The sequence below is a fragment of the Dermochelys coriacea genome, chromosome 13, assembly GCF_009764565.3.
Source record: "Dermochelys coriacea isolate rDerCor1 chromosome 13, rDerCor1.pri.v4, whole genome shotgun sequence".
Classification (NCBI taxonomy): Eukaryota; Metazoa; Chordata; order Testudines; family Dermochelyidae; genus Dermochelys; species Dermochelys coriacea.
Genome location: NC_050080.1, coordinates 23,240,403 through 23,359,993, shown reverse-complemented (window position 1 = coordinate 23,359,993; position 119,591 = coordinate 23,240,403). Strand labels below are relative to the sequence as shown.

The 119,591-nt window shown below is 45.5% G+C and overlaps 1 protein-coding gene, 1 long non-coding RNA gene and 1 pseudogene across 2 annotated transcripts; 2 read left to right on the top strand and 1 right to left on the bottom strand.

The window, feature by feature from the left end:
• The first annotated feature begins 7,334 nt into the window (after positions 1-7,334).
• Positions 7,335-10,618, top strand: LOC122456432. The gene is made up of 3 exons (XR_006275358.1): positions 7,335-7,369; positions 9,239-9,280; positions 10,306-10,618. It is a non-coding gene; the product is annotated as an uncharacterized LOC122456432 (long non-coding RNA).
• A 4,375-nt stretch (positions 10,619-14,993) lies between these two features.
• Positions 14,994-119,116, top strand: PPP1R16B (protein phosphatase 1 regulatory subunit 16B). The gene is made up of 11 exons (XM_038369675.2): positions 14,994-15,178; positions 38,686-39,093; positions 95,186-95,256; positions 97,666-97,811; positions 102,300-102,403; positions 107,273-107,397; positions 110,674-110,799; positions 111,850-111,925; positions 113,198-113,327; positions 114,217-114,385; positions 115,119-119,116. The coding sequence occupies exons 2-11, from the start codon at positions 38,847-38,849 to the stop codon at positions 115,638-115,640; spliced, it is 1,716 nt and encodes a 571-aa protein (XP_038225603.1). The 5' UTR covers positions 14,994-15,178; positions 38,686-38,846; the 3' UTR covers positions 115,641-119,116.
• LOC119842101 lies at positions 51,849-53,563 on the bottom strand (annotated as a pseudogene).
• Positions 119,117-119,591: the final 475 nt, after the last annotated feature.

The following is a 119,591-nucleotide window of genomic DNA, read 5'->3' as shown; positions in this document are numbered from 1 at the left end:
TTTCACTCTGGGATCTGACTTCTTATTTGGTTAAATATCTGGTGAGGGAGGAGGAGTTGTTACATGATCAGGTATGTTACAGCAAAGCTAAAGGGAAAAAGAAACCAGTACCACTATTTTTGCCTTTATGTGCTCCCTTAGCTGGCTCAGTAGTACTCCAGCATCAATAATCATTCCCAGAACTCTGCTGACATTATCAGCAATAATAGTCAATTAGGTGTACCAGGAAGTAATGATGAGGAAATAAATAGATATGTTCAATTCGGTGCCAATGGGGCAAAAGAAAAATTAATGTTTACCAAGTAGAAAAGGTTAAAAGCAACACCAGGGAGAGGAGCAGGGGAAATATGTTCAAGCTTTCAGTGTTACAAAGGAAAAAGAACTATAGAATGTTCTGGATGATGCTTTTTTAGCTTGCCAAAGAAGCAAATTGCAATACAGCATTAGAACATTTTTCACCTGCTGGCTCTCATTAATCTGACTTTAGAAACATAATTACAAAACCTATTTTTTTTGCGGCACAGGTTTTAAAAAGTGCCCTGAAGGTAAAAGGATCCATGTTCTAATGTATTGTTTGAGATTGGCATGCTGTTTGATCCTATAGATAGATGTGGAAATTTGCAGTTGTGCTTGGGTCTTCGAGATTCCAAGGGATTAGGTCAGTTTTGGCACTTGATGCCTTAAGGCCATTTTTGCCCTGAATTTGCTTTTGAAATTTGCATAATAAACTGCTATTAGGCAGGTACACCATGAACTACTAATCACCTCCAGTCTGGTTTGCAAAGTACAATAGTAATAGCATTACGCTTTTACATGACGCAATAGCTATAACACTTCTTAAGTGGAGGATCTTTAAGCCCTCCACAATGTAATGGAGGCATGGTAATGATTCCATACAGCTGAGGTTATAACCAGCTTTCCTCTACACCTGTCTGATCACAGCAAACCTTCACTTCTTGAAAACTCAGGTCTGGCCTTTGGTCAGTGGGTGATTTTTTGGCGTGATGTTTGAGTAAGAATGATGCTTGCTGGACAAGGTATTTCAGAAAGGTAAGAGGGACGTGGGAGGGAAGGGAAGGGAATGAGTGTTTCATTTTCCAAGCAGTGTAACTTTTTATGGGTGTTGTATCTCAAATGGCTGAGTCCTAGAGATTGCACATTTGTTTTCTTCATTTGCATTCAGTGAAGACTGCTGCTTTTGAGAAGTGCTTTTGCGAGGGGTGTTGTTCATTTTAGCTCTCCGGTTTTTTTTAAGCTCTCCAGCATAAAGCTGGAGTACCACGGTAGTGAATCAGGTTTATTAGCTATAAACATGACAGTTTTTGCCAAGCTCTCTAGTGGTTCCCTGGCTAGAATTTTTGTGTCGCTTTAACTCCGTAAGATCGGGGTCTAGCAAGGCTGGGAATTCTGTGGAGCTGTGACTGAAGTTTTGTACATGCTGCTCCTGAGCTTCCGCCTAGCGGAGCATCTAAGTTTTCGGACATCATTGAGGGTTTGAGTTTCCTTGACAAGTAGTTCTTGTTACTCTCCGGCCTCACTGCTCTCCCTATATACTTGCGTATAAACCAAGTCATTTTTAAATTGGCAATTCGTGGTGGTGGTTTTATATGCAAGTATTCCGAGAGGCACAATTTTTTTTTCCTCTTGAACAATTCCTTTGAGAAAAAAATTAACTTTAAAATAAGAGGTAGGAACAGTGGGGATTTCCTTGGAAAGAGGAAGAAATTTCCAGACTGAAAACTTTGAGTGAGTGAAGGCTGTAAACAGATATGGGATTAAACCAACATTATTGTAGTTTGTAAAGCGATAAAAGTTTGAACATCAGGAAATAATGAAACTGAGCTCTTCTAAAATGTTTTTCATTAGTAGCTCTCAACATGCTTTATAACGGAGGTCAGTATCATTATTCCCATTTTACAGATGGGGAAATTGAGGCACAGAGGGGAAGTGACTTGCCCACGGTCAACCAGCAAGCCAGTGGCTAGCCTGAAGGCTGTTGACGAACTACATCAGCCCAGAACTACTGTTTAATTACCAACGCCAACATTAGCTCTTTTCCACCCCACTTCCCTGCTCCTTATCCCCAGACCCTTTTAAACTTTCAAATATAGACTCCCTCCTGGTAACCCAAAGGAAATTCTGTCTTATTGACATGTGTGAACCACCTCCTCATTAAAAGCTTGAGATCAGACTAAACACTAACACTTGATGTTTTAACATCCCCATGTGGTCCATGTAGCCTTAGCCGTCATTTACCACCTACTCTTGGATGGGTGGTATGCTCTACATCAGTTGCCCTCCATATTTGTCAGAGATCCAATTACCAGACACAGACTGGATATCAATCTCCCCCCGTCATCCCCATCTTCCAATGTCCTTCTTGAACATTGGAGGCCACAGCTTCAACTAATCTGCCCACCCTCAAAATGGATCCAAGATCCTCATTGTCTGGGAAGATGCAGGTATCCCTGAACACCAAAAGACCATGCTATTTCAATTCATATTCATAATGACAAGAAAGAAGATCTTATGGTTAGGGCATGGGGCTGGATCACAGGAGACCCAGGTGATCTGCAGCAAATCACTTACTCTCTGTGCCTCAGTTCCCAGTCTCAGATGGCAGTAATGCTCCTTTTCTCCCACCCTTTGTCCGTCTTGTCTATTTGAATTATAAACTGTTCAGGCTAGAGACTGTCTTATGCAGAGTTCATCCAACATCCTCACAGCGAGCCTCAGTCTCCCTTGGGGCTTGACAGCATAATGCAAATCATAGAATATCAGATTTGGAAGGGACCTCAGGAGATCATCTAGTCCAACCCCCTGCTCAAAGCAGGGCCAATCCTCAGTTTTTGCCCCAGATCCCTAAATGGCCCCCTCAAGGTTTGAACTCACAATCCTGGGTTTAGCAGGTCAATGCTCAAACCACTGAGCTATCTCTCCCCCCCAAAATCATAGAATATCAGCGTTGGAAGGGACCTCAGGAGGTCATCTAGTCCAACCAGGACCAATCCCCAATTTATGCCCCAGATCCCTAAATGGCCCCCTCAAGGATTGAACTCACAACCCTTGGTTTAACAGGCCAATGCCCAAACCACTGAGCTATCCCAAATGAAAGCTAGAGGGAAGAGCTGCTCAGGTTAACTAGTGGAATTTCCCTTCTAAGAAGGGGGGGTTGAAGGGCAGAATAAACTGGGAACTGGAAACCTAATGACTTATAGACTTTGATGTTACAGCTTCCGAAATGAAGGGTGTTAATGTTCATGCTGGACACGTGCATTTGCATGGTAAGGAAAGGCAATAGCTACAGCATTTCAAAGTGTTTAGCAATTTACAGCCTTAACAATCATAACCAAGTATTTGTCTGGAAATGATTGAGGCTTAACGTGCCTGAGAGGTAGGCATTGGTGTGGCCTGTTAACCCGTGTGCCTCACCTTTCCCATCTGTTAAGCAATTTACCAAAGATGATATATGGACAGAGGTGAAGGTGGGAATAGAACCTGGGGCTTCAAAATACCCTCTGCCTCCTATGGTTTTTAGTGTTAGTGCCACACTTTGAAATTGCCAAAGGATACTTTTTTAAATGTCCACTTAATCTAATCAAATTAAGACTGGCTGGTGCTACACTAATTCCATTAACAAGGAAAGACCACCACCATTTGTTATGAAAAATGGCTTTCCAATAGGGGGTGTTATAGCATGATTATGTATAGGAATTTAGTACACTGTTTGCAGGAAATGCTTGATGAGAGAATAAAATGCGAAGGAAGAAATAAAGCCTGAATGTTGCATTAGGTTGGATCTCTCCTTTTTTGTTTGAACACTGAACAGCCAACTTGTGTCACAGGGTTGGCAGCTCAACGCCAACTCCAAAGCCTTGTCTACACTGGAAAAATTAGTACATTTGTTACAGCAACTCTAGCAGCAACAGTAGCAAATGCACAGACATTTCACCACCATGTGCTCTAGACACTGCTCAGATATCTGAGACCTGTCTCCATTAAAAATGCTGGGCAAAGTTTTTTCACCAAAAAAAATGGAGATTGGGGTCAACCAAAACATTTCACAGATTCATGTTGAATTAATTGAATTGTTTGTCAAAAACCATGAGAAAGAATTGAAATGTTTGACATTTTTGAAACACAATGGTTTGACTCTTTTATTCAAAATTACTTTGTTTTGAAATTTCAATCTGTTTAATTTTAAAAAGTAAAAGCACAAAGTCCAAACATTTCCGGTGAAACGATGTTTTGTCTGACCCAAAATGATTTTTTAAAAACATTTTCAGGATGGCCAACCAAAAAATAAATTCAGTTATTTGCACAACTCTATTAACAGAATAGCATAGATGCAGCTGCTTGCTACATTAAGGGGACTTTTCTTCTAGTATAGATACACCCCCAAAGGGGCAACACTGCAAAGGAGACAATTATGAATTATACAAGCAACTTTTTATCTTGGGAATTGACACACATTCCAGATTCTAGGTCACTATCTACATTGAGACATTTGCTTTGGGTTGGAAATGGATATTGTTGAAAACACCTGCAGCAACAAGTCTGAAATGTCTTTCCAGCAGGTCCAAGACCTCAAGGCTGACTTGCCCATTCCAGAAATGAAACCTGGCATACATTTTGTCCCAACACTAAAAAACAAGTACAGAGAAAATATTAATCTAAAAAATACTCTGAAAATCTGAATTTTGTGTTGCTGCAAAAGACAGCTGTTTGACATTTTGAAGGCGGCAGAGGGTATGAATCCCATAGCAATGAAAGGGTGGAAAGGAGTTTCTGAAGGTGGCTGGCTGACTTATTTACTTAAATCAGGGAAAGGCTCCTACACTGCAGTGACATTAATGAATTTCAGACAAAGCACAGGAACTATTTAACCTTTTGCTAGTGTGCAAGTGTTATAGGCAAAGAATGATCGTCAGTAAGATGAATACATTGTAGCCAAAGTTACACCTGTTACGTTATTTCATATTCTATGATAATGCTCTGACCTTATCTGCAAACAGCACAATATTCCTTCCACCCTGGAAATGGTGTTTGCTTCTAAAGACAATGTCTCTTTCAGTTACTTCATCGTATTCATCACAGGACACAACAGCTCCTCTCCCAGGGTTTTGGGGATCTGTTTATGTTTCCTCATGTCTTTGGCTCTGGATTCTTTCCACAGATCCTGAAGTTCATGTTTTGCCCAGTCTCCTGCCTCTTTGATTAGTAAAACACATGCTTCTACAGTTCTGTTTCTGTGACCCTGTTGGAGAGGTGTGGATGATGATCACTTATTTCAATCAAAGCAATGGGAGTAAATGCGGCTGAAATAAGACTAAGGCATGGTCTGCCTACACCTTGAATATTGCATGCAGTTCTGGTCACCCCATCTCAAAAAAAAATTAGACTTGGAAAAAGTTGAGAGAAGGGCAACAAAAGTGGTTAAGGGTCTGGAACAGCTTCCATATGAAGAGAGATTAAAAAGACTGGGACTTTTCAGCTTGGGAAAGAGACAACTAAGGGGGGATATGATAGAGCTCTATAAAACGTGTGGAGAAAGTGAATAAGGAAATATTACTTACATTCACATTACACAAGAACTAGGGGTTGCCCCATGAAATTAACAGGCAGCAGATATAAAACAAACAACAGGAAGTACAGTACCTCTTCACATAATGCACAGTCAACCTGTGGTACTCGTTGCCAGGGGATCTTGTGAAGACCAAAAGTGTAACTGGGTTCAAAAAGGAATTAGATAAGTTCATGGAGGATAGGTCCATCAATGGCTCTTAGCCAAGCTGGTCAGAGATGCAACCCCATTATCTGGGTATCCCTGGGAGAAGCTGGGAGTGGATAACAGGGGATGGATCACTTGATGATTGCCTATTCTGTTCATTCCCTCTGAAGCACCTGTCACTGGCCACTGTTGGAAGACAGGATGCTGGGCTAGGTGGACTATTGGTCTGACACCATATGGCCATTCTTATGTTCTGATGGCACTTGTATCAAAATAACTCATTGACTAAAACCCAGTGGCAAATGCTGTTGCTGAGCACTTGCAACACTGCCGATAACCTCCCCTTCAGGCTAATGCACAGCTTTGCCTTCCTAAAATCCTTGTTCTGTCATTGAACATTGAGATGGAGGCTGACCAGGAATGCCCTCATTTTGCAGGTGGTTTGAAGGTCTTTGACCTTGTGCTTCACAACACATCTGTGGCATAGAAGTATCCTTGTGTCACAGCTCACATTCTACTGGGCTTCTGTCATTTTACAATAGATGCTCTAATTAGGGGAGTCTAATGGGTTCATGTAATAAACTTCCAGCACATTTTACAAAAAGGCTAAGCCTAATGCCATTTCTTTCATATTCTGGCTCTCTCATATATAAAATCATAATACATAGCTTTTATAAAAGTGCATTATTGCTTCACAGCACCTCACAGACAATGGGATATATTGGGCTAAACTAAAGTAACCCCAAATTCTGGTCTCTGAAATCTCACACCAGAGACAAACTTTGCATCTTGAATCCATCTCTGTAATTACCCCCTTATGTGGTAGGTAAAATGTGTTTGTTTAGATTAGAGGAACAAAGTGCACAGGTTAAGTGCCACACAATGGACTTTACAACCAAAACTGAACAATAGACAGAAATAAATGACGCATCATCTAGGTGTTGTGTTTCTTTTCTGCTCTGTAAAGAATCTGTGTAGGCAGGACTTTAAACAGTGCCTGCCATACATGCGTTCTGTGCAAGGCAAACATGTCTTTTTCACAGTAGCATGACAGACACCACAGCAGAGGCATTTCAAGCATTAGTAAAGATGCGGAATTAATCTTGAGATTACAGACCTCGTTATCTGAAGTTCTGCTGCTTCCAGTGTGCAAGGCTCCAGGACAGTGCAAATATAATCTCAGCTATCAGTGCTAAGTCTGTACAAAGTCTGAAGGAAGAAACCCCATTCCTAGGAAAATTTGTCTTGTCCCTATTGCTCAAGAAGCTCAGGTCTCCTCAACCATCACCATGTTCTGTAATCACTTACACCTGTACAAACAGGCTGGCAGGCTCTTCCCAATTAGAAGCCTCCACTCACAGGTGTGAACATTTCACTTGGCACAGCTGTAAACAGCTAACTAAGGTGGTAGAGAATCACAACCTAGAGGTGTGTTTTTTATCCTTATTACTGTAGCAATTTTAGCAAAACAGCCCCATTTCCCAATGTGCTGGAGCCTCCTTAGATCCTATTAGAGGTCCAATCAAGCCAGGTCGCCACTGCTAGCTACTGTAGAGCAATAATAAGAGTCCCTGCCCTAGAGAGTTTAGAATCTCAGTTTAAGATGAGATGTAACAGGTGGGTGAAACTAACAGACAGGTAAGTGGAGGATTGGCTAATGATAATGGGTGCGTGGTTTCTCAAACTAAACTGGGCAGATGGCCAGCTACAAGCCACAAAGATTTCAGTTAGTGCCTGCACCAATATAGAATCTTCCCTCAATCGACCTGCAGCATTGTTTTCCTGGCCTTACAATATCCAGGAGCCAAATCCTGTAGTCTTTACAGAGACCAGTCCAGAGTTGTGATTGGTCCAGACAAGTGAGGGTGTTTGAAATTCAAACCTAGATCTGGTTTCCAGTTCCACAAATGGTCCAAATGGTCAATAAAAAACCTAATCCAAGTCCTGGATCCAAACATCCCCACATGCTGTGGTGGTCAAGAGCCAGATCTGACTGTTGCATCTGGAGCCCATCCCCCATACAAAATGTGTTTTGACTCTTACCATGAGAGTTTTCACTGGTAAAGATGGCAGAGCTTGGCCCCATGTACTTATGGGAACTGCAAAATAGAGAAAATAAATGCTAGACCCTGGTAAGGATTAATCTCTTGCTAATCCTGTGGGGTGGATTAAATAGTCTTCCCTTTGCAGCTTTAAATTTATTCACTAAGATTCTAAATCCACTGGCTCTGCATTGGGTTTTAATTTTGCAGTGGGCACTTGAATCATTTATTGGTATCTCTTAGGAGTTCATATGCCAGTTTAATGCTCTGTGCTGTGACATAGCAATTTGGCTTCTATTTTCTTAGCTCTGCTGAAACCGTCATCACCAAGGTCATTCATCACTTCCTCCCATCTGAATTGAAGGGCTATCTTCTGTTCTGTTCTGTTCTTGATCCATTGGCCTCCTGTAGTTCCATTTATCAGTCACCTCTTCTTATTCCCCTCCACTGCAGGTTTCCTTTACTCTGTGCTCTCCTGGTTCTCCTCCTACTGTGCCACCTTTTAGCATCTCCTGGGGTGTCAGCTCTTCCCCTCTCTGTTGGTGTCCCTCAGAGTTGTCCAAGGTTTATTCCTCTTCTAGTCCTTTGGAGACCTCTGCTCCCATGGCTTCTACTGCCACTTCTATGTGGAAAACTCCTAAGTCTACTCCTCTCCCCCTTTGTCCAGTCCTGCATCTCCTGCTGCCAAGTCCCCAGTACTGGATTTCTTCCTCCCATTCCGCCTTTGACAACTCCACTATATTCCTCTTCTACCAGAGTCACAGCCTTAAAATCTTTATTTCCACATTGTTTCTCCCCACCTTCTTCAACCCCTTTCCAAACCTCTGAATTTGTACTTTGTTACATAATATCACCAAACTCCATCCTTTGCTCTGCACCCTCTTTCTAAAATCCTTGCTCCCGTGGCTCTTGGCTTGATTTCTGTAATTGTCTCCTTTCCCAGCCTACCCAAACCACCACAACTAAAATGATCTTTTCCTACTGCTTAGACCTCAGCACAACTCTCCTTGAATCACTTCATTGATTTCCTCTCCACTATGCTTCTCCTCACCAGTCAGGCCCAAGTAATCTCATCCACAAATTACATCTGTTCTTCCCTGCTATTCCCTCTCTAAATCCTCCCTATCCTTTCACTTTATAGCTCCCTCTGTGTGTCTCTCTCACTTCCTGCTTAGCCCCTTTTGTTGTACTAGCCCCTCTGCTTTGACAAGTTTCTTCCCACTCACCAGGCACCATTTCTAATCTTCAAATCTTAAATTGCTACAGCTTTCTGTTTCTTTCTCCCCCGGCCCCCAGATAGACTCAACTGGCTGCTAGCATCTAGTCTGCCTCTGACCAATACACTTCTAGAATACAAGCGCATGAGGTAAAAACCTTCCCAGGATGCAGAGCCTACATTTTTATGGTAATGAGATCACAGGATGTTAGTACCGGGTTTGTCTTATTCTCTGTCTGCTGCTTCTAGGTTTCTACCTGGGAACAGAAAAGCCTAATGTTCAGCCCTCAGGTAAGGGGTAGGGGCAACTCCAGAGTTATGCCTGCTTACACCAATACTCAGTTTGGCCCTTGGTCTCTCTGGGAATAAGGCATTAAAATTACACCTAATTGATGTCCTTGGCAGTTCTCTGACTGCCAGTGAATTTGGGTCTCTGCTTCACCAGTGCTCTCTAAAGAGAAGTCAAGGGCCCCATCCTACCATCCTAGCTGCTGCCAAAATCCTGGTTTGCTTCTGCAAAGTGGAGCATGGTGCAGATCACAGCTCTTGCTCCTTGGCTTCCATCTAGCATCTTCAAAGCTATGTGAACTGTGGAATCACCTTGCCTCTTGTGAGTCCACCTGCCCTGCATCACATGCACACCCTTGACTTGCCAACTGGAATGCAATCTTTGCTTCCCCTTTTGCAACTTTGTTTGACTCTGCCACATCTCACTGGTTTCTGAGAGACCAAACTCCCTTCCTGCCTTGACTGGTAAAATGCACTTCAGCTGTGTACGGGGTGATCAAGCTGGAAAAGAGGGAGATTATCTACTGATACAACCCCATTACTATATTATCTGAGCATCTTGCAATCTTAGACATATTTATCCGCTCAGCACCTCTGTGAGATCAAGAAGTGCTATTATCCCTGTTTACAGGCACACAGAGGGACTCAGTAGTTTGCCCAAGGTCACACAGGGAGTCTGTGCCAAAGCAGGGAATTTAACTTGGGCCTCCCAAGTCCCAGACTAGAACCCTAACCCCTGGACCATCCTTCCTTAGAAGGATTGAGTCACATATGAGAGAGCTGGATGGGTCCCTACAAATGTTATTTCACATGGGTCATACTAAGCCTAGGGTTGTCAAAGACTTTAAATCAGGAGGACCAGCTCTGCCATTGACTCCAAATCTAGTTCTGGACCACGCTGCCTCCCTAGTCTCGGTGATTATAAGGCAAACGTCAGCTAGCGGCATAGATTTCCTAGATAACTTCCACTTGAGTTTAGTTCAGTTACCCTGACACTTCTAACTGGCAACTGCTTCACCTTTCTACAGTGTGGTGTCTACATGCCTTCTTCAGATAAGCTGTCATGATTTTCTTGATCCCTGTTGGAGATGAACAGGTCTGTCTTCCTCTCATCAGCCTTGTTTCCCTGGTCTTTGCAAGTAGTGAAGATCACAAACAAATATACTTTGAACAGGATTGGCTTGTGGAACTGTGGATGCTGTCCTCCATCCAAGTGTATCTATGATATTCCTCAACAGGCCAGGAGATGACATACAGAGCAGAGCATGATAGACTCTGTACCCCTATTCTAATCTGTCACAGCACCAGGTTATTTTTGAATTAATCCATTGCTGTAGCAGGCTTTCCCTGGTGGAATATGTCTTTAAATAATAGGGTTGATCACTGTGGAGGCCTGGTTCTCTGGATCTGCACAGATAATAAATTAATTTGGGGTAGAACTAACTCTTGGGACATGACCAGACGAAAGCTTCACAGATGCTGACACTCCCTGCCCAATACAACACTTTTGCTGTGCTATTACACACCTGAAAGGCTCCAGGTTTATTACAAGCACTGCTGACCTCTACAAATTAAGAAGTTTGCTATTCAAAGGGAAAGTCCATATTTCAAATTGTAAATTGACTTGTTAGGCTGGAACAATTCCCTAGAATGGGATAATGGGCACCAGTATTTCCAGAAAGCAGATTATATGTGAGCCAGAGCCAGTACAGCCCTGCTCAGTCTGGGCTCCTTTAACCATTGACTGGGAGAGGTCAGGTGACTGAGGAGCATGTAATGGCTAAACTATAAAATTTGCTGCTGTGGCGGGAGATCAGCAGTGAGGCTTGGGGAAGTCGGAAATGCTTGGGAGTCTTTCTGCAGTGAGCCAAGGAGAGATTAGATAGGCTGTTGACAAAAAGTGGGGAAAAACCCCTCTCTTTGGAAGTGGCTGTAGGAAAGGCCTGAGAGGCAGCAGGATACAGGAAAAAAAATCCCAGGGAGTTGTGGAACTTAGCAGGGATATGGCCTGGGAGAATATGGCATCGGTGTATGGGCTAGAAGCCCAGTGTTGGTATCTGTTGTTGTTTGTTTGAGGGCCCTAGACTCCTGAAGCCTAGTTGTGGGAGGAAGACCTCTCCTCTATCAAGGGCAGGCTGAGGAAAAAGGAGTATTGGGTTCACAGAGAGCAGTTGAGCTGGGTTTTTCCTTGTGGAAGGGGAAGACTCTCTTTGATTGGCCAGAGGTGCTATCTCTGAGGGTGGTTGAGGTAGTACCTGCATCCTGATGGCAGACTAGCTAAGCTGCTGTCATGTTTTTGTGCTTCCTTCTAGTGAGTAGCATTGCACTTTCTCCTTGGTCACTTGTAAGCCACATCCAGGGAATTGTTTTCTCCACCTGGGGCACAAAGCTGCTAAGCTCTTATCTCTGTCTGGTATGTATAATGCACCCTTCAGCTTGATATCTAATCTAAATGCTGTTGTGTTGAGCCCCCTCACTGATCTGAGTGAGAGGCACTGAATTCCTTTGTCTTTTTTTTTTTTTTCTACCAAATGTATCCGATGAAGTGAGCTGTAGCTCACGAAAGCTTATGCTCTAATAAATTTGTTAGTCTCTAAGGTGCCACAAGTACTCCTTTTCTTTTTGTGAATTCCTTTAGTATCAAGCCCTTAAAGCAGGGTTTAATTTGTGCCAGGGCTAGCCAAGGCTTGGCAGTTCATAGCCCTGGCACCTCTGGACTTGCTGCATCAGTTATGAATGTGTATTTAAAAAAAAAATTGAGATCTGGCACCTAATGGCTTGAGCCCGCATACCTCTTTCATTGCATATTAAGCACTGCCTTAAAGCCTAGAGGCCTCTTGTATACAGGAAGTAGATTGCTGTAGTCAGTGGACCTCTTAGGGTATGTCTATACTATCTGCTGGATCGGTGGGCAACGATCGATCCAGCGGGGGTCGATTTATCACATCTAGTGACCTGCTGAGCGCTCTCCCGTCGACTCCAGTACTCCACCAGGCCCAGAGGCACAGGTGGAGCTGATGGGGGAGCAGCAGCAGTCGACTTACCACAGCGAAGACGCTGCGGTAAGTGGATCTAAGTACGTCAACTTCAGCTATGTTAGTCACATAGCTGAAATTGCGTAACTTGGATCAATTTCCCCTCCCCCCCCCCGGTGTAGACTAGGCCATAGATAACTCTACTAGACAAAGAACTTCACATCAAGACTTCATTTATTGTAGTACTGTACATTCCCGTTTAGCTAAACAGCCTGGGGGACACCTGGATCTTTTGGCTAACCAGATGTTTGGATAAACAGAAGTGATTAGCTGACAGGGTTACATGGGGGACACAGGGTAGATTTAACTAACTAGGATTTTTGGATAAAGGGAGTTCAGATAACTGACATTATACTGTATTTGTAATGGGGGGGACAGAATAAGTCTCAAGTGCACCCTACAGTGCTTTGTCAATCTGTGCATGTACAGTCTCTTATAACACATGGAGAAGGTCCAGTGGTTAAAGTAGATTCAGAGCCAGGACTCTGCTACTGATTTACTGTGACCATGGACAAATGATTTTCTCTATACCTCAGTTTACTTGTCTACAAAATGGACATGAAAATTACATAAACAGGGTGTTGCCTTGATTCATTAACATATGCAGTGTTCTTTGACAGACTTAAATGAACACCTTATAGAAGTACAAAATACTGTTTATGGGGCTTTTGTTTTTAACGGTTTCCTTATAAAGCCTGAAACGTCTCCCCTCCAGAGTAAATTCATTTGATGTCAAACAAGAACTTGCTATCTGGCTCATTTGTTTTATCTACTAAAAATTGTAGATATTTTTAAAATCTGGATAGCCACCTATAACAGCAATTTAATAATTTCAATAAAGCAGTGTTCCAGGTGTGTTCACTCTCAATTAAAATGCAAATCTTATCTAGATCCATAGTAGGCTGTTTTAGGAGGACCCAAATATACCTGGAATCTTCTACCAACACTGGAACCTGAGACCTTTTTAAAAAAACCTGAGTAATCAAAGGCACTCATTGTTTCATAGGCACTCACACACACCCAATACCTTTTGATTCCAAAAGAATATTTTGGAGGAGGTGTGGGTTTTCTGTGTTTTTCTTTTTTTTTTTTTTCCTCTTCCCAATTCCCCTTCTGTTTTCTAAACATTGTCATTTATCTGACCTCAGCCAAGTTCACAGGTTGTGTGCATCTTTCAAGGAAGGGCTCATACAGAGAGGGTCACATCCTCAGCAACGTAAATCAGTGATTCCATATCAGTTAGTGGTGCTATGCTAACTTAAATCAAGTGATCAGAACCAATAAAAGAAGCCTAGTTGATGGGAGGGGGTGAGGGGCTGAACTAAGCTTGCTACTATCTTAAAAAAAACAGACATTTCCTTTTTTCACTACTTCCTTTCCACTTTCCTCATTTGTCTTCCTTTCACAAGTGAGTGTATAGCACTAAAGGCCCCTAACTGCTTTTCAGCAGTAGAAAGGGTTTAGCTCCGTTTCCCTGAGTAGGATCCCTTAATAAAATCTGTGCTTGAATAAAGGGATTCCCCCTTTTCTCCTGTTGTGTCCAAAGGACTCATCTCCTGTTTTAATCTAGATCAGCAGTTCTCAAACTTTAGCAACCTGAGGACCCCCATTTTGATTTACAATTTTTTGCTGACCCACAACCTGGCTTTTAATTTCCCTCCGGGGATGCTCAACCCCTGCTCAGCGCCAGGCCCTGCCCCCCCCTTCACCCAAGGCCCCAGCCCTGCCCCACCTCTTCCAACCCCTGCTCCACCCCTGCCCCTCTTCTTCCCCACCTCTTTCTGCCCGCTCCCCCAAGTGTGCCTTGTCCCAGCTCCTCCCTTCTCCCTCCCACCACCTCCTGCATGCTGCTGAACAGCTGTTCTGCAGTGTGCAGGGAGGCATTGGGAGGGAGGGTGAGGAGTTGATCAGTAGGGTGGGTGGACCCGGACATGACTCAAGGACCCCCTGGAGTACTCTCACATACCCCTAGGGGTCTACGTACCCCATTTGAGAACCGCTGATCTAGCTCAAGATGTTGATATGGTCCCATCCCCACTGTACTCGAATGCCTTCCAAATGGTTCGGCGGGCCTGTAGTATATCACTTTGGCACCTTGATTGTGAGCAGGCCAGAAAACAGTGACGGTGATTTACCAAGTATCCAGGGGGGCTAGAACAATTTGTATGATGGGGTTGCTGAGAGCCATTGAACCAAACTGTAAACCCTGCATATGATGGAAACCACTTCCAGCCAGGGGGGTGCAGCAGCAGCCCTAGTTCCAGCATCTATGCCAGGATCTGCAGCATATATTTGAGAGTGTGTGTGTGTGTGTGTGGGGGGGGATATAACATGGAATTTCCTTTCTGAATCATTCTGAGCCGCGCTTCAGTCCATACTGTCCCGCTGGGGACCCCTCCCTGCACAGCAAGCCTTCCCCCATGCTTTGCTTGGCCTGCTTCCCGCTACCACCCGCCTGGCTGGAGGAAGCACGGGGCTCGGCCATGCGCTGCGCCCTGTTCCTCGCGGCCTCGCTAGCCCCTCTGAAAATACCGGTGCGCCCGGCCGCTTCCCAGCCCCTTTCTGCACGTCCCCGCGCAGGATCCCTCCCCATCGCTCGGGCAGGGGAGCGCAGAGCATCGCCCGGCTCTGGTCCTCAGCCCCCTCCTCCCTCCCTGGCCACACCTTCGAGGAGGAGCCGGGCGGGAGCGAGCGCAGGACCAGAGGCGGCTGCTCTTCCATCAGCGCCGGCTTCTTCCCTCTGCTCCCTGCCGCCTGCGGAGGGAAGGGGCCGCTCCGGAGCCGGGCAGCTGCAGCCCTGCGCCTGGCGGGGGACCCTCCGCGGGCGGCGCTCGCCTCTCGCCGGCCTGGGCGGCTCCTGCGGCGGGTGAGTGACAGAGCAGCTGCAGCCCGGCGGGGCGAGGGGGCGCTGGGAGATGGGGGGGGGCGCCTCACATCTTCCCCCCCCCCGCCCCATCAGGGTCAGGTGCATCCAGAGGAGAACCGGTGGGGAAGGGGGGGCAGAGCCAGCGAGGGCGGCGGGGTGAGCGGTGGGAAGGAGCCGGGGATCCCCCCCCTCCCCAATCTCCGGCCAACTACGGCGGTTCTCCGGCTTGAATTATGCAGCAAGTTCCCAGCTCAGGCTGTGTCGCCTCCCTTCTGTTTGTCGGGGCTCTGCCGCCGGGGGGAGCCCGCCCGCTCTTTGCCCCTGCCCACGGTGTCGGGACTTTGGCTCCCCCGGGTACTTGGGTCTTGAAGTCCTGTGCCCGAGGCAGCAGGGCTATGTTGTGCTCTGGTAGGGTGAAGATTTTGGGGGCAGGGGAGGGCTGGGTTTGCATGGGGGGTGGCAAAGGTGTAAAAGAGAAAGCAGCAGCTCTGGGTATCTGGGGGTGCGATGCACTGCTCTGGGTAGTTCGCACTATTGAGGGCTCTTATGTTCTCAAACCTTCTTTGCTGTGATTTTTGGCTGGTTGTTTTTGCTCGTGGTGGAGGAGGCAGTAGCAGTGCTATGGGCACTGGGCAGTGAGAATGTGCCTAGCTCCTGACCTACCCACCTGCTCTTCCAGTACTGATGGCTTGCATGGCTCTTCTTACCTACATCAGTCCTGCCATAGCACCCCTGTCCCTGGGGTATTCCACTCCCAATCTCATTATGCAATTCTCCCAGTGCATCACAGGTCTGGCTTACGACCTGCCCTGCTATTCCAGTTCTTGTTCCCATAGCTCTGCCAGTGCACCTGATACCTTGTTTCTGATGTGCAGCCCTTCCACCCTTGTCTTGCAGTATGGGGTCTTCACATAGGGGTGCTCCTCAGTCCTGACTTGCAGTATCCCTGTTATTTCAGGTCCAGATCTTCACACTGCTGTGCCAATGCATGCCTACTTGACCTACAACACTCCCTGCTATTCCAGTTCTGGTATTCGCAAAAAGAAAAGGAGTACTTGTGGCACCTTAGAGACTAACAAATTTATTAGAGCATAAGCTTTCGTGAGCTACAGCTCACTTCATCGAATGCATCCGATGAAGTGAGCTGTAGCTCACAAAAGCTTATGCTCTAATAAATTTGTTAGTCTCTAAGGTGCCACAAGTACTCCTTTTCTTTTTGCGAATACAGACTAACACGGCTGCTACTCTGAGTTCTGGTATTGTCAGTGATGCATGGTGGCTTCATGGGGTGGACAAAATGACCCACTAGTGACTTGAGACCACCAAACTAGCTTTCATGGCTGACCAGGTGTAAGTGATGCAAACCTAAGTCTCCATAGCTGAAAAGTCAGAGGGGGGTGGTGGTAATCTGTTATTGAGCAGTGCTGACAAAATTACTTCGCAGTGTCGAATCAGGAAGTGACCTCCAGCATTGTGCAATCCTAGGCAAGCTTGAAAAGAACCACTTAAATAATCTAGTCAGCCCTCTACATCAAGCAGGATAAAACACTGTTAATCCCACTATACTTTGTCTAACCTTATCCTGAACACATCTAATGACAGGACATAATTACCTTTCTAGGGCAGTTCATTCCATTGCCAGATTGGCTTCAGGGTTGAAAACACTTTAGCCATTATGGAAATTAGGTGATCACAGGAAGCTGGAGAATTCAGGGCCTCAGTTTCTTGTCCCCACGTAGGAGTGGATTTTGTTTGCTTCATTTGGAGGTTCTCTTCCTTTTGGCAGGAGTTAGACATGTTAATATAGTTCAGCTAAATATATACCTTTGTATTTAGAAACGAATTGATGGTTAAAGTACAAGATGGGGCTTCAGGGAGTTCAATGGCCAGCCTGGCCGTCTTCCTGTGTGATCCAGTGAAAGTATGTCCCAGAGACACTGTCAGCCAACCTCAAATCTAGTCATTTCAGGTGCTAACCCTGCCCTGAGGCTCTTGTGTGCAGTTCAGTCATTTTGAAGGGACTCTGTCAGCCTGCAACTTCCCTGCCAATCTTTGTTTTTATTATCACTTTCTTATCTTTAAAAATGTTTGTTTCCTCTGCTGTGAAAAACCTGCACAAACCAGGGGACACTCTAACTACATAAGGGAAATATTGAAACTGACTTTTGGAATGCACAAAGCAAACAAATATGGGAGAAAAAAATCTCCAATGTTTCAACTCTAGTCCTCTTAGGTATTTGTAACAAGTGTATAAAGCATTTTCAGACAGAGTGAGTCGAGAGTCCTAACTTCTGAGCCCATCTATTACCTTACCTTTCTCAACAGAGCTGTTTTGAGCCTTGGATTATTACTATTAAATTGCACACGGAAGGGCCAAATATCCTTATTAATATTTGGAACTGATATTATTTATTTATTGTCTTGGAATGTACTTTAATCGTGGGGTGCTAGTCCACACCTGGATTGGTTTCACTGTAAAGCACGTCAGATTGTGTTGTAAATGCTATACAAATAACAACTCTGATAACATTTTTTCCTTACTTGTTTAATCTCTATATTGATGGCCTGGATCCAAAGCTATTAAAGCTAATTGAAAGGCTTCCTTTATTTCCATAGGCTTTGTATCAGCCCCAGGATTTCTAAAAGTTGAGCTGCTTTCCTTCTGACTGGAGGGAAGGGAAAATAACTGAAAATTTCATAGTAAATGAAAGATTAAATGTGTTCCAGTTCCAATGTGTATGATGCATGTGATATCATTTAGACATAAAGATGCTACTGTTTCTGTCTCCCCTTAAGACTGCATGTCCAGGCAGCTTGTCTCTAACAAGGTTTTGTTGTTGAATCTTTCTTGGTGAGAACTTGTCCCTGCATGGATTTTCTTGGTACCAGCGTCTTCTTGGTGTCTGGGTTGCACTGTATCATCTCAGCAGCAACTCTGTTGGGGGTAAACTCAGCCATGTTTTGTTTTGACTTAGATCATTTATAAAATGCCTGTTGCCTCTGGGTATATTTCATTCAGTAAAAGCCAAACATCAACCAGTGTTTACTGCAATGCTGTTGGTGGTGGTTACCCAGTCTTAGATGTTTGGGTTAACAAATCAAAAAAAGCCCATGGCTTTCTTGCTGATCAGGGAATGTTTCATTTTACCCCGATGTATGCTAGTGTAGAGGTTCTCAACCTTTTTCTTTCTCAGCCCTCCTTTCCCCCCAACATGCTATAAATACTCCATGGTCCACCTGTGCCACAATAACTGGTTTTCTGCATATAAAAGTTAGGCCTGGCTTTAGGGGGTAGCAAGCAGGGCAGTTGCTTTGGGTCCCATGCCACAGGGGTCCCCCACGAAGCTACATTGCTCAGGCTTCACCTTCAGTCCCGGGTGTTGTGACTCAGGGACCTGGGCTTCAGCCCCATGTGGTGGGACTTCGGCTTTCTGCCCTGGGCCCCAGCAAGTCTAATGCTGGCCCTGCTTGGAGGCTCCCCTGAACCTGCTCAAGCCCACTAGGGGCCCAGACCTCTGGTTGAGAACCACTGCACTAGTGAAACCATAGGCTTTGTTCTAAAAGATTTCTAGGGATGCTAGATTACTAGCTCATGCTCTCTTCCGTTTCGCACCCCAACAAAAAGAACCCACTCTCTTCAAACAAACGGCAGAATTTACCTATGAAATCACTTAAGCTAGTGTAACTCTAGTGAGCCTGATTCTCCTCTTGCTTACCCATCTAAATCTAAATTCAGTTAGGCAACTCTGGAATTAAATTGGTATCAAACAAGTTTTAAGTGAGAAAAGAATCAGGCCCACCATTGCTTAGTATCTTCCCAGAATCAGCATTTATGGCTGGAAGGGACTCCTTGTAGCATTTCAGTGTAGACACTACACTACATTACACCAACAGGAGGGATTCTTCTGTCTGCACAGGTAATCCACCTCCCTGAGAAGCAGTAGCTAGGTTGACAGAAGAATTTTACACAGGGACTTGGTTGGTTTAACTATGCCACTCATGAGTGTGGATTTTTCACACCTCTGAACAATGTAGTTAAACCGACCTAATTTTTTAGTGTAGAAGAGACCTTAGAATTACTCATTCAGCTGGAGAGCAAAACTTGGTCCATAGTTTAGGAGGTTCAAAGACTAGATAAATGATGATTAAATGACCTCACTTGCAAATTAGATCATTGGCTAATTGACCTAGCCATTCAGGAAAGAAATCCTACCTAATATTCAACATTCACTGAAATCTGTAACTTATTTAAAACCCTGTAACTACTTTGAATAATACTTCACCTTTGTTACTATTGCTTAATTACTTCTGGATATTTATCAGAGCTTCATTTTGACATCTTGTCTTTGGGCTGAATTCTCTCCATTAATCATACCCACTAATCCTATCATCCTGTTGATCTCTTGGAAATTCATTTTGCAAACTGCCACATTTGATTCTTTCTGTCTCTTTTGCAGGCTTTTTTAAAATATTGGCACAATGGGTGTTTATAAACCTGGCTGACAGTTCTCCTCCTCTTTCCCCCCACCTCCATTTAGGCAGAATGAAAATCTTGTTTTGAATGTCACTTTAAAAAGCGAGTATAATTACATACTTCTTATTTTGGAAGTAAAGAACTCTTGTGGGTGAGGGGAAGCCGGACCCAAGTCAATAACATTTTCCATAGATGCATTTGTGGACGCTAAGACCCCAATCTTGCAATGAGCAACATGTGGGCAGATACCTCTTCCCACACAGAACTGGTTTTGACTTCAGAGGATCTGTGCAAATTCGGGAGTTTGCTTGCATGTTGCTCATTGCAGGGTTGGGGCCCAGGGTTGCTAATGTGGTGGAAGAATTTTCTATGCATTTAGAATGTGCTATTTTCTTTTGGACTAAAGTAGCTGGATTAGGTCAGTGGGTGAGTAACAGTAGATTGGTTGTTCTGAAAATGCTAATGGTCAGTCTGAATTCAGTGTTTATTTTCCAGCTGAAAACAGCTCAGCTGGTTTTCTTCTGTGCCAGAAAGGCCAACAATTGTTGACAGCAAGTAAATGGTTATTTAGTCCATGGGATAGTGCATATCAAGCCCTCACCCCTGTTAAAAGAGCTGAAGGGGTGAACTGGGGTGTGTGAAAGGGGTCAGCTGTTTACTTTTTGCAAGGCTCCTGAGTCAAATAACACCCTATCATGGGAATGGTTTGCCAGCTGGCTCTCCCTTTAGGGAAGTTTAAAGAGGCTTATTGCAATCTTTCTAGAAGTCTGTCTTCCTCTATTAGTCTGCTTGCCTCTCCATCTCCCTTCCATGTGCTTGCTCGTTCATTCATACAGACAGATCCATTGCTACATGTGCACAGTTATCTATCCATACCAGCTGTGCTGCTCAGTGAAGTATTCCTCCCATTCATGGCACATTCATTTGTAGATTGTCACTTTTTGCTGTGCAACATACATTTTTTTCTTTAGAGTGACACTTCTGAACTACTTCTAAGCCATATGCTTAACAAGCCTTAAAAAAAATGAATCTTCTCTTGACTATCCACGTGAGACCCATTATGTTTGATTTGAAAATCAATCTCTCCGTCCCTGAGCAATTAACCAAAAAGCCCTCTTGCTGTAGGTTCTGCTTTTGCATATACATGGCTTTAGTATCCACATTTGTAAAGCATAAGCCAACTTGTCTTGTGTTTGGGACCTACAGTCAGGACCAGCAATAGGCTGTGTATGTATCATCACTGGTTCTGTGCCTCTGTTTCCCTGTATAAAATAGGGATTCTTCTACTTCACATGGGAGGCTGAATTGTTTAAAGCACTCTGACACTTGGATCAATAGTACAAAATATTCCTTATTACAGTTTTCCCACCTGGAGGAGTGGAAGGTCCCAAATGTTTCATAGTTAATACAGAATATACTGTTCAGACAGTGCAAAATTTTGAAGTTTCTCTATCTGCTAATAGCAAAGACAAAAATGCTTATTGTCGTCTGCCTGCCTGTGACCAGACAATCTGAGCTGATATTAGTGAACCTGTGTAGTCTTGAATGGGAGCTCAAAATCATCAGTCAGCAGCTGAGCTGATCAGAGCTGAGCTGAGATTTTTTAGTAATACATAGTTTGTTCTTACAGCATCTTTCATCTGAGGGTCTTGTAAAGGTACCCTGATACCATGGTGATCAGGACCATGTAAGTACTAGCATTTACAAACATTAAACCTCAATACCCCAATAAGGCAAATGAAGTACATCATTTCACAGTTGGGTGAACTGAGGCATGGGTTAAATGACATGCTCAGGGCCCAATAGTCGGTGGCAGACATGAGAATGAACCCAGAAGTCCTGTTCTTGTTAGCAATTAAAATAATGGTTTAACTGCAAAGGCAAGTAGGCAGCATCCCCTTTTTACAGAAAGGGAAACTGAGGCAGAATTGACATGACTATCCAGGTTATGTTAGTGAAAGCCCAGGGTACAACATAGGCCTCCTGAGTCCATCCAATACCTCTTCTGCTGCATTCTCAGTGGAATATACTCAGTCTTTTACATTACTCTCAGTTGTTTGTTTGTTGGAACATTTAGTCTGTATCTTTAACTGGGAAGGATCAAATCTCATGGTTTTCAGAGCAGCTAAACTGAAGTTATGCTCATGGGAATTGTTACATGCACTGGGAAGGTGGGTAGGTGCTACGGCTCTGTGGGCTTCCTGTTTTTTTTTCCCCCCCTTCTGTTGGAATTACGGAAGTTAACTGAATGGCTTTTTTTTTTTCTATTCACACTTAGAACAACTTGATAGGATCTGAATTAAGGAAGCTAAATAAGAGTTTGATAAATAGCAAGTTACTAGATAAGCTTCAAACAGGAAAATAATTTTCAGAGGGAGGCTTTTGCTTCAGTGTAAAGTAAAGATCTTAAGTTTAATAGTACTGGGCTCTTCCTTACCACTTTGCTCCATAGTCCCAAAAGCAGTTTTCATATGATCATTCTCTTCCTTTAATGGATGGGAGTGGGATGGAAAGGAGACAGAGGGCTTGTACATGTAAAATAGGACAGGAATAGCTATTCTGCAAAGCTCCCATGTGCACACTTATTCAAAATACAAGTTTCATTTTTTGTTTTACCTTAGTCCACTTTGGAAGTGGATTAACTTGGACAAAGGCACTCTTATTTAAAAAGTATCCTCATGGGGAGTCATTCCAGAATAGCTACAACACTTTAAATTCACACTTTACCTTATTCCAAAATAACTTCCCCATGTAGACAAGCCCTGTGGCACAGGATAGAGAGGGAGGTGATTTACCCAAGATCATACAGCAGGACACTGGCAGGAACAGAGATCTAGTCTTCTGATGGCCTGTTCACTTTACCTCCATGCTGCTCCTACAGTTGAAACTGACCAACCTTTCTGTGGGCATAATGCAGTTTTTGCCTGTTGAAATTAGCTTTCATCCTGACTTTAAATTTGTCATCCTTACTTTGAATAAAAACTTCAGAGGTCCTGCATCAATGGGACTGCACCTCTCATTCCAGTGGCTTAGGCTGAATTTTGGATATTAAACGTAGCATTCAAGGTCAGTCCACTAACTCCCAGATCTTACAGCATGTTGGAAGCACACAAACAAACAGCAGTTGCTCAGTGGGTCTTGTGTTTGTGTTCCCCAGATGGCCTAATAAAGATTGAACCAAAATCTCTTGCTAGGCTAGGCTATAGCACAGCATCTCCTCTTTCCAGAGATTCTGGGTGGATCCGAGTCAGAACATAGCATCAGATGTAACAAGCTGAGGCTTTGTGATAATGGATACCCTGAGCTGTATGTTGGTGGCAAGTGTGAATTATTTGTAATTAATTGTCATGCTACACATTTGGTTCACTCTTGCTGGGGAGAAGCAAAAGTGTTTGCATGTGTTCAGTGTCTCCTGAACTAGGAAAAAAACACTGTACAGTCATACAAATAAGCAGTTTTTATTTTAACATTTCATGATTCTTTGGGTTCTGACTGTTATTTTTGGTCGAATGAATCACGGCTTTTAATCTCTCCCTGCTTATCCCCTTGTGTGACAATCACAGGTTGAAAACGCAACTTTAAATCCACGCACGTAGGCAGGCATCAGCTCCCACTTTCCTCTCTCTCCCCCACACTATCCAGAGCCCTCCCCTGTGGTCCTGTTCAATGACTCACTTCCTGGGTAGGTTTCTGTTTCCAGCCTGCAGATGGATGTGCCTTGGGATCCTACCTTTAACAAGAGAGAGAGGAGGAGAGAGAGAGGGTGGGGTGGCAGTGGTGCCAAGCTTGGGCAGAGTGCAGCTCAGAGGTGGTCCTGCTCCAGGTAGCGTGACCAGACAGCAAATGTGAAAAATCGGGACAGGGTGGTGGGTAATGGGAGCCTATATAAGAAAAAGACCCCAAAATCGGGACTGTCCCTATAAAATCGGGACATCTGGTCACCCTAGCTCCAGGGTTCTGCCCCACTCAGTGTATGTGGTGCCCTGGTGCTGCAGGCAGTGGTTACAGCTGCTACCTGCTGCACAGTGACCTCTACAAGCCAAAGGCAGAAACGGCACATGGCTCAGGCAAAATTCCTGTGCTACTGTAGCTGAGGCTCACAAGCCCCACTCCAAATCACAGCAATATCGGGTGTGGGAGGCATTGGATGGCGCTAAAGTCTCTGTTACGCTGGGAGTAACTCCCAGGCCAAATCCATCCCATCAATGGAGTTACACCGAGGATATACTTGGCCCCGTATTGGTAGTGAAAATATTTGTTGAAATTCCCCAAGAATTGCCTCTACTGTTCTGCGCAGGGCTAAGATTTTAGGTCAAACAAAGGAGTGACTATAGGAGACTCTGCACATCTGGGCCTCGAGCAGTCACTGCTCAGCTGATTGCGCTGGTGGTGATATTTTTGTGCCATGGTGCCCAAACTTTTCCTGTCGTGCTTTCCCGCCCCTACCAGTAATGGAATCTGTCTGTGCTCCTCCCTTCCATTGCAGCATAGTTGGCTCAGCAGATGACCTTTGTATGGGGAGAAGCTGGGGCTAGAGGCGGAGCTGGCGTGGGTGCAGAATAGGAGGCAGAGTGGAGCTGCGGCTCCGAGTGGAGCTGGGCTGGGAGGTGCTTACTCCCTGCCCTCCTCCCCCACCGTGCATCTTCCTGAATGTTCTTCGGCACCCCCCTGGAGGTGTGCGCCCCAAAATTTGGGGACCATTGTCTTAGCAGGTGAAGAGCAAATGGGCAGAGACCTTCAGACCTTGCTTCATGTAGATGCCTCAAGTCGGAATTCATCCCGTGCCTACGAAACTCGAGGTGCTTTGACTGCTGCTGACCAAGCTTTGGGTAACGACTGGGACATGTTGAAATGCCCCCCTCTAACCATCCGTGAGCACCCATCAGGGGAAACATGGGTGGGGGGGGGGGTGCAGGAAGGAAATTCCAACCTTGGGCAGCCTCTGAGGTACTGCAGAAGTTAGAAAGGGAAACCTGTTAATTCCCCTAGCTTGTTTCTGTGTCCACATAGGACTGTTTCCTGTGCATATTTTAGTATGTCATTGTCAAAATAACTTCCAGTGGCTTGGGCCTTTGACTGCTTCCATTAGGAAGACGGGTCTAAGAGGGGATTAATGCCTATCTAAGGGAAGGGGATTGTCTCCTACCATCTCCATGGTTTGAGAAGGCTGGTGTAGCCTGCTTCATGTCACCTGGTTCTATGGGCTGTTTTCGATAATATCCTTCTTCAAACCATAATATTTTCAGGTATATAGTCTATAGTCTTTGGGACCAAGCCCACCCATACCCACTGCAGTGCTGGGGAAAACTGCTTGCAACAGAAAAACAAATACGAGGTGATTATAAAGTTGTTGTCGCAAATGGGTCAGATCATTTTCCCTACAGGGGTATGGCCTGGCAACCTGCATTCAGATTTAATGTGCTGTTAAAAAAAAATTAAATGGAAAAACCGAATTGGAGACTTATGCCCTTAATTATTTTTTGCTCTACATAGTCTGGGCTGCTATATGCCCCTCCCTGTAATGTTTCATTACTGCAGTTCAGCCTGGTCTGGAGGATGCCCTGTTGCAAAGTGGCAGTTAAAATTCAGTTCATGTTTGCACAGAAATGCAGTTCTGGTCTTTCCATTTCTCCCAAGTAAACTCTGAATTCTGGGATGGGGTCCTTTTGCTTATCTGATACTGGAGATAGATTTTGATAGCAGATACTTTGCTTCTGGGATAGAAACAGGGAAATGATGGGGTGAAATTAACCTTCAGGGGAAGGAAAGTGTCCTTGTTCCTTCGGGGGAAGGAAAGGCAAGAGTTGTCCTTATTTGTGCCCTTCACATGCTCTCCATCCTGAAGGTCATATGCGATCTGTGATTATATATAATGCATCTCAGTATAGCTATTGTAGATATTTATAAGGTGCCTATCGCCTTGGCACAAGTGCTATCAATGGGAGTCTTCATGCATAGAATTAGCATAAAAAGATATGGCCCTAATACAGGAAAGGAATGCATCTTCAGTGCACTTTAGCTATAGTGTCTGCCACTCTACAGGCCAGTAAATAGAAGAGATTTCTCTTCTGAGCTGGATAGAAAGGGGCTGAGTTAGAATGTAATCTCTTCCTGATTTAATCCAAAACCCAGTTTCTAATCCCCACCCAAATAAAAATTAAGGTTGGGTTTTCAAATGTAACTCTTCATTTCAAATGTCCCTTCCCTGTGTCTGATGACCCTCTCCCCTGAGCTGTTTCCTGATGGCTCTGTGCCCTGGCCAAGCTGAAACCAATGGCTTTCCAATGCTGGCTGACCAGCAAACTTTCAAATAAAAGGCTGCTGAGCGCCCACCTCCATAATGCCCAAGGAGCAGTTTCTGCAGCTGCCAGAGACCCCTTAGGATGCACATAGAGGTTGCTTAACAATAAATCCCTGAATGAAATATCATGAACCAACCTGCACTGAACATGCAGATAGAAAGGTGGTCAGGTGAGGAATGGATTATTAACTCTTATCTCCTTAGAGACGTGAGTTTCTATATAAAAAAACCCAATATCAAATCTAACTTTAAAATTTTACCCATAGCTCTTACCACTCACCAGAAAAGCCCTAAATTGCATTTAAATTAAGATTTTTTTTAAAAAACGTGTATTAATAAACCAACCTGGAAAGGAGGTGGCCTACTCCTATGGGGCAAACCTGTGGTCTGAGTGGACCGGCTATGTACTGGGGCTCTGCAGAAGCCTGGGCAAGGAATCCAGAGGCTGTGGTAGCTACTGCAGTTCCTGCAGCTCTGCTCAGTGTCAGTGGGCCTTGCTGGTCTCCTTGTTGCCTTTGCTTCACTCCAAACTTCCCCTGCATGCTAGGAGCACCCTGCATTGGGCTTGGGCAGGCCATTTGTTGGCCTTAAGACACAATCCTTTTAAAAAATGGTTTGTCCCCTGTCCGGTACTGAAACAAACCCGGATGTGGTTTTGTCTGGTTTCACCATGCGCGTGAGGTCACGCTGGTGGGGGTGGGACGGCGCGCTCTTCCAAATGGCATCTTCCATGCGGTTTGACCTCACAAGGTCACACCAGTGTGTGCGGGGGACACAGGCAGGAGTGGGCCCACACCGTTCCTGGAAGTACCAGAATGTCCAGTATTCTGGGGATGTGTGAGTGACCACTCTGGTTGGCTTGGTGCATGCCACAAGGTGCCGTTCCCCACACAGGCTCTCCAGATCCATTCTTCTCCTATGCAGTGGAAATGCATCAGTTCTGCTTAGTCTAAGGACCTCCACATGCAGCATTTGCCCAGAATTGCCATAGCTCTGCAGTGAGTGAAATATGAGCGAAGAGGAGTCTTTGCTCTACAGAGCATAGTGTGAGGGCTGGGATTTTCTAAAGTGTCTTAATTCTCCCTGATGGACAGTGGGACTTGGGCTTCTAAATGTTACTTGTGCCCTGTTGGAAGCTGATGAGTGTTGCATGCTAAACACACTAGTGTTTCTAGAGTGACACGCTTGTGTGGCACAGGAGGTCAGACTTAACCTTTGTATCTATGAAAATTCCACCTTCAGGGCCTGATCGTGCATTCCTTCAGCACACAGCTGTTGACCTTGGGGGGAGTTATGGGAACGCAGGATTGGCCTCTAAAGATACAAACATCAGGCTACCATTAGAAAATCCTCATTATTCTGTCTATATTGTGCTTCTGGGAGACTTACTGGCTCGGAGCTAGTGCAGATGACTGGAGGCTGCCATCCGATTTGTTTCACTAGTCACGGAGGTGCCACTCAAAAGAGCAGTTATGTTACAAATACACACGCTGATCTGGAGGAGGAACATTGGGCACAGGGTCCCTTTAAGAAAATGGAGAAAGTGAGCCCAAGATGAAATATGGGGTGGAAAAATGTTTTATGTCCTACTGTGTTAAATGTTGCAGGAAACATGAGGTGAAAATGTTAAGAGGCTTCCTCCAGCTCTTGTTTAGAGTGGAACAGTTGGAAAAAAACAAGGCCCTTCGACTTTTCTATTAACAGTGTCAGTTTTAAAACCATTTCTGACTCACTGTTTAACACCTTTTTTTTTTCCAGCTTTTCATTTCGCTCCCAATGCTAGGAATAAGGTCAGTGGAGAGAGAGAGAGGATCTGGAACCCTTGAGAAGATCATCCAGGCCAATAAGATTGGGATGAAGTGTTTTGGTTTGGCTGGAGTCTCTGGGGAAGTATTTAGTTAAAATCTTCAGGCTTCTCTTGAGCTAAGGAAAGAATTTTGTAAACTTTGATCCAGTTTATGTAGCGCCACCAATGGCATCTCAAGTAGTTATGAATGTATCCTCTCTATAGTGTGGTGAGGTCATATCCCCATTTTACAGATGGAAACTGAGGCACAGACTAAGTGACTTGCCCAAAGTCACACAGGAAGCCTGGGAATCAAATCCAGAACTCCTGAGCCCCAGTCTATGCCTTAACAACAGGCCCTTCTTGACTTAAATGTCCCCTGCTGCACATGGACATTAAATATTCAAAGGCACATTTTGTAAGAATCCTGGTTTATCCCAGGGTTCTTAGTGAAAATGTCCTCTTCTCTCAATTTTTATGCAGTATGTTAATACCACTTGACTACTGCCCATCACCCAGAGATGGCTGCATTTAATGATTCTTTATGTATATCGTTACAAAAGGGCTTTGGGAGTCCTGAACATGAAAGGTGCTGAATTCATCCGAGGTTATATCTACACTGCAATTAGACACCTGTGGCTGGCCCTTGCCAGCTGACTCAAGCAGAGGCTAAGGGGTTGTTTAATTGTGATGTAGACGTTGGGTCTCTGGGACCCTCCCACCTTGCAGGGTTCTAGAACTCATGCTCCAGCCCAAGCCTGAACGTCTATACCACAATTAAACAGCCCTGCGAGCCCGAGTCAGCTGGCATGGGCCAGCCTCAGGTTTTTAATTGTAGTGTAGACGTACCCTAAGATACTACCTGATGTAATTAAACAATGGCTGATTTGCATCAGTGACTTAATTTATTATCACTCCTACCTATGGCTAACCTGGCAGTGCCAATGTACCCACCAACATGGCACAATAAAACTTTGCTCTCAGAAATAGTTGCTGAAATTACTTCTAAGGGTGAGCCGAGAACTCACGATAGTCAGGGGCCATATTCAGCATTCCCTGGTGGCTAGAGCACAGGACTAGAGTTAAAAACCCCGGAATTCTAGACCTGGTTCTATCACTGACTTACTGTCTGATCTCAGGCAAGTCGCCTCGCCCCTGTAAGATCTTCACTTCCCTATCCTTTACAACGGAAACATTGGTAGTTATCTGAGAGGGTTAGTCATCTCTACAGTGCCTTGACAGTGTAATTGATGTACTTATGCAAAGTCTTTGTTTCATGCACTCCCCTGAGCTTAGTATTGCATATGCTACAGTACGCAAACTTTCTCCCAAGCTCTGCTTCTGGTTCTTGACTTCGTGAAGTAGGCGCTAAGTGGTTCTGCGATGTGTAATGGTTCTGTGGGGCAGAGATTCAGATACGAGCAAGGGTGCATCTGTCCAATGGCTGCTTGTGACCGTAGTCAGAGGAGCAGATGTTCAACTTTAAATGAACAAAAGCAAACCCTCCACTGGGCTAGGAAACACTAAGTTTTTTACTTGGTTACCTTAGAAACCTTCCATTGGTGAGCACTGTTTGCTCCCACACCACATTGCTGAGAGGGAACTTGTCCTCTAACTAGCTGATCCGCTGAGATTAGGGGTGGGAGGTGGTGACAGGAACCCCTAGAGAGCAGGCGCTTTGGTGTTACAACTCTCCTGGGCACACTCGAGTGTGTACCATGCAGTCCATATTGGCAGCTGATCCAGCCTCCCTTGTGTTTGAAAGGCCTCACAGCTGGGTTAGCTGTCACAGGCAGGGGAAGCTAGTCTAGTTTGGCTGGCGAGGCAGTAACCCTTCTCTGACTAGAGGTTGCAGAGCAAGATGTTGGATGGCCAAAGGTAGGAGAGACTGTTAGAAAAGTGATATTTTAAGAATAAGAAAAGAAACCCCGGTACTTACTGCATTTCCTGTGAATAAGAATGCTCAATACTCAGATTTACATGCGGGGAGAGCAAGCTGATTATCTAGTACAGGGTTCCTGCCACAGTTTCCGTCATCCAGATAGAAGAGACTTTGGTGTCATAGCATCTATCCTAATGATATCGCAAACTGCTTCAGAAAACAGTGCATTAGCCCCTGGCCCTGCAGTGACTGCTGGCGAACATTGCACCCTTATGTGCTAAGCAAGAACTCATGCATGGCTGAAGAAATTATGCAGCGCCTGTTTGACTGAAGAGAGCATTAGGTAGGACACTGGCATGATCCAAACTTCTTGGAAAAGCACCATGTCAGCTTTAGCTCCCACCAGAGAGGGGCAGAACAGACTTTGGTCCATCTGCCCTTCCGTACTGCGCTTCAGAGGTACTGTACTTCCAGACTCCTTGGTCCTGTAGTAGATCTGCTCCAAAGCACTTTACAGCGCTGGCTGGCAGACAGCTGGTGCTGCTGTACTTGCACATCTGGCCCATTTCCCTCTTGGATTCCCCCACCTACCTGGCTTTTGTTTGGAGTCAATTTAATTTCTACCCACATCTTCCTCTATCCCTCCTGCCGCTCTCCACCCGTCCCTTGGTCGCCCTAAGACTGTCTAGCACCCACTGCCTCTCTCAGCCTCAGGTGGCAGCTGCTGCTCCCCCTGCTGGTGAGGAACTCCTGCCGCTTGACAGTCACTTTCCCAGACTGTGTGGTTCCCAAACTTCCCCTGTCCGTCAGCCCAAACCACAGTGCGGGACTTGCACCACCAACCAGCTTGGTTCAGTGAGAATTGATGCACTAGTGGCAACAAAGCCTGATAAAGGAACTGAGAGTTCAGCTAAGGAGTCAAGGCCAGGATGCTTGATGGAGTCATCCGTGGGAGAAGGACAGCAGAAGAGTTGGTCTCTGCAGCTGGCATTGGGTGGTGGGTAGGAATTAGGGTGACTAGATGTCCTGATTTTCTAGGGACAGTCCTGATATTTGAGGCTTTTTCATATATAGGCACCTATTACCCCACCCTACCCCTATCCCGCTAGCTGGTCACCCTAGTAGGAATGGTGCTGAAAAGACCGTGGATAGAGAACACTGGTTGTGAATGCTGAGGGGCAGATCTGAAGAAATCCTGGCCTTGCAGTGGGCTAGGAATGGATGCTAATGAAATAAACAAACCAGACTGCCTCGTTTACTGAAAACTTTTGTCCTTGTTGTAGATTCTCTCATTCAGCTTCTGATTCCAGCCGAGAGAAGATTAATGTGGGTTTAGTCGTCAGGGGAAGGTGGGGAGTTCTCTTATTCTTTGTGTACTGGCAGCACTCTGGGGCCTTGGGATCAATCCTGCAGACACCTGTGCCCATAAATAATGCCACTGACTTCAAAGGAGACAACTTGTGAATGAAATTGCTCATGTGCATGTTTGAATGACTGGTTCCTTAGCTGCACTCTTGCTTCTAAGACCAATACAAACAGCAGGTCAGTTGAAGAATTTTATACTTAAGTCTCAGCGCACCCTGTTTAAAGGATGGTCTGTCAGAAACTGAGTGTTCCCAAATAGTTTTTCCCCCTCTAATGTTAACACTAGATAGACATGCCTACTCTGTTAAATATGTGTTTATAGAGATCTCATGGCAATTGAATAAAATCACAAGCAACGGCATATAGGTGCTGTAATCATGCTCATTCTGTAATATTGTTAACACCGTGTTAAATCTGGTGACCATACTCCTATGCAATGCCTCTGCAAACAAAAGCTAACTGTTGTAGTGATTGTTTTGTTTCTGAAATTTACATGGTGAGGATTTGTAAACTTGTTAAACCCTCCAAGTAAATAAATAAATAGTTAAAAAATAAATAGAAAAGTCAGTTTTTTTAAAGAAATCAAACTGACTGTCCCTTTACATGGCTGGATCATAGGTGATTACTTTTTGCTTTATTAGTGTGGGGGTGTGACAAAGTTCCTCTTCTATGTTGGTGGGTCTTGTGCTTATTGGCGGATTTGCTCACCTTGGAGCTTCACGGCAGCCCTCAGCTTGGCCTTTTTTCTGAACCCACAGTCCAGGTCAACTCCTCCTGTGTCTGACCAGGAGTTGGGAGGTTTGGGGGGAACCCGGGCCTGCCCTCTATTCCGGGTTCCAGCCCAGGGCCCTGTAGAATGCACCTGTCTAGAGTGCTTCCTGGAACAGCTGTGCGACAGCTACAACTTCTTGGGCTACTTCCCCATGGCCTCCTCCCAACACCTTCTTATCCTCACCATAGGACCTTCCTCCTGGTGTCTGATAATGCTTGTACTCCTCAGTCCTCCAACAGTCCATGTTCTCACTTTCAGCTCCTAGCGCCTCTTGCTCCCAGCTCCTTACATGTGCACCACAAACTGAAGTGAGCTCCTTTTTAAACTGAGGTGCCCTGATTAGCCTGCCTTAATTGATTCTAGCAGCTTCTTTATTGGCTGCAGGTGTTCTAATCAGCCTGTCTGTCTTAATTGTCTCCAGAAGGTTCCTGATTGTTCTGGAAACTTCCCTGTTATCTTACCCAGGGAAAAGGGACCTACTTAACCTGGGGCTAATATATCTGCCTTCTATTAGTCTCCTGTAGCCATCCGGCCAGACCCTGTCACAGGGGGCTTGTGAGCAAACTGGGGGTTGGGTCAACTTATGTTGCTCAGGGGTGTGTATTTTTCCTGCCATATCTGGGTTGACCTAATTTTTTAGTGTAGGCCAGGCCTAAATCTGTCAAGCGTCAACTTCCAGCCACTGGATCACGTTATGCCTTTCTCTGCTAGATTGAAGAGCCCGTTAGTAAAGATTTGTTCCCCATGTAGATTCTTACAGACTGTCATCAAGTCACCCCTTCACCTTTTCTTTGTTAAGCTAAATGATGTCACAAGTTAAAGTGGGGGCTGCTTACTTGTGCCTCAGGGAGTTGCCACTTTACAGGAAGGTGCCCTGATCCTGCAAGGCCTGAGAATCACTTGATACAAAAGTACATTCATGGAACTCACCTAATCACATATTTGCAAGAGGTGGGTTTTGGTTGTATTGTGGGAAAGGACATGATCACAAGTGCCAGCACCTACATGCTCTTTTTAAGGATACTTGGAGGTAGACATAGGGCCCCCATTGAGCAGCTGGATTACTTTTTGATGGACCATCATGAAAACAGTGATCACATGAGTGACATAAAATAGCGAGCGTCCCTCCTTCTGACTGGCACCTGCAGTAAGATCATTATTCTCTCTGTCCTGATGCTGTGGTTTGCTCGCGGCTCACAGGACATGCTCTGCACCTCTCAAGAAACTGAGCTGCTGAGCTCATGGAAACAAAGCTGGGTCAGAGGCAGGGGGAAAAAAGAGAGAGAAAGAAACTAAGATGTGAAGCTTTGTAAGCCACAGACACCCACGCAGCTGGGTCCTCTGCTGCTTTACAGGTAAAATGAACATTTAGGTCTTGCTGTGGCTGTGCTATAATTAGACTGACCAGGTTATGCAAAGAAAAATCAACATGTGCAAAATATATATTTTTGCACAGTGAAAGAAACTAGGTTATTTGAAAACAAGCAGCCTGAGTTGCAGAGCCAAGATCTACATGGGGCTTTCTGGACTACAGTGTTCTAATGAGTAGCATGGAAATCGGTCCAGTTCTGCCACCTTTTGATGCTTGTAAACCTATAGCAGTTCTCTGGTGCTCGAGGAGGATCTAGTATTTCTGGTAGTGGCAGCTGCCTCACAATAACTTCCAGGCTGCTGCCGCTTTTTAAAGCCATGTTGAGGCATGAGTTGCAAAGCACAGCCTCTTTGTCTTCTCTCATTTTCTTCCCTTGTAGGTCTCTCTATTCAGTTCTCTTTGTTTCTTGTTCTTGTGCCAGTGTAAGAGCTACAGGAGACTCAAATTTATGCAGCGAGCAGGTGAAGCCAGGCAATGGCAGAGCAAGCTTCCCACCCCCCCTGGCTCCCTCCCATGCCTTCTAAATGTGCTGTTTCCTCTGGCACTTCTCGGGCACAATCCTGCAAGCTTTCCTCCTGGGAGTAGCTATGCCTCAGGCAAGCAGACCCACTGACTTCCACTTCCACTTGCTTTAATAGACCTGCAGAATCAGGCCCTTGCTGCTTGAGCTGTTTTTGTAGGGATGGACACAACTTTTACTAAACAATCGTGAAAAGTGGCTTCTGTTTGGCAATGGGGGACGTCAAGAAGCGTCCCTCACTGTTACCTCTTAAACCATCCAGTTATTAAATACATTGGGCTTCAAATCTTCAGGGGTAGCTAAAACATTGCTGACTAGACGACCTCCAAGGAATGCTCTCAGAAGGGTAGAATTATGTATTATGCTCAAGTGCCTTTGACCTTGTGTTCCACTCCGACTGAAGCCCACAAACTCAGGCTCACAAGTGCCACTGAAGCTGCACTTAGGCCTTATTCTGGTGTCTCTGCACATGATTGTTTCCACAAGAGCAGCCCAGGACCAACCTGCATGCTTTGGCTCTTTTGTAAGTTAGATTTGTACTGGAACGCAGGGTTCCAGCTTTCAGCCTGAGTAACTTGCAGAGGAAGCAGAATGTCTTGTTTAGCGTCTGCGGAGGTATTTACTGAAGGGGTTGGGAGGTATTTACAGAAGGGGTTGAATCCAGAGGTGAGCTGGGGCCGGTTCGCATCGGTTCGTACGAACCAGTTAAATTTAGAAGCAGTTTTAGAACCGGTTGTTAGGGCTCCCTGAGCTCCCGGCCGGGGAGGCTCCCCCGGCCCCTTCCCCACCTTCCCCCCTCTTGCAGAGCCTCAGCATGCCACACCACCGACGCCAGCTCTGGGCCGCTCCTGGGCAGCTTTGCAGCACCTGCTGCTTTGAGCAGCATGGTAAGGGGGTGAGGCTGTGAGCTCCAGCCGGCTGCGCGGCATCCAGACACACTGCCCTGAGCAGCATGGTAAGGGGGCTGGGCCGGGGCTGGGAGGAGGCGTTGAATAAGGAGCAGGGAGCTGTTGGAGGGGGCGGAGGTTCTGGTGGGGGCGGTCGGGGATGGGGAATAGGGGGGTTGGGTAGGCAGTCGCTGCCCCAGAAAGTCCCAGCTAGGCTGGGGCTTGGCTGGGGCAGCCCCCCAGGCCAAGGGGGCCTCAACTCACGGCGCTAGGGAGGGTGCATGGTGTAGGGCTCGGTGTTCTAGAAGGGGTCTGTTGGAGACGGGGCAGGCACTAGGCACCAGGAGAACAAGCAGGTGCTTGGGGCGGCACATTTGTAGGGGTGGCATTCTGGCGCCGGCCATGCTGCCCCTAGAAATGTGTCCCTGCCGCTCCGCTTCTCCTCCCTCCCAGGCTTGCCACGCACCAAACAGCTGTTCCGCGTGGCAAGCCTGGGAGGGAGGGAGGAGAAGCTGAGTGGCGGTGCGCTCCAGGGAGGCGGCGGCGGTGGAGCAGAGGTGAGCTGGGGCGCGGAGCGGTTCCTGTACCCCCCCGTTACTTCCTGCGCCTCCCCCTCCGACCCTCACTCACCTCCACTCCGCCTGCTCCCCTGAACGCGCTGCCTCTCCCTCGCCTGAGAGGGAGGTGAGAGAAGCAGAGTGGTGGCGTGTTCAGGGGATCAAGAGGTGAGCTAGAGCGGGGGGTTGCAGGGGGAAGCCGTAGGAAGCAATGGGGGGGGGAATGTGGCATGCCTGGGGGAGGAGGTAGGGCTGGGGATTTGGGGAAGGGGCGGAGCCGGGGGCGGGGGGGGCACAAAAAAAAAGCAGGGGTGGCCAAAAATTTTTTTGCTTGGGGCGGCAAAAATCCTAGAGCCGGCCCTGGTTGGAGAAGGGGTTCGGTGCTAGAGGGGGCTGCATGGAGCAGCACCGTTTGGGAGGCGCAGGGCTATGGAAGGGCTGCAGGGCCCCTCATCCTGTCTCGGGGCAGGGGCCGCGCTAAAGCTGGTACCTGCACTGTGCAGCCACCCGGGCAGCCGCTCTGGGGCCCCGCGGGCAGAGGCTGATCCAATGCCGCCTTGCTCACCAGCTGCGGCCAAGCTCCATGCTGCTTCCTGCCAGGCCCAGGAAGTGTGACCGGCTGCGCTGGGCAGGGAGATCAGGCACCATGTGACTGGGCACCGTGTAGGGCCGGGGAGCCAGGCCCCTGGCAGCAGTAGCCTCCTCTGCCCCAGGAGCCAGGCAGGGCCGGCTGGTGCCATGGCTGGGGGCTGCCTTGGGCATGCTGGAGCGAGCCCCCGCCAGTGTCTTCCACTCCTGCGCTGTGGGGCTGTCTGGCCTCTGCCGCTCGGGGGCGCTCACATCCCGTGGTGGGGAGTTGGGCAGACGGCAGCCTTTGCCTGCAGGGAGCCGCCGCCCCACATGCCGGGAGCGACCCCACTGATGCAAGGGCTGCAGGACTCCTGCGCCACCAGCAGGCACCTGGGATGGAGAACGGGCCTGGGGAGGGCAGGGGGGCAGGACAGAGCCTGGGGGGTTGGGAGGGGGCAGGACAGAGCCTGGGGGGAAGGACAGAGGCACATCCCTTAAATCAGAACTTTTTATAGGGAACTGGTTGTTAAGATTTTGGCAACTCATCACTGGTTGAATCCTTTATCAAAGGCTTCTGGAGGTATTTGCAGGAAGGTGGATGGCGATGAAAGAGCTGTTGTAAGGGGCCTCGGGGTATCCTTCCACGTATAAACCTTGTGAAACGATCCACCATTTGGTACAATCTGGTGCATTCCAAAGGGGAAGAATTTACTCTTCAGAAACATCTTTGTGGGCCATGGATAAATCATGCTTGGCTGGACTGGCTTGTGTTATCCAAAGAGGGCTGAGGTCTCGCAGAGGCACATGCCTCTACATAATTTGCTTTGACTATGATTTAAGCTGCCTTGAGGACTTACTCGATCTGTTTCAGACTGCCTCTGTGTTTTGCAAATACTGTCTGTCCCAAAGGGCCTTGAGGCTTTTAGCACCACTTTTGCTTAGCAACAATGCTGATCTTTCTCTGTTTTAAAGTGGCGGGTGAGCGAGGAATATTCCTGCCAGCTTCCACCTCCATTTGATAACAACCCTCCAAATTTTCAGGCATTTGCAAATTTTGCATAACGAACCCCCAGTTTCTGATGTGGTCAGACTTGCCTGGGAGAGGTTTGGCGGGAAGGATGGTGGTAGGAAACTTGATCAGCTCTTTTAATATGCGGCTTTTATGTAGTGGCCTGTAAATATACCTGAATTTTGACAGGCTTTGGATCTACATTGGGACTTTGCAACCCTATTCGCTGTGTACCTGTACATTTAGTGGAAACTAGTTCATCACTGAGGCAACTTGTTTGTGCCTCATTAACTGCATCTCAAATTCATCTCCTGTAGAGGAATGTGCAGTATATTGAGTATGGCTGTTCCTCTCTTCCTGTCATTGCCTTCCTGGGCCTCTTGATTAGCCTTAAGCTGATAGGCTAATTGGCTTGGTAGCTCACCCAGCCCACCAGCCTGATTAGCTAATTATCTTTAATTACGCCAGTCAGCTGTCTCCAGGGGGAGCTAGTTGGTGTCAGAGTGCAGGCTCAGGTGTGAAATCCCCACATTCTGTCACACCCCCCTTTGAACTGCAAGTGGTTAGGAAATAAACATCTTGTCACTTAAAAAACAGTTTCCCAATGTATTAGGTCTGTTGGCAGCAAAACACTTAGCTGTGTTTGGTTTTGTGGTAGCACCTCTAAAGCCCCGGTTTGGGATTTGGAGCCTAACTGTGCTGGGTGCTGCACACACAGTGCAGACAGACCCTGCCTCAGTGTACAATGGCAGTAAGGTGAAGTCATTGGTGGATACAACAAAAAGAGGTGAGGAGAGCACAAGATAACATTGGTTTCAGAGTAGCAGCCTTGTTAGTCTGTATTCGCAAAAAGAAAAGGAGTACTTGTGGCACCTTAGAGACTAACAAATTTATTTGAGCATAAGCTTTTGTGAGCTACAGCTCACTTCATCGGATGCATGTAGCTCACGAAAGCTTATGCTCAAATAAATTTGTTAGTCTCTAAGCTGCCACTAGTACTCCTTTTCTTTTTTCAAGGTAACATTGACACCTTGATTGTCACTGTGTGTGTGTCCATCTTCCATTGGCCTTAGGGGATGAACTAGGTGACTTCATGGGTCTCCAGTCTCTAGCTTTTGTTTTATTTTGACACTCGAGACCGCTTTGTCTAGTGGCCGGGGCACTGGACTGGGTTTCAGACCTAGATAATGTTCCTGACTCTGCCACTGACGTGTTCTGTGCCTCTATTTTATCTTCTGCTCTTTGTCTTACTACCAGATGTTGTAAGTTCTGCAGGACAGGGACTCTTGCTGTGTGTCTGTAGAGTGTCTAGCCCAATGGGGCTCAGATCGCCAATGGGGCTGCTAGAGACGACTGTAACGCAACTGGCAATAGCCTCATCAGGCTGGAGGCAATCTAGAACTGTCATAAACAAGTGGGCTGCTGTGAGAGGTGAAACTAACTCCCCTGGTGCCTCAAGTAGACTGAGGCTGGGGATCTGACCAGCATCAGATTCTTAAGTGGAAACTTTATGTGTTACGCCAGAGGAGCCCATAGGTGAATCATGGCCTCAGGGAGCTCCCCTGTGCTCTAATGTGCAATTCGCCTCAACTAAAACTGCGACATCTCCAAGTGGGTTTCACTAGGTCCCTTCCAGCTGGTAGGTGACAATTGTACAATGCATCACCAAGTTTTGTAGTTAAAAGCCTTGACCTGGTGTAACGCCATCAGATCCCGGTCGTTGTTGGATGGGATCGAACCTGGGACCTCTCAACCTTAGTGCGTGAGCCTCAAGCCACATGTCTGTTAGCTAAGGCTGTAGCAGACTCATTAATCTCTAGATGGTTTCAGTGTCACTCGGGGGGGACGGAGCACCACACCAATCAGGCCTGGGTTCCAGTGTCAGCAAAATGGACGCTTCTTTAAGATGGTAGCTGTTATCAGGGGAGGTTTTTTTCCATTGGGCTGGGAATGGTGACTTCTCTGAATGGGGCTGTTGGAGACTTAGCCTTGTTTCTTCCTTCTCTTCTCAGGGTTCCACCATGTGCTCCTTTGAGATTAGGATGCACCGATCACAGCTGAGCTCCAGGAGCCTAGTATAGTGCTGGGCTGCTGATGCGCAGAGAGCCTGCTGTGGGATATTGCTCCAACTGGGCCATCCTGGGCCTGCACTCCTTCTCTCCTACCAGAGCCCATGGACGCCCACGTGGATCTCCTAACAGAACTCGAGCTGCTGGATAAGGTGCCCACGTTGGAGCGGCTGCGGACAGCCCAGAAGCGCAGGGCTCAGCAGCTGAAGAAGTGGGCGCAGTACGAGAAGGAGATGCAGCACAAGAAACGGAAGCATGAGAAGAGGAGGAGCATTGTCAGCCGCAAGAAGGTGTCTTTTGAGGCCAGCGTAGCTTTGCTGGAGGCGTCGCTGAGGAATGATGTAGAAGAAGGTAGGACTTGCTGGGGACGCCTCTGTCTGGCAAAGTCCTTATGGCTTGGCTACCAGTGAACCTGTTGTACCTCCATGCAGTGTGCAGGGCCACCTCCAGTGGTGTCTGCACATAAGCACTGCCCCTGTGGGCTGGCATTTCCTGCAGTGAAGGCACCGTGCCAGGCAGCACGGATAGGCTAAGGTGGTGCGGTCAGTGAGGAAAGTCACTTCCTTAGACTGGTGTCAGAAGGTGGCCCAAGTACATGATGGGGGTGCAGGCTAGATCCTTTTGGGGGGGAGGCTCCTTTCACCTGTCCAACCCTCCCATGCAGGGCCAGGCCTACGGTACTTCTGTCCCATTTGGCAGAGGAGCTACCAATTCCTATTTCTCTGCACTTCTGCAGGAAGATCTTAAAGTGCTGTACGCATGGATAAAAGAAGCCTCCCAGCACCCCGTGAAGTGTGTCAGTGTCTCTTTCCATTTCAGAGATGGAGGAATTGAGGCACAGGGTGGTGGAGTGACCTGCCCAAGGTCCTAAAGCAAATCCGTGTCAGAGCTGGAAATAGAACCCCGATCAGCTCGACTCCGAATCCCCTGCCATAGTAGCTAAGATACTACAATGCTTGGCATTCATGGGGATACCTATCAGTAGCAGAATATACCCTGACCTGGCCTTCCCCTATGTTGTATTTCCTCCAGCCTTCACCTGTCACCCCAGTACTACAATCACCACCTCCCATGTATGTGACTTCAATCTAGCTCCACTTAACTGTCTGTGGTCAAGGAAACTGTCTGAATAATTTCTCTGACTAACTATACTGAAAATTAGAATTGAAATTCCCATGCTAAGGATCAAGAGAACAGCCTCGGCAGCTGCTGATGGGAGTACTGTCCTATCGTAGTAGAAGCTGTATCTGGTCTACTGGCACTTACATGGATATGTGGAGATGCCTGGTACCTTGCTGAGTTTCCTCTTCACTCTGCCAGTGCAGGTTTATATTGTGGCTTCTAATCTCTAGCCTAGACTGAGTAGGAGCCCTCTCCTCTCTTGCATGTGGCAGCGTGTGCTCCCCCAGCTCTACCAGCTGGTATAGACCTCCCTTTTCCCATCCCACCCCCTTTGGGGAGTGTAGTGGTAGCCACACATGGTGTGCATGGATAGGGACTGAGGTTGGCTCCTTTAGCTTCTTCACAGGGGTTTAAGGTGTGTGTATGTTGCGGTGGGGAAAAGATAACCTGGCCTGCTCTGGAAGGATTTTCCCCCAAAGTCCTCCCATGGCTGTTCTCTCTGAGATACCTTCTTGTATTCCTTTTAGCCCCTTATAAAGACATATTGTACCTAATGGGCGTGACAGCGATTGTGTCTGGGATAGATTGGATTTCCTGTAGAGCTGTGTCTTTCATATCTCTGTAGTGCATTTTGCAAAGCAGTGTACACTGCACAGCTTTAGTGCATGGAATCCGGGTTTGACCCTTGGCAGGTGGGTCTGGGCAGACCTATAATAATCCTTTGGAGACTGACTTACGTATACGTATTTTCACTCTGCGAGTTTAACTGGGTTACAGCTGCCCCCACTGCCGAGCCACAGTTTCTCAACCATGACTTTGTTTCACGAATAATTGGCTTCTTGAAGAATGCTAACTATGAGGCCAATTATGAATAATTGTGTTGGTTTTGTACTGTGAAAACCAGTCATTAGATTTTATGACATGTGACATAAGTGGTAAGTTAGTTGCTGCCTGGCTGGCATCCTTTGGTGGTGGCAGGTAGGTGGCAGCTATTTATGATGTTCTGTATGTTTTAAACTGTTGGCCCAGCTGTGAGTGACATGAAATACTTTCATTAAATAGGGTAGTGTTGCTCTCTCACACAATATGTCTGGACTTCTGCCTACTGAGTCTCGAGGCTAGAAGAGGTCAAAGGCCAGCAGTATTGTTAAAGATCTTGGTACCTCTGCATCTGCTGGCTTTGGATCATAGAGGTTGGGGGTTAAGAGCATAAGAGCTGCTAGACTGGGTCAGACCATGGTTGTCTTGCCCAGTATCTTGTCTCTGACCATTGCTTCAGTGGGAGTGTACAGAACAAGGCAATTGCGGAGTGACCTCCCTGGTCTTCCACTCCCAGCTTCTGACAATCTGAGATTTCAAGTTACCTTGAGCATGGGGTTGCATCCCTGACCATCTTGGCTAGTAGCCATTGATGGACCTATCCTCCATTAACTTATCCAGTTCTTTTTTGAACCCAGTTATCCTTTTGGTCATTACAACATCCCACAGCAATGAATTCCACAGGTTAGTTGTGTGTTGTGTGAAAAAGTACTCCCTCTTGTTTGTATTCAACCTGCTGCCTATTAATTTCATTGGGTGACCCCTGGTTTTTGTATTGTGGGAGAGGGTAAATAACACTTTTCTACACCATTCATGATTTTATAGACCTCTATCATATCGCCCGCTTAGTTGTCTCTCTTTCCTAAGATGGGCCTGGTATGAAAGTCGTTCCATACCCTTGATCATCTTTGTTGCCCTTCTCTGAGCTTTTTCCTGTTCTACTATATCCTTTTTAAGATGGGGTGACCAGAACTGGACACAGTATTCAAGAGATGGGCACACCATGAATTTATATAGTGGCATTTGTTATTTTAAATCTTATTTTCGATCCCTTTCCTAATAGTTCCTAACACCCTGTTAGTCTTTTGATCACTGCTGTGCATTGAGAGGAAGTTTTTGTAGAACTATCCACAGTGACTCCAAGATCTTCCTTGGGTGGTAACGGGTAATTTAGAGCCCATCATTGTATACGTATAGTTGGGATTATTTTTTCCAGCGTGCATTACTTTGCACTTAACCATATTGAATTTTAAACCTGTCATTATGCAAGGCACTGAATTTAGCCGTATAGAGTGGAAATCTGTCAACTTTATGAAAAAACTCGTACAGATGGCTGCTAGTTTGAAATCTGCCATTTTATTGTCCAGTCACTCAGTTTTGTGAGCTCCTCTGTAGTTCCTCACAGTCTGATTTGCTTAACTATCTTGAATAATTCTGTATCATCTTTAAGCTTTGCCACTTCACTGGTCACCCCCTTTTCCAGATCATTAATGGATACGTTGAACAGCACAGGTCCAAGTACAGATCTTTGGGGGAACTTGAGGGTTGTTTGGGTCTGAGAAGGAACTCACTCCTTATGTCCGTCTCAGAGACGGCTTGTCTAAAATGTCTTTCCTTGTGGGAACGTACTCAAGTGAAAAGAGTGGCTATGAGCAACACCACACCCATGAAAAGAGACCTGCAGCTTAATGAGTCAGCACCTCTGAGTGTAAAAAATCCATTATTGAAAACTACATCATAGATGCCATCTAAACTATCCACATGTGGTATCAAATATGAAACATGTCCTATGCTCTTGAGTTCCAAAGACTTGGTCCACCCAGTCATATGAATTAAAGAATCGCCATTATATGTCATGAAATCAAGACTTTTTCCCCCCTAACCTTCAAAGAGTTGAGGGTGACTATCAGATTCTTGAGCAGATTGACTTATCCACCCCAGAGAGAGTAGTAGTGTGCCCACACACAATAGAAAACACATTGTGACTGGCTCAAATAGAGGAAGATCAAACCAGTCTGGCCACGTAGTTTTCTGCTCTGAAACTTTACTACAGCGTCTACTGTACTGAGACAAGCGTAGAGCTGGGTGGAAACTGTAGTGATTAAAAAAAATAAATGCCCATTGTGTATCACTGCAACTGAGAACTTTCAAAATTGTTCATGAAAACCAATGTGTCCCACCCCAGAATAGCCGAATGTCGGGTGGTTAGGGAGTACAGAGGCACAGGCTCAAGACTTTGCTCTGAATCAGACATGAGTACTGTAACCGCTGGGCTATTGGCTTTTCTGGCGGTATGTCTCGTACATATACATTCTGACCCGAATGTCAGCCCTGGGGCAGTGAAACCTTTCCTGACAAAAGTTAAAGCTGATACGTTCCTGCCAGAAGGTTCCATTTTTGAGAGACAGGCTATCCAATCCAATCCAATACAAGGCAAGGCAAGGCAAGGCAAGGCTATCCAAGGCAAGGCAAGGCAAGGCAAGGCTATCCAATCCAATCCAATGCAAGGCAAGGCAAGGCAAGGCAAGGCAAGGCAAGGCTATCCAATCCAATCCAAGGCAAGGCAAGGCAAGGCAAGGCTATCCAATCATTTTATTGAAAAATTCCTGACCAGCTCTGTCAAGAGCCTTGAAATTGAGAGAAATTGTTCTGCAAAGCATACCTGGTCACCTTGGCATCTGGTCTTTAGTTTAGCTTGTAGTGCCAAGGCCGCTTCCAGGTAGAAAAGGAATCTGAATGCAGCACACCAGCCTGGCCAGCAGGGTTTTGATCTCCGGAGGGTTGGCCATATACCTGGGAAAAGTCCCCAGTTGTGTATGGGCAGTGAAGTGGGTCAAATGCATGGTGAATCATAGAATATCAGGGTTGGAAGGGACCTCAGGAGGTCATCTAGTCCAACCCGCTGCTCAAAGCAGGACCAATCCCAACTAAATCATCCCAGCCAGGGCTTTGTCAAGCCTGACCTTAAAAACTTCAAAGGAAGGAGATTCCTCCACCTCCCTAGGTAACGCATTCCGCTGCTTCACCACCCTCATAGTGAAAAAGTTTTTCCTAATATCCAACCTAAACTTACCCCACTGCAACTTGAGACCATTACTCCTCGTTCTGTCATCTGCTACCACTGAGAACAGTCTAGATCCATCCTCTTTGGAACCCCCTTTCAGGTAGTTGAAAATAGCTAGCAAATCCCCCCTTATTCTTCTCTTCCGCAGACTAAACAATCCCAGTTCCCTCAGCCTCTCCTCATAAGTCATGTGTTCCAGTCCCCTAATAATTTTTGTTGCCCTCTGCTGGACGTTTTCCAATTTTTCCACATCCTTCTTGTAGTGTGGGGCCCAAAACTGGACACAGTACTCCAGATAAGGCCTCACAGTGTCGAATAGAGGGGAACGATCACGTCCCTCAATCTGCTGGCAATGCCCCTACTTATACAGCCCAAAATGCCATTGGCCTTCTTGGCAACAATGGCACACTGTTGACTCATATCCAGCTTCTCGTCCACTGTAACCCCTCGGTCCTTTTCTGCAGAAGTGAACTGGCTTATAGCCTGGCCCTTTAATATTCCCTTCCTGGCTATAGCTGATGGAGGTGTCTACAGGGAAGATGACCATTTCTGGACACCTGCAAATCACTCTGACCCTGAAACTCATTGGTCCTCTAGAAAGCAGTTTCAGATTGCACACAGGCGTACCCCATGGGTGGTGTGAGGACCAGGAAGTGGGCATGCAGTTTGGGGCTTGAAGCTCTTCTATTTAATGGGAAACGCCACATCTGATCTCTTTAAATGTAGTGTTACCACTCTGACCCCTTTCCTTTGGTTTGGCCCATGTGGCAGGAAGTTCTTCTTACTAGTCGCTTCCTAGCATGCTAATTCAAATCAGACCACATGTGAAAAAGGCACTTTTAGTGCTAGCTGGAAAAATCAAAGAAACTGTATTGTATTGAATCCCTTAGCTAGCTGAAGGCTGAGTGGGGGGCGGGGGCGGGGACGTGGGGGAATTCAGAGGGATCATATCCCCAATGCAACATTTGCTTCCCCCTTTAGCTGAATATTTCAGATGCCTCTGGAATACTTCAACTCAATGGGGTTGTACTGTGTTCATTTTTCAAGTCTAAAAATAGTTTACAGACCAGGTTTTGTCCCTATTCTGGTTCCTGTTGTCCTTCCTGAGTAGTCAGTACAAAGGGTGGGTGGAATCTAACTGCAGCTGCCAAGTATAGAATTCCCTGGCAGAGGAATTCTTAACTAGTTTAGAACAAGCGGAGCCAGATCCTAAGCAAATGCCCCACACCCGTTTTAGGAGGCAGAATTTTGCTTCATCAGTTTTCAGCTGACTTTTAGGGGCCACAGCCAGATGTTCTTATTTTTATGGCAGCTCCTGCTGTTCAAGGGAAGAGCAATAAAAATGATCTTGAGGCTGAGAAGTTAGTTGGGGAAAGAACTGAAGAGCCAGGTGTATATTTTTGCTCAGAGGTAACTAGGTTGGGGAACACAGTGGTCTAAATTCCTCTTCTTGCAGTTTATACATTTGACATTTGTAAAGCGGAACAAAGGGGTATTACTAGGCATAACAGAGTGAAAATAGGGAGGGGAAAACTTAGACTGAATGTCAGGTTAGCAGGGAGATCTACTAAGCTGTGGAATAACCTCCCAAGGGATGTGGTAGAAGCTTTGTAGCATGAGACTAGACTAGATGAAAAATCATAAAGTATCCTTTAGGGAACAATCCTGCATGTGCTCCAGGGGACAGATTGGGTGATTTAACAGGTCTTTACCTTTTCTGGCTTCTTTTACTTTTACACTGCTATAATTGAAAGCAGCAAGCAGCAGCTGTTTTGCTCAGTTGTCCTAATACAAGTATCAACCCAAAAAGTATTTGTTAATGTTATACGTGGGTTAGAACAAGAAATGCTGCTGAGCCTTACCATTTCCTCTTACAAATAACCACCAGTGTTTACACTGCAGTCATGTCTAGAGGTCAGGGCCCCATTGTGCTAGACTCTTACAAACATCAACTAAAACCAGTTTCTGCCCAGAAAGGGCTTATGATGAATGTTTAAGACAAAATAGCAGATATGTGATCAGCCTAATGTGCAGCACATCAGCTTCCTCATTCAGAGTGTCATGGCATAGGTGGCTTTTCAGCTGAGATTTACAAGATAAAGTAGTGGGCTTGCAGACTTTTTACAGGGGATTCTTCCTTGCATAAGGAGCAGTGTAGGGGAGCACTGCAATGCTTGGTGGAAAACTGGACAGACAATCAAGGCTGATATCATTGGCCTCTGTGGAACTATATATAGCCCCCGTACACTGCTTTCCCTGCTACTCATTTACTTGCCCTGTGGGTTAACTGAGAACCACCCACCCACCCTTCCCAGTGTTGTCTGAAGGGTTTTCCTTCCTACTGACATCATAGCAGATGTCCAGCTGTGCAGAGTTCTAACAACTTCCTGGCCAGCATATGGAACTTCAGAAATACACTCTGGAGAGCAGGTATGATGCTTTTGTTGGTTTCACTGTGAAAGTTGCTGTGAGTAGCTTTGGAATGAAAAGTATTCTTGCGGGATGACAATCCATACAAGCTGGTTTCACTCTTTGTGAAAGGATGAGTAGCCAGCCCAGCTTCCATGGTGGAAGGTGAACACAAGTACATTCTCTCCAAGGGAGAAATCCTAAATAGGACCTGATTAAAGTAGGCAATAGAGACAACTTCTACGGCTTTAGTGAATTTGATTTAACTCATGCATAAGTTGTATTTGGAGTCGAAGTACCTGACATGACAAGTTCCTTGCTCACTTTTGGAGGTAGTCCTGCCAAATCCATGGTTAAACTCACTGGCAGGACAGTGACAATGCTATACCTAGTTTGTGAATGGAAGACTTCAGTCTCCAGGGCTGTGACCCAATCAATACTTTCTAGAACACTGAACGATGAAAATAATACCTAATAGTTGGCAATCAAATAGGAAACCACCACTGAGACACTGAACACTCAGGCCACTCTTCTCCTGAAAGCATGCAGGGCGGCTGTGCCTGGAAAAAGGTATGTGTGCTCAATACCTGGAACACGCTTCATTTGCTCGCAGATTGGGTAACTGCACAGCTGCTACCAATTTGCGCTTACAGTTTCCAGTTTGCATGCATAGCAAAGCAAGAGATTTCCTTGTAGCAACTTCAGGAGGTTCTGTTCTGTTAAGTGCCTTGGTTGGCTGGGGAGGTAAACTAATCAGATTGGAGTGCCTGCTGGAAAGTGCGGGAGGTCCAGTATTGCCAACTCACGTGACTTGAAATTTGGTGCTATTTCTTAAAGTCCCACCACTTAGGGTTATTCCCAAAGTAAAAGTTGGGTTCTTATATAACTTTCTGGTCTTTCTCTTTGTGGGGAAGCCTGAAAACCCAAAAGTTAGAGTCACAAACAGAAGACAAATGAAACCTTCACATTTATTTAAAAAAAAAATCTCTCTACTTGAACACGTGGGATAGCAATAATGGAGGCAGCATTCACTGAAACCAAGCATGAGTCTTTTCTAAATGCTGTGGAGTTTCTTACGTATGGATCCAAGCCAGAGGCCTGATGCAGATGTTCATGTCTATGGGAAGCTTTGCCTGGGTAGGGTTTCAGGATTGGGCCCTGTATTCCTAACAAGTAAATAAATATTTACCTAGTTTTAATACTGGCGTTTCCCTTATGATGACCCTTGAAAACCTCCATAAAGCTGCAGCAGAATCTTATGCTCAGAATGCGTAGTCCGTGTTGTTTTCTTTTCTTTGCACTATTTTAGTATAAAACTGACCTTGTCGATTACAAAAGCATTTTAAAGAGGCCCTAATTAGCGTCTATAAATTGCTTTCCCTAGCCTTTCCAAGTTGATGTGATCTGTTCCCTTGTTACTAAAAATCCTTTTATAAGGTGCCTTAATTTTCCACCCACGTGATTAGTTTCCTGAAGCCTTTTTCTCAGCTTTTCCTGCATGCAGTCAAGCTTGAAGGTGTTTTATCAGTAGGTGCATTTACCTGTTTGAGGGGGGATTTTTCTGCTGGCTTCTGTGCTGCCTTGAAGGGCCTGAAAAAAAAAATTAGTTGTCCCCAGCAGAATCAGGATATATATTTAATAAATTAATCAAGCCCTAAATGTGCAAGGTCTCTGTTCAATAATACACAATTTTTTTGGCTTCTTGGGCACTAAAATCCATTCCTTCTAGTGCACCAACAAGGGAAACGTCAGTTTCAGCCTTGTTGGCAAAGGTGAAATTATTCTAATGGTAAATTAGTGGAGGTGTGTGCTTATGCTTATACAGTCTGTATCTGACTACAACCAGGCTGGCTGACGTATGGCAATTAAGCAATTGTCAGTGACATCAGAACCTGGGAGTCTGTCTGATAGTCTAACAAATGGATGACTCTTCCTGGCTGCTTGAAGTCAGAGCTAGGCAGGAAACTGTGTTCCTGTCCTGTCAGACTTTTGAGATTTCAAAAACTTTCCCTGTCTTGAATAGGGATGACAAGTAAACTGTGAAATTTTTTGCAAATGGAAAATTTCAGATTGGGTCAATAAAAGCATTTCATTCAAATATTGACCTTTAATTTCTTTTTTTACTATAAATTACCTTAAATGTTTAAACTAAAAGTAGTTTTGAATTGAAATGAAATGTTTCATTTCCAAAACATCAAAATGGGAAACTTTGACAACTTAATTTTTTTTTCAAAATGGGAAACTTTTGAAATGAAAACTTTTCCACTTGGTTTTGACATCAGCATTTTCCTTCTAAAAAGCTGTTTCATTGAAAAATTCCCAAACAGCTCTACTTAAAGCATTTACACTATCCACTGAGGAGAGCCCTTTATGGCATGTGCTCTTTCTGTTTCAAGGCATCTGAAATGACAAATAGACCATAAAGAGGGGGGTCGGGCTCTGTTTAATGCGCCTGTCACCATGTCTAGATACTCTGTCAAACTAAAAATCCAGGCCAAAATTCTCAAACGTTAAGCTCCTAAAGCCACACACAGCACCACAACAACAAAAAAAGGGGGTGGGGGGAAAATGATTTTTTTTTTTTAAAGAAGTGCTGAACACTTGCAGCTCCTGTTAACTGCAATAGAAACCAAAAGTGCACAGCCCCTTTAGACATCCTGGTTTGAAAATTGTAACCTTTATAAATTGGCGCAAATATTAAAAAAACAAAAATACTTGCCTGTGTTACTTAATCTGAGATTGATAAAATGAAAACAAGATTGTTAATCTAACTTCTCAGTTTATGCGGTGTGCATGCTCTGTCCCAGCATGCTCTCTCACTTTACACAATGAAGCTTGAATTTCATGTTCTGTTAATATTCAGCTCATTTTCTGGTTTGTTTTTTGTTTTGCAAACTACAGATCTGATCCCACTTCCACAGGAGTCCATGGCAAAACCTTGATTGCTATGGATGCATTATCAATTGCTAGCAGAGTATCTGTCATGCAGTGCTTGGGTTACTAATATATTGTTGAATGGCAAAATTGAAAATAATACTTTTTTATGGATCTCTTCAGTCACTGAAAATCCATAAAAAAGCATTATTTTCAACAAAATCCAGGAGTTGGCAAGAGCCATTGGCCAAGTCCAGATCCATTTTAAATGCTTGGATACAACTGAACATTCTTTGTTAAAGAGGGACAAGTAGTTTGGACCCAACATTTAGGGTCCACTATATAGGAGTTTTAAAAAACATATAAAGAATGTTCAGTTGTATCCAAGCATTTAAAATGGATCTGGACTTGGCCAATGGCTCTTGCCAACTCCTGGATTTTGTTTCTTAACAAAAGTAGCTTAAATTGGTTAAGCTGCTTCTAAAGTGTTGGAAAAAATGTGGTTTTGAGGCCAGTTTCAGCAGCTTTGTCTCCCTGGTTTCACTTTTAAAACCTGACACACTTTGGCAGGTTCACTCTTTACTCTTGTACTTTTTAAACAAGAACCATCTCTTAAAACAGCTGAGTTGTCTGGCTGTGAACAGCCATTAATTCCTATTAGCTGCAGTTACTGTTGATCATGTGTGCTGCACACTTCTAGTCTATATAGGCTTGGTTTAAACAGACTCCTTTGGCATGGGTAATCCCACTGATTGTCTGGGTATGATATTGTCTCAGTCAAACAGTGTATTGTCCTGTTTAGTGTGTGGATGGAATAGGATGTCAGTGTTTGAGGCTGCTATTACATATCACAATATGTAATACAGGAAAAGCTGTGTTGTCTGGCACTTTATCAACAAGAAAGCTCTATTAACCGGCATTTCTGATATCTCCCAATACACATCTTCAGTCTAGTAACCGGGACTAGTATATGGTGCAGTTGGTTATGCAATTGCACATTCTGCACTCTACTTTTATGCAAAAGAGGCAGAAAACAAGTAAGCAAGCTGATATCAGGGATTTATTCAAAAAAGCAGTTTCCAGGGTGTGTCACAGGGTCATTACAGATTCAGCCCAATCTCCTGCACCTTCTACATCTACACTGACAGTTGATGTTGATAATGATGACCATGAGGTACTGCAAGATCCTGAAGTGCCTTCTGAATCATCAAAGAAAGATTAAATTATGTTCAGTATAGTTTTAGTGCTAAGGATATTTTTAGTGATCTGGGTGTACACCATGCGCTGTCCATAGTGATATGTAGTGTCATAAGATAACCTACTGTACAGAAACCTTTACCTGTATACACCTAAATGCTTCAAGAAACCAACCACTCTTCAGTGCAGTATGACTACTGGATTGGTGAGTACCTGTATACTATTTTATACTTTATTCATTTTATTGTAGTCTAATTCTTTGACAATTGGTATTCCATTGGTAAGTATAACTCTTAGTTAACGGGAATTTTTGACACTCCCCATACCGCCAACATGCCGGATAACAAAGCTTTTACTGTGTTAGAGAGACAAGATGGGTATGGCAGGTAAGGTCACCATCTTCTCTGCAACACTGCATTGCCAAATCTCAGCAAGCCAAGCCAAGCACACAGTGGCAGCCTTAGCTGGAAATGTCATGGCTTTTGTAAGCTTAAAGCAGATTATTTATGTTATCTTGGCTCAAGTGGGTGGGTGGGTGGGGGATGTTTGTGCCCAAAACAAAGCGCTAAATCTCTCCCGTTTAACCTGTCAGTGCCCCCTGTCACAGCTGCACTTACAACTGCGAAGAACTAGCAGGGACACCTTCCTCGGCCCTCAAGAAGGGCTGCTGTTGGGAAGCATGTGGCAATGCACATGTCCAGCAGGTGATGCTAACTGCCATCAAGCCAGCCCCTTAGAGATTCTTGTTTACGCTTTAATATCCTGCAGCTGCCAAAAATCAAAGGTCATAATTTCCCCAAGACTCAAACCAATAATAGTTGGCATGTACACAACACCTTCTAGCCAACTACCTCAAAGCACATTAAATGTTTCGACTCCCCCGAGGGAGATTTTATTTACCCTGTTTACAGATGGGGAAACTGAGGCACAGAGGTTCAAGTAACTTGCCCAGGGTGTCAATGAGTCACTTGCAGAGCTGGGCCTGTAACCCAAATTGGCTGGTTTCCAGTCCCTGCTCCAGCTACTAGCTCAGACTCCGAAAAGTATCATTTGATCTGGCTGCCGAATTGGAGGGTCTGTAACTGAAGAGGAATTGGTATCACAGTACAGATATCAGCTAGCTGAAATGGGGATGGCAGCATGGAAGTTATTGCAGTAAGCAAAACGTAGCTCTTCCTCCTCCTCACCGGCCCACTGTGCTGTTATTTCCCACACTCAAATAGCAACCACCTATGTTCTTCAGCTCCTTCAGTAAAGAGAACCACAAGAGAGCAAAAATAAAGGCACCTGGGGTGATTGGAAGATATCTCCTGTGTAATGGACGGTGGCAGCAACCTAGAACAAAACAGTGGCTGTGTCTCTACATGGATAATGATCTTGGACATCTAAAGTTGCAGTGCACAAAGGCATTGTGGTCTAGAGCTAAACATGGCACATTTTGTATTGGTCGAGGGGTTTGTAAATGAATATTGGTGACTTAAGGAGGAAAAGCCAGTGCGGAGAGCCCTCGCATGTCTGCCTTTCCTGAAGAGGCTGGGGGGTGGGGGGAGGCGGGGGAATCATGGTTGCAGACAGTTCATAGGGAGCAGAGAATGAGACCATGGACTATTTTTTTTTTAAATTTTTTTTTTTTAACTTTCAAGTACTTTTATTTCAGATGTAGCAGGGTTTAGATCTTGTTGAAAGCAGCTACATCCATTGATTGTACATATTTTTCAAAGGCTGTTATTCTCTCTTCCAACATATCTGTACCAACTTTATCATCTTCAACTACACACTGAATTTGAAGCTTCTTGATACCATAGCCAACTGGAACCAGCTTGGAAGATCCCCAGACTAAGCCATCTGCCTGAATGCTTCAGACACACTCCTTCAATTTGGCCACGTCGGTCTCATCATCCCAGGGTTTCACATCCAGTAAGATCGATGATTTGGCAATAAGAGTTGTTTTTTTGGACTTCTTAGATTCATATTGAGCAAGACGCTCTTCTCTCAGTCTCTTTGATTTTTCACTTTCCTCTTCCTTATCAGATCCAAAGAGATCAATGTCGTCATCATCATCTTTGCTATCTGTGGTTGCATCTATGGAGTCTTCAACATCAGCAGGACCATATTTCCCCAAAGCCTTCTTTACTCCTGGCAAACTTGCCTTTTGCTTTTCATATGACTTAATGTGGTTGTACCAGCAAAGAGCATGGAACAAGTCAGCAGGAGGTGGGGTAGACAGTGCTTCAAAAACGGCAATGTCAGCCTGAGAGGGCACATACCCCTCGATGTAGCTCTTGTCGGCCAGGAAGTCATTGTGGAGTTGGAGGCCGGCAGCGGATCTGAGGTTCTAAAGCCCATGATGATGGCGGCAGTGCGGCGCACAGACAAACTGGCCACGTCTAGCACCTGCCGATGTGAGGCAGTTTAACATGCCTGCAGGCTTTTCTTTTTGCCTTTTCTCCTGCCCAGGGAGAAATTTAAAGGTAATCTGCTTTATTCTTTCCAGACTTAAATCCCTGTCCTGGCTTCATGACTGCAGCCTGGGCTACACTAAAAAGGAAGGTCGACCCAGCTACATTGCTCTGGGTCGTGAAAAATCCATGCATCTGAGTGACGTCGTCAAGCCAGCCTAACCCCTCATGTAGACAGTGCTGGGTTGATGGAAGAATTCTTCTGTCGAGCTAGTGACTGCCTCTCAGGGAGGTGGATTAACTATGCTGACAGGAGAACCCCTCCCATACCATTGCTGTAGTGAGTTTCTACGCTGATGCGCTGTAGCATTTTAAATGAAGATGTAGCCAAACCTGGCCCTGGTCAGCCTGTATATATTTACAGTGGCAGTACCTGCTCCTTAGGGCTTAGGCTGTGATCAGGTGTCGTAGTGTATTTATAGATATCTCCATAGTATGGCTGAGTAACTGCATGTATGTTTTGTGTAAATGATGTTGGCCCCGCACCCCCTGCCACTCACTTATATTCATTCTCCTCACGCCTCTGTTTTGCTTCGGATCCCACAAGCTGCAGTTCTCCTACTTCCCTGAAGAATGCTTTAATTCCTTATTTAATACCAGTTGCTATGGCAGCTGTCAAGGTAGCTCCTGATGACCTATTGTAATGCTTCTGTTTCTCTGGTGTTTGCTTTCCACTGGAACCTGGCCATGTGTTTCCCAAGCTGTAAGTAATCTGAGTTTGAGTTTGGGAAACCTTATCACCTCTTAAGAATGAAATGGCAAAAAATCAGATTCTGGAAGGATCATTAAAAGTGTTCCGAGCCTGGCTTACCTTATTCCCCATCACTCCATGGCTAGTAAATACGCCAGCAAACAAGCCACAGTTTAACACTGCCATGCTGCCAGTTTAACTCTGTTATCTCGAGGGTCAGAGGAAAACCAGTACATTGCTGACTATCCCAGCTCCGCTGCCCTTAATTAGGAAACAATAGATCAGATGCAGCCTGCAGTAAGCACTGAAGTCAAGTGGGGTTTGTGACTGCTTATCCCTGAAGTTGCCCTCCAGAAAATCCCAGGTTGGTGTAAATTTGCCCTCACTTTGAACTCTAGCTGAAGGTGAAATGGGATCCAGCTATAATATTTTCCTCCTTACACTCAGCATGCACTGTATACCACATTTTACAGTGTCCCAGAGTTTGGCTTATTATCTTATGCTAAACCTATCCCTTTAGTTTTTCCAAGTGGGCTATTGACCCACCTGTTCTCCCAGGAAGGGAATGCCCCCCTTTTATATTGCCTGGGCCAAGTCAAAAAGTCTGTTTGCTCCTTGAGGCAGGATGCCAGCCTGGCTGCACCAAAGATCTGATTTACCACAGGAAACTGGATGTTTCTAGAGATCATATTAATGCTGATGCATGTGCCTGGGCTTTGGGCGGGCAAGAGGATAGGTCCTTTTAATAAGGAGGACTCTTGCCCAGTCTCTAAGGAGAGGAGTGAGGAGAGCAGGTCTAATGACCAACTGGCTATTGGAATAAAGTTGAAAGCAACCCCACTGAACCACCTTGGTCCTCCATGTTTTACCTTAATCCTGTTCATAGCGGGGACTTGCTAGCTTCACGGTGCTGTTGCTTTGTCCTAATTAGTTACACAACTAGAGCTGTTTGAAAAACAAATTTCCTTCTGTGGGAAGATGCAGCATCTCAGAATGACTCTCCCTTCCGAATTAGAACAAAACCTAGCAAAACTTTTTGCAAAACAAAATTCCCAAGTTTTCAGTTGGAAATATTGAGATGGTAAAATTTCGATGCTGAATGACTCAAGATTTGATATGTCAAAATAACTATTTTCTTTCCAATTCTCCAGATCAGAAAATCTCTTCATAGCCATTTTCCACAATGGAATTTGTTATTTCAATAAAATGACATTTCCCTGTCCCAAAATGTGACCCACTGCAGAAAAGACAGGGGACCGAGAGCAGGGGTCCCTGGCGGGCTGTCAGAGAACAAGGGGGCTGGATGAAGCAGGAGTCCCGGGGGGCGAGGGGGGCTGTCGGGGGTGAGAAGAGGGGGGGTCGGGGTGAATAGGGGGTGAGGTCCAGGCCATGCCTGGCTGTCTGGGGAGGGACAGCCTTCCCTAACCGGCCCTCCATACAATTTCAAAAACCCAATGCGGTCCTCAGACCAAAAAGTTTGCCTGCCCCTGCCGTAGACAAACTTCTCGGGACTCTGCCAGCTCTTTACTTTGCCTTATGGGTAATGCTTGGTTCACCCCAGTTCCTGAGCTCCCTGGCAAAGCACTCCCCTGGAGCATCCAGCCTGTGTCACTAAATACTTACCGAAATTACCAAGTTTGCTATCTCCAGCGAGACAGCATACACTCCAGCATGTTTGGCTGAAGTAAGAATTCACATTGTTTAATATTACAGTACTGAGATCTAATTACAATAAAACAAAGAGAAGTTTATTAACAAATACAGAGATTTAAGTGATATTGAGTAAAGAGAGTGGAAAGAGTATTTGGTTATAAATAAAACTATAACATACTTTTAAGATACTAATCATCACTTTAGCAAGCTACAATCCTTAGGCTAAAAGCAATTTTCTCACCCTCAAAGTTTTTCTGCAGAATTTGCTGATTAATAAGGTTATGATTCTGTCACAGAGATCATGGATTCTGGGACTTTCCGGGGCCTCCATGATGTCTTCCACAGCGGCAGGGCCGCCCAAGCAGCAGCACCACTGCTGAAGAAGAGGCTGGGGTTGTGTCAACCCCACTGGAGCTGGAGCAGCGGTGGTCAGCCCTTGCCACAGGAGTAGCGGCAGGGCTGGAGCAGCTGCTGGAGGTCATCCCCTGGCAGTGCTCCAACTCTTAGTCCCCCGTCCCCCCAGGGTATTTTTAGTAAAAAAAAAAAAAAAAAAAAATGGGACAGGCCGTGGGCTTCCTTGAATTTTTGTTTCGTGCCCCTGACTTGTCCCTGATTTTTACTAAAAATATCTGAGACTGAATCTTAACCTTACTGATTTTCAATCAAATCAGGGCCCAGATTTTCATGGTTCTTCCCCCCCCCCCCGTGTCCTCCCCCAGGAGTCTCATCTGTAAGAGGATAACAAAATGTCTTTTTGCGTCCACTTATGTTTCCCCCAAACACATTGTTTTGCACCCCGAGACAAAACAACTCCTCGTAGCTTTAGGGTATGTCTTCACTAGCAATGTTAAAGTGCTGCCGCGGCTGTGCAGTCGCGGCACCAGTCGCAACCTAGTCCCAGCGCTGAAAAAATCCACCCCCATGAGGGGAGTAGCTATTGGTGCACTGACTACACTTAAGTTTTTTTCACACCCCGAGCGAGAAAGTTGCAGCGCTGTACAGTGGCAGTGTGGACATGGCCTCAGTCTCTGGTGTCTTCCCATGCCGATGTCACATCCCCCAGTCAGCCTGACTTTTCCTGTTGACGTACACACAAATACTGCTCTGATTGTATTTGGCTTCACGGTGCTCCATTTGCATTAGGGACAGGGAGATAACTACCTATCTGGAAGCCAACCTGTTTCTTCCTTTGGTTACAGACTCTAAAGCATAATATCAATGTGTGCATAATTCCTCGTATAGTGTTACTGTATACGTTTCACAATGATATTAATGACCAGTGTGTTAACGGCTTTCAATCAGTACCTTACAAGGCATCTCTATAGATAAATATTATGACAGTAATGTGTTAGGTGTAGTGAATTTGTCAGGGCCAATAAGAATTGCGGACACATAGTGAACCACCAGTGGGCCTCTGTCTTACAGTAATATTGATGGCTTTTTAACTGTTGCAAATCTGAAGTACACTTAAAACTGAGTGTGCTAAACATCTGTTTAGAATCTTGTCAGTGTGCAGAGTGCTTTAAAGACAAATATGAAGACAGGATCCATGCCCTGAGGAGTTTTCAGTTTAAACACCCCTGTGAGGTGAAGCCAGCACTTTAAGATAACACGTTCTCAAAATGTGAGACACATAATAGAAATAGGAATCCGCTTTAAGAAGGAAAAGAATAAAGAACAAGTTTATTGTGTGTGTGTGTGTGTGTGTGTGTGTGTGTGTGTGTGTGTGAGTGAGGGTATCAGGGGAGGAGATTTCAGTCAAACACTTAAAGAATAAGTTTTAACCTATATAAGAGCTCACAGTCCTTCTGTGACTTTTAGAACTTTTCAGACCTGATTTTTTTAAACTGTGTATGTTTCTCTTAATTAGCACAGTCTGTCAGACCTCAGGAAAACTCCTCAGGCAGCTAAATGCACTCTTCTTTTTAATTAAATGTGGTTAGGTTGCCTGAAATAGCCCTCATTAGCAATGGGGTCGTGTTCCACCAAAGGAGGACAGTCCCAGTGGAATCTATAGACTGGGGCAGTCTCCTAACTCTCTCATGCAGCTGCTTTGAAAGCTTTTAAATAGACACTAGCAAGGTATCAATGCAGGTCTCAGAATCATAGAATATCAGGGTTGGAAGGGACCTCAGGAGGTCATCTAGTCCAACGCGCTGCACAAAGCAGCACCAATCCCCAACTAAATCGTCCCAGCCAGGGCTTTGTCAAGCCTGACCTTAAAAACCTCTAAGGAAGGAGATTCCACCACCTCCCTAGGTAATGCATTCCAGTGCTTCACCACCCTTGTAATGAAAAAGCTTTTCCTAATATCCAACCTAAACCTCCCCCACTGCAACTTGAGACCATTACTCCTTGTTTTGTCATCTGCTACCACTGAGAACAGTCTAGATCCATCGTCTTTGGAACCCCCTTTCAGGTAGTTGAAAGCAGCTATCAAATCTCCCCTCATTCTTCTCAGAGTCTAATGCTAACTTCCTTTGATGTGGGCAGCAACACTGACTAAAGTCTAACTTCGCTGCTGAGTGATGTCAGAAAAAAAACAAACAAACGTGTCCTGGTTTTGTAATAATACTAATGCCTCGCTGTCAGATAGCACTCCTTAGTGTAGATCTCGATGGGTCACTGAGTTGAACAATCTATGGCTTTTACCTACTGTAGCAATCAATATAGAATCTAAGCACTAAAGAGCATGGAAAAAAATAATCCCTGTCTATTTCAGTAACAGTCCTGATCACAAAGGACTTCCATGTTGGTGTGATTATGAAATGGTCACTGGGTTGGTAGGGTTACCAACAACCATGATGCTCACTAAAGGGTGCATAGTAGGACCATCATGCAAACAGCAAACTGATCAGGCAGAGGCTATGGGGCGGTGCCGCATCCCAGAATCCATTCTTATCTTCTACCACATTGCAGCCCTTTTAAAAGCAATAAATTTGAGGCACAGGGGAAGTTCCAAGTTCACCCTGTATTGTGGAGTCAACGTTCAAATCATCATGTCCTCTGACACCAATTTTACTGGACCACTGAGTGGTCCAAGATTTTTGACTTACTCAGTAAGCCCTTTAATACTTGGATAGTGGACACTGAAATTATGATGGTGAATGACAGCATGAAACATTTCTTTTACTTGCATTCAGAGACCTGTTTTCCAGCTAAGGGGCATCACCTCCCAAACAGCTTCCTAAAACTAAGTAGGATTGACAGTCTGAGTTACAGCTGGAGCTGGGGAAAATTGTCGGTAGCTACAGTAACTCCCTGTAGCAATGTGTTGGGGCAGGGACCCAGGAGATGTGAGAGCAGCCATGACTGGATGGCTCTGCTGGATGCAATCTTTCACACTCTCTGGGTTTTGCCAGGTTTCCTGAAGCAAAATGCAGGTTTAGTCTTACTGAGCCAAATTCGAAGATGTGCTGAGCACCTACAAGGCCTGGTGACTTCTGTGAGAACTCCATGAATGGCACCCCTGGGCATTTGGCTCCTTAAGAATGAGTTACTCAGAGTCAATGAGCCTCCTAGTCCTTGCGAGTAGATGTTAGTGCAAAGCCTGCCAATAGAAACACTCCTTGCTCCTGGTACTAATCAACCCCAAACTGGAGTTTTGTGCCTCTCAGGAATGGATTCTGGATGCATCCCAACTAGTGCAGGAAGTTTCCAGCTTCTGTGGGAGTGACTTACCAATTAGCAGAGGGATGGTGGGGGGTGGGGTAGTTCCCATTTAGCTTCAGTCACCTTGTTTTGGAAATTGATTCTGACAGGATGGAGCATACACCCTTCTCATTCCCTTAAACAGAAAGTGACTCTGGGCTTTCCAGTCATGAGACAGGAAAGAGGTAGGAGAAGCTTGTTAAATCTCCTAGCAAGAGTGGCTTAATTGTTAAACTCTGTCATGCTGTGACACCAGTCACAATCAATAGCCTACTTGGTATTCTGGGAAGAGTTCCCAAGTCTGCAGCACCATGACCAGCAGTCCTGAAATGCCATGGCTGGGGCCACTAGAAGCTGCTTCAATAATATTCAAGTATGCTGACACATTGGCGCTCGAGAGCCACCTTAGCTGCTGGCTGAACAGCCAATTGAAGAAAAAGCTGTCATTTCATAACTAAAACAGCCCCTCGGGCTGTGAGACTAGCCAAATGTCTTTGTTGCTCATGTCTGAGTAAGCGGAGCTAGCAAAGCCTAGGATGGGGTATTAGTCTTTACATGTTGCTCTCTGCTGAATAGGGAACTAGGTGGAACACATAGTTCTCCCTCACTGCTGCATTGTGATGAGCTTGGCTAGTTTTATATAATGGGATCGAAGCTATCTGACTGCATATCATAGCCGAATGGAGTCTCTTCTTCAGCTCAAGTGCTTTTGGAGCCATTGTATCTGGGTTCTTTCACTGCCTAACTGAGTTAGCAATGGTGTACCACATAATGACAGCCATGACATTCTACATAACTGTCGTTGTGTTCACCTCTAGCGGAATCTGTAATAGAAAAAAACAGCCGAGGGACACCTCCATATCCAAATAATGGCAGCTCCATTTGGATAAAGGGGATACTATTGTATATAGCTGTGTCACGGAGTCACCGGGCCAATGCTCTGGAACTACTCCATATGAGGCCAGTCAGGACTCTGGGGTAGCATGCCTCCTCTCTCTGAGCATACTGTCGCCAGGGCAAGAAGCTTATACAGCTTCGACCTTCCTGGGTCTGACCTTGGTGCATTCAGCATCCCCTTCCTCACTATGCGCTTCCCACAGCAAGTCTGCCCAGGCGGGGCTCCTGGGGAAGCCAAAGGGCCTTGCACCCCAACTCCATGGTCAGCAGTGACTCTCAGTCAGCATAAAATGGAAGGTTTATTAGTTGACAGGAACACAGAGTAGAACAGAACTTGTTAGCACAGGAATCAGTGACTTTCAGCCAAGTCCATCTTAGGGAGTCCTGGGCCAGATGCCCTGGACTCCCCCTCTTCCAGTCCCCCCAAGCAGACTGCCAGGTTCCAGTGACCTGACCTCAGACACCCGCATTGCTCCTCCTCCTGGTCTTTGTCTTGCTTCCTGGGCAAAAGATGTCACCTGGTCGCAGCCCCCTCTTGGGTCTCGGGTTACTAAGGGCACGGGCCATAGCTTATGTGCAGGCAACTGGAGCAGCCTCACCTGCCCCTGAGGGTCTCAGCCAAAGTCACACACCCTAATTCCCACCACCAAGGCATTGGTGCAGCACACAGGGAAACTGAGGCACACAAAGTATTCATGCAAAACAGTAAAACTCACATAGTCTCAACAGTAAGACTCTCATAGGCTCCCATACAACATAACAAGGGAAAATCCCCACTTCATCAGAAGCTGCAATTTGATAAGTTACAGGCAAATATACATGTTAAAAGGGAGATAGCCTTGCTTCCAGATTTGTTGTGGGCTGGGAAATGAGGGATGAATTTTCCCTTCAGCCCAGGCATTTGCTGTTTTTGCAGTGAATATTTTACACTTTGTTAGGAGCCCGATATGTTTAAATTCCTTTACAATTGCCACTCTTTGCTCACCTGAGTGGAAATGAATCCACTTCCCAGCAGAGAAACCCACTCTGAAATGAAAAGGAATACTTGTGGCACCTTAGAGACTAACAAATTTATTAGAGCATAAGCTTTCGTGAGCTACAGCTCACTTCATCGGATGCATTTGGTGGAAAAAACAGAGGAGAGATTTATATACACACACAGAGAGAACATGAAACAATGGGTTTATCATACACACTGTAAGGAGAGTGATCACTTAAGATAAGCCATCACCAACAGCAGGGGGGGGAAGGAGGAAAACATTTCATGGTGACAAGCAGGTAGGCTAATACAGTTTGCGAATACAGACTAACACGGCTGCTACTCTGAAACCACTCTGAAATGAAAGTGACTCTGCAGCCTCCATCTGAATTTGTCTCCTCTGTGGAAGATGTGGGGCTGCTCTATTAATTGTTGCATCCTTCGTATGCTATACTTGTCCAATGCTATAAGGGACGTTTTTGTCTGACTATACGGAGTTTAGTCAAAAGGGGCTGTTAGGGAAAACCAGCAGGAAACAAAACAGTAACTAGAGATGAGATTCCTATGGGGGGACAACATTTAAGTGGTCATTAAGAAAACACTGGCTGAGCTGTTAATTGGGAAGGGCTCACCTGCCAGAGCTGGGAACCCAAGATCAAAAGTTTCATAGTAGCAGCCGTGTTAGTCTGTATTCGCAAAAAGAAAAGAAGTACTTGTGGCACCTTAGAGACTAACAAATTTATTAGAGCATAAGCTTTCGGCATCCGATGAAGTGAGCTGTAGCTCACGAAAGCTTATGCTCTAATAAATTTGTTAGTCTCTAAGGTGCCACAAGTACTCCTTTTCTTTTTAAGATCAAAAGGAAACTGAACATGTAAAGTCCCTCTCTGAAGAGAAAGGGGGCCCAGCTCTGCAGCGTCTGTTAATCTGTCTAGTCCATAACTGTCTGTACAGGGTTTCTTGCACTCGGCTCTAAAGCATCTGGTACTGTCCGCTCAGACAGGATACGGAACTAGATGAACCACTGGTCTGATTGGTATGGCAGTTCCTTGGTGGTTACTGTACTTATCACTGATATCCGAGCATCTTAGAGGGCAGGGATGTGACAAACTGAATCCACCAGAGATCTGCCATCCTGCTTCACTGTGCTCAGTCAGTGGGCTCCTACAAGACGTAGCCCCCTCCAAAGAAGAATGCCACTCTGGGGAAACTGAGTCAATTAGCAGACGCCCAAGTGAGATGGTGACTAATTAAAGACCCTGTTACACAGTGAGCAATGCCAGCCTCCCTTGCAGTGAAAGCACCATACTCATCCAATCAGGGCTTAAATTCTCATTGAGTGTTTCCTGGAGCCACTCATGGGAGGTGCTGGGGCTCGAGCTGGGGGCGTTGGAGGTTTTGTCCTGCAGGAGGCACCAGAGCTCGAGGCTTCAGCCCAGCTGGAGGCACTGGGGCTCAGGGCTTCAGCCCCATGGGGGGCACCAGGGCTTGGGGCTTCTGCCAAGCGGGAGGTGCCAGGACTTCTGCCCCGCTGGTTTAAAAATATTTACCAGCTCCACTCCAGACAGCTCCAGCTGAATTTAAACCCTGCATCCAATGCTGGGAGTGAATTATTAACATGATGTTCGGAAAGGACAGATTTTTGAGGACTTCTGAAAGCAGCAGGGCGGGCTGATCTGCCAGCTTCCAACCCATTCCTCCCTTGCCACTAAGTCTGCTGTCACCAGATGGCCATCATGTTAATAATCAGCTCCATGGCTGCAATGAGGGGAGAGGGTTTTAAGGTAGCTGTTAAAGATTGACCAATGGAGTGGGAGTCCAGGAGCCCATAAAAGTCCTTCATTATGCTAAGCAGCCTCTTTTAACTAAAATTAGCCCTTGGTAAGTGGCATTGACTGCTGTGCATAACAATGAGCTAATCTCACTAGTGAGAGGATTTACTAGAGGAGGATCCATTTGCTGTCAGCTGTCTGGCTGTGTTATCTCTGTATGTTACTAGGAGTAGCAGATCCTTTGTAAGACCCATTTGTCAAAGCCTAGGGCCCATGAGACATAGTTAAATTGTACTTTGAGACACAGAGGATTAGATGAGAGCGAGATGCTCAGTAGTCCAGGACTGAAGGAGGATATTCCACAGCATTTACTTCCAGGATTCCTGCTTCACACTAGCCAGATTTTTTGGGATTACCACCTGTTAGCAACGTTGTCCTGCTTTACTACTGCTACAGCAAGTCTTCAGAAGGAGGGCTGCTTAGTGAAATCTTCTTGTCTCTTTGTGTTCGTGTGGCATCCTCAAACCAAAGAGCTATAGTTCACGCAGCTCTTGGGTTTCCTTAGTGGCTGTACACAGGACTCATGGAGGGACCACCTTAGAGTCATGTTGGGAGGGATGAGTGATCATTAAGGCTGCGATTTAGTCATACAAGTCACAGATTCTGTCACTTCCAAAGACCTCTATGACTTCAGCCAGCCCTGGCTGGGAGCTGCAGAGTCCCCTGCTGCTGAAGGCGGCAGGCATGGGGGACCCTGTGAAGAAGTGGGACTGTTCTTAATGTTTCCTCTGAATACTGAAGGGGTGCCTCAGTTTCCCCTATGCATTTCTTAAGTCTCTAGGTGGTGGGATAAGCATGTAATTGTTGCAGAGCAAAGGGCCAGTGTACATAAATGGCCGACGCCCTGTTTCCCGGCAACTGATGGCCTGGGCCCTTCCCCTCTGCAAGGTGATAGCTAAAGGTTGGAGAACAAAGGAATCAGGTGACCCGGGAAAGGGACAAAACCCAGAGGAGGAGGGGTTGGAGAGTGAGTTAGTTTGGGGCTGGCTGGGGACATGGAGTGAAGTGCAGATGTGGTTGTCTGGCTCACTGCCCCCCAAAATGGACCTGGCTGAGGGGTCCTGTTCTCTGTACCTACAAGCTCTGTTTTAGACCAAGCTCTGTTTTAGACCACGTCTAATAAACCTTCTGTTTTACTGGCTGGCTAAAAGTCACGTCTGACTGCGAAGTTGGGGTGCAGGACCCTCTGACTTCCTCAGGAGCCCCGCCTGGGCAGACTTGTTGTGGGAAGCGCACGGAGGGGTAGAGGATACTGAATGCTCTGAGGTCAGACCCAGGAAGGTGGAAGCTGTGTGAGCTGTTTGCCCTGGAGACAGTCTGCTCACAGAGAGGAGGCTTCACCAGAGTCCTGCCTGGCTTCGTAGGGAGCAGTTCCAGAGCATCGCCCGGGGGACTCCGTGACAGACCCCTACTGCTCCCCACCACCGCAGGTGGCAAGGGGGACACCTGCAGCTCTCCGCCTCCACGGGCGGCAGGAGAGACTTCCAGAGCTTCCGGCCTGGCCTCCGTAGAGGCTGGGGGAACCCCCAGAGTTTGGAGCCGGCAGTGGAGGGGGACCCTGGAGCTCCCAGCCCACCTGCGGTGCCCAGACTCCTCATTTTGTCATGGATATTTTTAGTAAAAGTCAGGGACAGGTCACGGGCTTCCGTGCCATTATTGCCTGTGACCAGTCCCTGACTTTTACTAAAAATATCCATGACAAACTCTTAGCCTTAATGATCATACAGTGCTTTGAAGATTAAAAGTGCTATGTAAGGATTAGTGGCTGTCTCTTTCAGGCTTATTCTGCAACTGGCAACAGGCTTTCCTACCCCACTGTGGAGTTACCACCTAGGTCCTGGACTATGAACGTATCAGTCACTCTGTCCCCCTAAAATCCCAGAAGCGAACAGCTGACTCTCCCAAGAGACCGTTTTTTGGTGGGTGGGAAGGAGGATGTTTAGCTGTTTGCAGGCAACCAAGCAATCTTCCAAACCCAGAAGAGTTCCATCTACCAGGAACCAGGGCGGATGGGGATGGATTGTGGGATGATTGTCAAATAATTGTGGCTGAGTTGCGAACAAGATATGGAAAATTACGGAAAAGTAATAATGGACTTTTACTAATTGCGGTAATTTGGAAAAGCCAGAACTATGTGTTTAAGAAAAATTTGCTGGAGCAATATAAACACTCAAGTATTATGTTATGCCTGCTAATTTTTTTGATAGCTAGACATTTTGCTAGGTTTCAGAGTAGCAGCCGTGTTAGTCTGTATCCGCAAAAAGAAAAGAAGTACTTGTGGCACCTTAGAGACTAACAAATTTATTTGAGCATAAGCTTTCGTGAGCTACAGCTCACTTCATCGGATGCATGCAGTGGAAAATACAATGGGGAGATTTTATATACACAGAGAACATGAAACAATGGGTGTTACCATACACACTGTAATGAGAGTGATCAGGTAAGGTGAGCTATTACCAGCAGGAATGAAAAAAAACCAACCTTTTGTAGTGATAATCAAGGTGGGTCATTTCCAGCAGTTGATAAGAACATGTGAGGAACAGTAGGGGGGAAAATAAACATGGGGAAATTAGAAAAGGAGTACCCGTGGCACCTTAGAGACTAACAAATTTATTAGAGCATAAGCTTTCGTGAGCTACAGCTCACTTGCTCTAATAAATTTGTTAGTCTCTAAGGTGCCACAAGTACTCCTTTTCTTTTTGCGAATACAGACTAACACGGCTGCTACTCTGAAATTTATTAGAGCATAAGCTTTCGTGAGCTACAGCTCACTTCATCGGATGCATTTGGTGGAAAAAGCAGAGGAGAAAATCTCTCCTCTGCTTTTTCCACCAAATGCACTCTGCTTTTTCCACCAAATGCATCCGATGAAGTGAGCTGTAGCTCACGAAAGCTTATGCTCTAATAAATTTGTTAGTCTCTAAGGTGCCACGGGTACTCCTTTTCTTTTTGCGAATACAGACTAACACGGCTGCTGCTCTGAAACATGGGGAAATTAGTTTTACTTTGTGTAATGACACATCCACTCGCAGTCTTTATTCAAGCCTAATGTAATGGTGTCCAGTTTACAAATTAATTCCAATTCAGCAGTCTCTCTTTGGAGTCTGTTTTTGAAGTTTTTTTGTTGTAGAATTGCGACTTTTTGGGCACATCTTTGTTCAATATAGAAACTGCCCAGTAAAGGTTAAAAGGAAAAATAATAAAGCTGAACTACAGTGCGACTTAATCTATTTCATTTAATTAAGCTTTTTTTTCAGGATCTTTTTTAGTGGCCTCTTTTCTGGATAGCAGTTTAACTGGGAACATGAGCTCTCAATGCAGGTAGGGTGCCCTAATTAAAATGACAGGTTTCAGAGTAGCAGCCGTGTTAGTCTGTATTCGCAAAAAGAAAAGGAGTACTTGTGGCACCTTGGAGACTAACAAATTTATTAGAGCATAAGCTTTCGTGAGCTACAGCTCACTTCATCGGATGCATTTGGTGGAAAAAACAGAGGAGAGATTTATATACACACACACAGAGAACATGAAACAATGGGTTTATCATACACACTGTAAGGAGAGTTTCAGAGTAGCAGCCGTGTTAGTCTGTATTCGCAAAAAGAAAAGGAGTACTTGTGGCACCTTAGAGACTAACAAATTAACAACAAATTTGTTAGTCTCTAAGGTGCCACAAGTACTCCTTTTCTTTGTAAGGAGAGTGATCACTTAAGATAAGCCATCACCAACAGCAGGGGGGGGAAAGGAGGAAAACCTTCCATGGTGACAAGCAGGTAGGCTAATTCCAGCAGTTAACAAGAATATCAGAGGAACAGTGGGGGGTGGGGTGGGGGGGAGAAATACCATGGGGAAATAGTTTTACTTTGTGTAATGACTCATCCATTCCCAGTCTCTATTCAAGCCTAAGTTAATTGTATCCAGTTTGCAAATTAATTCCAATTCAGCAGTCTCTCGTTGGAGTCTGTTTTGAAGCTTTTTTGTTGAAGTATAGCCACTCTTAGGTCTGTGATCGAGTGACCAGAGAGATTGAAGTGTTCTCCAACTGGTTTTTGAATGTTATAATTCTTGACGTCTGATTTGTGTCCATTCATTCTTTTACGTAGAGACTGTCCAGTTTGGCCAATGTACATGGCAGAGGGGCATTGCTGGCACATGATGGCATATATCACATTGGTAGATGCGCAGGTGAAGGAGCCTCTGATAGTGTGGCTGATGTGATTAGGCCCTATGATGGTATCCCCTGAATAGATATGTGGACAGAGTTGGCAACGGGCTTTGTTGCAAGGATAGGTTCCTGGGTTAGGGTTCTGTTGTGTGGTGTGTGGTTGCTGGTGAGTATTTGCTTCAGATTGGGGGGCTGTCTGTAAGCAAGGACTGGTCTATCTCCCAAGATCTGAGAGAGTGATGGCTCGTCCTTCAGGATAGGTTGTAGATCCTTGATGATGCGTTGGAGAGGTTTTAGTTGGGGGCTGAAGGTGATGGCTAGTGGCGTTCTGTTGTTTTCTTTGTTGGGCCTGTCCTGTAGTAGGTGACTTCTGGGTACTCTTCTGGCTCTGTCAATCTGTTTCTTCAGTTCAGCAGGTGGGTATTGTAGTTGTAGGAATGCATGATAGAGATCTTGTAGGTGTTTGTCTCTGTCTGAGGGGTTGGAGCAAATGCGGTTATATCTTAGCGCTTGGCTGTAGACAATGGATCGAGTGGTATGATCTGGATGAAAGCTAGAGGCATGTAGGTAGGAATAGCGGTCAGTAGGTTTCCGATATAGGGTGGTGTTTATGTGACCATCGCTTATTAGCACCGTAGTGTCCAGGAAGTGGATCTCTTGTGTGGACTGGTCCAGGCTGAGGTTGATGGTGGGATGGAAATTGTTGAAATCATGGTGGAATTCCTCAAGAGCTTCTTTTCCATGGGTCCAGATGATGAAGATGTCATCAATGTAGCGCAAGTAGAGTAGGGGCATTAGGGGACGAGAGCTGAGGAAGCGTTGTTCTAAGTCAGCCATAAAAATGTTGGCATACTGTGGGGCCATGCGGGTACCCATCGCAGTGCCGCTGATTTGAAGGTATACATTGTCACCAAATGTGAAATAGTTATGGGTCAGGACAAAGTCAACATTCCACACAAAGATGGACTACAAGCCGTCAGGAACAGTATCCCCGATACTGTCACGGCTAACCTGGTGGCAGAACTTTGTGACTTTGTCCTGACCGATAACTATTTCACATTTGGTGACAATGTATACCTTCAAATCAGCGTATGATAAACCCATTGTTTCATGTTCTCTGTGTGTGTGTATATAAATCTCTCCTCTGTTTTTTCCACCAAATGCATCCGATGAAGTGAGCTGTAGCTCACGAAAGCTTATGCTCTAATAAATTTGTTAGTCTCTAAGGTGCCACAAGTACTCCTTTTCTTTTTGCGAATACAGACTAACACGGCTGCTACTCTGAAACCTGTGATTATGCAAGGCACTGAATTTAGCCGTATAGAGTGGAAATCTGTCAACTTCATGAAAAAACTCGCACAGATACAGACAGACATCATCTTCCTCTCCAAATGCAAACAGATGGACATCATACCGAAAGGACTGAAGGTAAAAAATCCATTACAATCTACATACCACACAGACTATGCTGACAGCTTGTGCCACACACTCTCAAGGAAACTGCGGAACCACCTGATCAACATCCTCTACAGCAAACAGGGAAAGATTAAGAATGAGCTCTCAAAACTGGATACTCTCATAAAGAACCAACCTTCCACACAAACTTCCTCGTGGCTGGACTTTACAAAAACTAGACAAGCCATTTACAAAACACACTTTGATTCTCTACAAAAGAAAAAGGACACTAAGCTATCTAAACTACTATATGCCACAAGGGGCCACAACAATGGTTCCCGTAACCCACCCAGCAATATTGTTAATCTATCCAACTATACTCTTAGCCCAGCGGAAGAATCTGTCCTATCTCGGGGCCTCTCCTTTTGCCCCTCCACCCCCACGAACATGATACAGTTCTGTGGTGACCTAGAATTCTATTTTCGACGTCTCAGACTCAAGGAATATTTCCAACACACCTCTGACCAACATATTAACCCACAGAGACCTTCCTGCCAACACTACAAAAAGAAGGATTCTAGGTGGACTCCTCCTGAAGGTCGAAACAGCAGCCTGGATTTCTACATAGACTGCTTCCGCCGACGTGCACGAGCTGAAATTGTGGAAAAGCAGCATCGCTTACCCCATAACCTCAGCCATGCAGAACACAGTGCCATCCACAGCCTCAGAAACAACTCTGACATCATAATCAAAAAGGCTGACAAAGGAGGTGCTGTCGTCATCATGAATAGGTCAGAGTATGAACAAGAGGCTACTAGGCAGCTCTCCAACACCACTTTCTACAAGCCATTACCCTCTGATCCCACTGAGAGTTACCAAAAGAAACTACAGCATTTGCTCAAGAAACTCCCTGAAAAAGCACAAGAACAAATCCGCACAGACACACCCCTGGAGCCAGGACCTGGGGTATTCTATCTGCTACCCAAGATCCATAAACCTGGAAATCCTGGACGCCCCATCATCTCAGGCATTGGCACCCTGACAGCAGGATTGTCTGGCTATGTAGACTCCCTCCTCAGGCCCTTTGTTACCAGCACTCCCAGCTATCTTCGAGACACCACCGATTTCCTGAGGAAACTACAGTCCATTGGTGATCTTCCTAAAAACACCATCCTAGCCACTATGGATGTAGAAGCCCTCTACACCAACATTCCACACAAAGATGGACTACAAGCCGTCAGGAACAGTATCCCCGATACTGTCACGGCTAACCTGGTGGCAGAACTTTGTGACTTTGTCCTGACCCATAACTATTTCACATTTGGTGACAATGTATACCTTCAAATCAGCGGCACTGCGATGGGTACCCGCATGGCCCCACAGTATGCCAACATTTTTATGGCTGACTTAGAACAACGCTTCCTCAGCTCTCGTTCCCTAATGCCCCTACTCTACTTGCGCTACATTGATGACATCTTCATCATCTGGACCCATGGAAAAGAAGCTCTTGAGGAATTCCACCATGATTTCAACAATTTCCATCCCACCATCAACCTCAGCCTGGACCAGTCCACACAAGAGATCCACTTCCTGGACACTACGGTGCTAATAAGCGATGGTCACATAAACACCACCCTATATCGGAAACCTACTGACCGCTATTCCTACCTACATGCCTCTAGCTTTCATCCAGATCATACCACTCGATCCATTGTCTACAGCCAAGCGCTACGATATAACCGCATTTGCTCCAACCCCTCAGACAGAGACAAACACCTACAAGATCTCTATCATGCATTCCTACAACTACAGTACCCACCTGCTGAAGTGAAGAAACAGATTGACAGAGCCAGAAGAGTACCCAGAAGTCACCTACTACAGGACAGGCCCAACAAAGAAAACAACAGAACGCCACTAGCCATCACCTTCAGCCCCCAACTAAAACCCCTCCAACGCATCATCAAGGATCTACAACCTATCCTGAAGGACGAGCCATCGCTCTCTCAGATCTTGGGAGACAGACCAGTCCTTGCTTACAGACAGCCCCCCAATCTGAAGCAAATACTCACCAGCAACCACACACCACACAACAGAACCACTAACCCAGAAACCTATCCTTGCAACAAAGCCCGTTGCCAACTCTGTCCACATATCTATTCAGGGGATACCATCATAGGGCCTAATCACATCAGCCACACTATCAGAGGCTCGTTCACCTGCGCATCTACCAATGTGATATATGCCATCATGTGCCAGCAATGCCCCTCTGCCATGTACATTGGCCAAACTGGACAGTCTCTACGTAAAAGAATGAATGGACACAAATCAGACGTCAAGAATTATAACATTCAAAAACCAGTTGGAGAACACTTCAATCTCTCTGGTCACTCGATCACAGACCTAAGAGTGGCTATACTTCAACAAAAAAGCTTCAAAAACAGACTCCAACGAGAGACTGCTGAATTGGAATTAATTTGCAAACTGGATACAATTAACTTAGGCTTGAATAGAGACTGGGAATGGATGAGTCATTACACAAAGTAAAACTATTTCCCCATGGTATTTCTCCCTCCCACCCCACCCCCCACTGTTCCTCTGATATTCTTGTTAACTGCTGGAATTAGCCTACCTGCTTGTCACCATGAAAGGTTTTCCTCCTTCCCCCCCCGCTGTTGGTGATGGCTTATCTTAAGTGATCACTCTCCTTACAGTGTGTATGATAAACCCATTGTTTCATGTTCTCTGTGTGTGTGTATATAAATCTCTCCTCTGTTTTTTCCACCAAATGCATCCGATGAAGTGAGCTGTAGCTCACGAAAGCTTATGCTCTAATAAATTTGTTAGTCTCTAAGGTGCCACAAGTACTCCTTTTCTTTTTGCGAATACAGACTAACACGGCTGCTACTCTGAAACCTATTTCCCCATGGTATTTCTCCCCCCCACCCCACCCCCCACTGTTCCTCTGATATTCTTGTTAACTGCTGGAATTAGCCTACCTGCTTGTCACCATGGAAGGTTTTCCTCCTTTCCCCCCCCTGCTGTGGGTGATGGCTTATCTTAAGTGATCACTCTCCTTACAGTGTGTATGATAAACCCATTGTTTCATGTTCTCTGTGTGTGTGTATATAAATCTCTCCTCTGTTTTTTCCACCAAATGCATCCGATGAAGTGAGCTGTAGCTCACGAAAGCTTATGCTCTAATAAATTTGTTAGTCTCTAAGGTGCCACAAGTACTCCTTTTCTAATTAAAATGGTTCTTCTACAAGCCCTTTTAGACTATGAATCTGAGCCAGATTTACCAGTATGTTCTGGATGCTTTCTGCAGGTCTGGTAAAGCAAATCAACCATAAACCTGGGTCTACAGCTCCTTTGCATTGCTGGAGTGGCAGAAGGCAGCCACAGCATACCAGTGAATCTGGACCAGTATTTCTTTCCTGAACAGCTTAATTTTCTTCTAGTTAGTGTTGAATATTGAGGAGTGCTGCAAAAATGATCAAAGGTTTAGAAAACCTGACCAGTTAGGAAAGGTTAAAACAACAGGTCATGTTTAGTTTTCAGAGTAGCAGCCGTGTTAGTCTGTATCCGCAAAAATACCAGGAGTACTTGTGGAACCTTAGAGACTAACAAATGTATTTGAGCATAAGCTTTCGTGGGCTACAGCCCACTTCATCGGTTGCATAGAATGGAACATATAGTAAGAAGATATATATACAAACGGAGAACATGAAAAGGTGGAACTAGCCATACCAACTGTAAGAGGCTAATTAATTAAGATGAGCTATTATCAGCAGGAGAAAAAAACTTTTGTAGTGATAATCAAGATGGCCCATTTAGACAGTTGACAAGAAGGTGTGATGTAAGGATACTTAACATGCGGAAATAGATTCAATATGTGTAATGACCCAGCCACTCCCAGTCTCTATTCAAACCCAAGTTAATGGTATCTAGTTTGCATATTAATTCAAGCTCAGCAGTTTCTTGTTGGAGTCTGTTTTTGAAGCTTTTCTGTTGGAAAATTGCCACCTTTAAGTCTGTTACTGAGTGACAAGAGAGGTTGAAGTGTTCTCCTACCGGTTTTTGAATGTTATGATTCCTGATGTCAGATTTGTGTCCATTTATTCTTTTGCATAGAGACTGTCCAGTTTGGCCAATGTATATGGCAGAGGGGCATTGCTGGCATATATAACATTGGTAGATGTGCAGGTGAACGAGCCCCTGATGGCGTGGCTAATGGGATTAGGTCCTTTGATGGTGTCACTAGAATAAATATGTGGACAGAGTTGACATTGGGCTTTGTTGCAAGGATAGGTTCCTGGATTAGTGTTTTTGTTGTGTGGTGTGTGGTTGCTTTAGGTTGGGGAGCTGTCTGTAAGAGAGGACTGGTCTGTCTCCCAAGATCTGTGAGAGTGAGGGATCATTTTTCAGGATAGGCTGTAGATCTTTGATGATGCAGTGGAGAGGTTTTAGTTGGGGGCTGAAGGTGAGAGAAAAGGTGACAGAGGGGGCACCTGATAGCAGTCTTCAGATATGTTAAGGGCTGTTATAAAGAGGAGGGTGATCAGTTGTTCTCCATGTCCATTGAAGGTAGGATAAGAAATAAATGGCTTAAATAGTGGCAAGGGAGATTTAGGTTAGATAGAAAATGCTTTCTAACTATAACGATAGTTAAATATGGAATAGGCATCAAAATACATGAAGTTACTGTGACTCTGCAAATTTACTGCACATGCAAATTACTAATACAGCCATCACTTCTTCATGCAGTTACTGGGCTTGTACACACAGCTGCAGTTTTTGCTCACATGCAGTAAGTGTGCTGTTAAATAAGTTCTGAAACTTGAGGTTTGGTGTTCTGCAAGGCAAGGAAGCAATATTTCTGGAAGATAACAGAACCTCTCCTGAACTGCAGCTCACAGAACAATTGCAAGAAGCCAGTTTCCTCTTGATCATGAATTATTTTTTAGTAGTTGGACCCACTTTAAGAACATTCCTCAGTGTTCTTCACTCTAAGTGTATGGAGTGACTAAAATATATTTTATTGTGCTACAATTTTCTTGTCTCAATAATGCTCTCTGAGTGACCAAGAGGGAACAAAGATAAACCGGAACGGGCCTCATGCAAAGATAGGGGCGTGCAGTCACTTCCTGACTCCAAATTGCTTTCATTTTTCTCCTGCAGCCTGTGATAAGCAAATCACAGGTCAGCAGCTTTTTCATCAGATACTGTTTTTCTTGTGAAAGGAGAGTGTCATTTGTGAGTGAGGGTGGATTATTCTGTATGAGAAATTAACAAAATTAGGGCAGATCTAATAACATGACTCATCAATGTATCTGCCTAATTTAACCCCCCTTCCTTGGCACTTGAATCCTGAGGAATATTCTTTATTAAGTATCTGCTTACTCTGGACTGTTCAAAGGATATGGGGATGCAGGCAGATAGCAGGAGCAGCACCTAGAAAGGAAATTGCAGCCAAGGCATTTTTGGGGACCTTTATAACTCAAGGATGTATTCTAAGTGACTTTCCTTCAGATGGTGACTATAATATTGTGGGGAGATGTTCAAAGCATTGTAAAATCTTAATATCAGCGACTATAGGCTGGAAATCTTTAAAACTGGTTTTAAAAAAGTCTTTTCCAGAATGTGCTCTTTTGCAATCTCAGTTTCAGAATGTCGTGCTCATGATGGCAAAGCTACTTGGCTTTTAGTATAGAGGAGAGTGGGAAGGGTAAATCTCAGGTTATCTGTGTCTGTCTAGTTCTGATCTCTGTCCAGATCAGCCATGCAGCTATTAGAATTCTTTGAGGGTGTCAACAAACATTTGAACAAGCTTAAGCCAGTGGATATAGTGTGCTTGGACTTTTAGAAAGCCTTTGACAAGGTCCCTCACCAAAGGCTGTTAAGCAAAGTAAGCAGTCATGAAATCAGAGGGAAGGCCCTCTCACAGATCAGTAACTGGTTAAAAGATAGGAAACAAAGGGTAGGAATAAATGGTCAGTTTTCACAGTGGAGAGAGGGAAATAGCTGGGTCCCCCAAGGATCTGTACTTGGACCACTGCTGTTCAACATATTCATAAATGACCTAGAAAAGGTGGTGAACAGTGAGGTGACAAAATTTATACGCTTATTGGGAAGAGTTACAAAGGGATCTCATGAAACTGGGTGACTGGGCAAGAAAATGGCAGATGAAATTCAATGTTGATAAGTGTAAAGTAGTGGACATTGGAAAAAAATAATCCTAATTATACATATAAAATTATGGGGCCCAAATTAGCTGTTATCACTTCAGAAAGAGATTTGAAGTCATGAATAATTTTTGGAAAACATCAGTGTGCAGCAGCAGTCAAAAAAGCTAACAGGAAGTTAGGGACCATTAGGAAAGGGACAGGTAATAAAAAGAAAATATCACAATGTCACTATATAAATCCATGGTACTCCCACACCTTGAATATTGTGAGTGGTTCTGGTCGCCCCAAGTCAAAAAAGATATTATAATAGGAAAAGGTGCAACAAAAATTATTAGGGGTCCGGAGCAGCTTCCATATGAGGAGGGATTAAAAAGATGAGGACTGTTCAGTTAAGAAAAGAAATGGCTGGGGGGGGGCATACGATAGAGGTCTATAAAATCATGACTGGTGCAGAGAAAGTGAATCGAGAAGTGTTGTTTCCTCTTTCATATAACAACCGAACTAGGGATCACCCAATGAAATTAATAGGAAGCTGGTTTAAAGCAAACAAAAAGAAGTACTTCTTCACGCAACACAAAGTCAACCTGTGGAACTCGTTGCCAGGGGTTCTTATGATGGCCAAAAGTATAACTGGGTTCAAAAAAGAATTTGATAAGTTCATGGAGGCAAGGTCCATCAATGGCTATTCGCCAGGATGGTCAGGGACAAAACTGCCTGCTCCAGGTGACCCTAAACCTCCAATTGCCAGAAGCATCTGGCACTGGCTGCTGTCAGAGACAAGATGCCAGGCTAGATGGACTGTTGGTCAGACCCAGTATGGCTGTTCCTATCTATGTAACCCCATTGGTATGGATGTAGTTAGTGCTGAATTAAACTGCTGTGATCAGGTATGTTGGCAGTCCACAGGCTTGGAATCGGGCCCTGTGAGGAGGTGGGGGTGGGGAATGCTGGCTCCCTTTGCATCAGTTTCCCTGCTTTTGTTTCTAATGGCTGTCATGTAAATAACGTTTACTGTGATTTACTGCTCTAGGCCTGCAGTGGTATTAGAGCTAAGTGAACGTTTCCTGGCTATACTGTACATTTATTTCTGTCCCGCTATGGGCATTATTTACTGGGAAATACAGGGATGTGCAATCACCTTTTTAACATCTTCGTTGCTGTTGTGTATTGGTATGAAGGGCTAAATGTACCTGGACTACTGTCCCCTGGACCAGCTCTTGTATGTTGGGCCTGTCAAGGCAATGTTTTCTTTCAAGATACTGAGGAACAGCCCCACTGATGAATGGGCTGCAACAGATTTCAACAGTGAAGGGGTTAATTTTGTCTTATCAGGAAACTACTTGCATTAATGACAGGCTCTGTGATCCTCCTCCTGCACCTCCCCCTATTAGCCCCAAAACTGCCACACAGCCTCCCCCCACAAGCCCTGTACTGTGGTATGTAGCTCTTAGATCAGGGGTGGGCCAACTTTTTGGCCCGAGGGCCACATCGGGTTGTGAAACGGTATGGAGGGCCGGGTAGGGAAGGCTGTGCCTCCGCAAACAGCCTGGCCCCCGCTTCCTATCTGTCCCCTCCCACTTCCTGCCCCCTGACTGCCCCCCTCAGAACTCCTGACCCATCCAACACCCCCCCCCCTTGTCCCCTGACCGCCGCTTCCTGGGACCTCCGGCCCCTGAACCGCCCCCCCGGAACCCCACCCCCATCCAATCCCCCCTGCTCCCTGTCTCCTGACCGCCCCCTCCTGAACCTCCGCCCCATCCAACCACTCCCTGTCCCTTGACTACCCCCCCGGGACCTCCTGCCCCTTATCCAACCCCTCCCCCCCGTTACCAGGCCTCTCAGAGCGGCAGGACAGGCTTATTGGGAAGTCTGGGAGGTTGGCAGGCACAAGCTTCACTGCCCACGTGGCGGCATACCTGCAGGGGAGCGGGGACAGTGGGGGAGGGGCCGGGGGCGAGACTCCCTGGCCGGGAGCTCAGGGGCCGGGCAGAACTGTCCCGTGTGCTGGATGTGGCCTGCGGACCATAGTTTGCCCACCTCTGTCTTAGATCAATGAGGACTGGATGCAAGTTCATTAGGAGCCTGTCATCTGTTGGAGTGCTACCTCAGGGTATGTCTACACTGCAATTAAACACCCATGGTGGGCCTGCATCAGCTGACTCAGGCTCCTTGAACTCGGGCAGCGGGGCTGTAAAAATGTGGTGCAGATATTTGGGCTCTGGTGGGAGCCTGAGCTCTGGGACCCTCCCCTCTTGCAGGGTCCACTGCAGCTTTACCTGGAAGTGGGTTCACTTCACACTTCATGTGAAACACAGAAAGCCTCTTTTCCATTGAAAACAGCAAAAGTCTGAAGTGTATCTCCCCCCCGCCCTGACTTTGTATTATAACCAGCTGCCTGAAAATGAATCTTTTGTTTAAGAAGAGTGACACTGGGGTGTTTTTTTTTTTATGCAAATCAAATATAAGACAAAGCTGAGGTCAAAACCTCCACAAGGAGAAGTGTTAGTGGCTTGAGCACAGGACTGATAGCCAGGACCTCCAAAGTTCTCGCCCAACATTGACTCCTGTGGCCTGGGACAAGTCACACGGCCTCTGCTCCTCCCAACACAAAGACGGGCATAACTTTACGCATGCGAGTGGCCCCGTGAACCTTAGTGGAACTTCTCATGTGGGGAAAGTTATGCATATGCTTAAGAGTTTGCAAAACTGGAACCTTACTCTCCCTGCCTCTGCCTCCCAATCTGTAAAATAGGGATGATCCTTGGAGCCTATGAAGATGATCTCATGTTTTAGAATCACTTTGAACATAAAAAGAAGGCCTCCTTGCTCTGCTGAGGTCTGCTGCAGCCCCATTCATCAGTGGGGCTTTTCCTCAGCATTTCAAAAGGGGATATTGCTTTGTCAGGCCCAACATACAAAAACTGGCCAAGGGACAGCAGTCCAAGTGTGCTGTGCCCCTCCCACCTAATACATAGCAGCACTTGCCCAGCATAACCCATGTTGACTTTGATGGAAGACTTGCCTGTGCAAGGCGTGCTGAACAGAGCTCTCTGGGTCTAATCCACTGCCCATTTAAAATAAATAGAAACATTCCATTTGGCATCAGAGGGCCTGATTGAAAGCCCCAAGTGCTAAACATTATAGTGTTTGCATTGACTGCGTCCAGCTGCTAACAGCCTGGCTCGTAACACATGAAGCTGGAGATATTGCCTCCTTTGATTCAGGCAGCACACAGGGAGCAGGGGACCAGCAGAGCATGCACCGTGCCGCTAAATGGCACACAAAATCGTTTCAGTGCAGAACACAAATCTTTGAGCCCTCACCTACTAATTAAAACTGACTCATGGCTTTCCAGAACGTCGGCATGATCCACCTCCATAGCAGGTAATTAGCTCACCCATCAGCGGAGCAGTATAAGCAGCCATTTAAGCATTAATTAACTTTAATGAACTTACAAAAATGGGCTTTGCTACTAAAGCATTTTGTTATTACTATAAATCTTGAATGCAAAAGATTGTGCTGCCAGGTGATGCAAGGCACCGGCCTGACTTTTGCTATATCTTAATCTCCATTGTGTGGTATCTTCTTAACGTCATATTCTTCTCGTCCATCACAAAGAATTGATGCTGGCTGTTATGCTTATTAAAACTGTCAATTTTAAATGGTCCCTGTTTATTTGACATTCAAATATTAGGAGCAGAATGAACACGGGACAATCTGTAATTAAAATACAGAATATTGACATTTTCTTTACTATTTGTTTTGTGGCAGCACTTGGGGCCCCTAGTTATGGGCCAGCACCCGATTGTGCTATGTGCTGTACAAAACACACAACAAAGAAGTCCCTGCTCCAAAGAGCTTACAGTCTAATTTTCTAGTAATTAAACATATGGGGCAGAATAAACTGATTAATTAGCAGTAATATCCTTGCATTATTGAATGTATTCTGCCCTCAGGCAAATCAGTGTAACACTGTAGAAGTCAATGGAGTTCTTCTAGACTTATCCCAGTGTAGAGAAGAGAATTGGCTTCGAGGCCACTGACAGAGCTTCAGCAGGACTTAATGACCCTGCATTAAATGATTTGGAAATTTTGCTTTATTTCTCAGCTCAGTACTTTGGAAAGGCTAAGTGTTTTGATAAATGAGAATGTTTGTTCACTGGCTAACAAAGGAAAACAATAATCCCCGTTGGTGTGCTATTGCTAGAGGAGGCATGGGGGGAGATCTGACTCTTGAGTTGAAACATGAGCCATTGAAAATATCATCCACCCTATGACTGAAGCACTTCCAAGGGCTAAAGTGAAAACAAAGCATCTATCTGTCTCTACACTTTCCACTGCTACTTCTTGGTCTATTTCCTACATATGATGGCAGAAGATCACATGACGACACTGAACCTTCATATATTGTCTGAATGTTACATGATATTGCATCAGTACATGCCAACCCTGAATTTCAGTGTCTCATCATCCATGTCATGATTCAGTTTCATTTCATTGCATCAACATGTAGGATGGTCAATGCATGGGCATGCTAGTAGGCACATTTGTCTTCATAGTCTATTGATGCATGAGGTCGTTGTCTGTTGGGGGAGGGAGTGTTGCGTGTTCATATTTTTTGAGAAAAAATCCCAAAGCTGTCAAACTGCAACTTCATGTGGTGGTACTATCATACCAGGAAACTTGATTATGACACCCAAGTTTCATCATCATTTAAGGCAACACCCCCCCTCCCCCAATGAAGGTATCCTTCTTGCAGATGGAGGGCCATGTGGATTGATCTCTAACTAGGTCTAGCTGAATGTTCAGTCTGTGTCCATCACTGGTGATCTTACCGTGTCACCGAAACTTTTGGCAATCACATGGTCACCACATTGTGGCGGCATTCCATAGTAAACATGCATTGTAATGTATTGGTCTCCCATCCTAATAATATGTCCATACCAAGAAAGCTGCTGAAATTGAACCTGCACTAATAGGAGTTTGTTAGTGGGTGTAACTACAAGTATCCTCATTGCTGATCTTGTCCTGCCACTTGATATAGAGCAACTGAGAAAGACGACTCTCACAAATCTTGCAGGAAGCAGGATGCAACTCATAAAAATTGTGACAATCTGATGAATTTCAGGGAGGTGTCAACCTGGCATTTCCAGGCAGGTGAAACAAATATTAAATTAAATTATTCTGTACTCAGGGCACTTTAATAATCAGGTATCAGAGGGGTAACTGTGTTAGTCTATATCCACAAAAACAACGAGGAGTCTGGTGGCACCTTAAAGACTAACATATTTATTTGGGCATAAGCTTTCAGGGGTAAAAAATCCACATCTTCAGATGCATCAGCACCTTTAATAATCGGAACATGGGCCAGTGCAGGCTCTGGACATCTGTCCACTTGGATGATATACTTAATGATGTGACTGCATTTGAAAAGCTTCCCTTTTTATCTAACCTCTGGGCAAATTCTAAGCTCAGCAGAGCTGAAGTCTGGAGCCTTGATTAGGGCATGGGCTGGTTGGGCTTGTTAATGAAGCAAGATGGGGACTTTGGAAATGTACTCAGTGTGGAGAATGAAATTTTAATAGTTTCTCAGGTAAGAAAACTAAGCAGGTACCCTCAGTTTCTGAGATCCTGGGTTTTTCCTTAGTTGTTTGGCTTTAATTTGCAAGACATGGTGAGCTGAGCCATAGAGGGGCTATAGATATCTCAGCTGGTCCATTCTAATCACACGAAAGTTTCCTTTCTGTCAGTGTTTGTTTTTAAAAGGAAGTTGAACCACAAACTCGTCTTAGAACAGACTTCCTATTTCAGATTTGTTTCCTTCTGGGGTCTCAGATACAGTAGAAACCAAGCCCATTAAGCAGGTGATCTTGTTCTTTACTACTTGAGTGCACCCAGCAGCCCATTGCAGATTCCAAGGTCATAAGGACCACTGTGATCATCTAGTCTGATCTCTTGTATAACACAGGCCAGAGAACTTCCCCAAAACATTGCTAGAACAGAGCTTTTAGAAAAACATCCAATCTTGATTTAAAAATTGTCAGCAATGGAGAATCCACCACGACCCTTGGTAAATTGTTCCCGTTATCCTCACTGTTAAAAATTGTATGCCTTCTTTCCAGTCTGAATCTGTCTAGTTTCAACTTCCAGCAATTGGATCATGCTATACCTTGTCCTGCTAGATTGAAAAGCCCATTATCAAATATTTATTCCCCATGTAGGAACTTATAGACTGTACTCAAGTCACCCTGCAACCTTCTCTTTGTAAAACCAGATAGATTGAGCTCCGTGAGTCTATCGCTACAAGGCATATTTTCTAACCCTTTAATCATTCTTGGGGGTCTTCTCTGAACCTTCTCCAAGTTATCAACATCCTTCTTGAACTATGGACAACAGCACTGGACATATTATTCCAGCAGCAGTCACACCAGCGCCAAGTACAGAGGTAAAATAACCTCTCTACTCCTATAGGGAGTGCTCTCAAATTCCCCGGTTTATACATCCCAGGATTGCATTAGCCCATGTGAGATGCAATTTTGTGTGCATGGTGGGTGTTCCATGGCACATATGCATTATGATATTGTATGTTTATTAAGTGTCACAGTTTTCTATCAGGTCTAGTAACCTTGCTGTTGCGGTGTCACTTAACAGTTTCAGAGGCTGTGTTACAAGGCATATCTTGGCATAGTACATAGCTCTAAAGGCCGGATTATGTGAGGGGCCAAATATCATCAACTTCATTGTGAGTTAAGAGTGCTGAGAATCTTGAAGAATTCATCCCAAATATGCTGTCTGATCACCTGGTTTCTTAAAGCTCCCCATCCCCCTTCTGCTTCTCTGGAGCCAAATGGAGGGCAAATAGTTGGTAAGAATTGGCAGTCTGTGCAGAACAACGACAGCGCTGCAGCCACTTGTTGACTAGATGCAGCTTAGGGGTAGGGGAGTGACTGTATAGCTCAGAGCAGGTGGAACCTCTGTTAGGTAGGAATTGAGGGAGGGACAAGAATAGAGGGGCACCCCAAAGAATAAGAGCCTCTAACAATCCTCTGTAAGTTGAACAAGTCACGTCTGTTGGAGTCACTTTTGGCTACCAGTTCAAGTGATTATTGCTGTCGTTTGGATCACTATGAGGGATCAACATGGGCTGCCTTGTGGCAGCATGGCAAGCATGTACTTTCCCCTCAGCCCTGCCATCCTGTACACCAGAATCTTCTTATAAAACCAAATCTATACCTTACAGTTGTAGAGAATCTTAAAAAACCTAAACCAAGTGCACATCACTGAGTCAGAATGCCTGAAACAATAGCTCTGAGATGAGTGGCCTGCCCCTCATTTATTTCATTGAAGTGTTAACTCTGGAACCTAGTTCCATTTTAAAATGCACCTTTCACTATTTCATGATATAGGTAAATGCGTGGTCTGCTGTGAATGGAGCTTGGGAGAGTATCATTACACTTCCCCAAGTCTCAAACACTCATCATGATCATCACTGTTGTTTCTGGTAGCATCCACGATGTGCTTGGTGCTATATTAACATGAAAGAAGGTGCAAGCCTTGTTCTGAAGAACATGCAGAAGGTAGTTGAAACTTTATAACTGTCCTGACACTACTATTTCCTTCCTCCCTCATGCCAAGATATGTCTGTGAACTGCTTCTGTTTTTCATCTAGTCAGTTTCCTGCTATATTGTTGTTTCTGTGCTCTGAGAGATTGATTTTCTAACAAGTTTTGTGTAGACTTTTAGATGAACATTGCTACATGTCTGTTTAGATAGGCTTTGGTATAGTGCATAGGAAGTGTTCTTTGAACAGGTTTTTAAGTGGGCTCCATTGTACTACTCCAAAGGGTTTGCCACCATTTCATTTGAATGTATTTGCACACATTTTCATAGCTTCATCGCCAACCAAGCATCTGTTAAAGTGAGCCTGGAAACAGTCACTCAGGTTCTTCACCCTGCAGTTCCAAAAGAACAAGTTTATATTTTATATGAGCAGGCTTAAAACAGAGTCTTGTCATGGAAACTATATAGCAACCTTAATTCCAGGGGCTAGTTCTACTCTTGCAGTAATTTAGGTAGATCTGTTCTTCCCAGCCCTCTCCTCACAGAAATCCTACTGATGTCATTAGGGTCCAAAGTTTGTAATCAACATGCATCCCTTAAAGAGGCACAATCAATTTAAACATCATGCTCCTGTTTGCCTGTTGTTATAGGTAACAAGAACTGAGCAGGAGATTTGTGTGAAAATAATCTCGGTATCTTTCGTTTTCCTTTGTGCTTTTGATAGTGCTTTGTATGTAGTCCAGTTTCACCGTTCCTCTCTATAGTCAGCTAGTCAGTTCCCCAGTCATGTGGGTCTTTCATACAGCAAAAAAGGGAAACAGACACAGAAAAACATGATCACAATGCTACAAGTCGTCAAGAGGAGTCTGGCAGATGCAGCATCTGACACTTTTAATTCACTTTTTTTTAAACTGACTAGGTTTCATGTTGATTGTCCCTTTAACACGGCTCACTGAGATGGGGGTGGCTGATCCTGCAAACTGCTCCTTCTCTGAGGCTGAGAGGTGTAATTCCCAGCTCAGGTGGTGCACTAAAAAAGGCAGTATGGCCACGGCGGCTCGGGATAGCCACGTACTCAGGAAGTCAAGCAAGACTGTACTAGGGCGGCTAGATTCTGCCGTGGCCACGCTGCTATTTTGACTGCGCTAGTTCAAGCAGAGCTAGCGCATGTGTGTCTCCTCAAATTACAGCTGCAGCATAGCTGTAGCCTGATCTGCCCCAGAAGGGTGGTATCCATCTCAAAGGAGGGGGAAAGCTTGAAATGCAGGACAGTGGAAGAATCCTTCAGGCCCCAACAGCAAACTTAGTGCTGGTGAAAAATGTGAAATTGACAGCCTCTGGAGACTGAAGTCTTACAGACACAGCGCAAGTGCAGTCTGGGAAGCAGTAGTGGCCTCTTCTCAACAAAGGAGAGAATGTTGGTGATTGGCGTTAGTCTCCTTGTTCGGTTTCCTAATTGTGTTCTAGGAGGTGCTCCAATGCCACGATGATATTGAAGAATTGGTGTGAGAACCAAGATAGTTTGTAATGCAGAGACCTGCTCCCTAAGAGCAGGGTTTGGACTCATTACACATTGGTCACTAAACAAACAAGTATCAGCAGCTTGTGGCAGAATAAAATCACATAAAGCCTGCATGTGGACCAAACCCCAGAGCACGCAGCCTTGTTCAGCAGTGAGTACCGTCTGGGGAAACTGATTATTTGGGGGTAGTGCTGATAGGAGCAGAGGCAGAAGTAGCCAGAGCAGGGACTGGGTAAAATGGGAGCCAGCTGGGACCACCCCAGACACAGAACTATGCGGGGAGACTCTCCCATTCTGAGAAGGTACCTCTCTCTATGTGGCCTTGGACAACATTGCAGAGAGGAACTGGCCAGAGACTCCGGCTGGTGGGAACAGATGCAGAAGCAGCCACAGCAGGGATCTCTGGACTTTCAGAGCTTCCTACAGTTTTGGCTGGACTTCCTCTGCCTAGTGCTGATTGACTGTTTGCTCCAAGCTTCTCCCTCCCCCTTCCTCAGTCTCTTTATCTCTGCTTCACTCCACATCTGCCCCTCTATCCCTTCATCTAACCTTGTCGTGCCCCTCACATTCTCTTTCCCTTTAATGTCCCCTCTCCCTTCATTTTTCTTTCCACTTAGCTTATCCCCCCTTCTAACTAAGCCTCTACCCAAAACACTGTGGAACTGACATAACGTTTGCTTTCATTATTGATCACTCAGCGTGCAGTGCATGTTCTACTCCTTTCCCCCTGCTATGTGTCAGTCTTGCCAATTTAGATTATAAACTCTTGGAGGCAGGGTCTATCTACTACTGAATGCACAGTACCCAGCACAATGGGGCCCCATTCTTGTCTGGTCATTAGGCTAGTTTTACAACGGACTGCATAAAAAGCACTAGCAAAGTCAGTACAAACTAAAATTTCATACAATTACTTGTTTATATTGCTCTATATACTATACACTGAAATGTATGTGCAATATTTATATTCCACTTGATTTATTTTATAATGCTATGGTAAAAATGAGCAATTTTTCAGTGATAGTGTGCAGTGACACTTTTGTATTTTGATGTCTGATTTTGCAAGCAAGTAGTTTTTAAGTGAGGTGAAACTTGGGGATACGCAAGATAAATTAGACTCCTGAAAGGGTCATGGTAGTCTGGAAAGATTGAGAACTTCTAGCTTATTTCAGTGGTGTGAAATTTTCTTCTCTGTGTGGGTACAGTGAGTAACAGATGGGGCCCTGCAGGCCTGAATCCTATCACAGTCTTCCTTTATTGTGTGTCAGGTATATTAGCAGGGAAATAGTATGACTAAGTTAGATAGGAGGGGTCTCAGTAGGCGTTGAGCTTTCCTGAGAAGGCTGGGGGTGATCAATCTTTTGGCAGGTCACTGAGTTCCTATCTCAGCAGATAAACTGGGCCATAAATGTTGGAGTCAGCATTTTACAGCAACTGTTTAAAGCTGTCTCTTCCTTCTCTTGCAAAAGGCTTTACATAGCCTGTGACGTTGCACCCCATAATGCTTTATAGAAATATGCTTATGAGTGTAAATATGACATAACTGGAATATGTTTTATGCTAGATATGCCATGTAACATATTTTTGCAAAGGTTATGATCTACTGAATATATTAATCCTATTTGTATGCATGAATCATTTTTATATCTGAAGTTATGAGTGTTGGCTCTATGCTTGTATTTAAAGTGTTTGCTGTAGGAAGCACATAAGGCAGATTTGGTCAACATAATGTGAAAGGGTTATTCAAGTAATTGGGAGTACTTAATGAGTAATGGACTTTGGGAGACGCTAAACCACATCTGAGTTTTCCTGGGAACATTCAAACTAATGTAAACAATGGCGTCGGCCTGCAAAAAGCTGAATCATTCATAGACATGGGACTTGCCCAGGTGGCTACAGACTCCATCTTATTACTGTGATTTTGCACAGGAGAACAAAGGGGTTTCTGCCCACGAGAGAGAGAGAGAGAGAGAGAGAGAGAGAGTATAAAAGGCCCTGGAAACCCCTCCATTTGGTCTTCAGCTGGCTCAAAAGATAGCCTCTCCATCCCAAAGAGATACATGAAAGAAACTGGAACAAAGGACAGTAACTACGGGGGTGTGAGTGATTGCTGGACCCAGACTAGGAAGGAGTCTAGTCTGTGAAAGAAGCTTATTGGAACATCTCTGAGAGTGAGATTTATTTGCATTTAGTTTCCTACTGTATTAGGCTTTGACTTGCGTGTTTTTGTTTTATTTTGCTTGGTAATTTAATTTGTTCTGTCTGTTATTACTTGGAACCAGTTAAATCCTACTTTTTCTATTTAATAAAATCAGTTTTTACTTATTAATTAACCCAAAGCAAGTAATTAATATCTGGGGGAGCAAACATCTGTGCATATCTCTCTATCAGTGTTATAGAGGGCGAACAATTTATGAGTTCACCCTGTATAAGCTTTATACCGAGGAAAATGGATTTATTTGGGGTTTGCATCCCATTGGGAACTGGGTATCTGGGTGCTAGAGACAGGAACACTTCTTAAGCTGTTTTCAGTTAAGCCTGCAGCTGTTGGGGGACGTGGTTCAGACCTGGGTCTGTGTTTGCAGCAGGCTAGCATGTCTGGCTCAACAAGACAGGGTACTGAAGTCCCAAGCTGCGAGGGAAAACGGGCTCAGAGGTAGTCTCAACACATCAGGTGGCAATGCCAAGGGGGTCTCTGTGACCCACCCCATCACAATAGCTACAGAATTATCAATGGATAGGGGGAGGGAAGTTAGTTGTATGTTGCAGGCAGTGGGAGAAATGCATCAGTTTGTTCTGAAGATGGCAATCCAGGCACTCTGGCTAATTAGAACAGTGGTTTTCAGACTGTGGTCCATGGACTGCTGGAGGTCCGCAGACTATGTCTAAGATTTCCAAAGGGGTCTGCACCTCGATTCAAAAATTTGTAGGGGTCTGCAGATGAAAAAAGGTTGAAAACCACTGAATTAGAACATTAGAAATAGCTCTGGTCAAAAAAAAATTCATCAACTTTTTTCCAGTAGCAAATTGAATCTTGGACTAAATTAATTTTTTTATGCGAAGTGCCAGCTTCCTTCAAATCTTTAGAGTTTGCTGTCCAAAAACTAAGTTTTAACTCTGGGGGAGAAACATTTTCTGACCAGCTCCATTTAGAAATCTAAGTGGAAGCTACCAACTAGTTCAGTTCCCTAATTTTAGATCATGTAAAATTTCATAATTTAAGAGGAATAGAAATGTTGCCAGGTTTTATTCAATGGAACCAGCTTTAAAAATACATCTATTCTATATACAGGGCTTTTTGCAAGAGCTTGAGAACCAGCTAGTGAAACTGACTAGTCTAAATTTCATTATCCAAACTAAGAATAAAGTCCAAATGGCATAAGATAAACCTGATTTTTAAACTTACATTTTAACAATAAAACAGATTCTGCAAATCCTTACTCATATACTTAACTTCCAACACACAAGTATTGTCTCATTATTTCCTTGTTCTTTCCTGTCTGTTTCCATCTGTTGTCTCCTGTCTTATACTTTGATTGTAGGAACTGTCTTCTTGTTCTGTCTTTGTACAGCACCTAGCACAATTGGATCCTTGTCCATAACTAGGGCTGCAAGGTGCTCCAGTAATGCAAATAATAATTAATTAGTTCTGCTCGCTCAAATCGGACAGTTTGTGTGCTTAAAGTTAACCCAGTGCATATGTCTGCAGGATTGTAGCCTGTGGCCAGGTCTACACCAGAAACTTTTGCGAGGATGGTAACATTAGTCCGAGGTGTGATTATTATTATTTATTATTGTATATACTTTTTACACTGGCAAAAGCCCTAGTGTAAATGCATTGATATTGCCACAAGTGCTTTTGCTGGTATATGTATGCACTGTTGTTGTAGTTACGTTGGTTCCAGGAGAGAAGGTGGGTGAGGTAATATCTTGTATTGGACCAACTTCTGTTGGTGGGATAGTCCAGGTTTTGAGCTCACCCACCTTGTCTCTCTAAGTGTTCTGGTATATCTTATTTTAGCTCTGGGGACTGGTACAAGTTATAAAGGCAAATGCATTCTTTTTGCTGGTATAAGCTATGTCTACAGTAGAAGGTTTGCTAGTTCAGCTATACTGGCAAAACTTTTCATGTGTGGAATACCTATCTTAACATCTCAGGCCTAAGGAACTACAGTGCAGTCTTGACAATACCTCTTCAAGTGAGTGAGCTTCTTACATTTTGGTGTGTCTTCTTTATGGCGGTTACTGTTCTTGGAGTATAGGCTGCTTTATTATCTCTTTCCCCACAACTCCCATGGTCTGGGGAGGAAATAGGTCATGCTGGGATGTGGCAGGAGGAGGTTGGGAGGACTCAAGTGGAGGTTTGATGTTGTTCAGTAAGTGCTTTGTTTATGTAGCTTCCAGTTTAGTGTGATGGGGGTAGCTGTTGGGATCTGTTCATTTTTAAGAGATGTATTTTCATAGTTGTCATGGGAGCACTTTTATTTAATATAGTGTAGATTTGAATGACTAAATGTATGCAGAAACTGCATTGATGTCAAATCTTCCTGAGCATGAGAAGTTTAGTTATAGCTAGAGTGGATAGAATAATGGAAAATGCATTTGAATTATTACTCTGTGAATAGAATTCATAATGAATTATTCACAACGATTTGCTCACCTGGCTTCTATTGTGACTGCTGTATTCCATTTGAGAGGGCGTCCCTATTTCTCACCATCTTTTTGCTTGGTGCCTACAGCATATCAATGGGTCTATCAATTGCAGATAATTATGGCCAGATTTTGTAACAGAGCTCAGCACACTGGGCACTGAGCTCTCTTAAGAACTTAATTGTGTGTGTGAAAATGGGAGCTGCTTGCTGGATGCTGAACTCTCTTGAAAACACCCATAGCAGTTCTGAGTGCTCTAAGCTCACTTTTAAGTAAATGGTAAAAGCAGTTTCTATTTATCCAATGCTTTACAGCTCTCATCACTGTAGCCTTTCCCATTACTCTGTGGAGGACAATGTTCTCCTAGTTCCTTGCTCCAAACAGCAGGCTGAAACTTTTATTGTAAGTGAACCTATACAAAGGCTGTTCTTATGAGAAACCCTGGGCAAAGAGTGGCCCAGTGGTCCAGTCATACCACTAGCACAGCCACCCAGTAACTGTGGTCCATGGTAGACTTGCTGGTTGTCCACACCTGGTGTTGGCTGTTTCTGCTTGTCTTCAATTGTTAGATCTCACTAAAAGCAGAAAATAAATCCTTTACTTTCCCATATAAGTTAACAGATGTAGTTGACAGATGGATTGCAAATGAGAGAGGAAGTGCCCAGGAGACATTCTCTCTCCCTTAAGATGTGGTACCCACTACAGAAAGTTTGAGATTCTTCTTCAAGCACAGTGCTGCAACATATGGGTTGCAAACGCTGCAGGGAAATACTGATCTGTTTCAAAGTGTTAGTTTCCATTGCAACATCTTAAGAGGTTTTGTTTGGTCCTGGGTTGTGTTAAAAGGCTGTTCATGCAGAACTCAACCTGACCTGTTGGTGTCCACTTATTTACTTCTCATTTGTTCTGTTAAAAGTCTAAATGTGACATTGTATACATATATTTCATCTTGTTTAATGCTCTGTGGGGTTTCTTGCACCTTCCCCTGAAACATCTGGTGCTGACCACTGTCAAAGACAGTAATTGCCTTACTGGATCAGTACTGTGGTCCATCTAGTGTAGTATCCTGTGTTCCAAAAGTTAGAGTGTAACTGACTGAATGCATCCCTGGTAAGTGGGTCTATTGCTAATGCCACAGTATTTTAAGCAAGTAAATATTATTCGGTATTGTTAGGCGTACTGGTTTCCTGCAAGATATTCTAAGTGCCTCATTCTTTCCCATGTGGGAGTGTCTGCTTAGGACATGGGAAAGTCAACACATTTGTATTCATCCTAAGTCTTCAATCAGAAGGTGGAGCCTGCTCCCCCTCCCTACATGGAAGTGGCAATAACTTTGGCCCAGGAGGCTCACACATTTCAGGGGATCTGCCAGAGCTATTTGTAGGGGAAGCCCCAGGCCTTCTTCCCTCTGCCCATCTGCACAGCTCCCTCTTACGGTGCACCCCCAGGAAGGACCCACGGTATACACCTTACACCTATCACTCCCACTCTCTTGCCCCCCAGCTGGGATTTACTGGTTCAGATTCCCAGCCTTAAAACTTTCCCGTTCATCTTTAATTGGCTCCCCCCGGCCCTGTTTGCTATTAACTGGCAGCATGTTGCCTCTTGCAGTTCTTTCAGGTTGCCTCTGTGCTCGACAGCAGAAATCCCTGGTGTTGCCGCCCGCTCTGCAGTTGTTCTGTAGGCAGGCAGTGCCATGGGTAATGACCTGCTTCCTTTGCTACCGGTGTAACAGGGGCAGAGGCAGGACGCGGGCACAGCACACGGTGGAAATAATGGAGGGATTTGTGCCAAAGAGAAAAGCAAGATAAGATTTCAATGGGTGGAACAAACAGTGAATGAGCAGGCAGCCAGCAGGGAGTAAATGAAAGCCCTGAGCGCTGTTCCATGGCCCGTGTGAAATGAGGTGGGTGTTCTCAGCCCAGTTCTTAACTGACAGGTGTCTGCGTCACAGTGGGTCCCCTCTTTGACATTCCTGGCAGAGAACACCACACTCCATGAAAGGGCCGTGGAGCCTGAACTCACTCCCCAAGGGCACCCCTCCAGATTAGGCTTCTGGGGATCAGTGGCTGAATGTTGTGGAACCCCTGGGACTGGGCTTGTCCTGCTTTGCCCAAAGAGGAGAGATGGATCTGTGCTGGAGCAGGGGCCTAGGAGTCAGGGTTCTGTTCCAACCTCTGCCATAGACTTGCTGTGGGACACTGGGCGAGTCACTTCTCTCGTGTTGCCTCAGTTTCCCATCTGTAGGATGGAGCTATTTCCACACCGCACAAAAGTGAGAAGCTATATTGATTATTTGTGAAGTGCCCAGATACTAAGGTGAGGGGGACATATAATACCTTGACAGAGCCAGGGAAAAGCTCCTAGATATGGAGTGGGGGTTGGAAATCCAGTCAGACAATCCCTGAGAACAAAGCAGAAATCACCAAACTCATTTTCATCATGCTCTAAGTAAATTTTTGCACCTAGACTCCAGAGATGGAGTCCAGGGCTCACCACTACCTAACTCCCTGCTCCCTTCTTTCTGGGCTGTCTTGTCCCCGGGGGTTTTCCATGTCCTGGATAGAGCCCTGAAGATGCTCCCAGCCTCGAGATCCTCTAACAGAGTCAGGGGGATGTTGCACAGGCGGACTTGCTTATCCCCCGGCCAGCTAAGGGGCAAAATCACAACACTTGGCTGAAAGTTAGTATGTGCGCCAAGAATCTCAGTGCTTTATACTCCCTATTTTGCAGATGGAAACTGAGGCAGAGTGAGGGGAAGCGACTTTGCCAATGTCACACAGCAAAGTCTATGGCAGATTAAGGGCTGGTTTCATTTTTCCAAAGGGACTGAGTAACATAACTTCAGTTAAAGCCATTGAGTCTGACAGGTGCCCAGCACCTTGGAAAATCAGGCCCTACAGAGGCCTGCCGTTAAAAGCTCAGATAGTTCAGTTGCAGCTTCTGGGCGCTGAGCACTTCTGAAAATCTAGTCCGTGGCTGAGCTGGGAATTGAACCCAGGCCCAGGGTCTCCACCACGTGACTGGACTTCCGCTGTCCGTGCCCTAAGTAACCCTGGACTGAAATAGCAAGGAAGGGTATTTCCCCAGGTGTGGAAACTTTCTGGTTGAGGGATGCTGGTGAAGAGTGGCCCTATTGCTGAGTGAATGGAATGGTCCCAGTGCTGTTATGACAACAGCCCCATTGCCTTACACAGTAAATGAAGCTCTAGGCAGCCACCACGTACTTTAGCTCTCAGAATTTGTATAGCACACTATCGTCAAAGTGCTCTGTAGCATTAGCTACCTCTTTTGCCCCTTCTGTGAGGAAAGTCAATACCGCTGTCCCCATTTTGCAGACTGGGGGGTGGGGGGTGAGAGGCTGAGCCATACAGAGGGCACACGAGGTCTGTGGCAGAGCTGGGGGGCCAAGTCAGGAGTCCTTGGGTGTCAGGTCTGCCCTGGTTTTGGCGCACCCGGCCTACGAGTAAGTTCATCGCAGGGCATTTCCTGTCAGGACTAAGGTGCAGTGGCAGGGCTGGGCCTGGAGGGAATGTGATGCACAAGCCAGTGCAGTGTCTCTCGCATTCATGAGCATGAATAATACCTTGCTGAGTCTGCGGAAGGGGAGAATATAATATGTCTTGTAGTAAAGGTCAACTCATGGGGCTGCAAAGGAGCTTCGTGTCAGTCCTTTGCTAACCATCCTTAACCCTTTCAGTGCCTTATGAACTTTGCCCACACGAGCAGAGAGTATATGGACTCTTCAGCATATACCCTGGTGTTCCACTGATGCTGACGGAGCTGAGATCAGTGCCCTGGCTCCTCCCGCATGGATGGACAGCACTTGTAAGGTTAATCTGCCAGCATTTTCTTGCCCAAATCATTGTAAGCAGGGAAAACATGATTATAGAGCCACATGACATTAGTACACAATGGCTCTGAAATGAGCCAGATTGAATTAAGCCTCCTAATGGCATCGCATCCAAAGTAAATAACAAAAAAACAGATCCACCGGTGAGTGACAGGTCTATCAGTCAAATCCTATTAGCAGAGCAGGAAGATGGGGTTAGTCAGTAATAGGAGAAGCATAGTCATTAAATCAGACGTATTGGCAGGGATGCAGACAGTTTCAGAACTGGGAAGTATGTGAGTACTGTGGGGTGTACTGTGGGCTGAGCAGTGTGAGCTGCCTAGATTGGCCATTAAACCAGGTGTTGTGTGGTGTGTGTTTAATTCCCAGGAATAAATATATGACTGGAGTGCTCTGTTTCTCTCTCTCAATAATTAATAGATAAGGTGCTGGTTGGTGATGCCCGAGAATATATAACATTGTTCCTGGATTGTATAGGGCCAAGAAAACATGTGGGCTGCAAACAGCTTTCTCTGTGCTGCTCCCGACATCAAGCTCTCAACAGCATCAGGACCTCCAAAGCGCTTTGCAGATATTAGTTAATCCTCCAACACCTCTGTGAGGTCCAAAAGGAACATTGTTCCCACTGGGAAACTGAGGCTCAGAAGAGTTAAGTGATTTAGCCAATATCAGTGAGTGGCAAAATCAGGAATAGAACAGAACCCAGGAGTCTGGTCTGAGTACCTGATTATATCTCCCTTCATCCCAGTGAGACCTGCTTGTGTGACTTGAGGGCAGACTGTGTCAGTAGCAAACTGGCACACTAAGAAAATATCACATTGAGTTTAAATATAAAGAGGAATCTGCAAAGCTTTAGGCCATATCTCAACACCAGGTTGTCACACTGGATCAGTTACATCATGATAATTTGTGTTGGAAGAGAGGATGGCCTAGTGCCTAATGCACAGGAATAAGAATGAACTCTGGCATTCTAGTCTCCTGATGCCATCTTCTTTTGTCTGTGGGCAAAGCACTGAAGTGCCTGACTACAAAACTCCTGAGGACAGAAAAGGCTGAAGTTGGAGAGATGTGGGTACTGTTATCCCCATTTTACAGATGGGGAAACTGACCTGGAGAGATGAAAGGCCCTGCAAAAATACTAGACCGCAAAAGCAGCCAGGTTGGGGTTCCTGATTATTCCTTGGTTCAGATTTGTAGTGTAGAGAAAACCTAACTGGGTCACATAACTGGACTAAGGCCTTGGCCATAGCCAAGGCTATAGCAGGTCACAGAACATCCCTACGGTCCTGTCTATACTATATACTTTGACTATGTTGTGATCCTCTTCTCAAACTAGAGGGCTTTAGTAGGGGTCTGAACCCTTCATGTGTATTTTCTAAAATGAGGATAAGAACCTCCTGGCATTCCCTGCCTCTCTGAACAGTTGTGAGAACTAGCTGTTGTCTACACTGGACTTTTGTCAGTAAAACATTTGTTGTTCAGGGGGTGTGAAAAAAACACTCCCCCGAACGACAAAAGTTTTACCGATGAAAAGCGCCGGTGTGAACAGCGCTTTGTCAGCGGGAGACCTCTCCTGTCAACAAAGCTACTGCCGCTCATTGGGGGTGGATGTTTTTTGTCCGTAGGAGAGCTCTCTCCTGCTGACAAAGAATGGCTACACTGCCCCTTTTAGTGGCACAGCTGTATCGGCACAGATGTGTTGCTAAAAGGTGCATAGTGTAGGCATAGCCCTAAACAATGTCTGCATAGTGCTCTGAACAGAAGTGCTAAGCATTGCTGTTCTCTGAGCAGAGCACAGAGGTCCTGTTGCTCATATGTGTACATTGCAGGGTTTATTTCCCTAATCTCTCCCTTTTTGATAAAGGGGTTGCAGGGAGGAAAGTGACTAGTCCAAACTGAGCACCTTCCTGCTTGTGGTGCTGTTCTGGGGAATAGCCAGTGTTGCAATCTCTCCTCTCTGCAGGGCAAAGATTGTTATTGCCCTCTTAGCCTCATGAGTGTTCTGTATTTTACAGCTCTGGTTTCCCTTAATGATTACGTCCCCTGCCAAGGAAAAATGATGGGATACAGGTAGCTGGTGCGTCTCTGCCCCTAGGGAGGAAGTTATTATGAACCTGCTAGCTCAGTGACATGTGGCTGGAAAGAGCATAAGGCTACAGAAGCTAAAAAACTAAACCACAGCAAACAACCATAGGACATCACGACCTCAGTGTAAATGACTTGAAATGTTCCCCATACTGTCCATCAGCTGATATTTGATGAGACCCTTCTGTACTTATTTTGTGGCCACTGCTGTTACCATGTGTGAGGTCAGTTCCTAGATTTTTCTCCTTTTGCAAATTTGCACTGGTTAGATGGTTTACAAATATTTTTGGAAGCTTTCCTTTAGCAAAAGGAACCTTGCTTAAAAAGCTGACAATACTTATATAAAGAGGTGGGATTTTAACAAACTCATCAGTAGTCCTCTTAAAATCCTGTGATGTCCTTCAGGCATACATGGACCTGTGTGAAGTACCAAAAGCTATACCTCCATCTTGCAGACCTGCAGGACTTCCCAAAGCAATGATTGATTCTGGGTGCCTCAGCTCTTGTATCCCAAATCTGTGACTCCTGACAGAGGCCCAAATTTCAGAGCATGGGTGCTCACACTGTCTGGAAGTTAGGCTCTTTTGGCATAAAGATGGGAGCAAAAATGAGCTTTTGGAAAAAATCGGCCCTAGTGCACAGTGAAACCTGCAATCAGGTATGGTGCAGTGAAATAGAATGCGAGTTCCAAACTGTTCTGAAGCAGACCTGTGCAGTTTACAATCCCAGGTACAGTAGAACTCCTATTTTATGAACCAGTTTGGATCAAGGAATTCATAAAACTGAACATCGGAAAATTACAGTGGGTCTGGGGCATAAGTCGCAGTTTGGTGCCCCCTGCATCACAGTCTTGTCCTTAAAACTGCTGCAAAGAGATTTCCAAGACAATGAAAGCATCAAAATGTGAAGGGATGACATTGGCATCAGTTTTGTTATGTGATTATTTTATTTCATTTTTGTCTGGAAAAATTATCCATATAGTTGGTGGTTCATATGGTTGGTGTTCATAAAACTGAGGATCTACTCTATGGTAAAGCTTCCATTTAGAGTAAAGTTAGTGAAAAACTGTCTGTGTACGAGTGCCCTCTACTGGCTAGAATCAGGCAGCACAATGTTATATGTGCTGTATTAACTCTCCTTTAGCTCGAGTGCCAGGGCATGTGCTTTTTCAGCCCGTGGACCAGAGTTCTAGCCCCACTGTTGCCACGATGTTCCCAGTTGCCAGAGCACAGCATAGTGACAACCTGGAATGGGTAGGTGGCCATGGCTTTGTCACAATCTACAATCATGTTTCTTTGTGGCCAGGACTCGGTTAGAGCTAAGGGTGAACAATGTATCCAGGATTGGTAAACTGAAGTTCCTTTCTTCCTGTTGTTCTCGCTTGCAGTGTGTTACTTACTGAAGAACAATATCAGCCCGGACCTGTGCAATGAAGATGGACTCACTGCCCTGCATCAGGTGAGGCCTTGAGCTACCATCCTCATCCTAGGCTGCTTCTTACCATGTATTCATCTTCCATGGTGCAGGTGCTCCAGTGTGTCTGTTCAAGGCCATCTGTGAGTGCACCTCACAGAGACAAGGGAGGGTTCCCTTCTGACGTGTATTTAGCTTGTTTTCCCATAAAACACCTGAAGTTTTCACATGTTGCAGCATCCTGTCCTCTGGGGCTAAGCTGAGCTCAGAGCCCCTCTCCCTACGCCCCAAACTTCCATTAGGGAGGAGCTCAGGCAAAACTTGGGACTTGAGGCCCAGATACAAAAAGCAGCATCTGTGCAGCTCCCCGTGAGGCTAGGCTGTCAGCTCTTAAAAGCAAGCTGACTTGACTCTCCCACAAGGCTGAGTTACTCCCTGGTTTTGATTCAATCAGTGCACTAGCTGTTTAGGTAAATTACTGCAGCCTTCTTGTGTGGAGACTCATGCATTGATTTAAGGCACTGTGATGCTCCTCAGAGGTACCCAGCATTGTGAGGCACCTTGTCTTTGTCTATACTTGCCTGGGTCAGCTCCCTGACAGCCTCGGCCCCAAGCAGCACAAGCACTCTCCTCTCAGCCCACATGGGCTCTGCTGTCCCTCTGCAGGTAAGCAACAGATGCCCTGGAGCATCCCCTGGCTTGTCCAGACACTTATCCACCAGACAATCACAGAATCACCAGGCTCACTGTCCCTAAAAGGAACAGTACAGCATAGCTTATGAGTAGTCACCGATCTGCTTAGCACACAGCACTTTTTATAGAGAAAACAAATAAAAGTTTATGGAACAAAGAGTTAAGATTCATGCAGTAGCAAACAGAAATATTGGGAACACAGGGCTATATTCAAACACAGAGTTACGTATAAAACAAAATCCTACCACACATTCTCGAGTCTGAAGTCAACTAATAAAATGCCCTCTTGTCTAATAAGGTACCGCTTACCCCAAAGTCCTTCTCACCATGTTTTTCAACCAGATGGCTGTGACCCTTTTTTTCACGAGGTCAAGCCCACTGGCAGCTTTGCCTTCCCCAGTGAAGGATAACTGGGAGTTCATCTATGCCCCAGATATACTTCCAAAAGTTTGTTGTCTTTAATCTTAAACATGATAACCCCTGCTGCTTTTGTTTTTTTCCATAACCCCCACAACCTATTGATTAGCATTCTGCTCAGACTGTCAATGGGTGTATATTGTAAATCAGACAATACTCAGTTTGCACATGACCAGCCAGAGGGAGAAACGTCTCTTCCCCCTGGCCCGACAGAAGTATGTGGATCACCTTTTTGTGACTGCCTAGCTCTCACACCTAGGGAACACAATTTTTAGTATACATATGTAAACTCCCATGTTTTCTATACACTCACGAAGATTGTGCTGACCAGCATGACACAGACTTTCATTAGAGACCTTACACCACAGTCTTTTGGCATACCAGTATATAGACCCCAGACCTGGGATATCCCTACAGCCCTTATGCAGCACCCCTGTGCCCTCTGCCAGCTGGCACAACGAGGTCCCTGGGTTTCAGGCAATTAGAGTAATTTTCCAAGCGTCCACACAGGGGAGTAGGCTGAACTAAACTGCAATTTGTTAAATCAAACCGATTTTAATTCCCTCCCCAGCTAGTAAGTCCTGGTCTCTAGCGCAGAAACAAAAGAAGAATCAAACTGCTCCTGGGCTCACAGGAGTTGCAGTGACTAGAAGTGTCAGCAGGCAGCCTCCTGCTCGCCGCTGAGAGAGGGGGCAGTGAACAGCAGTAGGGCAGCTGAGCTCGGTCTTTCCCAGTCCATGTTGTAAATGCTCTCATTGACTCTATGGCTTGAATGGGGGTTTGTCTACTAATGACTTTGGTGCTGGAAGGATGTTTGCTTTAAGAAAAGCTATTTCTCCACCGGGTCATTGTTCTTCAGACAAAAGGGAATGTTTTCTGCTTGTGAAACTGGTGGTTTCATTACTTTCACTGCCAGCAACTGAAGTCATGCCAAGAAAACCCCACGAAGCCCATGAAAGAATCAGTCATTGTTAGAGCGGCAAAGAGTCCTGTGGCACCTTACATACTAACAGACATATTGGAGCATGAAGTGGGTATTCACCCATGAAAGCTTATGCTCCAATACGTCTGTTAGTCTATAAGGTGCCACAGGACTCTTTGCCACTTTTACAGATCCAGACTAACACGGCTACTCCTCTGATACTTGACCGTCATTGTTAGGGCACAGTTTGGGGTTAAGGCAAGAACCATGGCATTACTGGCATTATTTGAATCCCGATTGAAATATTGTGCCGTGTGTAGTTACTGTGCCATTAGCAATTGTTTCTCATGGAGGATGCAGCTTGTGATATTGCGATCATTTACAAGGAAAAAATTATCTCCTCTGTTTCTGTCCCTCACCAGTGCTGCATAGACAACTTCGAAGAGATAGTCAAGCTTCTCCTCAACCACGGGGCTAATGTCAATGCAAAGGACAATGAGCTGTGGACTCCGCTGCATGCAGCAGCTACCTGTGGTCACATCAACCTGGTGAAGATCCTAATTCAGCAGTAGGTGGCCCCGCTCCCTTTTTGTGTATCTCTCGGTGGGTCTGAATCCATGACATGCTGATTGCTTCTCTCTGAGCTACTAAGTGCTCACAATTTCCACTGCTGTTGGTAGGAATTGAGATCACTTGAGGACTTGTAGGATCAGGCTGAAGGTGCTTGTTGTTCAGGTCAAAGCTGCACGTTGATAGGAAATGATGCCTGGGTTGGAAGAGTAAGGAAAGAACAGGAAAAACTAAGGAGAAAACAGTAAAACAGAAGATGACCTGGATCCGTTTGCTTTGAAGGGGGCAGGCGCCGGTCTGGCCAAAGCCTCTGGATTTGGATTTCAATCTGTCACATGTGGCTTGATGTCTGTTGGCTGGATGTGTGTAGTTCACCTTTCTTCCAGGCTCCTGCTCACAGTAGGTGGGCAGGAGCAAAGGTGCAGTAAGAGGAATAGCCAGAAAAAACAAATGACAAAGGGTGAAACTCATCTCTATGCATAGGGTCCCCACAATGCCCTACGCACCATGCCAGTCCTTCAGCCAAGGCTAGAAACACTGACAGAGGAAGTACAAGGTGTTCACGTAGCACAAATGCTAAAGAGAGCTGAGCTGCATCACACAGGGCACTAACACTGGGCCTCCCACTCACCCCTGCCTCGAGCACTTGGGCGAGGGCCCTAATGTTTAAGCCCCTCGTGCTCTCTGCAATTGGGTGAGCAGGAGGCCCAGTGTTAGTGCGTAGCGTAGTACAGCTTAGGGGTAATCACACTAACTTGTACTTATCGGAAGGGAGGCTAACAAGGAGGTGTCAATAACCATACAATTGTGTCCCCAGATGCTGTCTGTAGCATGAATACTTTGCACTTTCTGTACTGAAAGCTGTCTCTCGCCTTGAATGGTGGTTGAGCAGGCTGAGAAGAAGCCCTGTATGCTAACATGCTACCCTTCACAAGCTGGGTCTGTCTCCCCTTTCTGTACGCCCTAGACCAGGGGTTCTCAACCTTTTTCTCTCTGAGGCCCCCCTTGACATACTATAAAAACTCCAGGGCCCAGCGAGGGTGGGGATGGCCTTAGGGCAGGGGCCTCGGTCTAGGCATAGTTTAACTTCTATTTTGGGGGGGCCCAGGGCCAGTGGGACTTGACCCACCTCTGTATGGCGGGGTCCAGGGAGGGAGTGGCACCTCCACCCCCTGACTCACCTCAGCAGGCCACCCAGCCTGTCTGGGTTGTGGGGGGGAACAACCAAAAATTATAACTCAAAGGTGGGGGGCTTAGCTCAAAAAGTTTGAAAACAGCTCAGGGTGCAGGGAAGGGTTAGCTATGGACTGTGTGCAGGCATGGGGATAGCTCAGGGTGCAGGGAGAGGATAGCTAGGGGCTGTGTGTGGGAAGGGGGGTAGCTCAGGGTGCAGAGAGGGGGTACCTGGGGCTGTATGCACACAGAGGGTGGCTGTGGATACAGGGAGGGGGTAGCTATGGGCTGTGCACACAGGGGGTGGCTGTGGGTGCTGGGACAGGGGTGTGTGTAGGCAGGGGGGTAACTGAGGGTGCAGGGAGGGGAGTAGGTAGGGGCTGTGAGCAGGCTGGGGGGTAGCTCAGGGTACAGGGAGGGGGCAGCTGGGGCTGTGTGCGGGCAGGGGGTAGCTCAGGGTACAGGGAGGGGATAGCTGGGGTTGTGTGCACACAGAGGGTGGCTGTGCGTGCAGGGAGGGGTATGTGTGCAGGCAGGGGGTAGCTGAGGGTGCAGGGAGAAGCATAGCTAGGGGCTGTGTGCAGGCAAGGGGGTAGCTCAGGGTGCAGGCAGGGGTAAGCTAGGGGCTATGTGCAGTCAAGTGGGTAGCTCAGGGTTCAGGAAGGGGAGTAACTAGGGGCTGTGTGCAGATGAGGGGCAGGGTAGCTCAGGCTGCAGGGAGAGGAGTAGCTGGGGCTGTGTGCGGGCAGGGGGTAGCTCCAGGTGCAGGGAGGGCATAGCCTCAGGGTGTAGGGAGAGAGTTATTAGGGGCTGTGTGCTGAGAGAGCTCCCCTGTGGTCCCTGTTCCCGCAGGGGTCTTCCAGTCACGGAGCTATGTCTCCCCACCTGGGCGGCTCTTACTGGCTGCCTCTCCGCTGCTGCGGGAGCAAAGGGGGCTGGGAGCTGAGGAGCAGCTTCAACCCAGGCACCAGCAGGAGCCGAGGAAACCCTGCCACTGCCTGCTCCATGGCACCAGCCACAACAGCAGCTGCCCCGCACTGCCCAGCTCCAGCTTCCCACCTCCAACCTGGCCAGGGATAAGGGAGAGGAGACTGGGGGGAAAGTGTGGAGCTGCCCCCGGGACTGCCATGCTCTTGCGCTGCAATTGGAGGGGGGGCGATGCCCTCCATGTCCCCAACTCCGCCCATTGTCTCAGGGCTTCTGTCCCACAGGGAACACCAGGGCTTGGCGCTCCAGGATTCAGCCCCATGCCTCCTGGCTTCAGCCCCTGGGGGGACGCCGGGGATTGGGCCCTGGGTTTTAGCCAGGGGGCCCCGCTGTCCTAGACTACTGCACTGCCAGGTGGGAGACTTGGGTTCAAATTTTGGCCCCTTTCTTGGGCAGAGGACTCTGTCTATAAGGAAGATAATGAAGCAATGCTTCATGACCTTGAACAAACCCGTCCATTGCTGGGAGCTTCCTGCAGTTTCCTTAGCCTATAATTAGGCTTGGAAAGATTAGATTTTTATTGCTAAATGTCAGTTTCACCATACACACACATTGACTAAAAGATGTTTCTATCAGTAATAACTGAAATTTATAGATAGGCAAAGTGAGAAAACACTGCTTGAGAAGTTATTAAAGTTTGATTTAAGGATATTTACTCTGTGTATTTTGACGTGCTGTTGACAATATGTGTTTTAATGGTTATAAAGCTGTCACTTTATGAATATTAGCATCTGCTTCATTAAATAATTGTTGTCTGACCCCCACAATTTTCCGCAACTGTGAAAATGTAAATCAATAAAAATAGAAAAAAAATCTTTAAAAAAACATTATCTGTTGAAATAATTAAAAAGGAATTCAGCTAGGCATAGCTCTAATGTTTGGGGCAGCTATATATGTAGCCTCAACATTTGGACAAGCCCAAGGATAAAATTGGTGGGAACCTGAAAGTTTTGGGGAGGGAGGTTTAAAAATGGAGTGCAGAAATAAATGAAACATAGGAATGCATATTGCACTCCGGCTGAGACCTGCAACATCCTTTCTTGTGAAAGGCTGTAGCATGAGGGATAACAAGCAAGCATGGTCGGACTGGGGAGCTGGGAGCATCTGTTCTGGTCCATCCCATTCGGGTGGGTGCAGGGTGCCCTCTGTTGACTCAGACACTGGCAAACCAGTACTGTAGTAACACTGCACCATGGTCCATGTTCAGAAGATGAGTTGTCAGTTGTATCTTTCTAAGGATGAGGGATGACAGATTTTCCGCAGTTGGCATAGTGTGGAGTTTTTGTGAACAAAGAAACCTTCTGCAACAGGTGTCTCAGATCAAAGGGTTTGTTTAGACACTGCATCACAAGGCTTTGGTGCCTGAACATAGAACCCAGAGACCACCAAAGGTAGCAGCTTCCAAAGGATGTCAAGTCCTATGCTTTGTTAGTTGCTTAAATTAACTCTAATACATTGCAAGTGTAAATTATATTGTAATTTGCTCTGCTGATGTGAAAGAAAAATGAACAAGAATAAAAATGCTGGTGGATGCTGTCTGCCTTCCTTTAAAGGCTGTAACTATCGCAGATCAAGCCTTAGCTATGTTATAATATAAAATACACAACCAGACTTCATGGAGGTTGAACACTGACAGGGATTACCCTGTTAGATCAGAATATTATTCCATTTCCTTGGGTATTCAACTGCCAACAGCAACCACTATAAGATTCAGAGGAAGATGCAAGAAACCATGTAATGGACAATAAACAAAAATCTGCTGAGAGAGGAATTTACTAGTTTAGTCCACACGTACATTCCCAATAACCCTCTTGACACTCAAAACTTTTCAGTGAGGATCAGCCAGCCAGCCAAATGTCCACTGACTAAGGATTTGTTAATGGCTTGGTGCAGTGTTCCAGAATGATGTGTCAGTGGCTCATTGTGAGATGTTGCTTCTGGCACCGATGTGTCTTTTCCTGTTCCTTCCTAAAAGCGCAGGAGAGGCTGCTGGGGACATGCACAGCCTAAATCCACTAGCCCCAAATCCCATAGAGAAGGCTCAGTGTGCTATGAATACATCTACTTCAGGACATGTACCTCCCCATGTCAATCCTTCATAGGTCCCATGGACACCGCCTTGTATATCTTTGTGTCTGTCCAATCCTGGAGATATTTGGGCACCAAATATGAGACATTACTATTAAAACCCCAGCTTGGTCTTCAGAGGACTCATCCCAGCTGCCATGACCTGTTGGATATTGTCTGTTATAGAGCAGCATCTGAGGTTTCCTTACCTTCTATATGTATTGGTGCCACTTCCTCATGATGGACTTTCTCTTTGCAGTGGGGCAGACTTGCTGGCAGTAAATGCAGATGGAAATATGCCATATGATCTCTGTGAAGATGAGCAGACTCTCGATGTCATTGAGACCTGCATGGCATACCAGGGTAAGGAAGAGTAGGAATACTCAAAATACCTTGGAAATGGGTTAATAAAGTATTGAATCATGTTTTTGTGTTCTTCAGCACTTGGTACTCCTATTGAGGAAAGTAGAAGTCACTGCACTGCATTTCTTCTTGGCAGCTGTAGGAAGCCAGACTTTCATGGGCCTAATCTATAAAGTTCTGAATAGTAACCCACGGTAAAGGACTCTATCCAGCTACCAGTCCTCTGATCCATACAGCCCCCCTTATAGCAGAGCCCGTGCTGTGAAGGGACTTATCTGAAAAGACAACCTTAGATTTTGAGAGAGAGAGAGCTGCTTTGGGGGAGTTTAAAATCTGAACCTGGATAGCTAGTTTACCTTTCCCCAGCCAGAGCTTAGGCTCAGAGGGGCACTAAACCATTAAAGACCCCAGCCTAGAGAAGAAGGAAGATGAACAAGCAGCAGTGGCTAGAGGGCTCTCTGACAGAGAGAAGACTACAGGTACTGCCTGTCTCTCCCAGGCCAGGGTCAGGCCTGGATTGAGTGGAACTTACTCACACCTTGCAAGGAGAGAACAATGTTTAGACAAGACCCAGGCACACAGGCCTTTTGTTTTGTTTTATCCCTTTGCGCTGTACCTTTGGATGAATAAATAATGCTTTCTTCTGAAGAAGCTGTTTGTGGGTCATTTTAATCAGCTGCTCATCACAGACTCCTGGTGGAAAAGGACTTACAGGTGCTAAATATAGCTGGGCCTGACTCGTGATCATGGTTTCGGGAAATGGAGGCTGCAGCCCAGTGACGCAGCCTAAGAATGCTGAGCTGCATGATTCCATCCTGAGAGGTGCAGTGCACCGTCACCAGAGGGGTGCATTCAAGAGGGACTAAGTGTCTTAAGCATAGCGTACCAGGTAACCATGATTGGCCTCATCCTAGTTGCTAAAGTTGTGGGTGAGGAACACTTGCTTGGCATATGCCTATCTACTAAGGTCTGTTTTGGCGCCCTCACTATAGAATCTCTCAGTACAGTACTTGCATTCTGTCCTCACTATGCCTGGCTCGAGCCATTGCTGTTACCCCTTCAGTTCTCATAAGCTGGTTCTCAGATGGTAGCATCATCTGTTCATGTATTCCCTACTCATTTAAACACAGAGCCCTCTGCTGCTACCATTGAAGTCAGTGGGAGTCTGGTTGCTGAGTTTGATGGGAGCAGAACTGGGCTGAGGTTCTCGCCTGCCTGTCAGAAGAGTATATGCTGTACGGATTATGTATTCCCCCATTTTCTTATCTATAAAAGGGGGAATAAGGACAGCTCAGGGAATTATAGACTGCCCAGCTGAATTTCAGAAGCCAGAAAGATAATGGAACAAATAATCAAACAGTCAATTTGTAAGCACCTAAAAGATAACAGAACAAAGCCAAACCAACCTAATATCCTTCTTTGACAGGGTAACAAGCCTTGTGGATGGGGGGGAAGCAGCAGATGTGATATAGCTCGACTTTAGTGAGGTTTCTGTTTCTATCTCACGTGACCTTCTTATAAACAAACTAGGGATATATAGCCTAGACAAACCTACTATCAGGTGGGTGCACAACTGGTTGGAAAACAGTACTCAAGAGAGTAGTTGTCAATGGTTCACAGTCATGCTGGAAGGACGTATTGAGTGTGGTCCCTCAGGGATCTGTCCTGGGTCTGGCATTGAGAGTACAATTATAAAGCTTGTGCATGATACTAAGCTGGCTGTGATTGCAAGCTTTGGAGGACAGGATGAGAATTCAAAATGTTCTTGACAAATTGGAGAAATGGTCTGAAATAATGAGGATGAAATTCATTCAGGACAAATGCAAAGTACTATTCTTAGGAAGAAATAATCACTTGCACAAATATAAAATGGGACATGACTGCCTAGGAAAGAGTACTTAAGAAGAGAATCCGGGGAGATTATAAATGGATCACAAACTAAATATCAGTCAACAATGTAATACTGTTGCAAATAAAAGCAAACATCATTCTAGGATGTATTAGCAGGAGACTTGTTAGCAACACATGAAAATTAATTCTTCCACTCTACTCAGCACTAATAAGGCCTGAACTGAAGTACTGTGCCCTATTCTGGGCACCACACTTCGGGAAAGATGTGGAGAAAGTAGAAAATGTCACCTATGAGGAAAGATCGAAAAAATTAGATTTGTTTAGTCTGGAGAAAAGACTGAAGGGAAACATTATAACAGTCTTCAGGTAATAAAAGGTTGTTATAAAGAGGAGAGTGATATATTGTTCTCCTTAACCACTGAGGACAGGATGAGAAGCAATGGGCTTAAATTGCAGCAAGAGAGATTTAGTTTAGACATTAGGAAAAACTTCCTAAGTGTAAGGGTAGGTAAGCACTGGAACGAATTACCTAGGGAAGTTGTGGAATCTCCATCATTGAAGGATTTTAAGAACAGGTTAGACATACACCTCTTAGGGATGGTCTAGATAATCATAGAATCATAGAATCATAGAATATCAGGGTTGGAAGGGACCCCAGAAGGTCATCTAGTCCAACCCCCTGCTCAAAGCAGGACCAAGTCCCAGTTAAATCATCCCAGCCAGGGCTTTGTCAAGCCTGACCTTAAAAACCTCTAAGGAAGGAGATTCTACCACCTCCCTAGGTAACGCATTCCAGTGTTTCACCACCCTCTTAGTGAAAAAGTTTTTCCTAATATCCAATCTAAACCTCCCCCATTGCAACTTGAGACCATTACTCCTCGTTCTGTCATCTGCTACCATTGAGAACAGTCTAGAGCCATCCTCTTTGAAACCCCCTTTCAGGTAGTTGAAAGCAGCTATCAAATCCCCCCTCATTCTTCTCTTCTGCAGACTAAACAATCCCAGCTCCTTCAGCCTCTCCTCATAAGTCATGTGCTCTAGACCCCTAATCATTTTTTTTGCCCTTCGTTGTACTCTTTCCAATTTATCCACATCCTTCCTGTAGTGTGGGGCCCAAAACTGGACACAGTACTCCAGATGAGGCCTCACCAGTGTCGAATAGAGGGGAACGATCACGTCCCTCGATCTGCTCGCTATGCCCCTACTTATACAACCCAAAATGCCATTGGCCTTCTTGGCAACAAGGGCACACTGCTTACTCATATCCAGCTTCTCGTCCACTGTCACCCCTAGGTCCTTTTCCGCAGAACTGCTGCCGAGCCATTCGGTCCCTAGTCTGTAGCGGTGCATTGGATTCTTCCATCCTAAGTGCAGGACCCTGCATTTATCCTTATTGAACCTCATTAGATTTCTTTTGGCCCAATCCTCCAATTTGTCTAGGTCCTTCTGTATCCTATCCCTCCCCTCCAGCGTATCTACCACTCCTCCCAGTTTAGTATCATCCGCAAATTTGCTGAGAGTGCAATCCACACCATCCTCCAGATCATTTATGAAGATATTGAACAAAACAGGCCCCAGGACCGACCCCTGGGGCACTCCACTTGACACCGGCTGCCAACTAGACATGGAGCCATTGATCACTACCCGTTGAGCCCGACAATCTAGCCAGCTTTCTACCCACCTTATAGTGCATTCATCCAGCCCATACTTCCTTAACTTGCTGACAAGAATGCTGTGGGAGACCGTGTCAAAAGCTTTGCTAAAGTCAAGAAACAATACATCTACTGCTTTCCCTTCATCCACAGAACCAGTAATCTCATCATAAAAGGCGATTAGATTAGTCAGGCATGACCTTCCCTTGGTGAATCCATGCTGACTGTTCCTGATCACTTTCCTCTCCTCTAAGTGCTTCAGGATTGATTCTTTGAGGACCTGCTCCATGATTTTTCCAGGGACTGAGGTGAGGCTGACCGGCCTGTAGTTCCCAGGATCCTCCTTCTTCCCTTTTTTAAAGATGGGCACTACATTAGCCTTTTTCCAGTCATCCGGGACTTCCCCCGTTCGCCACGAGTTTTCAAAGATAATGGCCAAGGGCTCTGCAATCACAGCCGCCAATTCCTTCAGCACTCTCGGATGCAATTCGTCCGGCCCCATGGACTTAGTCCTGCCTCACTGCAGGGGACTGAACTAGATGACCTATCAAGACCCCTTCCAGTCCTACATTTCTATGATTTCTTACCCTCCAGAGCTGCAGTTTTTCTCCCTTGCCAAGTCCCTTCCCTGTGTAACATACACATAAGCAGTGGCTATCCTATGGCAAATAGCAGGGTGGATGAAATAGCCCATAAGTTCCCTCTGAGAATGGGGGCCTGCTTCTGATCACAGAGAGGGGAGTCTCCCTGTCAACCATGCAGCACATAATTACCTTCTGCATAGATGGCCAAGATGGTCCCTTCCATTAGGCTTGCTGGAAATGTGGGTCAGGAATGAGGCTACCTCTGAAAGGGGTAGTGCCTCAGCTCAAACTTGCTTCTAGCATGCAAAGGTTTAAAGAAACAGTGGTTACACCATCAGTCCTCAACCTGTGTAGCTAGCTGCCTATGAGCCACCAGGGTTTGATAGCCTTTCATCTTTCTCAAAAAGAAAAGGAGTACTTGTGGCACCTTAGAGACTAACAAATTTATTTGAGCATAAGCTTTCGTGAGCTACAGCTAGCTGAGGTTCTGTGTGGGGGGGCTTAAAATTGAGCTCCTATTTGCTTTGCACAGGTATTAAAGACTCTGGCTCTTGTTCCCAGGGGAGGATTTTGGTGGAATATCATTCTCACACCATTAGGAACACTATTAACCTGGCTGTGCTTTGTAGGTACTGAATGGATAGAATATGCCAAGTGTTCTAATTGATGTTCAGCATGCAGATATGATCAGACAAGGAATTTGAACCCAATTATTGCTGTTATTTACTGGGTCAGGAGAGGAAAAAAACATTTCCATTTCCTTTTCTCCCTGTTAACTACAGGCATCACACAGGAAAAAATCAATGAGATGCGGGCTGCCCCGGAGCAGGCCATGATCTCTGACATCCGAGGTCTGATTGCAGCAGGTCAAGACCTGAACAGGACAGATATTCAAGGTGCTACATTGGTGAGCAGAATTGCTACAGTATCCACCCTCGTCTGTCCCTACAATCTGTGTGAATTCTAGGAGGCTGTCGGTGGTCTTTGTTAATCTCCAAAGACAAGTACAGTGTGAGGAGGTAGAAGGCTAGTGGTTTTTATTTTAGGTCATCTCCTTTGAGCAACAAACCGTGTCCATGAGTAAAGACTTTGCAATTCAGGGCCTGATCTCACTCCCACTGGAGTTAATGGCCAACTGATCTGTAGGAATTGCCGTAAGAGATCAGATCACTGGTCTACCTTGTCCGGTATTCTGTCTCTCATAGCGGACCAGTACCAGCTGCTTCAAAAGAAGTCTCACAATGAAAGTCCTGTACATTCCAATGGAAGCATGAATTTTGGAAAAGTCTTTGGGCAGGTTGAGTAAAACAATTCAGTAGTTCTATTATCACTCCTAATCCCATTAGCATCTGATCTGACTTCTACTGAACTGAGAATAAAAATCCTCATTGACTTTAGTGGGATCAGGTGCAACTGAAGGATCTGACCCCATATCTTTTTGGTTGCCCCAAAGGAGTCTCTTTGGCCTCTCACGTAAACTTTCCCAAAAAGCTAGAGTGCCCTAGTAATACTGTTTTTTAACTGTAGTGTATTGTAGCTTATGTGGCTGTGACTTTGGTAACTTGACATTTGAGTTCAGAGGTATCTGAGAAGGCTTTGGTACCTACTAGCCCACCGACAGCAATTCCGGGCCTCAGGACAGAACAGTCAATGAGCCCCTTAGAAAGTGATGGCTGAGGTTTGATTCATGCAGGGAGGGCTGGAGCCAGACCCCACGCTGCTGCTGGCCTGTCGTGGCGTTGCCACGTGAGCGCAGATCTGGACCACGTGCGGGCTGGTGCACACGCGCACAATCCATGGACACCGTCCACCTGACATTTGAGCAGTGCTGCACCTGCGCTGGCTGGTGTCCAGCGAGCTGCTGGCTGCGCTACTGGGCGTGCTCTTCCGGCACTGCCAGGGCTTCCACATGCCCACCTGGCTGCCTTCGCCGCCACTGATACCGCCCCACATGCGCCTAGGAGCCCTGCGGCCCACCCAGGCGATTTGAAAGGGCCCCGGGAATCCTGTCTCCGTTACCGCGGCGGCGGCTGGGGGCCTCCGGCTCCTTTTAAATTGCCCAGGCCCCTGGGCAATTGTCCCCTTTGCCTGCCTTGCCCCCTCCGTCAGCGGGCCTGGGTATCTAGGTTACCTGATGTCATTACACAAGTGGCCAAACCATGGCAGTGTAATGAAGTCTCTAATTCTAAAACATTGTCAGTGGAATTCAGAAATCTTTCCTGTATCATTAGTTAGAAAATCTGAGGAGGGCAGGATCTCTAAATAAGACTCTGGTGGCAGTAACCTTTCATGGGGCTTACGTTTTCACAGCATTCTGAGGTTTCTCCTTTTAACTAATTTAAAAATTTACTAATTCTCCTTTTAACTAATTTAATCCAGCACAGTGGAACTGTTTATAATTTTGACAGCTTCCCCCCTGAGGATCAAGCCTGCATTTACCTTTCAGGCTATTCCTTGTGAAAGTCAAGGATTTCCCACTCACATGCAGTCCCTTGTTGGCCTCATGAAGATATGACCACTGTGCCCTATTCTGGGCACCACACTTCGGGGAAAGACGTGGAGAAACTAGAAAATGTGACCTATGAGGAAAGATCGAAAAAATTAGATTTGTTTAGTCTGGAGAAAAGACTGAGGGGAAACATTATAACAGTCTTCAGGTAATAAAAGGTTGTTATAAAGAGCTGTTATAAGAAATGAGCTAGCTCATGATGGTTTGAGGGGAAGATGAGATTTGGCACTCCATATATTTTATAATAGGGTGAGGGGATGCAAATGTATATAGTATATCCAATTATGTATTCCTTTCACCCCCACCTTTGTATGTTGCTGTTTTAGACTGTGACCTCCCTGTAACAGGGACTGTCTGCCTGTGTGTTAGAACAGTGCCTAGCACAATGGGGCCCTGCTCTCAATATTAATGACCACCAGCTTTGAAAAACTATTGCAGCTGACTTTTATTACCTGTCAGCCACAAACTTCTAGACTGGAATGCATGACAGCAATGGCTCGTTTTCGTAGGGTGGTGCAGGCAGCTAGCATTTCTTTTAGAAAAGCATTGAATTTTAGTACAAAAATAACTCTTACATGGATGATAGGATATCAAAAGGGCAAATTGAGCTTCAGACCTCCCTGCTTTGAGAGTGTCCCTTATATTACACACAAGAGAACACAAAGAAGTCTATAGAGAAGACAACTGGTATAATTTCATTTCTGTGGCATGATCCACTTTCCTTCTCCATTATGGAATGTGCAGAAAGGAGTAGACGTTCTCTTTCCTCGTACAACACCACTTGAAATGGAATTATCTCTGTGGGGGAAGGACTGCTGCCGACTTGTATACAGTAAATTGCAAAACAGAGCACGGAGCAGGAAGACGGTATGTTTTGATCAAGGATACAGCAGCAGACACTATGAAGAAAAACTCCCAAAAGAGACCTAAATGTCCTCACAGAGTAGGAAAGATCCTGTGATTAAGGTTGCATCTGAAGGACACTCAGATGCAGTTTGTGCTCTTTGTATCAGACATTGGAGACCAAAATCTGAAATGCAGATTCCCTGAATTGCAAGCAGTCAGGGATTTAGATGTCTAAGTCACTTAAATTGTGAGCGCAAGTAACAGAATGTGCAAAACTGTGGCCACAGAAATGGAAACCTGGCTATGGCCAGGCTGAAAACTTGGTCCTAGAGATCCATTCCAGAGCATCTCAGAAGAATGTCCTCTTCACCCATTGTCATGGAACGTGCAGAGATAAAAATGCAAAATGTTGGGGGGTGGGGGAGGTGTTTAACTCCTGACCACAGACGCCTGCCACATTGCACCTAGCATCACAGTACCTTTCTTTTCTCTTTCCATAAATAGTTACAGATGGTGATTTCATTTTGTTTTGACATGTGTGAAAAAGCACTTACATGTTAAAAACCCTTGTAGGACATTTCTTAGATCAGCCCAAAGACCTTTAGTGGCAGAAATTTCCCTAAACATATTGATGACGCTCCAGGGTCGAGACTCCCCTGGAAGTCAGAGCAATGTCTTGTCATTCACTTCAATGGGCACTGAACAGCACTGCTGTTTCTTCTTGGTCTAAACTCAGACACTGCAGTGGCATCACCTGGGTTACTTGGTGAAGAAGGAAGTTCATGAGCCTTAAACAGCAATTCATACTCTCTGTTTCTGGTCTCTTAGCTGCACATAGCTGGGGCTAATGGCTACCTGCATGCAGCTGAGATGCTTCTCGACCATGGAGCACAGTTAGACATCCAGGACTGGGATGGATGGGAACCTCTCCATGCTGCTGCCTTCTGGGGACAGGTAAAGGCTTTTGCTGAAAGTCTATTTTGTGCGGCTGGTTCACCTCAGAGGGAGGCTGGGGCAGCATTTCAAAGCAGAGGACGAGTGCTCTGGCCAGAGTGCACGCTCCCTTTGTCTGCAAAATCCAGGTGCTCTGTGGGTACAAGCAGAGCAAGTGTATTGTGTGGGCACAAGAAGTCCAAACAAGTGCCAATAAAGCCTTAATAATGCCATGATTTGCTCCCCCTCCCGTCCAAACACTTACACCATCCAATATTTTGCATAGGGCATGTGTTGGAAAACTACTGTTTAGGAAGGTTTTTGAATGCTGTGAAAATGTCATTGGCACTATTTCTTGTATCCCTCCACCTGTAAAGCCAGGGTCCTAGTTACCAGCTGCGCAGGGCTCAGAAAGCCCTAAAAAAGACCTAAAATAGCTTTTTAGATATCCACATGTTACGGCTTTAAAGTCTGATACCTCAGGCTCTCCCAAGGGTAGAAATGAGTGCAGGTCCCATTGAGAAGCTGGGAATCTCACTGTGCCAGTGTTGGAGGGTTGGAGTGTGTTCTCTGCCTGTACATGTACATACAAGAAATTGATCCTAGTATTTTCCCCTCCAACTCCCACATCTCATGGATCCGTGTCTGCTAGTACTGTTCCTTAGGGTATGCATGCCAGAGACCATTGCCGATGGACACACTGCCATCCTGGCAAGTAGACATGGAGTGGATTTACTCCCAATTGTGGGGTCCCCGCCCATGGGCTGGATGCATTGGGCGGGCGGGGGGGGGGTATCTAAGCTCAGAGTCTCACTAAGACCTTGGTGATTCTAAGTGAGCAGCTTTCCCTGGGAGAGCTGGTGGGAAATCTCCCAGTGGTTGAGCTGGTAGGAACTGTGCTTAGTATCTTGTGTGGAGAACACTCATACACCCACCAGCACAGCTGGAGATCCTGGTGTCAATGAATCATGCATGCCACTGCTCCATAGCTTGCTTGGTCCCTTAGATCACATGCAGCTACTGATTGCCTAAACCAGGGCTGTGAATATTGTTTTATTTCCCTTGCTGCAGATGCAGATGGCAGAGTTGCTGGTGTCCCATGGGGCCAGCCTGAGTGCCAGGACGGCCTTTGATGAGATGCCAATAGGTGAGTTCAAATTCTCTCCTTTGTAAGGGTATTTCTAATCTTGGCTAAATCCCTGGGATTTCTCCAAACAGCACAAAGCAACCGGGAGTCTCTGAGCCTGCTGGAGTTCAGGGCTGAAATTATTAAGTGTGATTTTTTTTTTCAAGTGACTTAAAAGCATACGTCCCATTGAAAGTCAATGGGACTTAAGAGCGTAAGTGCCTCAGTCACTTCAGTGCTTTTGAAAATGTTACCTTTGCTCCTGAAGCATCCGCCTCTCCTCCGTACACCCCTGCTCACATGGCCTCCCCGTCTCCAGCTCCCACTCCACCTGCCCGCTGCAGAACTGTGAATGGTTTGCTGCTTTTCAGGTCTTCTGCACCTACTCTGTGCAGCCCAAAGAATAAAAGAAAAGGAGTACTTGTGGCACCTTAGAGACTAACAAATTTATTTGAGCATAAGCTTTCGTGAGCTACAGCTCACTTCATCGGATGCATGTAGCTCACGAAAGCTTATGCTCAAATAAATTTGTTAGTCTCTAAGCTGCCACTAGTACTCCTTTTCTTTTTTGCGAATACAGACTAACATGGCTGCCACTCTGAAGCCCAAAGAATGTGATTTTTATTACCCTGGTTTGCTGTGGCCAGATTCCAAGCCAATTTGGTGTGGAGTGGGAAGGGGAGAGATAGGGAAGTCTGATACCTCGACTTCCAGTCTCCATTTCTAAGAGTTCTATCCCCAGCTGCTGACCTCCTGTCATTGTATGTCCACAGGAACAGGAATTGGTTAAATACAGAAATTGTCAAAAGGCTTCTTCCCTTCCCCATAGACTTCCATGTAATTCCAGGAGTCATCCTACATTTCTAGAATATCAAAATATAAAACAATGGTCAAAACATCTCTTCCCCTTTGTGATGTGAGGTACGACACACTGCACAGAAGAGAGGGATCGAGTCAGTCTCTCTGGCCAATGCAGAGCTAAAATCCACAGAATATTCTCCAGTGCTTTTTTCCAGTCCTGTTTTAGTGCCCCAGACAATGCTGCTTCCACTAATTGCCTTAGGGACTGGCTTTCTTGTTCTGCTTAAATTTTCCTTCTCAATTCTATTCCATTATCTCTACCAAACTGTGAAGACCAAGAAGGCACAGCTTTGTGGGTGGCGCAGGAGTGTCTAATTATGGTTGTTATCATACGTGCTCCCTCTAGCCCCCATGCCCCCTGTTCCATTCAGCTGAGTGTATTACATTAGTACAGCCCTGCTCATGGCTTGGTTTGGTTTGTGTGTGCCTTAGACTTGTGTGAAGAAGAGGAGTTCAAAGTGTTACTGTTGGAGCTGAAACATAAACATGATGTGATCATGAAATCTCAGATGAGGCATAAGTCCTCCCTCAGCAGGAGAACCTCCAGCACGGGAAGCCGAGGGTGAGTGCGAAACTGATCTTCCCACAGATCATGCCACACACTAGACTGGAGAGCACCCTTGCTGTCCCAAACCTGAAAGCAGACTACCCAGTATGCAGTGTAATCAGATACAAAGCTGTCTGCTCTGAAGTTCAGTGGACTCTCCAAAAGGCTGAAACTGGGCCAATTGTTCAGTGAGCTTTTTTTTTTTTTTTTTTGAAGATTATGCTGCTTCTAGAAAAGTAGGCTCCATGATGCAGTGCATCAGTCACTGCTGGAAAACGTAGCAGGTGATAGGGGAGTTTCCCACCTCCTAAATTATTGGTATTTGTTCCATCATTGATTAATGCTTTGAAAAGATCTTTTCTTGCATGATAGCTCTAATGACTGGAGATGTGGGGAAAAGTGGAGGTATAGCAATAGGTAACATAAGGACAGAACCCCGATACTCTTCTGCAAGTTGACTGAACACACAGTCTATCTAGAATATTCTTTTTCTATATGAATTTAGAGTAGCAGTTCTCAAGCTATGGCCTGCAGAACTCCACTGGACCAGTCCACAGGTCCTCTCCTAGAACAAAACTAACGGATAAAGCTCCAGGGGAGGCTGGGTGGAAAGCTGTCCACTAGCAGAACTGTATGTGAGATCTCATCTTCTGAGCCCAAATCCTCTTTGAAAAATTCCTTTACCATTTCTGTGCTTCCCTTTCCTCCCTGTAATGTGAGAGTTAGGGACCTTTTCTACCTCACATGGCTGCTCTGAGACTTAATTCATGTTTGTAATGTGCTCCTAGACACTGATGGAAGATGCTGTAAATGCAAGGAGGATATGAAGGAGCTATCATGTGAGGAGGAGCTCCCTCACTGCCCCATCTTGCTAAAGTCTCTGCTCCTTGCTTCTCTCCTTCAGGAAGGTGGTGAGGAGGGCGAGTCTTTCGGACCGAACCAACCTTTACAGGAAGGAGTATGAAAAGGAGGCCATTGTCTGGCAGCAAATGGGAGCAACGGAAGAACAGAGAAACTCAGGCTATGCTGGAGAAATCATGGAGGCTCGATCTGACCAAGAGAACACAGATCCAGTAAGGAACCAAACTCATGTTCTACTTTCCTATCAAAATTCATAAAGATCCTGAAACCAGAGATGTGAATGGGCTTGTTGATTATCAGTACTTGGACACTATGGTGATGGGTGTTGTGTGAAAACCTAGATTATTTTAAAGACAATGTTAAGGGCACACATTTAAATACAAGGCCAGATTCTGGTTCCAGCTACACTCGTGTAAATCAGGAGTACTGCTCTGGAAGTGAAAGGAATGATGTGGGATTCACAACAAAATAAATGAGGCCAGAATCTGAGCCAAAAAGTCAAGCAATTGCAAAAACTCATGTTCTCATATAATTGTGTGTATTTTTATGTGCATTTAATAGACATTATATAGCTGCAATGTGGTTGGGCCAATGTTTCTAGAAGAACTTGATCTTATACTCTCTGGTTATCTTTATTTAATTCAGTTACCATCATGTTGAATTAACATAAGGTTGTTTTTTTTTTTTGCGTTTAATTGCCTTGTTTTTTAAAAAGAAAACAAATGTGGAACTGTCCTTCTATGTTAATATTTAACTGGTCCCAGTTAGGATTTGAAGTTCCCACATTAATGAAATAATAGGGCTTTGGGATAGGTAATTTCACCCCTTTGCTGCTACTCTTTGGCTGTAGGAATGGATTAAAAGGGACCAGCCTGGACTCGAAAGCTGTGGAAGGGATGGCTTGTACACTGGGAGCTGCTTCTCTTTAATGTTTTCTCATTACAGAATTCAGAGTTGGAGAAGTCTATGCTCCTTCCTGAGTTAGCAACCAAAAGCACACAGAGTGACCCTCAGTCTTCCCTCCAGAATGGACTCAGGACACCAGCCAGCAGTTACCAGTACTCGGTTTCCAATGGGGACGTCTGGAAAATGCACACAGCTCCAGACTGTAATACAAGTCAAGCACTGCCCTACAGCAGCCCCGGTGTCCCCGACTCTCAGCAAATCTGGGGTGGCTACAAGGATCGCAGCCATCAAACACTTTCTGAACTGAAGCGGCAGCGGGCTGCAGCTAAGCTGCTTAACCACACCTTCCTCAGCACCCACTTTGGCACCAGTGTGAGTGGGGTAGTTGAGAATGGGGGCGAGGCCAAGGAGCACCTGATTGATTCCAGGACTTCTCCCTACAGCTCCAATGGGACATCGGTTTATTACACAGCGTCCAGTGGCGATCCCCCTCTCTTGAAATTCAAAGCTCCCATGGATGAAATGGAGGAGAAAGTGCACGGGTGCTGCAGGATTTCCTAGTGTCATCCATGTCTCGCCTCAGAGGAGACTAAAAGTGGATGGCCAGGTTGGCTTTATTATTGTGGATGGGCTATTTCCATCCCCACATGGGGAGAACTCAGTTTAGTTACATAGGACCTGATGGTGCCAGCCTCATTCATCTTGAATAGTACCTGACCCTGCCAGTAACCCCGCTGCAATCAAATGAGTAAGGCAGGCAGAGTGAGGCCCAGAGTGGAGAAATGAAGTACACATCCTCACATGCAGTAAAAAAAAGCTACCCCACTCTTCCTCATGGCAGTGTTATGAAAGGGACATTGGGGGGCTCTCTACTCTAAATCATGAAGGGTCTTTGAAAGACAAAACCATCTGAATTAGAGTCCTCCCTTTCTGACCCTCCAGCTGGGAGCCACCCAGCTTCTGGAATGCAACACACTGGGCCTGCCTCTCACTCATGGCTGTGATAGGTGTATCCCCCGAGAATGTGTGGTCAGACCCCTGCATTTGTGCAAACAGCCCAGGAGTTGCAAGTGCAGACTTTGAATCTTCGGTGTATTTCATTTGCTTACACAAAGGTGAAGCTGGGCACATCCCCAGTGCATGTACTTCGGGAAGTTGTGTGATGCCTGCTTTGTGGCAGCCGACTGTCAAAAGCTGCAAACCAGTTTGTGGCCTACTGTAATAGAAAGCAGGGGCTGTGCAGTGCCATTGGGTTTGAAGCAGAACTCCTGATGGAAATCCAATAGAATAAACTCTGGCAATAAAATGCTGACTGACAGGGTCAGTAATGGGATAAGAACAAATTACTTGTATTACTAAGACCCTTAGATTAGTGAAATCCATTCATTTTTAACAATCTCACCTTCCCTGTTGGTGCTGCTTTTTACTCTCTATGCTTCACTCAGCTTAAAAACTAGTATGGTCTCTGTTGCTTTCTGTCTCTTCTGCACTAGCAGAGTGCTATTGTATTTGGGTTTCCAGAACCGCAGGGCTCTGTTTAAATTAGGAAGGAAGGGGAAAGAAATACCTGCTTCCAGTAAAAATGGCATGGAAATATTTCCAGTCTCACTAGGTTTTGACACTCTTGTGTGTGAACCTGTGTTCTTGGGGCTAAGCTGCTCAAGCATCTAAATGTGTCAATGCTAAATCATTGCTTTTGGTTGTTGAGCATCACAATAGAATGGAAAGTTTTTTACATTTTTCCCCAGCATTCCAGTGTTTTTTTCAGACCCTATGCTGGGGTCACCAGCAGCAGTATGGTAGCTGCCAGCAAAAGGCTCAGAAATAGTTACCTTGTATGAGAGAGAAAGTGGCTTCTTTCACTGAGCAAAAGCCAGCAGCAGTGAAGTTTGGAGTGGTCTAGTAAAGTGCTGTTGGATAGGAAGCCGGCAGCATGTGTTAACTGTGTGCCAGGCTGCATTTGAGGAATCTGTGGCTTGCTGTAACAAGGGGTGTGCGATTGGCAGGCCTGTTTCTGCAATTGCCCTTCAGGGAGCAAAATCCTCACCTGAATGGTAGGAGCAAGGAGACAGCACCTATCAGCAGAGCATTAGCTCTAGGGAATTGGACATGACAGTCCAGAATAAACAGGCAAAATATTCGCAAAATGTTTTAAGTTGTATCTACAATATATTTCTCTGCACAAAGGGGCCATTGCACACAGTCTGCATGTGTGAATGTTTATCTTATAGGTGCAGCGTAGGCCCCAAACTTGAAAAACACAGGATTGTTTGGGTTCCTGATGCCACCCTGAGCTATCATTGGGTAGAATCCTGCTCACAGCACTGTATCTGTTCTCCAGCTAAGCATCTGCCATAGACCATGAGACTTCCATGCAACTTCCTCTCTTTCCAGCTGCTATTTGAGAGCAATACTGTATTCCCTTCTGGTAAGGGACTTTAAATGTACCTTTCTCTTCTCTGACTCCTCCCCACCCATCCTTTCAACCGTATATGGCTTGGAAAACAGGAGACACTGGCCTAAAGATGAGGCAGCATGTTAGTGAAGCCATCCCACAACTAGAAACATTGTTCCATCTCTACAAGGGAGACTAGCAGTGTGTTAGTGAGACATGTGTGGTGTTATAATGAACAGGGGCTTTTTAACAGTGGTAGGATCCAGAGTTTCTCTATCCTTATATGGGGGAAAGGAAGCAAAGGGAGCTCCACTAGGTACAAGCAGCATATCAAACTGTCTGGAGGGCTCACACACTCCTTGCTTTGTTTACTTCAGAGTTGAATTTGATGTCGCACTTTTTTGAATGGAGCCTGTGTCTGCAGTGCCATATCCAGTGGCAAAGGGATTTGGGCCCATCTTGCCCTCTGCTGGAGAAGGCAGACATTGCACATTACAGTATCTGCGTCCACCAGGCAGGGGAGATGAGCATTTGTTACCACAAGGAAGGTGCCAAGGTGTATTGGCAGATGTTGGAGCTTCCTCTCAGGCTGACGCTTTAGTCTTTTGGACTCTGACAATCCACTTATCCTTCCTTTCCATTTTCTCCCTAAATGAAGAGAATTTTGGCACAGGGGATAGAAAGTCAGGTCAGATTTCAGAGGGTCTGTTACAGCGAAGGCATCTTTTCCTAATGTATTTAATAACATACCCAGTCACTCCTCCCCATTATCCCAGGGATCCTGCCTGACACTCCTGCCCCATTTTCGAGGGGCTGACCTGCTATTCCTGTTCCATTTCCTGATGCCCTACCTGCCTTGGCACTCCACTGCTGCATTGTTTGAACTTGTATGTTAAAAAAACCCAAACACCCTCTAAGCTTATTGGGCCATCAGGGAGCTTCCCTCCTATTCTCCCAACTTAAAGGAGTTGAGCAGATAATTGAAGAGTCCCGTGCAGCTAACTGTGTTGGAGGGTGTATGTAGGTCTGGTGGTGTCATATAACTACCCAGAGTTCCAGGGAACGGAACACATCAAGTTTTCTGGGACAGTCTTAGCAACTGTAGCCTCGATATCATGGAATGAAGATGTTCCCATTTTACTAGGGAATGTCCTTTTCCCATTTACCCCCACTGGAATGAGAATCGCTGGAGCAGAATTATCCTGGTGGTGCTGCTGCACATCAGTTGCAGCCGATGCTAAGCTTTGAACAGTTGTGAGCTATATTCCCAGTGATAGATGATATCAGGTCATGGCCTGTTCCTTCTCACTCACACCAGGCATAAATCAGAAGTGACTCCAATGAAGTCCGATTATACCGGTGAAAGTGAGAGGAGTATTGGGCTTTACATCTCATTCCAGCCAATAGAAAGCAGACACTTGAACGCAATGGAATTATATAGTTTGGGGCTTGCTTTTGTTGACAGTGGTTAGTTACTACACTAAAGCAGTGTGAACCCAGCGTAATGTAGACAAATGGCTCTGATGCATCAATATGACATCTCTGATTAACATAATCTCCAGGATTTCATTATTCCAGCTAATGTTGTGATGTCTAACTAAGCAACAATGGCTTTACTATTGGGGGTGTGGAAGAGATGCTACATAGATTCATAGATACTAAGGTCAGAAGGGACCATTCTGATCATCTAGTCTGACCTCCTGCACAGTGCAGGCCACAGAATCTCACCCACCCACTCCTATGAAAAACCTCACCCATGTCTGAGCTATTGAAGTCCTTAAATCATGGTTCAAAGACTTCAAGGAGCAGAGAAGCCATGCTCTAGCTTAAACGAATATTCCCTTAATTGGACTGCTGTAACATTGCAACCATAAAATTGGCTTTAGAGCTGCTTAATGTGGTTGTTATGGCTCTGGGGCTGTAAATATAACCTTGGTGATAACTTGTAATTTATCTCCAATTTATCTCAGAATGGAGAAGAGCCAGAAACTAGTGAATGCTCTAGGAGCTGCACCAGGGCAGTGATGAGCTTTACCTACCATTGGTGCATGTAGGGATTTGGGAATGGGATAGTCAATCTAGGGTCCTTTCCATGGCTACTTAAGGATGTGAATCAA

What these genes read in the sequence shown, in the direction of transcription:
- PPP1R16B (XM_038369675.2), top strand. Translation starts at nt 38,847, where the DNA reads ATGGACGCCCACGTGGATCTCCTAACAGAACTCGAGCTGCTGGATAAG. An exon ending in GAGGAATGATGTAGAAGAAG is followed by an intron (nt 39,094 to 95,185) that starts GTAGGACTTGCT and finishes TCTCGCTTGCAG; the next exon opens with TGTGTTACTTACTGAAGAAC. An exon ending in ATATTCAAGGTGCTACATTG is followed by an intron (nt 107,398 to 110,673) that starts GTGAGCAGAATT and finishes CTGGTCTCTTAG; the next exon opens with CTGCACATAGCTGGGGCTAA.